Below are 144,179 nucleotides of genomic sequence, written 5' to 3' on the forward strand. Positions count from 1 at the left end.
TGGGAAGATAGGAAACCGCCACCACAGCTACTGGTTCTAGAATGTCTCCTACCCCTGACCTCTGCCATGATGTGGGCAAGTAAATGTATCCCCTTGCTCCCAATACTCATAAAGCTAGGAGTGGGCCTAAAAGACCAGCCTCTTCTATATCTGACACAGAAATACCCCCAAGGCACCATTTTCCAGAAGAACTAATAGAGCACAACTTCTCCCTTTCTAGATACCCTAGAATATTTTTTTTTAATGGAAATGCATTTCTTTTATTTATTCATTTATTTTACTTTTGGCTGTGTTGGGTCTTCGTTTCTGTGCGAGGGCTTTCTCTAGTGGTGGCAAGCGGGGGCCACTCTTCATCGCGATGTGCGGGCCTCTCACTATCGTGGCCTCTCGTTGTGGAGCACAGGCTCCAGACGCGCAGGCTCAGTAGTTGTGGCTCACGGGCCTAGTTGCTCCGCGGCATGTGGGATCTTCCCAGACCAGGGCTCAAACCCGTGTCCCCTGCATCGGCAGGCAGATTCTCAACCACTGTGCCACCAGGGAAGCCCATACCCTAGAGTTTGATCTTCCAAATCTCATACAGGTCTGTTGGCCTAAGCTGTATGACTAATTGAACTCTTAAGGAATCACAGAAATGTGGTCTTTCACTTTTCATCTCCTATTTTCTGACTGCACAAAGTATATCGGTAGCTCAATGGCATCAGCAACATTAGTAAGGGAATAGAGGTGAGCAAGCCTATTGCAGAACCTGACCCAAGGGCTAGAATAGTTAATACCAGTGTCAGTGATATGGGTGATGCTCAGTACATATTATCTGTTTTTATTGTTATTGGTCTGGCATTGCTCATCAATGGGAAAAGGCAGACTCCGGGGTAGGGGAATCTGAAGCCTCTTCAGGCCAGATTAGAAACAAACCTTTATGTTGTTTCCTTTTTGCTATGAGTGTCATGCTCTTACAAAAGGCTTTCCCAAAATACTAATGCTAGAAGGGGGCTAGTTTTTGATGAGTAACTTTTCATACTGTTTCTCTCTCATCATTAACTTTCTTCATCATTTAACTCCCCTCTTGAAAAAAATTCCACTTTCTATCTCTCCATACCTGGTCTTTCTGTTTCTGTTTCTTGGTTCCCTGCTCTCCCTCCCCTCTTTCCTGCCCTTCCGCTCCCTCCTTCTCTCCTTTTCCTGACTTAAAAGTAGGGTTTTTACATTATTAGAAACATTTTATATTATTGTTTTTCTAAAGTAAAGCCCTTTTCTAGAGTAAAGCCCTTTTCATTTCACTATAATGAATTAATATTTGTAAAGCATTTAAAATAGTTTCAGGCACATAGTAAGCATTGTTTGTGCCATTTGTTCACTTTTATTTATTTACTGGTTTAAAAAAAAGACATAATTCAGGAATACTCTGGAGCCCACCTTGCATCATAGGGATTTTTCTTTTAAATCTTTAGGAATTAAACCACTTTGGATAGGATCCTATTTTTTTTACAGTTATAAATAATAACTGTAGATATAATTGAAACATAACATTATATTAGTTTAAGGTATACAACATAATGATTTGATACATGTATATTTTGCAAAATGATTACCGTAATAAAGTTAGTTATCCATCACCTCACACAGTTACAATTGTTTTCTTGTGATGAGAACTTTTAAGATTCACTCTCTTAGCAACTTTCAAATATACAACACTGTATTGTTAACTGTAATCACCATGCTGTACATTACATCCCCAGGACTTATGTATCTTATAAATGGAAGTTTGTACCCTTTGACCACCTTTCCCCAGTTTGCCCCCTGCCCCGGCATTCACTGGTCTCTTCTCCATATCTTTGACTTCAGCTTTTTTAGATTCCACATATAAGTGAAATTATACAGTATTTGTCTTTCTCTGTCTAACTTATTTCACTTAGCATAATGTCCTCAAGCTACAACCATGTTGCTCTAATTATTTTATACTAAGTCCTGCCCTTGAGTGAAAAACAAAGAGGGTGATTTCAGAAAAGGACCCTGATGAAAGCAAGAAAGTAGAAGTACATTGATAGAGAATAAACACTTGCAAGTCTGAGAGGATGTAGCAGAACCTGCATTCAGGGCCCATGTCCTGGGAAGCTCATGTCAGAGAAGGCCTTGCCTGTAAAGATGTCCTTTAGATTTGCAGGGGGCAGAGACAGGGGTTGTGAGTGGGAAACCCTGAGTCTGGCTCACCTGGGGCCCTTACAGCTATTAGCTGCTTTGTCTTCCTGCACTTCAAGCACGGTTGAGTTTAATAAGGCTGTTGGATGGTCTTTTCGTCTATACATCCTTCCTTATGTTTTCCTCAGCTGTGACCAAGCCAGGTGGACACTGAGTGCCAAGCTTTCAGCCTGTGAGATAGCAATTTTATCTTTTAAGTCCCTTCAAAGGAGCATTTTACAGTCCCTGTCTCAGCTTTTTAAGGTGAGGAAATGATCCTTTTAAACAAGGGCTGCAATAGACCTCACATTTGGCACCTTCTTTGTTAGATTTAGCCATTTCAGGAGTAAACAAGATGGCAGAGGAGGAGGTTCTTGACAAGAATAGTCATTAGCGGAGCCTGATTCAAGGACAAACAGATCCTACATCTGTTCCTACAACAGATCCTACAACATTGTAAAAACTATACTCCAATAAAAAAATAACAAAAAAAAAACTAACAGAACCTGATGTTTGCAAACCATTCCTTACATGGAATTACATACATTCATCAGAACGTAAGTTCTTCAGTAATGCTGAGGAAAACCCATCAATGATGTGTGGCCAAGCAAAGATCCAGCTGTCTTCTCCAACATGACAGGGCTCTATCCAGTGTAGTCAATGTGACTGACAGATGGCTACCTTATAGGCAAGATGACCATTTACCTTCATTTTCCAGGAAAGTGCTGGTTTATGCGTGTAGTCCTTGCATCCATCCAGTTAGTAGCCCCATTCACTCTCATGCATATACAGATTTGGATGGTAATTCTTTAATAAACAAACAAGTGGTCAGGAACAAGTTGCACTGGGATATGCAACATCTGCTCTTGCCCTACAGGGTTCCTTCATAAATTGTGATTTCTGCTAATTGAATTGGGAGCTTAATGGAATCTTCAGTGACAGATTGGGGGAGGGGTGCTCCCCACTAACCTGTACCCTCCAGAGCACTGTACCCTCCCTCCAGCCTGCCCTTAAATCTATACAAGACAGGACCATTGACATCATGTTGCTCATTTCCCACCTCCCCACTCCTCTCCTTCATCCTTTGCTGCTGCTGCTTCCCCCTGCTTTCTCCTTCTCCCTCTCTTCTTCCCCCTCCTCCCTCCTCCCCCTCCCCCTCCTTCTTCTACTACTACTACTACAACTATCATTACACATTATTTTTAAATTACATTTTCTATTTTAGGAATCTTTGCTCAACAGTTGGAAAACATATTACAGCTGCACTATAAGAAATTATTTGTCTTAATTAGATGCTTTCCTGGTTACTTGTTCTATTTCTCCTATTCTTGTATTTCTTGTATCCCTTGTCATTCCCATTCTTGGATTACATTTTTGTTTTGAGTAATATTTTTCAGAGGGGTCTGTGGGTGGCAAAATTTCTAAATTGCTTGCGTGTTCAAAATTATCTTCATTTTGCCTTCATACTTGAATGGTAATTCAGCTGGGAAAAGTTTCCAAATCCTTTTCCCTCAGAATATTTTGGGTATTTCTCCATGGTTTTCTAACTTCTTCACTTGCCAATCAGAAGTCTGGTGCCAGATTCATTCTAACTCCTTTGCAACGTTCCTTTCCTTCCACCCTCTCTCTCTCTTTTTAAAAGTTTGTAGAATTTTCTTTTTATCCTTGGAGTTCATGAAAATCACCAAAATGTGTTGTTTGTTAATATTTGCATAAAGCCCACAGTGAGCCCTTTTGATTTGAACACACTTGTCTTTCTTTAGCATAGGGAAATTTCTTCTACTATTTCTTTGATTTTATTTTTCCCTCCATGCTCTCTGTTCTCATTTTCCTGGGTAAAATATCTGGATGTATATTTATCTGGATACAGCTCCAAGTTTATTAACTTTTCATGGTTTTCATTTTTCTTTCTTTTTGAGCTGTGTTCTTGGAAAAGTCCTTAGCCTAAGCTTCCAGGATGCTAAGTGTGTCTCTAGTCCTCCCCGTTCCTATATTCAGTCCTTCTAATGAGTTTTCATTTTAGCTACCAGATTTTTAACTTCCAAGAATTATTTAGTGTTCTCATGCTTAAGTTTCATACTAAACACTTCTCATTTAGTGGATATAACTTTCTTGAATTCTCAGAAAACATTTCTGTAAAGATTTTTTTAGGATTTATTTACTATCTTGCATTAATTTTGCTTCCCTTGATGATAATTCTTCTGCCTCTTCCATTTATTGGCTTTGTTTCTGTTTTATCAAATGCTGGGATCTGACTCTGTAGTGAGTTGTCCGATGTGATAAGTGGGCTTCTTTTGAAGTCCAGAGAGGCTTATCTTTTGAGTGTGAGGCTGTATGTCCACAGAGAAGCCAGAAGTGACCTCGGACATTACACTACCTCTCTCTCCAGCCCCTGGGCTCATGTTGGGCATTCTCTACGAGTAAACCTATTGTCTAGAGAGGTGTTCTTAGGACTTTAACTGGGGCAAATGCTATAGGCAATGGCCTGGAAAGCAGATTCCCAAACTCTGTTAGGTTTTGCCAACATCAAAGTCCAGTCCATCTGCTTTATATCATACAGAAATTCCTTAATATTCTGGTCTGCTAAAGTCAGCTTTCTGGTTGACTAGTGTTTCTAAAGATTTGGTTTTTATCCCTTCTATGATATTTAGGAGCGAACAATAAGTAGTTCATCCATTTTGAACTTTAAGACACACCAATTCTCCAACTATTCTCATCTCAAGGAAGGTTTGCCCAATCTGAACAGTATGGATTTTATGGTTGATAAAGTTGCCCATACAACACCTCTTACTATGTACTTCTATTTACTGCTTTCTAATTATGTCTCTAATTCTATGGTTTTTTAAAGTTCTAACTCATTAATGTTGAAGGAAATCCTATCATATGCTACAATAATATTACGACGACATTATGCTAAGTTAAATAAGCCAGTAACAAAAAGACAAATACTGCACGATTCCACTTATATGAGGTATCTAAAGTAGACAAACTCTTAAAAACAGAGACTAGAAAGGTTGTTGCCAGGGGCTGGGTGTGTCCAGGATGGGGGGATTGTTCAATGGGTACTGAGTTTTAATTTTGCAAGATGAAAAATGGTTAAGATGTGTTTTTAACTGCAACAAAAAATATTAGAGCTTTAAATCTCAGTTTGAGAGATTTATATGTAAATACTCCAGGAAGAGGGAAACAACTGGCTTAAATTTAGCCATAGCTGTAACTGACCAGTATCAGACCCTATTCTAACAGCAGGTTTGCAGAACAGGAAGGGTGGCTGAGAGTTTGACTCTGTGGGGCTTCTGAAGGGGCAGGGTGGGCACAGCATGATACCAAAGGGTTAAACAAATGCTGACTGTTACACAGGAAAGTCAATGGTATTCTGATGCTGACATTTAGGAATAGAGCAATACAGATTTGATTGGTAGTTCAGTTTCCTACAAAATTCCTTCAAGGAGTCAAAGGATGTTTGGAAAACGAATCCTATGGAATCCTCTATGTAGTTCATGAGTTTATGAGCTTCTTTTGAAGATTATCTTGTGTATGTGAGTGTGCTCTGAAAAGCTAAAAATATACAAGGTGGGTATTCAGGGTGACAAAATCAGCAACAAGAAATTGTTTTGACCTGCTTTTCCATTTTAAATCCTTAGTCATCTAACTTGCTAAAAGCTAAATTTAAAAAGCCTCTGTGTTACAGGATAACTCTTCACCCTGCTGTTCTAAGTGCATGCTTCCAATTTCATGGAGTGACACCACACTGAGCATTAAGGAGAAGTTACAAAATGTCAAAATTCCAAATGAACTAATATATGAAAATTAAGAAATACTAATGTTATCTTTTGATGAAACATCATGAAAACAAAAATGGAACACTCAAATTTCTAAGCTGTAACCTTATTTGGAGCAGGAGAATTTTTATTACATAAAGTGAATGGTTTTAAACACCTCAGGACAAACTAATCCAAAAGCAACTTTTTATTTCAGAAGGGTCTTGCTTAAGTGGTTTTCTATCTTCTTATCTTCTCATTATTGTGAATATTTGCTTTATAAATATATTCTCCCATACAATCAAGATCAAGTTATCTGCAGATCTGGTATCTGGTGAGAGCCCTCTTCCTAGTTTGCAGATGGCTCTGCTTCTTCATGGCAGAGAGAGAGAGATAGAGAGAGAGAGATAGAGAGAGAGAGGGAGAACACTCTGGTCTCTTCTTCTTATAAAAACACCAGTCCCATCATGGGGGCCCAACCCTCAGGACGTCATCTAAACCTACTTACCTCCCAACAGTTTTACCTCCAAATACCATCAAATTGGGAGTTAGGGCTTCAACATATGACACTGGCAGGGGTACAAACATTCAGTCCACTGCAGTGTGTGTGTGTTACTGATGAGTGATACATGGGACTGGGATGTGAAGAGTTGCATAAACCAGGAAGCTATGTCCTGGCCCTCTACTTTAATGCGAGATTCTGCCCAAACTGTTGGGCAATCTGTCTTTCAAGGAGATTTTGAAAGTATCACAGGAATACAGCAATTTTGCAACTTTCACTTGGTAAGTTTTCCTCTAAATTTTCCTCTAGCTGAAGGCGCCTTTGTAGACTCAGCGGGTGCCCAGGGAGGATCTGCTTCAGGTCATTTGTGTTTCTGATGGTAGGGCTTTGAGGCAGGGGGCTTTCCCAGGATCCCCTGGCAGGGGGTGGTAACTACCAATCAAGCCTCCAAAGCCTCACTTCTCAATTTTTCTACTTTCCCATCAGCAGAATTGGAGTTGGAAGTAAAATAATTTAATTTAGTTAACTCTTATTCTAAACAAGTAGTGAAAATAATTACATAAAGTTCTACTAAATAGTACTTCATTTCATAACATTATCAAATAGAAAATTATCTACGTGATGAGCAACTTCATAGATAAATAATTATTTTATGAAATAGTCCATCTTCTTCTTTTCCTTTTCCTACACAGCAAGATGAAGACTACTGTCATTTCAGCAGCAGCAATACTCATCCAGCAACCCATCAGCAGCTGGCTAAGATTTGTACCTTTAGGAAGAGATAAATGCAAAATGGCAACTGTTTTTGGTTCTCTTTAAGTTGTTGAGTTAGCATAGGCTAAAAGAAATGCTGATTACCCATCTAGGAACAGAAGTTTGGGCTGCAGACCAGGTTTAGACAATGTTTTACTCACCAAGTAAAACTTGTTTATTCCAAAATTTTAAGTTAAAAACCTGTCAGTGACAGAAAAAATAAGCCCATCACTTTATGGAGAACAGTCAAGTTTTCCTTTGAGATAACAATACCAGGAACCTGACCATAAAATAATCAATATCATGTAGCTTATTCACAAACGACCCTGATAAAATGTTCCATGACCCTGTGCCAGGGAGGCTGAGCTATGAACAGGGGAGAACTGGGGTTCTGGTTTTCTCCCTGCACCCACAGGGCTGGTGGAAATACTCCAGCTTAGTGACAGTTACATTTAATGTCAAACTAAGAGTAAAGATTCTTGTCTAAGAGGCTTATTGCTGGAACTACACACTGCATGAGCCAGGCTTGGGACTTACGGAGACCAGGAAGGCCAAGTGCAGTGTGGAGACCATTTCACTATTATTCCTTCATTCCTGGAACTTCAATTTCCCTTTAATAAAATGAATATAATATTTTCTTCCTAGGAGTCTACTAAATTGACCAGTTAGACCAAAATTAGGCTGATTTGGAAAAAATTCAGATTGCAGTGAGTTCATGTTTTATTTGGTCACCTTCTGTAACCCTCCTTTGGTTGGCCTGGCCCGCTCCATCCCACCTCCAAAGCACAGACACACAGACACACAGACACACACACACACACACACACACACACACATACAATACCATTCTAGAATTAGAGTAGCCCATGGTGATAGTAACCATACTGTTTTGTACTACCATGCACAGGAACTCTAGAAAAAATAGACCCCATATACTTTTGACCAAAGAATGTTAATAAGGTGGGGTGTTTTTTTTTTTACAAAAGTATATTTTGTTAAACTTACGATGTTTTTAAATTTTAAGATGTACCATTATTTTATGAACCACTAAAAAGTAAAATTGCTGTCAATTAAACTAAAACACTGCTTTCTTTTCTCTTTTTATTTTGTCAGTCTTGCTAGAAGTTTATCAATTTTGAATTTTCCAAAGAATCAGCTTTTGTTTTGTTGATTTTCTCTGTTCTTATTTTCAGTTTCATTGATATATGCTCTTACCTTTGTTGCTTTTCTTCCTTCCGCTTTCTTTTGATTTATTTTGTTCTTTATTTCCTAGTTTCTTAACATAGGAACTTAAATTATTGATTTGAGACCTTTCCTCATTTCTAATGTAAGCATTTTTAGTGCTATAAATTTTCCTCTCAACACTGCATTAGATACATCCCACATATTTTGATATGTTTTTTTTTTTAATTTTTAGTCAGTTCTATGTATTTAAAATTTCCTTTGATACTTTTTCTATGACCCATGGATTATATAGAAGTGTGTTGTTTAATTTCCATGACTTTGTGTTATTGATTTTTGGTTGATTCCATAATGGTCAGAAAACACACTTTGTATGATTTTAATTCTCTTAAATTTGTTGAGGTTTGTTTTATGGTCCATGATATGGTCTATCTTGGTCAATGTTCCATGGGTGCTTGAAAAAATTCTGTGTATTCTGCTGCTGGAGATGTAGTGTTCCATGTGTATCATTTAGAACATTTTGGTTGATTGTGTTGTTCAGATCTCTATCTTTGCAGATTTTCTGTCTGGTAGTTCAATCAGTTTCTGAGAGATTAATGTGGAGATCTGAAACTAAATTGTGGATTCATCTTTCTAGTTCAGCTCTGTCAGTTTTTGCTTCACGTATTTTGAGGCTCTGCTCTTTGGTGTGTGCACACTTCTGCTGGTTTGATCCTTTTATCTTTATTTACATGATAGGGACAAAGGCTCATCTTTTTGTCCCTAATACTTTTCTTTCCTCTGAAGTCTACTTTATCAGATATTAATATAACCACTCCTGCTTATCTATTATTATTAATTTTTGGTCTGTATATATTTTCTCACCCTTTTACTTTCAACCTATCTATGTCATTGAATGTGAAGCAAGTTTCTTGTTATCAGCATAGAGTTGGGTCATAATTTTTATTCATTCTTCTAATCTTTTTTTTTTGATTGGTATACTTAACCATTTACATTTAAAGTAATTACTGGTATGTAATTGATTAAGTCTGTCACTTTATTATTTCTTTTCTTTTTGTTTCTTCTCATTCTCATTATTCTGGTTCTCTTTCCTTGGCTTCCAGTGGGTTAGCCATTTTTGAGGAATTCATCTTGGCTTATTGATAGTGTTTTTGAACATATTTCTCTGGATAGTTTTGTAGTGGTTGCTCTGGGTATTGCAGTATACATATGTTGCTTATCACAGTCAACTGGTATCAACATTTAATCACCTTGAGCAAATTGTGAAGACCTCACTTCTATTTAGGTCTCTGTTACCTTCACCATTTAAAAAATTATTTCCTTGAGTATGAGATGGTATTATGATTTTTGTTTCAATCACAAAATGTATTTATAAAACTCATGAAGAGAAGAATAGTCTATTGTATATATCCATATTTCTGGTTTTTCCTTTGTTTCTTCTTTACTGTTGTTCTAACATCTGTTCTTTTATCATTTACTTTCTTTTTGAAGGATGTTCTTTAGTCAATCATTAAGAGTAGGTCTGCAACAATTCTTTCAGTTTTCCTTTTTCTGGGAGTGTGGTTATTTCCCTTCATTCCTGAAGGATAGTTTTGCTGGATATAGAATTTGCAGTTGACAGTTCTTTTCCTCTCAGCGCTTGAAAAATGCTGTGCTGTTTCTTTCTGATCTCCACATGTTTTGATAAGAAATCCTCAAACATTTGAATTAGTGTTCCTCTATAGATAACATTTTATTTCTCTTGAGATGCTTTCAAGACCTTTTCCTTATCTTTAGTTTTTAGAAGTTTGACTATTATTTGGTGTGGACGTTTTTTGATTTATCCTTTGGGTATCACTGAGATTTTTAAGATATGTAGCTCTGTATCTTTCACCAAATTTGGGAAATATTTAGTCATTATTTCTTCAAATAGTCTTTTAGCACCAATTTCTTTCTCATTTCCTTCTAGGATTCTGATAATACAAATGTTGATTTTTTTTGTTTGTTTTTGCCACATATGTTCACAGCTCCGTTCTCTTATTTCCTTCTCTCTTTCTCTCTCCCTCCCTCCCTTCTTTCCTTCCTTCCTTCCTTCCTCCCTCCCCTCGTCCCTCCCTCCTTCTCTCTCTCCTCCTTCCTTCCTTCCTTCTTCCTTCATTCCTTCCTCCCTCCCCCTCCTCCCTCCCTCCCTCTCTCTCTCTCTCTCTCTTCCTTTCTTTCTTTCTTCCTTCCTTCCTTCCTTTCTTTCTTTCTTTCTTTCTTTCTTTCTTCCTTCCTTCCTTCCTTCCTTCCTTTCTTTCTTTCCCCAGTCTCTTTCCTTCCTTTCTGTTGTTCAGATTAGGTGAATTCTATTGATATTTACTCAAGTTCACTGATTCTATCCTCCATCATCTCCATTCTACTACTGAGAACAACCAATGTATTTTTCTTTAAATTTCTGTTATTGCATTTTTCAGTTTATAATTTCCATTTGGTTCTTTTTTGAACTTCAGTTTCTTTGTTGAGATGTTCTATTTTTTTCACTCATTTCATGGAAATTGATAACTGTTCATTGAAGCATTTTTATGATTGCTGCTTTAAAAAGCTTTGTCAGATAATTCCAATATCTGATTCATCTCAGTGTTAGCATCAGTTGATTATCTTTTTCAGTCAAATTTTAATTTTCTTCATTCTTGGTATGACAGATGATTTTCAATTGTGTATCATTCTAAAATTTTTTACTGTAGCAGGCAGTCACTCTGTTTAGATTTGACACAAAGTCCTGGCCTACTTTGTGGCTGTAGTACTAAGTACAGTTTAATGTTAAGAATCTTTGTTGTTTTATTTGCTCTGCTTGGTTTATGTGACTCTGCTGGGGCTTCTACTGATCCCTGCTATTTCTGTGGTAAGAAAATAAAATATATTCTTTTAAGTCACTAAGTGAGTGGTAATTTTTTTTTTTTTTTTTTTGCGGCACACGGGCCTCTCACTGTTGTGGCCTCTCCCGTTGCGGAGCACAGTCTCTGGATGCACAGGCTCAGCAGCCATAGCCCACGGGCCCAGCCTCTCCGCGGCATATGGGATCTTCCCGGACCAGGGCATGAACCCGTGTCTCCTGCATCAGCAGGCAGACTCTCAACCACTGCGCCACCAGAGAAGCCCATGGTAATTTTTTATAGCAGCAAAGGAAATCTACTACACAGTATGTGGAAAGCGTGTGCATATATGTATGTGTGGGGGTGAGTGGTCAAAGACTGGAATCATGTTCTTGTGCATAATGCTTCCTCTTGTACTCCATCTCTTTACCTGATAACTCCAATGTGTACTTTAGGATTTAGCTTATGGAGTATCTGTTGCCAGCAATCCCTGACAACTTCTCTTTCCCAAGGCTGACGTGGGCATTCCCCTTAGTAGTTCCAGGGAATCCTGGGTATATACTAAAGAATTTTCCATTTTATATTGTAACTATCTGTATACATGTGCTCCCTCCTCTAGACTATAAGCTCCTTAAAGATGAGGACTACTCTGTATTCTTGTACCTAGTGTGGAATCTGGCACATGTTCCTCACTGAGTAGATGTTTACCTGTTAAATTATTCAGCCTGAATGGCAAGGCAGAGTGTTCTTCAGAAGCACTTGACTTATCTACTCATTTCCAGAACCAAGCTGCAGAAATCATTGCTGCATGGTATGCTTTGGAATTCTCCCATTGGAGAGAGTTCTTCCATCCCTTATCCATGACTATTGCCAAACATTTGAACTAGAGTTGTGACTATGTTCAAGAAAGAATCTTCTGACATTTCCAAAAATTCCAAGCTAAATGATCTTGGGAATTGCATTACACAGAAATTATTCCAGCAAAAATGAAGAAACTAAAGCTCAATAAAATTAAATGGCTTGACCAAAACATGTATATGGGACTCAAATCCTGGTCTACTGACTATGCTACACCATTTTCTTCATGTCATCCCTATCTTGTCCCAGCCCTACCTCTGGCCATGGTCTGCCCCATCCTTTTAGGTTCTACTTCAGTCATCAATGACTATTCCCTAATTGTGAATTGCAATTTCATTTAATTCTGCCTTTAGACTCAGCTGAAAATATAGAAATTGGCAGTATGCATTCATTCTTTTTCCAGAAAACATAAATAGAAATTTTTTTTCTTCTGAAAAGTTTTTCCTAACAATAAAAGGAATATATAGTCTTTGTAGAAAATTTAGAAAATAACAGAAACATATGAAGATGAAAACTAACATTGCTAATTATTTTACTACTTACAAATATCTACTTTTAACATTTTAGGTCTCTTTCATTTTTTTCTATGCCTATTTCTTCTATTCCATGTAGTTTTAATATGTAAACTTGGGATAAGAAAGCATTTATTCTTGTTTTTTTTTCACTTAATATTATACCATAGTTTTTCATTTCATTGGTGAGTATTCAAAAACATTTTTAATGACTGTGTCATATTCTAGCCTATGAAGGTCCTAGAATTTATTAACTCATTCCACAATTTTGGATATTTGGAGTATTTCAAAATTGTAACCCATTATATGTTGAAAGAATACATGAGCACATATTCGTCAATTCACTTCTCTGATTATTTCCTGAGAATAGATTCTTATAAAAGAAATTTGGATCAAAAGACAAGAACATTGAATTTTGTAGTTTCATATTGCTGCCATAACAAATTTATCACAAATATAGCAGATTAAAATGACACATTTATTATCTCACAGATTTGTAGGGTCACAAGCCTGGCTGGCTCAACAAAGTACTCTGCTTAGGGTCTCTCAAGCCTCAAATCAAGGTGTTGGTGCCCTAGGCTCCTATTTGGAGGCTCAGAGAAGAATCATCTTATTGGCTCATTTAAGTTGCTGGAAGAATTCATTTCTTTTTCACAGTTTCCATGTGGTCTCCTCCATCTTCAAGCCATCAATGGCAAGTTGAGTCCCTCTTACACTTTGAATATTTTTGACTTTAGCTGAAGAAAGTTCTTTGATTTTAAGGGTTTATGTTACTAGATTATTCAGGATAATCTCCCTGTTTTAAGATCTGTATTTCATTTATATCTACCAAGTCCCATTTCCCTACATATTTTCAGGTGTCAGGGATTAGAGTGTGAATACCTTTGGGGGACCATTCTGACTACTACAAGCATTTGTGAGGATCTTTATAAGTATGGTCAGAATGCTTTCCAGATAAGATTAGCAAAGCAAACATTTCTGTCACCAGAATGAGAGTGATCCACTCCCCACACTCACCAGGACAGAATATTACTTTTTCTTTATCTTAGTACTCTGACGGGCAAAACAATTTTATTTAATTATGTTTTTACTTGCCTGTCTTTGATTCATAGCGAGGTCATACTATTTGTAAATACTCATTCACCATCCATTTCTTGTCAGTGATTTCATGACCGTTGCCCGTTCTTCTATTAGATTCTTGGTATTTCCCTTATTAATTTGTATTATCTTCATACATTAAGGATATATTGGTCTGTATTTTGTAGTAGCTATTATTTTTAATTGTTTATTCTTTAATGTACAGAATTATTTTTTACTGTTGTATAATTATGTGTATTCATCATTGCCTTTGTGATTTCTTCCACTGTGTTCTACTTTCACATGCAGCTATCAAATAGTTTTTCCTAAAATGTCTCCTGGTTATGTTTTGGATTTCATATTGAATTTTTTCATTTTGGTGTGCGGTGTAAAGTTTTTTTAAAACTTTAAAAAAAAATCAGTTTCTTCTACAGTAATAATTAGTACAAATTTTTTTATTGGGAAAAGACAGTCATGAAGATGCATGCTACAGAAGCAAAGGTTATGCAAACTGCTTCTGCACATGAAGGAAAATGCAGAGAAAATGGCAGAACTTCCAAGCTGGTAAATAAGAACCAAATGAAATAATTTCTCGTTTCCTCTATATGTGCCTGTAACAAGGGATGAGAGAACTAATGAAGTTGATTACAAGTAGCCAGAAAGGATTTTTGATGTTCTGGGCTTATCTAGGTAGTTCTGGGCCTGCTAATGAAGATTTAAAGTGACTTAGAAAAAGTTATTTTTAATCAAAGAGCTGTATAAAAGAAGAACTAAATTAGCATACATTAAATAAAGCTAACTACAAGGCAAAAATACACCAACATAAAAAAAAAAGAGAGAGAGAAAGAAAAGAAGACCCTTACCCTCCAAATTTGAAAATCTAAAAATTAATTATGACAATACCATTCCAATTAATCTTATCCCAGTAAGAGAGGAATTGCAGAACACCTTTAGGAAAGTGAGTAAACATGCCATAGACTGGGAAAATATATTTGCAATTTGACGGGGGACATGTATTCAGAATACATAAAGAACTCTGACAAATACACAATAAAAAGACAAACAACTTAATTTTAAAAATAAGCAAGAGATTTGAACAGACCCTTTACAAAAGGATAGATGAATGGCTATTAAATACATGAATAATGTCCAACACTAGTCATTAGGGAAATGAAAATCACGATGAGATAACATTTCACACCTACTTGAAAGGCTCTGAAGTACAAAAGACAATGTCAAATGTCAGCAGGGATGTGGAGCAACTGGAACTTGTATGTATTACTGGTGAAAATGAAAATGGTGGAACCACCCTGGAGACCTACTTGGAAGTTTCTTAGAAAGTTAAGCATAAACTTAGCACATGACCTGTCAATCCCACTACTAGTCCATTTCTACCCAATCCTCATCACTCCCATGTTGCTTTCCCTTGTCCCAAATCTTCCATGTCTTTATTTTACTATTTTCATCTTTCTTCTAGTCCCTCTTTTTCCATCCCAAATGAATTCTCCCTAATTCACCATAAAGAGTCATTTCTTCCACACTCATTCTAGGATGATATAAAATAAGAACGATTTAGAATTAGCTGTGTATTTTGCCAAAATAAGATGGCAACTATATTTTTGAAAGCTATAAATGTTAGTTATATGTCAAGAGGAGCAATAAAAATGGAACATATACCAAAATAAAAGAGACAATATTCAGATTAAAAATGTTTTTTCATGTATAAATAATTCACAGCCTTCAACAATAGAAAGAAAATTACATCATAGTCATTTGAAAAGTTCATTTATTATATACCAATATACACTTTCTGTAATAAAAAAGCCTCCCAATACATTGAACCATCTTATAAATGAAATAAGAAAATAAAGTTTTCATCTGTTTTTAAATGGGGCTAAATTAACCAGTACAAGATGCCATATGTATGTCTGCCCTGCATTCTATGAGATCTATGATCCTGAAAAAGGCCGTGAGAAAAAAATGGTGCTTTATTATTTGGCACTGTAGTATTGCTCTTGAATATTTATATAATTAAACATGTTGATATTTTCAAGTCCGTCATTTCAAATGTAAAGCATTCAAAATATATACAGATTTTACAGTTTTTCAATTTTTTGGATCAATCTTTGTTATTTACATTTAAATACATTCAGACCAAACATTTTTTTTAACACTCAGAAGGTACCTTTTCTCACTTTCTATTTTGATACACTCTTTAGATGAATGAAAATAGAAATATATCTTAAAAATGCTATTTGGCAAATTTTTTCAATAATAGTATGTCAGAAGTTATGATAGTTTCTAGTAATGCTCAATTTCCTTAACAAAGTGCACCATTTTACAGTATTATGACTCTAGAAAATAATACAGAAAACAAATATATATTTACTTAAGGCACATTCCAGCAAAAACTATTGAAATATGATTTCATTTTATCATACTTATATATACCTATATTTCATACTTGGCTGTACTAAAATATACAATAAATGTGCTTGATACTGATTGAGAAAAAAAAAAGGAGCAAACTCCAGAAATTCTAGGCAATGAATACTTAATTTTAAATCCATTTCATGAAACTATGTTGTAGAAGTGAGCAAGAATAATCATTTGCATCTCTTTGTAGTGTTAGCATTTTTATTTTTATAGAAAATGGCTCAATATTGTATTAAATAGCAAATGAATGTCAGCAAATACCTGTGCAAGCTAAACTGAATGAAATCCTATTTTAGACCTGCTAAATTAAAAGAACAACCTTAGGGCTTCCCTGGTGGTGCAGTGGTTGAGAGTCCGCCTGCCGATGCAGGGGACACGGGTTCGTGCCCCGGTCCGGGAAGATCCCACATGCCGCGGAGCGGCTAGGCCCGTGAGCCATGGCCGTTGAGCCTGCGCGTCCGGAGCCTGTGCTCCGCAACGGGAGCGGCCACAACAGTGAGAGGCCCGTGTACCGCACAAAAAAAAGAAAAAAAAAAAAAAGAACAACCTTAGTATTGATAATTATTTGCAAATAGGGAACTTACTTTCTTCTAGATGATTACGATAATATTGTAAACATTGAAGAAGAGCATTACTGAACTATATAACTCAGATTTCAAATTTAATATATCCCCAATAAACAGATACGTACACATGGATTTTTGAGCCCATCAAATTAATTCCCTACTCTCATCCCCAATAATATAAATGTTTGACTGTGAAGAGAGAAAACTACACATGTAAAAAATAAAAATCAAATGTACCATACATTAAAATTCTGATGACTACAGAATAAGATTATATACATAAACATATAGCAATCACAGTTTCCTGCACTGAATGTTTATCAAATAAAAATGTATCAAACAATACTGGGTAGTGTAGCTCCACATGAATCGTGGTCTTCTAAAAATTCTGAATGAGAATGGAAGACGAGAGGGAGGGCATTGTTCAGTGACAAAACTATGACAAGAGGATTGGGAATACCATTGATAAATGCCTCCAGAACACGCAGTTTAGATATAAGCATTGTTTTGCTGTTGTTCTATAATTTAAATAAAGCCCCTCTCTATGTTTCGTAAGATGTTTTAACATTTACAAAAGATCTACTGAATGAAGAAGTCACTAATTCAATGTCACAAACAGGATGGGCAAAATATTCCTTTAGTGTTGACCATAAGATGTTCTAGCCTGGTGTCTCATGTACCGTACAGAGACAGTTCATAAAACATGCCTTTTGCCTCTGTTATTAAATATACCCAGAGTACTTGGTGCAAGATTGAGGGAAGGCGTTAAATAGTAATAGCTTTGCCACCAGGGCATTTTTGTTTGATGTTCTGAGAATACAGGAATTTGGTACTTTTGTGGGGGGAGAAGGTGGGAGGAGAGAGAAGAGGGTATTATCATGCAGCTACCCTTATTCTGCTTGTGCAGAAGCAAAAATACATCATCTCACACTGCTCCTGTAAAACCTGGGTAGAAGTGTGCACCACAGATTTTAAACACATAAACAGCCATTTGTGATGAAAATGATGATTTCCTCTTCTGCAGGTGCCTGGTGATATTGCTGGTAAACATCTTTGGAATCTTCCTGTTATTTCCTGTGAATAACATTCCAATCGAGATAACTCAAAAGTCTTTGGGTTTGCAACTACCTCCAACAGGAAAATACAGTATTTTTCCTTGGGTTAGTGATGCTTGGAATTTGGGGGATTGTAAATCCAGTCAATTATAATGAGTGCCATGCTTCCAATCATAAAGATGATTCCAACCACAAGGAAAATTAAAGCCTGTAAGTCAGAGAGAACTTGTCAGGGAACACAGAAACTATACTTCCTTAGTACAGTTTGCTTTTATAAGTTGCTTACTTAAGGCAGCCATCTGATTTGCATATTGAATTGTATTATCCTTATAGCTTAGATGTCCATGCCTAGCAGTTCAATCAATTTAGAACCCTAGCTGGGGAAAGAGGGTGAATACAGTAGTAGTGAGATTTAACCCAAATGTTCAAAATAGAAAAATGGTTAATTGATTTGGTACATCAGAATGATGGAATACCCTGTAATCATTACAAATCAAGCAATAGAAAAAGATTTAATGACCTAGGGAGCGCTCACAATCTTTTAGGTGAAAAGGGTCAGGTTATAAAAGAGTAGTAAGTATGATATGATTAAATTTTTTAAAGCAAACAAAAACAAAGCCTACTATAATGCATGTTTCATATTCCTTGAAAAAAACTTCAAAGTGTATGCGTGTGTATGTAATTACATATATACACATATATATACATGTACATATAATTACATTCAAATATTTCATAATTTTAACACTAGAAGGAGCCTTATATATTACCACACAGACCAATCTCCTAATTCTACGTATGAGGAAAGAGCAGCTAAAGTTTTTATTTCACTAGAAAGGATCTAGTAGATAATTTTACTCGCTTTTATATCTGGTCAAACTGAAAATAAAAAGACAAGTAATTTGCCAAGGTCACACTGCTATAAAGTCCAAGCAGAATGGACTACATTGAGTGGAAATTATGGGGCAAGATGATGGGGGGAGCTTTTGATACCAAAGTCCCTGAACCATCTAGAGAGGAGAATGATTCCCAGGCAAAACTCAGGGTCAGTCAGTCAGACTCAAGCCTTAATATAAGACTTTATCAAGCAGTCATTGATAATATTTAATATTGGAAAAACAATTATTTCCAGTACATATTTTTGCAGTACTATCATGGGAAAGAAATATATAGTCCCCAGGTTAATAAGACTGTAAATTATACTGTAAGAGATTAACTGGAAAACGAATGGTTCTGTTTCTTAGTCCACACCAGGGAACAACAAGATACCGAGGAGGGGAAAACAAAAGCAACATTTTTTTTTTTTTTTTGGCCTTACAAACCTAACGAATATGACCAAAATGTTTAAATTTTTTCATCACACTGCTAGGGAGCCTAATTCCTTTCTGCATAATTTCCGGTGGATAATGCAGCAATAGCTTGGTGGTGGAAACTGGAATATATGGAAACCTGTGGGCAAACTCCATTAGCATTTGACAGGTAGGAAGGACTCAGCACAAGACATTTAATATTTGAAGAGAAGAAGTCCTGGAATCATCTGAGTGACAGAAATCCATGCCCCCTTTCTCTCCACCAGAGAGTTCCAGCCCATCTTTGATTTTGGTTCTTGTGCATCAATTCATTTTTTGGAACTGTGTGCATGCATTTCCTGGTTTACTCTATGTAGTCAAAGAGCAAGTTATAATGGGAGAGATTGCAAACCTTACTTACCCCGACCTTTTGGGGTGACCTAAGAGGTTCTTTCTTGACAAGTTTAAGATAAAAAACTGCTGGAAGAATGAAAATCAGCATAGTGGCAGAAGAAGCCCCTGAGGAGAGACACCGGACAGGTCAAAGTCTTACTCAGCAGGGCAGAGACCCAAGGGCATACACTTGAAAGAAACCAAATCTAAAGCGACCCTAATCAAAGCACGAAAAGCTCTATAAGCTCATGGATGCTTATTCAAAGAAGGTATGTTTATAAATAAAGTTTAAATGCACCTAACATCATAGCTGGCTAGTAAGTATACATCACATATAATAAACAACAAAAAGGCTGAATGTTACAAATTTATAGGAAATTAGTAATATAAACACATACTAAGAAGGCTGAACTCATTACACACCCTTCTGATCCACTTCTAACTTTTCAAGTTGCCTACACCTGAGTTTTTAAAGTTTTATATTGTATTTAAAATGTGAGTAAACCCTCAAATCAGCAGAATGGAAAATCAAATATATTACAAGGCCACCCAGTTAAGGGAAATAATACACTTTACAAAGTCAACCTCCTCTTCCTCCAAAGACATCCTTTAAGGCTCAGCTGATACTCACAGACCTAAGAGGGCATCCTGTAGGTAAAATCTATCTTCCTTCCTCTTTTTGATGCAGAGTTAAGACCTAGGTCCAAATCCTGGGTTCACTCCAAGGTATATGACTTGACTTGTATGGGGCTCAGTTGCCTTGTCTGTCAGAAAAGGCAGCTAGGCTAGATGATCTATAAAGTAGGTTTTAGCACTAACATTTTCTGATCCCATGAATAACGTCCAGTGTTTCCTGGGAGGGAGGGACGGTGACCAGCTGGACTACCAGGAATTCTGTGAGCCTGAGATGGACTGGGATGCTTGACCTCCCTTCACTGGCTCCCTCCATTTATGGACAGCTTGAGTTGATTAGATAAAAACCTTTCTGAAACTTACCTATGAATCCAAAGATGTATTTTATAGTTGGCACCAGGATGACCAAAACATTATTAAGTGCAATAAGTATGGCTGCAATCAGGAAATGTCTTATCCAGCTGAAGGGTCTTTTGGGAAATAACAGTGTGATCACTGATGTACGAATCTACAGCAAGAAAGTGCAAAGGTAAGGTCACTGCTTTGTTTTTGTTTTTAATTGAAGTATAGTTAATTTATAATGTTGTGTTAGTTTCAAGAGCATAGCAAAGTGATTCAGTTATACATATATATATATATTTTTTTTTTTTTTTTTCTCTTTCAGATTCTTTTCCATTATAGGTTATTACAAGATACTGAGTATGGTTCCATGTGCTATATAATAGGTCCTTGTTGGTTACTTATTTTATATACAGTAATGTGTATATTTTAATCCCAAACTCCTAATTTATTTCTATCCCTTGTCACTGCTTTGTTTTTAACTTTATCTACTATTTCAAATATTCTCACCCCTCTAAAGCATTTTCTTTGTTTTTCCTTTTTCTCCCAGAAAAGATCTTGATGCTGATCTTTTTTCAAATTTTAAAAATTTCAGTAAAGTAAAAATAACATAAAATGTACCATCTTAGTCACTTTTAAATGTACAGTCCAGTGGTATTAAGTACATTCATATTGTTGTGTAAGTTTGATGCTGATTTTTGATGTTTGGGAAAGTGTCATTTTCCTTGGTGATCTATCTTGTGCTCCCTTTCTCTGCTTTCAGAATTATTTTCTTGAAAATAATCTCAGTCAGAAAGAGATAAAAGAACAGATAAGATATATAACTCAGAGACACAATAAAACCCTTGTTGATTTCTAATCATGTCTCATCAGCCTGGATTAAGTATGAAGGCCAAGCACTGAATTTATTTGCATGTGATTGTGAACAGAATTTTTACAAACCTGGTGTTTCTTAATTTTACATTTGATTTACCATTTTTGCCACCTGATATTTTAAAAAATATGATATATTTTGCGTTCACTCCTTTCACCTCCCCACAAGTATAGATTATAAATGCACAAAAGGAAAAGAACAAGACCTAATAATCTTAACATTCCTCATTTCTACCTTAGTGTCTTGCTGTGCAGGAGACACTCAATAAATGTTGACTTAAATTGAACAGAGCAAAACTTTTTCCTCCCTTTGAGATCCTTGATAGATTTCAGCCCTATTTCAGCAGCTGAAATAAGTAGGGGAAGGGTCAAGAGAGGCTCCAGTTGTAGCACCTGCTCAAGTTACCCTGATGTAACGGGATAAAAAGATCCTTGTGGGTAGAGGGAGGGAGTGCCATTTATGTTTGAACAGCTTAACAAAGTTGGAAATATTCTTATCTTTGGAATCTTTTAGAGGACACTTTTGGACTTAGTGGAATTCATTTATTGGCTTTTCAATAAGTGAGCACTTGAGTTAAGCTAGAACTTCCCATTTTTAGAAATGCTAGGATTGATTTTCACTTTAAAATTTTGCTTCTGAAGTCTCTTAATGGTGTGGAGATGGGAATTCACTTAAAAGAGAGAAAATGTAAAATATATTTTGAAACACACATATGAATGACAAAAACTTTGAGCTGAATTGCTTGCAGTGTCTAATGTGACATTCTCTTCATACCAGTACACCAAAAATTAAAGCCATCTGCTTAGGTTTAAAAGGCAATTTCACTTCCAGAATGGCAAGGCCAGAGAGTCTCTGGAAATGGTTTGTTTGTAACGGATTTTAAAATTTGGATGAGTGAAAATTATGAATCTCACTCTGAAAAGTAGACTGAGGAAAACAAATGGTTTGATTTTGTTTTCCCCAGCAGCTTGGAAATTCTCCATTATGTCCTACAATTAGTGCTTATTCAATATTGTCCAAACTTAATAAGCTTAAAACAAGCTTTCTATGGTTCATACATAGTGCTTAAGGATCTATTTGTCTGAAAGTGATAAACTTATAGCATAAACAAGTAGAATACAGGTTATTTTCAGGCAGGGGTCACATGTATGTGCTTTTTTAACCCTTTGTTGAAATAATGCCTTTAATTCTATAAGCTGAGTTAGAGGCAAACCTATCTGTACAGGGCCTCTGAATGTAAATAAATACAGTTTCCTAAGGTCTCATGTCTCCCAGAAAGATTAAGATTTGGCCTAATGATGTAATAGTATAGAAAGTTTATGGGAATAATGGTTGAAGTAAATGGTGAAATCTTGCTCTTCAGAATGAATAAGGAGTAACAAAATCCCAAACAGAACTGAAGGCATTTAGAGTTGCCAATGCATTCCTAAAATGGGCAACAGGGCAAATAGGGAGATGGAAGGCTGCTGATGGTGGTAGTTGGTGGAAAAGAATAGAATGAAACTTGCTAGTCGTTCCATGTGTAAACGCTGCCTTGAGGAGTGAGCCTGGGATCGCGAGGTCCCCAGCAGCTCTGTTTACCTGTGTGTCAAGATAGAGGTGACTCTGACTTATTACCCAGAAAGCCTTGCCTTCTGCCCCACTTATCTCAGTGCCTTTTTCTCTCTGACACAAACTGATAAGAACCTGGAAATGTGGGTCAGATGCTGCGCATGGGGAAGTCCCCAGCCACAGCCCCGTGAATAATTCTAGAAAAGTTCCATGCAGTTCTAGAGAAAACCTCTGTTATTTCCAGAGACAGCGTTCTGAACAGGAGCCTGTTAGGACGTGCTGTGTTCTAAAGTGGGGACTCAATGTGAGGTCAGAAACGTGGAGGTTGAGTAGAAATCGGGAGCCTTAGTTTGCACTCTAAAAAAAAATCCATTCTGTTGCTGAGAAGTGAACCATACTTCAGTAGGATTGCATAGGACAAGGGTGTAGCAAATACCTCTGCATTACTGTTCTATTCCAGTTCACAGCAACATCTGCCATATTTCTAGGCCTATATCTATATTCACTTCAAAACAGGAAGTCTGAAGGCAACATAAGTGAAAAGATTGGTTTTACTAAAATAAAATGAAGAGGAAGTAGCCAAAGAATCTGAGACACGATCTCTTTTTTTTTTTAAGGTGCAGTAGGTAGAATTTGAGTCTGTGTGTTCTTGATAAACACATTAGGGTTATTGGGGTTTCTGTTTTTCATGGTAATGTGTGCATTTTCTGCATAAAGGGAAGCAGAAGCTGAAAATGGCATTATTCGTCCTTGGGAAGGAGGTGCAGTCCCGTAATAGACATCCCACTCCATATCACCTCCTCCCACTACTAAGAAACACAAAACAGTGTTGAGTGGCTTGTGAAAAAGCTAGAGTCTTAATTCTCTTTATTTATTTATTGTTCAATAAACACTTCAAGCACTTACTTTGTGCACTTTCTAAGAAGGAAAAAGCTAACCTGTCTGGAGAAAAGAAAGATAATAAATGGAGAGATAAAAGGAAAAAGTAACCACCACCATCAACAACACTTGTCATCTCTTCTTGGGCTCTTAAGAAAAAGAACCAACATATTTGTTGAAAATAGGAGAATACAAAATAATACTTAAAACTGATAGATTTTAATCCAGATTAAACCTAATACATATTAGGTTTTATTTGTTTGTTTTATTATTTGTATGGGGGGATACCAAAGCAAAGTCAATAAACTTATTAGTCAAGAGTTTTCTTAATTCAAAGAAACTTGTCAGGAAAACCATGCTGTTTGACTCAGCATTGGAGACATGGAAAATCTTGGTTCTAAACTGTAAGAAACAAACAAATACATCACAACCAACTTCTATCACTTTGGGAGAGAAGTGTCTGAAGGTAGCCTTGTGGCACTTGACTGGGACAGGGAGGCTGGACCTACCTTTATGTCATCCATCAAAGCCATGGAGGCTTGGTTCAAATAGCTAAGATCCTCACCCAAACTGAAGTTCATGGCAAATGTTGGCGAGGGGACGAATCTATGCTTTTGCTAGAAAGGGCAGTTTATACACCTCAAGAAAGGGCAAGATTCATTTGGAGACGATTTTCCTTAGCAAACCTTGTTGAGCTCATCTTGTGCCAGTCACTGTGCACACCGCTTACCTCCAGGGGAAAACGTGGACAATCAAACAGACCATCTCAATGTAACGTTGTAGGGGGTGAGGCAGAATTACACGCAAAATGTTTCATAAATGCTAATGTTGAGTTTAAATGCATAATGAAGGATAGCAGTTAGTTAGTTTTCTGAAATTTGGTTCTAATGGTCAATTTTGGTTTTAATGGGCATCGGATGGGAAATGTTTCCAAACTACTATGGGAGATACAACTAATGGGAAATGTGTTGTCATTCCTGGTGGTCAGATTTATGCCACTGCCTGATCTGTTATACAAGGGAAGAATTTCTGTGGACAACCTGGATTGTTAATGTCAAAGTGAAATGGTCATCACTAAATGAAAGGTTGACTTTCATTTCGTGTTATCATGACCGCAGCCATCAGTGTCATGCTGTGAGCAATGCATTAGTTCAACTATCAACAACTAGCTGAGTAACGACAGCCAAGTCCATTAATCTCTTGAGACCACGGCTTGAAAGCACTGTATTTAGGGTTTATGAATAAAGCAATACAGAAGCATTTTCTTTTACAAAATGCTTTGATTCAACAATGATATGAGTGCCCACTGTATGCCAAAATTTAATCAGTAATATCTTTACACACAAAAAGAAGGGTTCCAGATATTCTTTTCTTGGCAATGCTGTTTGCTTGGAAATTTTACCCTATGGTACCCTTTCTGTCTACAGCTGTCTTCTGCCTTGTCCCCACAATGGAGCTGATTTTAGGCTAAAGATGAGTGCATAACATTTGAAATACTTTCAGATATATGAGAGGCAAGACATTATTTAAAAGTAAACTCTTGGCCACCATAGTAATAAGGATCTGATTTCATGCACTCATGAAAAAGGAATGTGCTGAAAAATAACTCAGCACACAAGCTGCATTTAAAGTGACCGCAGTGTCATTATATGAGCAGTCCTCATCTGCTTGGCCCTGTATGGAACATTCTGTGCAGGACAGTGCTGGCTACTGATTTTTCCCCCTAAAATGAATGGTAAATTCAGTGCTTATGAAAGTAGAAGAGTTGGCAGGAAAGTGCAGACTTGTGTTTACCCACAGGTGGTGATTTTAACTCATGCAGCCCAAGTCTCCATGGCCAGCCCTGCTCTGTGATCCTAGAACAACTGACGCCAATGGCAAATGCCATGTAGGGACCATCTTAGTACGAGTCTGGCAAGAGGGCGTGTGTCAGTCTTGGGGGCAGCAGAAGAAGAGACATGTGATGGATAACATGACTATTTTTCAAGAAATTTAGTTCTAGTGTGTAACTTACTTAACATGAATCTCCTCATTAGCCTTCAAGAAATCAGATTAAATAAGGTGACTTCTGGATGTTTAGGTAGCGCAATAAAATCGGGGGAGAAAATGAAATACCTTCAGAACTGTGGTGAAAATGTAATATGATTTGAAAGTGAATGTGGTTTCAGCTTTCAAATTTCAGAAGTTATATGAATTCCTACTCATTTCTACTAATCCACAAGAGAGAAGCTCAAGATCTGCTTTTTTGAATTTGAGCTTAAAAATTAATTTCAGTTTCATTAGGTGCCATTTGTTTATTTTTGTTTTTATTTCCATTTCTCTAGGAGGTGGGTCAAAAAGGATCTTGCTGTGATTTTGCACAGCAAAGGAAACCACAAACAAGATGAAAAGACAGCCCTCAGAATGGGAGAAAATCTTTGCAAATGAAGCAACTGACAAAGGATTAATCTCCAAAACATACAAGCAACTCATGCAGCTCAATATCAAAAAAACAAACAACCCAATGCAAAAATGGGCAGAAAACCTAAATAGACATTTCTCCAAAGAAGATATACAGATTGCCAACAAACACATGAAAGGATGCTCAACATCGTTAATCATTAGAGAAATGCAAATCAAAACTACAATGAGATATCATCTCATACCAGTCAGAATGGCCGTCGTCAAAAAATCTAGAAACAATGAATGCTGGAGAGAGTGTTGGAGAAAAGGCAACCCTCTTGCACTGTTGGTGGGAGGGTAAATTGATACAGCCACTATGGAGAATAGTATGGATGTTCCTTAAAAAACTAAAAATAGAACTACCATACGACCCAGCAATCCCACTACCGGGCATATACCCTGAGAAAAACATAATTCAAAAAGAGTCATGTACCAAAATGTTCATTGCAGCTCTATTTACAATAGCCAGCACATGGAAGCAACCTAAGTATCCATCAACAGATGAATGGATAAAGAAGATGTGGCACGTATATACAATGGAATATTACTCAGACATAAAAAGGAACGAAACAGAGTTATTTGTAGTGAGGTGGATGGACCTAGAGACTGTCATACAGAGTGAAGTAAGTCAGAAAGAGAAAAACAAATACTGTATGCTAACACATGTATATGGAATCTAAAAAAAAAAAAAAGTGGTCATGAAGAACCTAGGGGCAAGATGGGAATAAAGATGCAGACCTACTAGAGAATGGACTTGAGGATACGGGGAGGGGGAAGGGTAAGCTGGGACAAAATGAGAGAGTGGCAGGGACATATATACACTACCAAACGTAAAATAGATAGCTAGTGGGAAGCAGCTGCATAGCACAGGGAGATCAGCTCTGTGCTTTGTGACCACATAGAGGGGTGGGATAGGGAGGGTGGGAGGGAGGGAGATGCAAGAGGGAAGAGATATGGGGACATATGTATATGTATAACTGATTCACTTTGTTATAAAGTAGAAACTGACACACCATTGTAAAGCAATTATACTCTAATAAAGATGTTAAAAAATTAATTTCAACCTCAATAAAACTGTAAAACAAACAAATACATAGAAATAAATTTTGTGATTTTCCCCCTACATTTAAAAAGTACTTAGCATTTAAAAATACTTGCTCTAGCAAGTATTTCCTGGCAGTCCAGTGGTTAGGACTCTGTTATTTCACTGCCAAGGGCATGGATTGGATCCCTGGTTCGGGAACTATAAGCCCTCAAGCCACGCAGTGCAGCCAAAAATAATTTTCAAAAAAATTTTAAATAAAAAGAACACTTGCTTTGTCTACATATTACATAGTCAATTTTAAGTGGGTTCAAACTGCTATATAAAAAAATAATGTTCCTGGGCATATCATTATAATTAAATCAACATCAAGTCAGAACGTATGTACTAATCTGTGGTGTCAAGCAGGATTCTTTCACCAAAGCCATATACTTACAGGGAACAGCACTATGGGCACAGTTAGCGTTACGGCCACCAGGACGGCCAGGCGTACCATGAGGAGAGGGGTGTCAAATGTGTACACTTTGCTGTAAGCATGAAGCAATTCATCTTCAACTTCTCCTGCAAAGAGGAAGAGGAGAATGAGTTCACTAGGTGTAGTCAAATCGGCACTGCTTACCGAAGACAACGTTTTATAGAAGGAACACAGTATAGTAGAAAGAACCCAGGTCTGGGAATCCAAACACCTCTGTTTTTATCCTGTCTCTTAGGTTATGAGCTATATGACCTTTGTTCAAATGAACAAAGGGGCCCTGAAGCTTGTAAAGTTGCAGGAGGTAATATAAAATTGCTAAGGCTCTTCTCTAGGTCATTTGCATTGTGATAAATCTTTCTCTGCTATACAGAAGCACCACAAAACAGAGGACAGGCTGAGGTCTTCTGGTTGAAAGGGATGAAACAGCCAAGCCTCATCAGCCTGTCCGTCACGTCTTGCCACCTCCCTCCACCCTCACCTGCCCAGTGAGCCCCGAAGCAGCTTCTCCAAACCCAGCATGGAAACCCTAGGACAAATGATCTTTAACATTTTTTCAAACGCAACCATTATGACTCCATCATGACACTGACAGACATACTTCTGGGCTTTTTCAAGTTTTTGTTTGTCTCACTGAATTGAGACTCATTGATTAAGTAACAAAGATGAATTAGTATGATTGTTATAGGGTCTCCCAATGAATACCGCTATAAGATTAAGATGCTGCCCTCCTGGCAAACACACTTCTTTCAGAATTCCAGGCATAAATGACAAGGAAATGCTTACAGAATCAGATGTACACTGATTTTCCCACTACTCCCCTCAAAATCAGACAAAGGGAGTTAAAAATACTTTCAAAGGCATTGACCCAATTTTCATTAGTTTACAACCAGCGAAGAGTTAATGCCCAATCTAAATCAGTGCTTGGTTAAAAGCCAAATATTAGTCAAAAAAAAAAACCAAAAAAAAAAGCAAGCAAATGGTGCCCCCTCCAGTCTCTTCCTACCCAATTTGTCTTGCAATCAATTTAATTTACCAAGTCAGCAGGGAAAAAATAATGCAAAATGTTAGAGAGGCTTATTTTAGAAATATATTTACGTTGATAACATTGATTTGTGTTAATGTTTGATTCCCTGAAATTTGTCTGTAGGGCCATGCTTCGTCGAAGAGAAGAACAATCCTGCTCCTTTTGTGTCCTGTTAAGATGCCACAGAGGATATGTTTTTGGCATAATCAAACGTGGCCACAGTCACTTTGTTTTTTGATAGTACGTCCCCAGATCGAAAGGAATTCTGTCATGCCCTTTTTTCTTAGGAAACCATTCACTATAACAGAATGGAATGAGATAATCCAGAAAATTTGTATAATGCTCTAAGCCCCCAGATTTGGCTTGACTGGTAAACAAGAAGCAGGTTCCAACTCAAGGACTTGGTACTTTTTCTGCCATTTGCTTGGTAGGTAGTTATTCCACTAAAAGAGCTTTACAACATGCAATCTGATTCACTCTCACAGTATGTATGTAGCTTTAGATGGCTTAGAAAATCAAGCCAAAGAAATATCCTCTATCCCCTAAGGAAAATAATTAAATTAGAGGGACGGTTTTTACAAAATATGTGTGAATTCACAAATTATTAGAACCTGTTAGGCAGCCTGGTTCAGTTTCCATTTTCTTAGGTCAAATGAGACTAAAATAGCATGATAATTGAGCATGTTCATCTACAGATCATGCTGTTTATTGAGAGTAATTAAAAGAATTATACCTACCCGGATTAATGATCAGTCCAACTAGGATTTGCACAAAGAAAATGACTTTGACAGAGTGACCTACCGTAAAAGGTTAGGTAACCAAAGAGGGCAGCAAGCAGGTACATGACGAGCATCCCCGTGATGGAAACATTTGACACTGTTTGCATCTTCCTCTGGGACCGACTGAAAAGAAAAAGAACACCGAGCTTTGGTTTTCTGAACAGATGAAAATCTCACTACTTACAATTAAAATTTTAAAAATAATAAAAGAATGTGTGCCTGTGTTACTCATTATAAAACCACATTTCTAGTGCAGAAACACAGCTTATTTAAATTTGCCTTAGGGAATTATGGAGGATTTGTTTCCATTTTTCTTAAATGCTACTTCTTTAGTCTTAGAAAGGACTATTTTCCTATATGAGGATCAGTTTATTTTATGTTGATAAGTATGCTTGTCTATTGAGTATTTAAGAATGTAATTAGCACAAAGGTCAAACTGGCTCCTAACGCAGAAAGACTTCCTATTTCATAGTGAGATAGATTTGAGGACCAGAATCCACTAGAAACTGCAAAGCACTACTCCCAGGAGTCCAGACAACCTGAAGCCTGACAGCATTACCTGGACAGCTTCTGGAAACCATTCTAGAGGCACCTGGCTGCTGACACTGGGGTAACTGCTATCACTTCTCTGTCTTTCGGCTCAGATCAAGTGTAGAGTAACTGCTACATGGGATTTTCCAAGTCAATCAAAGACATCAAAATAACTGAAAGTGCTCTATAAGTTTTTTAAGAGGTAAATCTGAATATATGGGGCAAGTTATTGTTATTTAGTGAGAACAAAGACTGAGGTTATTGATGTCTGGATAAAGAAGATGAGAATTATAGGACCGCCTCCCCTCAGGGTAAAGGAAGAAGCTGTTGTAGTGGGCTCAGACCCACTCATCCCCAAGGGCATGTTAACAACCTCAAAGGGAAAAGAGTATTAAGGGATCATAGAATATGAGCTGGAAGAAAGAAGATTGTCTAACCAGTGTCTCCATTATACAGATTAGACTATGAAGGCCAGATACTGGCACATCCCAGTGGTGGAATGTCTTCTAGGCAAGGGTTAAAGACTGACCATAGGTGACATCAGTGGCTTAGCCAGGCCACCCTAATAATAATTTTTGGTCTTCACGGGTGTGGGTCATTTCCAGTTCAGGGGACCTCACTTCTTCCCACCAATATTCAAATTCAAATCCCTCATGCTTGCCAAAATCCTTACAGACATTGGCTCATCCTCCCTCTGTCCTGAACCCCAACCCTGGATCCTTAGGATGAAGGAACAGGAGAAAAGGAAGCAGTGAGGGGGCTGATTCACACCTTTGTGGTGAAAGCACATTACTGATGAGTGGTTATAGCATAAACCTCCTGTGAAGGCAAAGCTGTAAACTATGCTTCTGTATAAAGCACCTTTGAAAATACGAGCACATTTTCAAAGCAAATTAGAACGCTAAAATGATGGCTGCCTTACTCTTTGAGTTCACTGTAGATGGGAAGGACCTCAGGGTGGCATACAAAAGCAAATGCTAGGATGGGAATTGCATAGGCCGTCTGAAAAACAAAGACAACACCACATGTTTAGCATTTCAACACAGAGAGCTACCCCAGGCCATCTCAGCTTGTGAGATAAAAACTCAGAGGCCACGTTGCTAGGCTCTTAGAAGCCTAGACCTCTCACTTACCCGGGAGTTGAATACAAAGTATTTGGGCTGACACTTGTCATCACTGTGTGCTTCATACTCTACTCCACTGCCATGAATAGAGCCCTTGGCCTGTTTCTCATCTAGCTCTGCAGGATTCTGGTGGGTGTAATCCATCATGAAGTTCACACCACTACTCTCAGAGTTGTTGGGTAACATCATCACGTGCATTGGAACTGTATTGTTGAATGTCAGATTCCCAACATTGTGATCCAGAACAGGCAGAGGGCAGGGTATTTGGAATTTCTTGTAAATCACCTAGACCCGGTCATTAACACAACAACAAGAAGTCAGCCTTTTGAGGAAAACAATGAAACAAAAATCCCTGTGGGTGGTTTATGGGGTAAAGGTGAGGGAACTCTGCTGAGGATTCCTTTTAGACTAATGGACAACGGAGACTCCCTCTATCCCCAGTTTGATGTAAGGAGTTGGAACTATGGTTGGCAACTCTCTGCCTCAGAGTCAACAAGACAGTATTTTGCGTGAATCTATCCCAAACTTCATGCATACTCTTCCATGAGAAAGATGATCAATTTCTTGCTACGTTGCATCTCTTTCATGTCTTCAAACTAATGAAAATATGGATCATCAGGAAATTCCCCCCTCCTCCTTTGCCTCTTTGGGGAAATGCTATATAAATTTTGGCATTCATGATATTAGCATAAATCCCCCCTTTTGGAGGGGAGAGGGAGTGGGGTGGGGAGAGGATTTCTTTCTTTAATTCCGCTGTGGTCTCCTTCTCTTCATGGGTAGAATGAGTAAGAGAAAATGGCTGATTCATGTAAATATGGCTAATTCTACAGCCTACTCATTTATCTTCTGGGACTCTTCACTTCTTTTTCCTCCGCCTGTCTAAATACTGGGTTGTTGTCACATTTCTGCTTGAAATGTTCCTTTCATCCAAATATACATTCAGTATGCCTAGAACATACTATTAGCAATGGTCTTGACATTCTAACTCAACTATTTTTAAACTCATGACTGTTCTTTTCTCATTCCAAATTAGAATACAAGGAAATTGCTTGTGATGCAAGAACTATTTCATGCTAATGATGTGCTTGAACAAAAATGAGGACACCAATTCAGGCACTGAAAGCATCACACCCCTACCAAGTTACAAGGATCATGTCAAAAATCACTTACCACACTGACAAAAAACACCATGCAGGTAAGAGAAAATCCACTGGTATAACCAAGGTAACCTAGGGGTTAGCAGAGAAATTCCAGAAGGTGAATATGGCATCCACAATCAGCTTACCTCTTGGAAAACAAAATGAAAATAAAAATGGAAAATGACTTTACCTAAATTTTTAAGAAGAGAAAGTGGAAGAATGATTCCAACTGACACAAATATGACGAGGTAGTTGCCATTGACATACCATTCTCTAGAAAAGAGAGACCAGAATATTAGGATCAGAAAAGACCAAGTAGAATGAGTCTCTTGATGTCACAGAGAGAGCAGAAGACATACCCAGTATTTTCTTCAAGTCCCATGAACGCTCTGATTACTTCAGGTAGTTCGTATTTAATAATGAAGAGGTAGCTTGACATGGCTAAAATGGAAGACGTGAGAGCTTAGTGGTGTGCACGGCACCAAAGTCACAGGCAAGTTGTGAGAAGTCCAGGCATTGGTACACCCTCCTTCTCAGTAATTCCCAAAGCGAAAGAAAAGCCACCCACTATGTATTCTGTACTGTTTCCAAGTTCTTCTCATGAATAGACATTCGGCCCTTTGGCTCTTGCCTACGGACCTTTGCTAACAGTATCAATGCTGATTCTGTGTTAAATCCAGGTCTGAGGTTTTCAGTGAAGCTACAGTTTCAAAGTTTTTTTTCCTGGAGTCATACTGGATTGATAAAAAAAAAAGTACAAGAGAGGATAGCTTCTCTAACTTTTGTCAATGAAGTTTTTTCTATATCCTTTGTCCAAATAAGAAATCATACAAAGTGGCAAAATTTCTTGAACGTCTAGATAAGTGATGTATGTGTGATCACATACTCTTCTGAATACCTGATCTATAAAATCTATAAACCCGCTCCTTGGAAAAATGGTTATGCATAACATACAATTTTGCCTACAGTTGTAGGGATGTATGCAACATCCCTTTCCCAGGTCCATCCACTCAGTGAAGAATGATACTAATTTGCTATTTCACACGTGATCAAAGACTCAATTGAAAATAAAACTGACAAGTTTCGCATTGCAAGTTTTAAGTGTGTGCTACATCCTTCTGGTGAATTTTTGCTAACAGACATTTGAAGCAGATATCTAAGTTGCAGATCGAACTATTAATAGTTTAAAAATATTTCCTTAATCTCAAACGAAAGTAATAACGGTGATAACAATTCCCCACATTGTTTAGTTCTGCATGTAATCAGCTGAAAATCCACATGAAAGAGCAAGGTGCATCTTATCATCTTCATTCCACAGCTGAGGATATAAAAATTTTGAGAGCTTAACTGACGTGTCCAAGATCGCACAGCTTGAAAATGACAGACCACATCCAAAATATAAGATCCCTGATTTCAGGCCAGTGTGTCTTCTCTATTGTGAAATGAAATGATTTTTACAATACCTGAGGTGTCTTCTGTAAACATGATTTGGTTAATCTTTACAAAGACCCTGGCTAAAGCTAAATCTTACAGAGGGTAAACAGAGGAGATATTTCTGATTAACTGGTTCAGCGAGGTACCATTCAATTTTAGAGCTATTAGTTGCTGACTCTCAGTGATGTCACCACTGTTAATGTGTTTGGTCTTTGAAAATTCAGAATGATCCAGACCTGTCTGGGTAATGTCAACATTATTCTGCTAATGGTCAGTGTTAATTTTTCAGGGGATTGAGAAAATTAAACGTTCTAAATGTGGAGTTGCTAAATACAGAAATACAAGTGATTTCTTTTAGGCCACAATAACCACTAATCACATAGAGTAACCAAAGTGAGAGATTTTCAGGAAAGGTGTATGAAATTTCATCTCACTCCCTTAAAGCCACACTGTGGGGTGAGGGCCTTGACTGAGAGACCATGTTATAGTTTATTCCATTGTTTAGAAGCATAATAGTAGCTATACTTGGAACAATAGACAATGCTGTTGCCACTCAGCCTGTTGAGCTCAGGGCTAAGCATGTGTATGTCCAGTTAGTTCAGTGGTCCAGACAAGTATATTAGATCACCTATGAAGAGATCCTATGAAAGGTTTGATATTTTATATCTTGATAAGGCTGAGAATTTGAACCAAATGTAAAGCAGTTTATTTGGTGGGGAATGGGGGGACTTATATGCTTGGGACACAATGCCAGTAAAATGAATGAAACAATTCCAGTGTTACTGCCAAATTCTACCCAGGACTGTAGTCTTACTATACAAAAAATATGAAAGCCATAAATACAAATCATTAAGATATGACAGATTTTATTTATCTGCCTACCAACTATCCGTTATCAGGAGCAGGTATAGTTGGATAAAGGTTACTAAAGAAATTGCTGCATTCTAGAAATGCTGGATAATTCCAGTGATTTTATTAATCAAGAAGAATGACCTCCTTGCAAGATCTCTGTGTAAGTTTATTTATTGCAGAGTTGTTTACAATAGTAAAAAACCTGGAAACGATCCAAAACTGTTCATCAAGGGATTCAGTAATCCAATTATGGTGTATTTATACAATGGAAAGCTCAAAAGCCATTAAAAAGAGTAATATGCAAAAACATTCAAGGCATATTGTTAAAGAAAAAAAGCAAGCGGTAAATCAGTATTAGAAGATGATCCTGTTTTAACAGTAACAATATATTTGTTAAATTTGTCATAGAGGAAAACCTGGCATGGGTTTTTCTAAGGATGATTTACATAAACATTTCTTTGTAATTTATATATTTATATAATGTTTTTATCTTTCACAATTAGCATATGTTTGTCTTATAATTATAAAAATGCCATTTAAAAACAACCAGGAAGGCTCCAGTGACATGGATATTGAATCTAAGAACTGGAGAGGAAGGGTGCATGTACTGAACCTGTATTATTATGACACTGTGAGGAAGAGCTATTACTCTCAATTGCATAGGTGGAAAAATTGGACTCAGAGGTGTAAAGTGATTTTCCCAAGGTCATAGATAGTGACAGAAACAAGCTCAAATTCAGGTGCTATCAGGCGCCAAAAGTCTATTCTCTACTCATGGGTTTTAAAATGTCTTTTAAAAAACAGTGACATACCAGATATATACAAACAAGGCTAAGGGAGCCCAGAAGAGCTAGTACCTAATAGCCTAGAGAATGATGGATCATGGAGCAAACAGAGAGGGAGAGCCAGAGAATGTGTATGTGTTAGGTCTGGAGAATTGTAAAAGTAGGGGAACTAAATATAGTTTGTTATAGTATGACACAGGACACATAGGGAACAGATGATAGATAGATAGATAGGTAGAGAGAGAGAGAGAGAGAGAAAGAGATTGGGGTTTGTAGGAAAGGTATCAGAAAGGTAGGCAAAGGAAAGATGATGAAAACCCTTATATGTCAGACTAAAGAGTTTAAATTTTATCTTGAACATCATAAGGGCATGCTGAAGAAGTTTATGCATGTGAGAAGCAAGAGTAGATCTGAATTTGAGAAAGTTCATTTGGAAGATGAATTACAGATGGAAGAGGGGAAACTAAATACAGGAATAACAGGTAGAGGTCTACTGCAACAGTCTGAGCAGAAATAGTAATCACCTGAAGTGTGATAGTGAGACTAGAAGGAGAGGAGAGATTCAAAGGCTAAATAAGAGAAAGAATGGATAAAAACTGGTATTTGATTGGATTGTCAGGGTTAGGGAGAGAGGGAAAAGTTTAGGCTGACACCCAGATTGCTGGCTTAAGAAACTGGACGCTGCTGGTATTGTTCACTGAGATGAAAGAACAGAAGTATAGAATAACAGGTTTGGGGACTGGGTAGGAGGTGAGGAAATAAGTTCTACTATGTGGTGATATAGTCCAGGTCGTGCAAGGAGACTTAGCCAGTAGGACATCTGAAATATGGGTCAAGATGCCTTTTGAGGGTCAAAGACACGATAGGACCAGTGAAGCTGGTGGGCATACATATCATCTGGAACACTATTAAAAAAATGTACTTATCATCTGGAACACTATTAAAAAAATGTACTTCTCGGCTCTCCTCTGGAAGGGATCATTCAGTAGGAATTAAAAGAATCTGTAGAACCAAGAAATCTGTGCTTTATAACGCTTCCGACGCCTAGCCAGATTTTTGCCTTAGCACAATTTCTAGGGATACTCTACAGTGGGCGGGCTCTGTGCAGGCTGTGTCTCAAGGACCCCCAAATTTGGCTATGTGCCTCAGATACTAAATTTTCCCTTTTATGAAATAAACTCAATCATACATGTGACACATCAACTGTTTGGGCAATGACAGATATAAGCACTAGTGCTTTAACTTTTAAAAGTAATAATTAAAGCCATTTGAAATCAAGAAAGGTTTTATTTTATATTTTAATTCTAGAATTTATTTGGTAGGGTTTTATATAGTATTTCATTTCTTAGATATTGCTATTTTCAATTAAAGAGGGATTAAGGAGCAATTAAAGAGCAAATCTATTTAGGAAACTCTACTTTTGAAATTTAAAAATGATAAAACAGCTATTTTTCTGTATTTAAAGGGCCTGTTCATTGCCATTGAGTTTTCTTATTTCTTGAACATCTTTTTAGAAAGTTTAAATGGTTTGTTGAAAGCCAGATCCTCTTACCTCCAATGTTCTGCATTGTAATGGAAATAAAAGCTCCGATTTTCCCAGGCCATCCAAATGCCTTTTCACCTAGTTTTTCATAAATTAAAGATCCTATAATCAAAAATGAAAAGAAACTTGTTTAAAAGAAAACTGTCTTAGTGACTAAAATATTTCGATGTAATTCTCCACTGGAGCCTCAAACATGTAAATAAACACCATATAGAAATTACAAACCCCAAATACGCAATCTCAAAAGCCATTACAAAATATGGTAAATGTTCTCCAAACAAGAAGCGATGCCTTCATTCATCTTGGCTCCAGGCAGCAAGTCAGAACTGTTATTTCTATCATCCACCAAAAGTCTTTTTCTCTATTTGGCTTGAACCTGAGCAGGTTGACTTTCACTTGTCTCACTTGCCCAGATAACTAAAAACATGGAGAGACCATGTGATTGGGGTTAGAAGAAAATGAAATGTAAAATTGACCAACACCATCCTATAGGTATAGAGCTAAAGGCTGAAATACCCTTTAATGAGAATCGAAATAGCATGTCTTAGGTCTAGGGAGTGGCATACCTCCTTCCTTGGCAGTCTTTAATAAAAGATGAACTGAATAGAGAGATAGGATCGCCACGGCAAGCAGCATGATTCTGTGAAGGGAATAGAGAGGAGACAATAATGTTTCTATAAAAAATAAAATGTAATAATATTAGATGTTACAATACATTATTACACTGGTCTTTTCAATCATTAACTTTCCAAGAGTATGTGGATTTGGGGGAAGCTGAAAAATTCTTTTCAGAACTCCACCAATGCCCTTAAATGTCCCAGAACTGGAATTGGCTTTATTTTATCGGCCAAAACATACTATTGGAAGTTCCTAACGCACCTTTTTTAGTCTTAGATTCTACCCAATAGTAGAATCTGGTTTATAACTTAGATGCTAAATGCATAGCAAAATTAGCAAATACTTACTCAGCATATGGGTATATGTACACCATATCTGCGTGATATTCCCATGAACATTTATAATTGAAGGGCTATTCAATGACCTGACTAAACATTAATCTAAAATCTAGAAATACAGAAGTCAAAGCAAATTCTGAGCTCCGTTACTACTGAGTCTGCATATTAGATGACAGTGATCAGATGTGTGAACCAGAGGGTCTGGCAATCGCCTGTGTAATAGAGAAAACAGAGAAAGGTAAGTCTAGGGTGCAGGAAAACCTTTTCTGTATTCAGAAAAATCATTTCTGGTTCAGGACCCTCCACATGTCCACAGGCATATATGATTTCTTTATGTATACAGTGATCAATGCTTCTCCAAAAATCAAGAATTGGACAGCAAAAATAGTGTAGATAGAAGCATCTATATAATAAATTAATGCACAATACTAAACTTTACCTGAAATTAAAAAAAAAAATCTTATCCTTTGTTTAATATGATGAGAGCATACCAAACAGTCTCCCCTCAATTGATCTAATTCTTTGGTAATTCCTTGGGAAGTCAATGTTACAAATGTAGATTTAGACCGAGTTACAAATGTTATAGCTATTCTAGCTCTATTGTACTGTTTTTTTTTTTCACAAAACATGTTCACCAGAACTGCCTAATCAATGTCTTATTCATACATTTTTCCATATACGTTATGAATTGACCTGTTTTTAAAGAATTATGTAATTCAGATTATATAATTTTGTTCCCCGGAAGAATAATAAGCGTACCCTGTATTCTAAATACATTTTCTGCTTTGGCAGAAAATACTAAAAGTAACACCGATGAAATCCTGTGTCACTTGTTGGGAATTGAGGGAGATTGCTGAATCCAGTTTGGGCTACTTGGATACACAAAACACACCTCATGATATCTAGCTATGTAATTGTTCTGGCCAAATTAATCTGCTAAATGTTTACAGGCCTGAAATGAGGCTTTCAGTTTTAAAAGTGGAATATTCTCCTGCCATGAAAATGAACTCTAGGATTGCGGGGAGCGTTTCTTTTTTTTTTTTTTTTTTCCTGCGGTACGCGGGTCTCTCACTGCTGTGGCCTCTCCCGTTGCGGAGCACAGGCTCCGGACGCGCAGGCTCAGCGGCCATGGCTCACGGGCCCAGCCGCTCCGCGGCATATGGCATCTTCCCGGACCGGGGCACGAACCCGTGTCCCCTGCATCGGCAGGCGGACTCTCAACCACTGTGCCACCAGGGAAGCCCCCTAATTAATTTTAATGGTATGTGTAATTAGTAAGGAGAAGGCAGTCTTTTGTCTTAGAGATAGTGTACATTATAAAAGTGTACAACTACGCATATGAACATACCTCTAGCCATTAGGAGTCAGAAAATTTTTAAAACTTATTTTATTTCAAACATGGCTTAGAAAAGTAAAGCTGATATCAAAAGCCATTCAGCTAAAAAATACGACACCTAACAGTTCAATCAAAGCACTGACACGATATAAATATTTATAGTTCAGCCCGATCCTTGCCCTCAAATAGCTGTGTGATTACCTAATCATAAGTGATATTCAGAACACAAATAGCATATATTTATAATATAAATGTTGCATTCTTAGACAGTTATTTAAGACTCCAGCACTGCATTAGGGGCTGTGATCTGCATTCATACTGATGCCTGACTAACATTAGACTTTGTTCTTGTGAAGCATTTCACTGCCACCAACTGTGTCTTTGAAAATACCAGGCTGTACGTAATGCACAGATGTCTGTGGCTGTCTGTCACAGACAATGTGGTGTCCATCCTCCAGGTTGGCTATGTGATGCTGCTACCACTAGGCAGCATTGGACCAAGTTTGGATAAAGTGCATTGGTTTAGGTATAAACTTTGGCCACTCTGCAAAAATCTCCACGCCAAGCACTGTTTCTAGGTTTTGGGCATACAGACGTGCAGTGAGTAAAAACAGACATGGGCTCAATCCTTTGGAGATGATAGTCTAGCAAGGGAGAGAGACATTAAGCAAATGAATCAGACGACCGCGCTAAAATATTAACACTGTGATGAGTGTCTAATAAGGTGGTTTGTCCAAGTCACGGAGATTGGGGGAAGGCATAACTGAGGCGAGGCTGAGCTGAGTTATGAGGAGTTAACTAGCTGAAGAGGAAAGGAAAGAAGGTTCCAAGATCACGTGCAAAGGACCTGTGGCGAGAGGGAATGGCACCTTCATGGGATGGAGAGAAGGTCACTGTGCCCAGTATATCTTGTATATAGGGGCACAGGAGATGGGACCAGGGCATGCAGGACCCTGTAGGTCTGGTTTGGGAAGGGATGTTTTTCCTAAGAGTGTGTATAAAGTCAGATTTGCTGCCGGGAAAGATCTTTGTAACTATTAAACACCAAATTATTTTATAACTAATTACTTTGTGAAGTGGTTTCTATGGACTGGTAGGGCTGTTCCAGCAGTTTGGGGGATCGGGCACATAAACTTTCTGCCATTTGGTTAGGGATGGCTGGTTGAACAAGTATGGTGATTAGACTGCTCTGATTATTTTTGTTGCTGTTTTATTTAAAAGGAAGAGAATATGTTAATATTCTCTCAGATTATTCCTATTCACAAAGATCAAACTTCAGATTAATTGAAAGGGCACCAGGTATGCATGGGCTTTGAACCAAGTGGAGATATGTCCATTCACTTACATAAAAAGGATGATCCCTGTGTTGGCCATGGCATAGGACAGGCCCAGAATTCCACTGCCCATGATGGCGTTACTCAGATTGAATGAAGACATTCCAAAGGAGGTGGTTCCAGGATGCTTGAAGACAAAGGGATGCGTGATGAGCAAATATTTGCCAAAGGACGAACCTTTTTTTGGATTATTCTTATCCTATATTATCTTTACTGGAGGAGACTACCGTCCAATAGGGAAGATTAAGATAAAATCACAGTGAATAAAAGTCATGACTCAACTTCAATAAAAGTGTATAATTTTCAGTGGAATGTAGTACTTGATTTAAGCAGGGGTCTCAGTAAAAATAAAAAATACAAGTTGAGTAACATAAAGAAGGGAAAGCATGTAGGATTGCAGATTACATTTGGGTTAGAATGATTTCTCCAAAAAACAAATAAATTTCATAAATGATTTATGCAGCCATATGGCGAACAGGAAAAACAAGCCCTTATTCCAGTAAGGGCCTGAATAAACAGAGAATGTGCTGATCAAGGCTTGGAAAATTTCAGTCACTTTGTTTTCGCACAGAGACCCAGGTAGATCAGACATCCTCAAGTCCTGTTTACTGCCAGAGAGCAGAAAGTCACTTACATGTTCATCGTCATAATCTGCCAACTTCTTTTTCCCCAAAAATCCATTTGTCAGAAATTTCTGACTTTCAGCATCTTCATTAGTAAATTGACTGAATACACACACACAAAGGAAAAAGAAGACAGTAAAAACATCTGGTAAATGCTCTGAGTTATACTTATGTTTCAGGTGATCTGTCACTGAATTAGGAGAGGAAAAACAAGACACATAAGACTTGTTTTTCTCTTCTCCTCCACATACTACTGTTCCTTCCAGACCAATGACTGAGCCCCATTTATGAATATACTTTGGGAGGGAGGGAGAAAGTTATGAAGGAAGAAAATATTTTTTTAGTTGAGATCTTTTATAAGCCACATTTCTTCTTCACACATTGACTATGCAAAAAAAAAAAGAAAAGAGAGAGAGAGAGAGAATAATTAGAGCTAATTTTGTTGCCATTTCGAGCCCTCCCAAAGAAAGGGAACAGAGTAGTGACTGAGTTTTCTCAACTGCTAATATACCACGATCAGAGGATCTTATTAATTCAGTAAATATTTATTAAGTGCCTTGGCAATGTGATCCCATCTCACTTGATGCTCAAGTGTCTCTGTGAGAGAAACTTCCATGTCTCTGCTCTAAATATGCAGCGACTACGGCTCAGAAGAGTGAGGTAGCGCGTCCAGACGCACCAGATCCCAGGTCTAGGGTCTCACACAGCGCCATGCAGCCCTGGGCAGGGCACTGTAGCTGGTATTTTCCTCTTTTTTGGCTCCATCTTTTTATACACATATCCCTTGCTGGAAAGGAGTTGGATGGTAGCTCTGTGCTGTGTTTGGTTGTGTGTGAGTGTGTGTAGTTTAATTACTCTGAAAATGTACTTGAATTGTTAGACAATGAATGAAACTAAGAAAAACATTAAAGAAATCCAATGAATTAGTAGAAGAGTTGGGAGGACTTTAACATTATGACTGCGGTCTGCTTGGTACAGGCTGGAAGCTGCACATCCCCTGACAGTACTGGTCGGCTCCTGAAGCTCTGTGCCAGAGGTTTAGAGGATATGGATCTAGTACCAGTCACGTTTCCGAAAGGCTTGACTAATGAGTTCAGCTGCCACCATTGCATCCTTTTTTTTTTTTTTTTGCGGTACGCGGGCCTCTCACTGTTGTGGCCTCTCCCGTCGCGGAGCACACGCTCCGGACGCGCAGGCTCAGCGGCCATGGCTCACGGGCCCAGCCGCTCCGCGGCATGTGGGATCATCCCGGACCAGGGCACGAACCCGTGTCCCCTGCATTGGCAGGCGGACTCTCAACCGCTGCGCCACCAGGGAAGCCCCACCAGGGAAGCCCCACCAGGGAAGCCCCACCACTGCATTTTGACACTGCAAAATATCACACAGGCTTTCTTTTTGTTACAGAAAATGCTCAAATATGTATACTTAGTTCTTAAAAGTGCTTTATAATTAGATAGATCGCAATTTTAGGACACTTCTTGCATGAGAAAGTAAAATAAAATGATTGGAGAGTATTTTATTAAAATAACCCTTAGAAATATAAAAGGGGAAAATAATTATTATAGATCTGTACAATTGATCTCTTATAATAGAAGCTAATTCTGAATATACCTTATGAGAAAGAAGGATAACAAGGTTACTTTTTGAGAATAGAGAACAATATAAAGTGTAGATAGAACGAGCAGACAAAATCATAAAGTTTTGTGTGCTTTTCTAAAACTCAAGAAGTGGATTTTCTTGAACCTCATGGTGTACAAGTTAGGAACATATCCTGTCATTTTCCTCCTATTTCTGGAAGGAAGTATAATGTCCTCAGATGCTGCCTTCTTCCATCTCTGCACTTCTGCACTCCCCCTCCCTCTTGTGCTTTATTTTAATGTCCGTAGTTAATATACTTGCTATGTGGAGGCTGGTACACAATGTTCATAGTTGGAAACGGAGACCATAAAATGAACTGGAGCCCCAGATGGACCTAACGATTACAAAAACAAAAGTGTCATCTAGATTTAAACTCTGGAACATCCAATGTTCTATTTTAACCTTAATCAATAAGTTAGAATCCTTTAGTCCATGAGTAATTTTTAAATGTTTAAATGTGAAAGTAAATAGACTTTCTCCTTTGAAGCATTTGCATGATCTTATTTTGGCATGAGATGAGTTGTAGTCATAAAACATGCCAAGATTGTATAAAATATACGAGAAATGTCCCCAGTGTCTTCAATGATTTAATACCAAACCCAGCATATATTGAAAACATAAGTATAATGATTCCAAATAAATGTATTATGTTGAACTTCCCTCTAAATTTACATTTAAGAGATCTATCCAAACATAAACAAAACCCATCTTTTTAAAGTGATCGTACAATTGCAAAATGATGACCCACTTGAGTCAGGAGTTACAAGCTAGGTCACTGTAAGTGTTCCAGAACACATTATCTGAAGCTAACAAAAGCATTCTTGCTCTTTCCATGACGGCTTTCAGAGGACCAAATGTCCTGTAGGACTGTTCTTAGGACCATGTCCCCTTCAGCTCTGCCACCTCCATAGAGCTCATATCTGTGTGCATCCTTCTCAGAAACAAAAGAGCCCTCAGATTTGATCAATTTCCTGAGAGTGATGAAGTGGAGGAGGAAAAAGAAAAGTTTACAGAGTATCATCTATCTCAAAGGCACTCACTTAATCCTCAGCAAAGTAGGCGTTGGTTTGCCATTCTGCATTTTCCACTGAAGCTCAAAGAAGATAAATATCTTCTCCAAGATCAGGTAACTCCTCTGCAGATTCCAAAGCCCTGGTTCTACTACATTGTGCTTCCTCAAGGGTCACCTAACTAGAAAGCATCATATTTACATCTCCAGAGTCTCTCTCGTCCGACAACACTAACGTTTACTACTGCGCTGGCTTCTTGGAGGAAGAGCAGTGCTTCCTCCCGACACCCTTCCTGGATGTTGTGAATGCAATAAGATGTCTTGGTTTGAGGATAACATTCTCCACTTCAGACTGAGATTTGGTCAAATATTCACTTCTGAATGTCTTAAGTCGTGCATAATTTGTGTTATATAATATTTTGTGAGAAATTAATAAACTTATCAAATAACAGTTGTGCAGCTACTATGTACCAGGTAGTACCATTAACATGTTGTAGTGGCATCGTGAACATCTGGACAGGGAGAGGTTACGCAAAGCAGGGGGTGGTCACTTCTAACTGGGGGAAGGCTTCACAGGAGAACTAACATTGAGCTGAGTCTTGAAGGTTGAGTGCAGTCAATAGAGAAAAAGGGGAAGGTGAGTGGGTAATACTAAAAAAAAAGGGCATTCCAGGCACACAGAGCAGAGTTAATGAAGGAACAGGAGCTCTGAGTGGCTCGACAAGGCTAGGAAAGAGGGTACAAACAGGGAGCAGGGCAAGAGATGGACAGGAGAGCTAGATGAGGGCCAGATCATGCAAGGCCTTATATGCCAAGCAATGTATGTATAGTCTAATCTCTCTCCTATAGCTAATGGGGAACCACTGAAAGGGTTTACCCAGGGATGGAACATAAGTCAATTTGCAATTGTAAAAGATTACTTTTGCAAGGGATGTGCAGGGCTAGTTGGAAGAGAGCAAAATATAAGACAGGAAGACAAATCAGGGCTGTTCTAGTAGACAGGTGACAGATGATGAGGGCCTATAATAAGATGGCAATAGAATAGGTACAGACAAGTGGGTAGATTTGAAATATTAATGAGGTAGACCCAACCAGATATAGTCGAACATTGGATGTGCAGTTTCGGGGAAAGGATGAGTCAAAGTTGACACCAAACATCCTTTGATTGAGCTCCTGAATGATAGTGATGACTTTCACCAAGATGGGTTTGCTTGAGGAGGGACAGAGTTTGAAGGGAATGGCAGTAGTTCAATATTAGACATTACAAGTTTGACTTTATCAATGAGGCAATTCAGACACATGAGTCATCCAGTAGAGATGGGTAGTAAACACATCTGTGAGTTGAAATAGAAGTGGAACCGGCGGAAGATATGGCATATGTTCAGTGGGTGAAGCCTGATGGCTGTGAATAAGCTTCAGGACACTTTTAGCCAGAGAAGAATCCCTGCAGAACCCTGGAGATGTAGCAACACTTACAGGGCAGTCAGAGGAAGAGGAGTCTGAGAGAATAGTCCAAAAGGTAACAGAAGCGATAGGCTAATATCATTTAAATTATTCTATATTATTAATAGGGACAAGAACACTGTAACTGCAATTCTAAATTAACCACACAAAGATTGACATACAATAATAATGTAATAATGTGTACTTCAGGATCAGGGAGTTGATGTGTTAACATCAAAGTCATTGTTATCTCTCAAATAGGTAATATATCCAACTTTTCCCAACAAAAAACTTGTTTTCCATGTCCATAAATGTCTCTTATTTTTCCATGGAACCTGGTTATTTTAACCCCATACCTGCTCATTGCTGCCTTTTCTAAATTTCCCATCCCGGTGTAGCTATCTTGAATACTTTCTCCACTGATGCTCTCATCATCAGGTTCGATGTTGACATTGCTCAGTTCCATGGGATCCATTTGAGCTGTCAGCGCTTTCTTGTCCACACACAAGCTCCTTCAGTGTAAACAAGATACTGTACCTTCAGCTTGAGGCTCTTCTACTTGGAGTTATGTTCAGAACACTCTGTTCTGCACACAGAACACAAAATAAATCATTATAATTTACTTTAAATTAGATAAATAAACACTAGTCACCTATTTGTGTATGTTCTCTGTAAAAACATGGAAAGGAAGTAAACTGCTAAAAACTTCACATAAACATGTCCCCAAAGGTTCCATTACCCAATACAAAAAAAAAGAAAAAGAAAAAAAGAAAATGGAAGAGAAAAAGGAAAATTCTTAATAAATTGCCAAATCAGCAGGTATTTATAGAATGCCTACGTGTGGCAGGTGCTTTGCTAGTCACCGTAGGAAGAAAAAAAAATCTTAAGACATGGCAGCAGTCTTTAAGAAGCTTTAGCTATTTGTAAGCAGATTGCATGACTTAAAAGGGCGACAATAGTAAACTGTTGATAAAGGAAGATCTGCCAAGGCAGAATCTACCAATGTCTCTACCAGCAGTAACACAGAAAATTACTGCTTTAATTTGTTAATTGGGCATGAAAGAATTAACACCACCAAAATGCTTGATAACATGCAACACAGGGTAGGATCAGCCTCAGGGAACCACTTTCCAGGCACTTGGATCATGAAGCCAAAGTTAAGAATAGTAACCAAAGCAAGTACAGGTTTATCTTTGAATCAGCCTCAGTCACCATTTATATAAAGTTGAAATGCACTTTAACAAGAAAAGGGTCCAGCTTTTAGGCTCTGCTCTGCCTTTAATTTATTGGATTTCAGCACAAGTTATTTAACTTTTTGACCTCATTTTCCTCAACTGTAAAGTGAAAAGGGATGGACTGGCACTGTGTTAAAAGATGCCATGAACCCATTAATGGTAATGTTCTGAAATTTTTACTATTGAAATTCTTGTTGAATCGTTATATTGGGAGAAACACTATTACTCTTGGAATGTGTGGTTCTGAAACATGCACTACCCATTTGGTAAGGAAATCCTGAGTAGAGAAACTAACATAAAAATTGCTCCAGAATTCATGGAATCCACAAATCCCCTGACAAATATGAAACAGCCACACGAGAAGGCCTCCACAATCCAGTGCTGCAGCAGCACATCTGTGAAAGACAACTCACACTCAACATGAGTTCACACCCCAAATCACAAAAGTTACAAATCACACATGGAAACTCATTAGGAGTGTCAGCAGGCACAAGAAATAATAAGATTCATACCCGAGTGACTACAAACTGCAAAGTAACTTAAAATGGACTTTAAAATTAATACAATAAAAAGTAATAAAAGATTCAAAATCAGAAATAACATCCATAGATTAAGAACATGGTAAAAAAAAAATCAGGTTAGTTTGAGAAACAGCCAAAAAAGAATTCTAAAAATGAAATGTATAGTCATATACAAAACTCAGCTGAAGGGAGAGTAATGAAACTGGAAGATAGATCAGTGGAAATCACTCAGATTATATCCCAAAGAAAGAAAGAAAAATGTAAAGAAGTTAAGAGACATGGGGAAGAAAAATGAGAAAAAGAAGGTTAAACATACCCTAATAGTTATTCTAATATGAGAAAATTATGAGACTAGGGAGAGACCAAAAGGACATAATGGCAAAGAATTGGTGGGAACTAAAGAAAGATAGTAGTTCTCAGGATTTAAAAAAACACACAGTACTTCAAGCAAGAGGAAGAAAAATGAATATATTCATTAATATGAGGTAGTGTAAGTGTATAACATCAAAGATGAAGAGAGAAATGTTAAAAGCACTAGAGAGAATAGAAGTAAGACACACATACAGTTAAAAAAAGAGAGGGCTTCCCTGGTGGCGCAGTGGTTGAGAGTCCGCCTGCCGATGCAGGGGACACGGGTTCGTGCCCCGGTCCGGGAAGATCCCACATACCGCAGAGCGGCTGGGTCCATGAGCCATGGCCGCTGAGCCTGCGCGTCCGGAGCCTGTGCTCCGCAACGGGAGAGGCCACAACAGTGAAAGGCCCGCGTACCCGAAAAAAAAAAAAAAGAGAGAAACTTGTACTAACCGAGTACAAAGGCTTCTCTCAGCACCACACAGTATCAGTTTCACTTTCCAGTAGCAATCACTAACGACAGTTACTGTTTTTAGTTCTTCATTTAAAGTTAGTCATTCTAAATTTAAATTATTCACTAAAACCTCTCTGACTTGGTTTATCAACTCTAGACTGACGCTTAGGAAGGATAAGGAAATCAGCATACTTCTTTCTATACTCCTAATTCCTTCCCCCACCCTCCTAATTGTTTCAGTTCATGAAATACTTCTACAATGTTAAGATGCATAATAATTTCATCCTATTCTGTAAAACAAATCATAATTTATCTAAAGGATGTTTCTGAACACTGAAAATGAATAATCAGTATTTACAACGTTATGATTGTATAAATAGTATGCCCAAAGAACCTACAGTATATTTGACTACATAATAAAGGAAATATAATCCTATATTACTAAAACTTTGAATGCAAATTATCCATGCTCTTTTACTTTCTGAACGGCTTCCTCCTCCATCCTCTGGGTCTTGCTCAGCTGCCAATGTTTCTTGAATGCCATGCCATCTCCGTTCTTCAATTCATTTTGCATTGTACTGAAATACTGCCTTGAATAACTTTTTTTCACACAATAGGTCCATGTTTGTAAGCAGAATTTCTGAGTTGTGTCATGTTGGAAAATGTCTTTACTTTGCCCTCAAACTTTTTTGATTGTTTGAATTCTAGATTCAAAATCACTTTCCTTCATTATGTTGAAGATATTTGCCTCTTGACTTCTAGCTTCCACTGACGAGTCAGATTCTCATTTCTTTGACTTTTTTTCTTTTGGAGGGTTTTAGGATCCTTATCACAATCTGAAATTTCCCCAGTATGTAACTAGATGTGAGTAGTTTTAAAAATTCATCTTACACCGCACGTGGAGAGACCATTCATTGAAAAGACTTGTGTCTTTCTTCTGACCATGAAAATGTTCTACTATTTTAAATCGGTTCCCTTTCTCTAAAACTTGTATTAGTCATGTATTGGACCACTTGATCTCTATTGCCAAGATTTTCTCTTTATTTCCCATCTCTTTATTACTCAATGTTCAGGGATAGTTCCTCAATGTCCAAAATAACAAATTTGATCTTCAGTTGTGTGACATTGTGATATAATAATAAATATACATTTGATCTTCATCCTCATTCCTGGCACAGAGCTCCAAAAGTAATACAATAAATTAATATTTGGGTTTTGTCCCCAGTTCCTGAAATAGCTCTGGAATGATAAAGGAGTTTTTGTTGTTGTTGTTATTCATAACAAGACCCTTTCAACCACACCTGAGTTTACCTTAATGAAGTGACTTTTGTAAAGCCCCTAAGGATGAGGGGGCTGGTTGCCAGGGGAACCAATCAAGTGATTAGACAGTTGGAGCTTTCAGCCCCACTTCCAACCTCCTGGGAGAGGAGAGTGGGTGGGGACTCACTAATGGCCAGTGAGTTAATCAGTCATGCCTAGTTAATGAAGCCTCTATAAAAAAATCCTAACTAAAGGGGTTTGGAGAGCTTCTGGACTGGTTATCATATGGAGGTGCTAGGAGGGTGGAACACCAGGCAAGGGCATGAAAGCTCTGAGATCCCTCCCTTCATACTTTGTCCTATGCATCTCTGCCATCTGGCAGTTCCTGAATTATATCCTTTTATAATAAACCAGTAATCTAGTAAGTAAACTGTTTTCCTGAGTTCTGTGAGCAATTCTAGAAAATTATTAAATCTGATTTATAGCCGGCTGGCCAGAAGTACGGGAGGTCTGGACTTGCCATTGCATCTGAAGTGGAGGCAATCTTGTGGGACTGAGCCCTTAACCTGTGGGATCTGATGTTGATTCCAGGAAATAGTGTCAGAACTGACTGAACCGTAGGACTCCCAGCTGGTGTGGGAGAATTTGTCAGTGTGAGAAAAACCCATACTTTTGGTATCAGAAGAAAGTATTAAGAGTAGGGTAGAAAAACATTGTTTACTTTTAATCTGTACCCATTTTATTTTTCAACCTGCCCACTAATTATTTTTCACACTCATGTTTTTAATTTCTGAGAATCTGTTCAGTCTCTTCCTCTCTTTTCATAACATCTTTTTTTGTTTGTTTTACAGTTGCAGTATTTACTCAACCCTTTCTAAGACTATTGATTAGAAGTTTCCAAAAGCTCTTTTTGTCCCCTAAATTATGTCTTTTTTTCTGGAGTTATTCTGTTTGTTAATTTTGGCCCTTCTCTTCCATATGCCTGGTTTTCCTTAAACTCTTAGCGATCCTAGGTTGTCTGTTCATATTTGTGAATGAAGAATATATTGGTTAGCTTAGAAAACTAGTCCTTGGGGTTTCTCTGAAATCTTGCAGGCTCATTACACTGATGGGGGTTGCTCCCTTGTGGGTCCTGGGTAAGTGGGGTCTATGCACCCGGTCTGTGTGCAGAGCACCCGCAGGACCCTACTCACAGACACAGCTGGCACTGTAGGCGAGGTGTCTCTGGAAGAAAAACACAGTGATGTATTTTCCCCTTTTGACGGAGCTTCCATTCCTGCTTGTTGTCCCTTTTTGCCTGCTGTGGAGGCCCTGGTACTTATTATAGAGTCCATTCTCAGGCTCTCTTTCAGACTAGATTACAGCCTTATCCTTTGGGCAAAAGAGGCAGACCAAACAGACCAAGAGTCCAAACCAAGGCTCCTTGGTGAACACCTGGTCAATGGTTGTTGGTGATTCACGCCTCCTCTTTATATATATTGACTTAACTTGGAACCGCTACTGGGTCCTTCTGGAGAAAGCCCATTTACCTGGTTTACCCCAGTTCCTTTTCTTTTTCACAGGTTTTCCAGCCCTATCTGCTTCCTGGCTTCTAGGAATTCTTAAAACTTCCATTTGTTATTGACACTGCTATTATTTTACAGAACATTTGTTCGTTTACAAAGTACCATTTTGTTTGAAGTTTCATTCTTTGAATCCCTCAATGGTAGGTCATAAGCCCCCTATTTTAATCTACTCTCAAAGGTTCATAAACCAAGGATTCCTCAAGTCACAGCTTTGGCCCAGGCCTCTACTGTGACCTCCAGTTCCAAGTGTCCAGATATACACTTGCATATCTCAAAGGTAGTTTAAATTCAACGTGTCTAAAAATCTAACTTGTGATAGTTCCCCTTCTTCCAATATTTCCTCTCCAGAGAAAGTTGTCACCATTTATCCAGCTCCTCAAATCAGAAATATCAGTCTTTTATTATAATTTTGTTTATCCCTTACATCCAGTCTTTTCCAAAGTCTAGTTGATTTTACAAACAAATTATTTCTCAAATTAGACTACTTCTTTCCCTTTCTTACACCATCAGTCTTGTCCAAGCGACCATCATTTCTTACATTTTCAATTGCAACAATTGTAATTGATGCCTTGAGTCCTTTCTTGCCTACTTTCTCCCTCCTCATTCATTTTCCACACAACATCCAGAGTGATCTTTTAAAAACAAAACTTAGGTCATGTCATTTATTTGCATAAAACCTTCTATTGTCTTTACTTTACTCTTAGGATAAAGTCTAAGATTCTCAGCATGCCCACAAGGTTCCACATGGTCCCTCCACTTCTGGCTTCATTCCTTCCACACTCTCCCCACCTCGTTGTACTAGCTACTCTGGCCTCCTTTTCATTTCAGGGACTTCCCAAGTTCTCTACCACCTCAGGCCATTTGCACATTCAGGTCGCTGTGCCTGGAATGATCTCCCCCTCCTGCATGCCATGATTTGCTTAGTCAATCCCTCTGGGGGATTACAGGAGTATACATGTCAGCAGTCCTGGGGACTTCAGCTAAAGTCTATTTCACACTGTACTTATTCATAGGAACATCATTAATTTCATTCACATTAAGCAATGCTAATCCCAGGGTTAAAAACAAAACAGAAAATGTCAAACACTCTTATGGTACTTACTACATGCCAGACATTATTACAAGGGCTTCACCTCTATCAACTCATTGAATTCTCACAGCATCCTACTGAGGTAGGTACTATTTTTGTTCTTATTCCCATTTTACAGATGAGGTAATGAAAGTCCAGAGGGGTTGAGCATACTCTATGCTACACCACCTCTGTGCTGTTGTCTCTACTACAGAGAACTAAAGCCCAGACAGGAACAGAAAATCTGGCTTTGGTGATAAATAGAACTGGTTGTAAGTCCTGACCAAATTAACTAACTTCTGACTTTCTGTCATCCCATATGCAAAATGAGAATAAAGCAGTGTGAGGGTTTAAATGATATTATGCATGGCAAAGTGTGGTTTGTAGTAAGCCCTCAATAAATTTAAATCCCTCTTCCCTCTCCCAATCATCAGAATTTAATTACTGCCTACATCTGCATGCAAATGTGTATAGTATTTCATATGAATATCTACACACGCATATAATTTACCATAGGCAGTTAGAGGACCTTACAGTTCTCAAACTCTCACAAACATTGTAAGCAAGGTAGGTACTCCTTCACAAATAAAAAAATTGAGACCTAATCTTATACTATTTTCACCATCTATAAAACACTTACATTTTTAGTTGTATGATTATTTGATAAATAACTGTCTCCTCCAATAGGTAAAAAATTTCATGAAGGTGGGAACAGGGCCAGGTTTGTAGACTACATATACATATTCCCATCATCTAGCACAGTGCCTGGTGATACATTCTCCTAAGACCAAGGCAACTTTGTATGATCTCCTTTATAGATACAAGTACACATTCTTGTTATAGCTTTCTAGGTTAATATTTCAAAGTGAAATAGAAATGTTCCCTTCTGGTTCCCAAGAGAAAGAACAGCTTTGTTAGACAAAGAATGTTCAAAATTCTTCTAAAAGAGAAATCATATTTAGTTTGACAGAACTTTTGGTAGTCTAGCCTTTCTAGCTAATGATGTTAAGTTTCTCTGCAAAGGAGATTTTGCAGAAACAGACTGGATATTCTGGTGCAGTGGTCTTCTGCATTGCCATCTTACTTCACTCATTCATGAAGGTGCAAAATCAAAACTTGAAACAAAGGTATTTGGCACACTATCACCATTTGGAAGACTTTGTTTCATCAGGTTTATTAAGCCAGCCAGATGTCCTAAATAGCTGATTCCTTGTATCCAATTTCTAGTTATTAAACATTATGCATAACATTTCTTTGAAACATGATTTATAAGCATTTATTTTACCCGATAAGTGAAAGTGAAAAAGGAGCTAGCATTTCCCACTATCGCTATTTGTTTTGTCTTTCATGCCAGCCCAGTTCTGATGAACATACTCTGAAATCCAGGTTTAGGCGGCAGAGTTTACACTTTGGTTGAGTGCGCAGGAAGTAGCTCGTCCTGCAGCTTCTAAAAGCCAAATTATCTTGCATCCGAGGAACTGATTTAAATCCACATCCAAAATATATCTTAGATAGATGAACATAGGTTTGACAATGAAATAAACCTAATTACCTTTATGTGAAATTCTCTTAAACAATTTCCCCAACAATGCCATTCTAGTCACACATTGATATTCAGATGGCGTATGAGCCTACGGCATGATTTCTCACAGAAATTAGCTTCCATAAAAGCTTTCACTGTCATTCAGTCTGATGTACGTCTTAGAAAAGAAACTGGCCATAATAGCAGAACCATATTCACTTGACTACTTCCTATTGCTGGTGATAATAGTTTAGCATTTTTCATTCCCTTCCTCTACTTAGACATAGCTTAGAAACAATATCAAGGGAGAACTAGAAAAGTTAAAAGAAATAACCTTATGCTGAGGTCTTGTCCCTTTGCTAAGAATATTACATGCTTGTTAATATAAGAATTAAAGCAGCCCTTTGATGAGGTATAAAGGACTATTCATAAAATCTGAATACATTATTTTGCTTACAAATTTTCTAGCTCTGCTCTGAGAAAAAGACATAGATTCTCTAGTCATCTTAAATGTTAAGAAATATCTGAAATTCCTGCATAAATTTTAGTTCCTATTTTCCCAAACAATAGTTTGTTTCCAGAAATGAACAGCAATATGAGTAGCATATATGAAATTAACATAGTGAACTGTTTGTTCTATCCATGTTAATACATGATATTTAATAATCTGTCATAAATTATGCATACACTAAGTTCCAAAATGTCTACATTCTATATAATAGATACTGGACCACCCCCAGAGTTACTTTTTTTCTTCTGAAAATAAATTTTTTTTACTTTCTTTAAAGTAACTCATGTATTAAAAATAATAGCTTCAATAACCCATAAAGCACACTGTATAACATGGTTAAAGAAAGCTCAACAGTTTGGCTCTCAAAACTACATTTCTCGGTACTTAAAAGTTACTGATATACTCCCTAGGAGTATAAATATAAAGACTTTCCAGAAAATCGCAAAACATTATCTAAATATAAATCGCAACAACTAGAAGATCTTGGTCTGTAAAATAAATGGCGATCTTTTACAGGAAACATACCTAAATTTCTTTAGTTCATCAAAAATAAAAATTCTTTCATCCAACAAGTTGCCCATGAATATGATATATATCATTTCAAATATTTTTCACTGAGTTATAAACCACTCAGTTTTGCTATCACCTGTGCATTTAATTAAAATAATCACCATATATTCTGTAAGAAGCTCAAAATGCAAGGGTACTTAAATCCATTAAGAATTCTCCCCATCTGATTAATAAATTTGAGGAATAGAGCTCAAATTTTTAATGATTCCAGTCCTTCCAAATCCAAAGCTTTGCTTATATTCTACTCAATCTCTCAGTTTCTTCTAGTAAGTTTGCTGCAAAAATACTCCTTCACTAAAATGGTTACATAAGAAGACAAGGTAAGACACAACTTCTGTTTTGCGTTTGACAGTGATGCAGCCCAAACATTTAGCCTTTCACATCTACTGCAGTGATGTGATGTTCCTTCTTTGATTAGACTACATTTTTGTGGGCGTTTTTGTTTTCAAGATAAAGAAAACCTTTAATGTTATAACACTGAGAATGCACTTCTCAAACATTAGACTTCCTCCTAAGACAAATTAAGTTGGTTCCTCAGAGCGATTAACCAGGAAATGTAAATAACTAAACCCTTGTTACCTGCTGGTTTTGCAATGTTTCCCTTTTCTATTATCCACCTAAACCTATCTGCAAAAGAAAACTGCAATCAGGATCTGGGTAAATAATTTCAATGTCTGACATTATATTGAATTGAGCTTTTTTTAAAGAGAAAAAAAAAGTTACCCAAGTAGTATTTTCAAACATTTTAATTTGTAATAAATAATCAATACCATAAAAAGAAGAAAGGAAGCATTATTTTAACACTGCAAATGTTCATTTAAAAACAGCTTTACCTTAATTATTTATCCAGTCCTGTGCAATCTTTCCGGAATTGTTTGGAATGGCAGACCCCTGTTGCAGAGGTGACTTATGTGAACCTTTGGGGATCTAGACAATGATTTAAAGACCAGTGGGAGTGAACTAGACAAGCCAATCACCACCACCACCTCTCACCCCAACACCTCCCTCTGTCCAACTTGCGTCAGCTCTTAAAAAAAAGAGAAGCTAAATCAGTTTACTGTTGTACATTTGGATTAAACATCAGTTACACCAATTTCTATTTGCTTTTAGAATTTTGGCTTTTATGCAACAAACTACTCACTTACTGAAAGTTTTTTCTTGATTCTTGTCATTCTGTATCAAGATTCTATAGGTTGGTTGACTGATAAATCTCAAAATGTTAATTTTTCAACAGGTTTATGAACTTAAGTTAAAGTAAAATAATACCAGAATAACAGAGTCGGACTGCTTAATGAATATTGTAATCAGAATGCATAGAAAATATTAATGGAATAGCAAAAGAGTTATTTTCTTTTGAATTGTCGATTTTATTCAGAGGAAATGTTATAGAATAACAGACACTCCCAACGGCACCAAGTTACTCAAGGTGCCGTGAGGTTGGAAATCATAAGCTCTGTCAGCCTCTGCTACCATTTCAAAGGCAGTGTGCTGAGTAAGCAAAACACTATTTGGAGTTTTTAAAGAATTTCTAAACAGACATTTTCTCCCTTTCAAAAAAATCTACTTGGCTTTCCACGTATTAGAGGAAGAGTTCAAAGATGTTGGCAAATAATTCATTCTGTTATGAAAATGTATAAAGCAGACTTATTTCTGAAAGTGAGGTGAGAAAAACAAATTTAAAAATCAATCCAGAATTAAGGGTTCTTTGCCTTTTTAATATTTATAACGTGGATAAACTATCCGATGACCAATCAGAAGGAATGCTAGATTGCAACAGTTGTGTCAATTCCCTATTTCTAAAAAAAAAACCCGACTAAACATTGTTCTTTGAGTAGAAAATTCTTAAGTTGATGCAAGACATTAAACATTAAACAAAACGTCCAGTTATCCATTTCTCTTTTCCATTTTAAATGTGCCCATTTCGTCTATTAACTTTATCATGGTATGTTTACATTCGTCTTTTAGTTAGCTGCTTCTTTATTTTTCAGCGTTACCTTGTAGTTTTGTGCCTTATCAGATAAAAATTATTATGGTCTAGGGGAAAAATGATAATAAATACACTAATTTTAATTTCAGATAAGTTTAAAGACTATTCCTTTTCAAATTACTTCCGTCATTTAATTATAATCTTTCCAACTTAAGATTTCCTTCTGTTTGCAAAGTTACAAATTTGCAAAGAATTAAGAATAAAATAAGTATAAAATTAAGTATAAATAAGTATAAATAAGTATAAAATTAAGAAAGGAAAAATAAGTATAAATAAGTATAAAATTAAGAAAGGAAAAACCTGCACTAATTGTTAGAAGATGAAACACTTGTATTCTAGTAAAAGTCCATTTAATAGTGGAAATCCATTTCATACTATATCTTCATATAAAATAGGGTGGAGATAAATGTATAAACACCTACAGCTTTACTTCTCTTAAAATTTTAAGCTTTGGCTTCCATATAATTCTGATCTTCAAGTTCACTAAATAATTATAACAAATTAGCGTGTTGGATTAAAATTAAAAGTACACATAAGAGACTTCTATGAAGGGTCTTTTCATATTTCTTTAGAACCTACTCTAATTGCAAAATTCTTATCACAGAACTTTCCTAACATTGACTCAAAAATCAAATACACACATGCAAAAACTAATTTGACAAAAGTTGGCTGAATTAAAATGACTTAGGAACGTTTTTGTTATTTAACTATTTTTCCCCTAGATATTTGGCATGTTTAGACATGCAAAAATTAATGAAGAAATGTACGGTCTTGGTCTTGGCAAAACTCACAGTAACTTTCCTTTCATAAGGAAAATACAGACTTAAACATTATAGTTTCATGTCCTGAACATTTCTTAACATCATATCATAATGTGATTTCACATATATATTTGGTAATAGGTTATTCTCTTTTGGTTTTTAAAAAATGCAAATGCTACATATTCTGTTAGGTTCTGATTCGGTTCAAGCATCACTGTACAAAGAGGTAATGGACCAGAATATGCACAGAATTTTAAAAAATGAATAAAATGAAATGAATAAAATGAAACATATATGGGTAATGAATAATGAAGCAAGTCCTTCACATAAGGAATTCATATAAATGCCACCAAGAACAGGTATATGAAACTTGGTCAGGGTAGGGGGGTAGTCTGCAGGCGGTAAAATATGTCCACTTAAAGGGATACCGGGCTTCCCAAATTATAACATGATTAATATTAGCAGAATTGCACCATATACGCCATAGGATGCCAGAAGATGAAAAGTCCCCAGGGGCTGAGGCCATCCAAGACGACTTCAGGGAGCCTAAGGACCTAGAAGAGGGCCTTAAAGTCCAGGTGAGATTGCAACGGGTAGAGAGGAAAGGGAGAGGCATCCTGGACGCAAATTGCAGACATGATAAAAGCATATTCTGGCAACGGTGAGTAGCCTGGCTGCAGCAGAGACTTTTCAGAGCAAAACGGAATAGAACGGAAGAGTCCAGGCTGTAGAAGGCGCTAAATCTTGGGACTCAGATTTTTGTGATCAGGATCTCTTGAAAGCTTCTGAAGAAAATCATAGAATCAGCAGGGAAGGGAATAAGATGGGATGATAGGGCGGAGCTAGAGATAGGGACAAGAAGGATGCTGAGGATGTTGGCTGATGGCTGAGCTTTGGTGTTATTGGCCTGTCTGAGAACAATGACAGAAGAGAAGGCAGATGGAAAGGATTTAAAGTGGGGTCAGTGGTAGTTTGACTCTTTCTTATACTACTGCTTCCATTTATCACTCTCACTAGCTCACAACACACGCTGTGAATTTTATGTGATCATTCTATGAGAAATAAGAAACTTGCAATAAAATCTTCATATTCCTTTACATAGAGAAAGAGAATATATGGTGGTAACTCATCCATTTCAGGACCCCTCCCATTAATCTGTGGCTATTCTTTTCAAACAGTACAGAGAAGGTCCTAGAATGTATATCCCAATATGTTATCTATTAAAAGTACAAAATTGCTGACTCAAAATAAACTGATTCAGATCACATCCATGCATTGAATCAGGTTTTTTTCTTGCCCATACTTAAAAGCGTTGCTCATCTTGTTTCAAATTTCTACCTTCATCGATTTCTTCGAAGGGAAAGTTGCAGCTGGATAAAGTTAAAATTGGTCAACAATTAAAAAAAAATCCCTTAGCCAGATCATCATGGCATTTTTCAATGACACTGGGAAAGGTAACCTCTTGTTCTCATCATGACTGTACCCAAATTTCTAATTTTAGTCATGGGACAAAATAATACTTGACAATACAATGGGCTTATAGTCAAATTGGAAGAAGATGGGTAGCAACAGTAACAACTAAGAAACACAATGACCTAATTTTTAATAATTTTGTATCGCCTTTCTATCTGTATTCACTTACTTTTCTTTGCCCTTACTTCAATTTCCCTTTAGGTCACCTACCTGTTTCCTTGCTTCTGTTTCTTGTTAAGTTTTCTGTGTCTTTATGGCGTCTTAATTTCCAAGAAGAGAATTTTATCATGTCCAGGCTTTAGATTTGTAAACTCAAAATCTGGTATAGTAGATCAGTTTCCAAGATTATAGGTCTGTTCTCATCCAACAGCCAATATTAGTGCTTCCAAATACGGACAAAATGTGCATTAATCCAACTTTTCTATTTTTTTTTATAGTATTATAGGTAAACGTCTGTCTGACCAAATCACTCCTAGAAATGGAAAACACTAGCACAGCTGCAGTTAGAAACAAGATTTTGGTTACTTCTTTTTAACATAAGATTTACTCTCTGGCTTTTGGGTTTCAGGCTTAGGGTGATGTGATCTTTTTTGACGTCACTCTTTGGCCCTCCAAATTCTTCACCTTATCTCTCTTAGTATGAATACATGCAAAAAAAAAAGAGAAGAAAAACCATACAGAAATGTTGCAGGAATCTTCCTAAATCATTGAAATAGCAGACTTCATGTTATCCTAGAGGTGACCTGAGCACGTAGGTCCTTCCTGCAGAGTGAGGGAAGCATAGGCGTGCTATAGTCTCTCTCTTCATGGTTATGACATTATTAATCTCAATTTACAGAAAAAGAAATAAGGACTACAAGAAAAGTATGAATATGACTCCCAAAAGCCATATACCAAATTAATTGTAAACATAGAAATAAAGATGAATCATTTTCTAATTCCCCTTCAGCGGAGTCTCTCAGATATCTATGGAAGCTTAGGCCACTTCTATTTTTTGAGGCTCCAAATATACTTTTTAAATTTTTTAAAAATCCTGAACGGGGTTTCTAAATTGTCATACATTTTTCAATGATCCTATTCCACAAAATAATACCTCAACACAAATATAATACAAGTGACTTAATGAATAGCCTTATTTGATGATAACTTCAAAAAGTCTAAATTTGGGACCCTCTCAAATATGAGGCCTTAAGAGGCTGCCCAGCCCTGGCCCCTGGGAGAGGCCCTGCTTTTCTGTTCAAAAAAAACCTCCCTGACCAAGAGAAGGGCAACAACCCACGTGTGCTGAGGAAATTGCTCGGTTGACAGCATCCCCCTCTCTTGAGCCCAGCCTAAACCCCCTTTACAGTTATACAATGGAGCATTTTGGAAATGTTTGAATAGTCACTGTGTTGCAAGATTAGCAAACAAGTTTGGTGCAGGTTGACAAACTTACTGACTTGGCCACAGACCTAAATAGAAAATTCCTTTTAGCCTTAGCTGACGAAAAAATAAAAACTAGTTAGAAGACAGCTCGTGCTGTTCATGATATTTTGTTCTCCCCATTTTGCCTTTCAAGCAACTCAAATCTTTCTGGTCCATTTCATTTCTTGATCCCACATGGAAATGATGCAGAGAAAAGGGTATCACAAGTTCATTCCAGCCTTCTGCTTAAGCAAATACACCAAGGTGAAGAAGGATAACAAGGTCTGTGTGGCTTACGGGTGATCATAACTTAAATAATGTACTGAAATTCTAAATGTTAAATGAGAGCTCTTAAAAGCTTGCCTTAAAGAATGATTCTTATCCTTTAAAGTGCCTGCTTGAGAAAATAGCCCTGCTAGGAGATGTATGATTATAACGATTAAATTACAACAACACTTCCTAAGTAACTAAATCACGATGTTAATTTAAGTTCTTCATACAGAATACAGTATTAATATGGTGCTAAACTGAGTCGACTGCTTTTCTAAGTAATAGCAATTGATGGTTTAAAAATTACATCCTGGGCTTCCCTGGTGGCGCAGTGGTTGAGAGTCCGCCTGCCGATGCAGGGGACACGGGTTCGTTTCCCGGTCCGGGAGGATCCCGCATGCCGCGGAGCGGCTGGGCCCGTGAGCCATGGCCGCTGAACCTGCGCGTCCGGAGCCTGTGCTCCGCAACACGAGAGGCCACAACAGTGAGAGGCCCGCGTACCGCAAAAACAAAACAAAACAAAAAAACAACAACAAAAAGTACATCCTATTTGGGCAGCAGCACATTCATGTCCATTGCTCTCTTTCGTAGTCCCTCCCATCCCTTTCCTTTCAAAGCAAATTCTCTTCCAGAACAATTTCTGTGTATTTGGATTTTGTAATTTCTTCAGTGATTGGACTTTGTAAATCTGGTGTCATCTTGCTTGAATTCAAACAACCAACAGTTTCTAGAGCTGGGACCCAATAGGCTGCCTGGTTGTACTGGGAGGAGAGAGAGGGCAAAGGAGACAGAAAAGCGCCCAGCAGAATTTTTAAAGGGAAGGGGCTCTCCGGAAAGGTGATGACATGAAACCATCCTGTAAAAGAATCAGTGCCCCTAATAACAAAAGGTATGCTCAGGTGGGCTCACCAGTATATTGAAACAAGGAATGCAAGTCCACCATAAAGTGTTCTTCAAAGGAATTTTTGAGCAGAATAAGACATGTAATAGTGATGTTGACCTTTCTTAATGGACTTTTCAGGGAATGCAGAGGATTTCCTGAGTCAGGTCTCCTCAGTGAGAGGGCAGGTTTCTGCCCAGGGAGCTCTGTCTCGCTGAGCTGTAAGCAGCCCCAGGGCCCAGCCATGTTGCGGTCAGAGCTCTTTGCAGTATGCTTGTTGACAGATGTACTGTCCTTTGCTACAGGTGTTAGCAGTGTCCAGCATGACAAGATGCACTGAACTTTTTGTTCTTTATGTGTTGCATGAGTTAGGAATTATACTTCCTGGAGGGCTGGGTTTACAGTTGGTAGCACAAATCTTTATTTAAACATAGGAAAGCTGACTCGGAAAAAGTAAATGTCTTGACCTCATTCTTCAGGACAGCAGTAGAGGGGCAGATGGTATATTTACGAGGTTTGGGGATGGATTCAAGTATGTCTAGACAGCCGATTTAGATTAGTTGTAAGCAATCTGTTGTGTTTGTTTACCTTATTAATATTAGGTTATGCCTGGTTCATAGTAGGTACTGTATAAATTTTAAATGAAAGTCTTTATTAAATGTACTGATTCAATCTGTGCATCCAAAACAATTCTTTAGAATTTATTTAAGGGTTGCAACAAGAAATATTCTAATAATTATTCTAATCGAGGATCCTGCCATATATTAAAATGCAGTAGTTCCTTCTTATGCTCAGAGCCAATTGTGAGATGGTAAAGTGAAAGCCCATGCTATATGTAAGGAGCCATTAGTCCTTTTATAGAGTGCTGCATTCCCGGAATATTAAGCAGTAATTACCAATGATGTGTTCAAAGAATATTCAAAGAATAATAAGGATATCGGAAAATTATAATAAGTTTTCAAAAGCAAGATACAAAATCTAACAGTAATATGCTCCCTGTGTTGTTTTTAAAATTATACATATAATATATAAAAACATATATTTTTTATATATTAATGTATAATATACTATTTCCCTTTTCAGGCCAAGGGAAAAATGCCTGAAAGAACACATATCAAAATACAAAGAGTGGTTATTTCCAGATTGTGAAAATGTTGATAATGGTATTTTTCTCATCTATATTTTCCAAATAACCTTTTATTTTTAAAATTTATTTATTTAATTAATTTATTTTTGGCTGTGTTGGGTCTTCGTTGCTTCATGCAGACTTTCTCTAGTTGTGGTGAGTAGGGGCTACTCTTCATTGCTGTGCGCGGGCTACTCATTGCAGTGGCTTCTCTCATTGCAGAGCACGGGCTCTAGGCGTGCAGGCTTCAGTAGTTGCAGCTCGCAGGCTCAGTAGTTGTGGCTCACAGGCTCTAGAGCACAGGCTCAGTAGTTGTGGCGCATGGGCTTAGTTGCTTCGCTGCATGTGGGATCTTCCCGGACCAGGGCTCGAACCCATGTCCCCTGCATTGGCAGGCAGATTCTCAACCACTGTGCCACCAGGGAAGCCCCAAATAACCTTTAAAAAGTATGGATTACTTTCACTATGAGAAAACCAATAAACATTATTAAAAACAAAAGCAACAAAATCAAAGAGTTCCTCTCTTAGGTTTTGTAACAATTGTTAATCAATGCCAGACATGAACCACTAGCTAAACCTCTGTTCTTAGTGAGAATATTTTGGGTGCTTGACTAGGAACAATCAACTCTCTTTAAAAAAATCTTCAATTCTGGACTTCCCTGGTGGCGCAGTGGTTGAGAGTCTGCCTGCCGATGCAGGGGACACGGGTTCGTGCCCCGGTCTGGGAAGATCCCACATGCTGCGGAGCGGCTGGGCCTGTGAGCCATGGCCGCTGGGCCTGCGCGTCCGGAGCCTGTGCTCCGCAACGGGAGAGGCCACAACAGTGAGAGGCCCATGTACAGCAAAAAAAAAAAAAAAAAAAAAAAAAAAATCTTCCATTCTGAATGGGCACTTGTGAGTTATTTAGGGTCTAGATGAAATTATACATGTCCAGTTTGTTCTGGAGGGATGGATTGGTTTTTTCCCCATCAGCAAGAGGTACTCTAAGAGATCTCAAAATATTGTTGAGAAAAGTGGGATTTTAAATATATTTGGAGCCTCAATGTTTTCTCATAATGCTGTGAGATAGTCAATTTCTATTACAGCTTAGTAAGCAGTCATCTTCATTTGTGCATTCAATAAATATTATTGAACACCTATGTGTCAGGCTTCATGGTAGGGGCTCAGGCAAGACAGACAAAAACATATAAGACCCAGTCTCTGCTCTCAAGAAGCCCTGGTATCTCCAGGGAATCCATTGCTTAAGTAGTCATGATGCTATAATGTGGCAGGTGAAATGCCCGTGAGAACTGAGGGGTCGGAGAAGTGTGGCAGCCAACTCAGCTTGAAAAGGACAGAGAAGACTTACTGAAGAAGGTGACAGCTAGGTTTAGACTGAAAGAATAAACAAGAGCTGGCCAGGAGTAAAGGCATGGGGAGTGGACTGCAGGCAGAGGGACAGCATGAGAAGAGGTAAGAAACTGCTCCTGGCTGCCTGTTGTTCCTGGAATGCTGAGAAACACGACTGGAGAGGTCACTGGTGGGATCACAGCGGGTCAGGGGGCCATGTCTTTTCTTTGGTCTGTTCGGTTCAAATGAGTTCATAAGAAAAGACCAGTCCAGCCATGCCACATAGAGCTCACAGTTTCGGCTATGTGAAGAAAATGTGCTTTGTTAGGAATAGTGATAATTAAGGTTACTGCAAACAGTAATAACCACCAGGGTAGCACGAGGCAATTCTTGAGTGCATTGCATCCTTGGTGTGTTTAAGTGGGCTGGGGCCTCTGCTCTGTGTTTGGACTACCAGGTTTGTTGTATTATAATTTGGCTAAGAACAGAAAAATTCAGGTTCATGAGGTATTTTGCTTCAAATGATGTAAAATATATAAGGAGTTAAGGAGTTAATTACAAGACTTACAGGAGTTGAATTTTTAACTATAGAAATCTTGACTCTTTAGTTATTCTTAGATTTTTTTTTTTTTTTTTTTTTTTGGCCACACTGCGTGGCATGTGGGGTCTTAGTTCCCCAACCAGGGATTGAACCTGTGCCCCCTGCAGTGGAAGTGCGGAGTCCTAAACACTGGACCGCCAGGGAAGTCCCACATTCCTAGATATTTGAAGATTATTTTTTAAATTAGAATCTAAGTTTCAACCTATTTAAATTTTTCTTAATTATTTTAAAAATACATCTAAGTAAAGATTGATAACTAAGTAAATTATATAATTTATTCAGTAATATTAATGTCCTGATTTGCAAGCATCTATAGTCTCTAATTCTTTTTTTTATAGTATCTAGTGTAGTATTATAAATAACAATTGGAGGACTGATACTTGCTTTTTAATGATGGGTGATTTGATTTTTACATGGGCATAAGACAATCATATTGATGAAAATAATTTTGCTTGTGGCCTTTTTTCAAGTTTAAAAGGACATTTCCTTTGAAGCCTAAGGCTTTTAACAGAGGTCTGAGAGGAGCTCACCTTTTTTGTGTTGAAACTGTATCTATTCATCCCTCTGACCTCTGACACCCAAAGAATCTGAATGGCTGAACAAAGTCTTCCTCTTTCGTTATGGTCTCATTTAGCCTTGCACTTGATTCCGTAGATTTGGGTTCACTCCATCACTTATTAGCTGTGGAACTATCAACTCGGTAAGCTATCTGGGCCTTTGTTTTCTCGCTTCTAAAAAGTATATAATTCCTGGGTGACAAGACCATTGGAAGAAGCAAATGGAATTCATTCATTCATTTATTGAGGATTTCACATGTGCTGAAAATACACTTATAAACATGACTATAGTTTAAACTGGCAAAACTGTTATTTATTTCTTCCCGTTGAGTCCCTTTTGCCATTGTTTGGACCACAAAACTTAGAACTGTAAATAGATGGTAGCCACACTTACATAGCTATCAAAGAAATAGCAAAGTGGGTGTCCACTAGAGGCACATTGGACATAAAATTCTGATATGTTGACATAAAATTCCAATTCTAAATATTTAGAGTTAATTAATTCTCTTTATCAAAATTTTTACCAAGTTAAAAGGTGAATAATGAAATGAACTGCCTTTAGTCTTTTTTTTTCTTTCCCTTTCCCGTTTTCTATCAGTCAATCAATCAATCATTCAATTAGGGAGTAAACACTGAACACCTATTATACACCCAGAATGATGCCATCAGGTTTTCCCCTTTAGGCTTTCCTTCTACTTCTGAACATCTGGCTCTGTTTTTCCTGACTGACCACAAGTTTTAGAGAAACTGGAGAGCTTTACAGTTGAGTTGAGATACACAAGAGTTCTGTGGTTATCTACATGTACATTACATTATATATTCTATGTTACATATAGAGAGAGATTTGTATCTATGTTTATAATTGTATCTATTAGGATCCACAGTACATTTTTTTCCCCTATTTAAAAAACTCAGCTTTTATCCTTTGTTCATATGCTATCCTCCTGCAAGTGCATTGTTATTTTCTCATGGTAATTCCAAATTCTTTTATTAAGCATGGAGTTACCCTATGAAATGGAGAGCACACTGACTCTGGAGTTCAAATTCAAGGATTCAGCTGTGATCCCCATTCTGCTATCTACTAGTTGAGAGACTCTACAAAGTAGAATTAATCCCTCCCTCCTCTGTGCTATCTCTGCTTCCTACAAGCTTTGCTATTAGGCCTACATGCTGTACTAGCATATTTGTCTGTGTGTCTGCCCTTCTAGATTTTGAAGTCCTCTGGAGCAGACATTGTGCCTTATTCAGTGGAGCTGAATCTACTATAGCTTCTAGACCTTGACCACCTAGACTGAAATCTGATTCCTGCCACTCAGTGACCATCTGACTTTGGGCAAGTTGTATGCTATCTCCATGCCTCAGTTTCCTCCTCTGTAAAAAGGAGATGATAATAGTGCCTACCTCACCCTGCTGTTATGAGGATTAACTAAGTCCCTATTTCTAGAACATTTAGAAGAGTATCTGACACATCTTAAACATGTAAGTATTTGTTAGATGTGTATACTTAAGGAATTGTCACTAACTTCAAAATCTAGTTTGGTACCTACTGAATAAGTCTGTTGAAAAGTAGATAAAGGCATGTAAATATTCTAGAACTCAGTTTTCTCATTAAAACTGGGTCTAATAAGAACCATTATGACTGTGAGGATAAAATGAGATAATGGATATTTAAGCATCCTAAACATAAAAAGTATTTTAATGGCTGTTTGATTATAAGGGTAACGCAACATTAGCAAAATTTCTCATAGAATTAAACTGGTTTCAACACCTTTTGCCTTGGAAGTGTATTGTCACTGTTTATTTGACTATTATTTCATCTGTTAAACTATTGATTAGCACTGTTGAAAAGCTAGAAAATGGCAGGTTTTGACCCTGACCCATGGAATCTCAGAAAACAACCTCGTAATAAGACATGGTTTGCAAGCCGTGTTTGTTTAACATTAACCAACCAACCTGTGAAGCTGAACGGTACCATGGTACATATTTACCCCTGAACCTGCTCTCAGAGCCAGTGTTTAAACATGCAAACGTGCTGGTAGATTTTGGAAGGTTTGATTTGGCTTTGCTCTGGATTTTTTTTCTGTGAGATTGGCAAAACACGAAGACCCCCACACGTACCAAGACGCATGTTCCAGATGCCACAGTAAATGGTCCACCTTTTGCTTACATTCTGGGATTTGAGATGGCTGGCATTTTCATACTAATTCTCAAATTGTCCAGCCACATAGTTTTGGTCTAATCAGAATCAGTTGATTCAACGGTAAGACCTTTTCAGTCATTATGAATCAGTGTCTGGATAAGCTGGCAACGTGGCTGGACGACTGGCTCTCTTTGAGGCACCTTCTTGATCAAACAGGACCCACAGCTTCCATCTTTGCACCTCTTAAATACAGGGAAGTCTTACAAGCATGTGCGTATGCTACTTCTTATTCATTTGAGGTTAACCTAGATAAGACTGGTTAGATTTTGAGTTGAAGTCTAGAAGACTGTTGTGTCAAATTTTTTAGTACATTCAGGCCAATGTTCTTAGAAATTTAGAAATGAGGAAACATATATGCAGGTGTTTTCAAACAGAAAGCTTTATAGAAATGAAAAACAACATTATGTAAAAATCTTTAGTGTTCTTATCAAATATTCTTATGCTCTTTGGGAAACAGGCCACTTTTTTCCTAGGTGCTGTGGGTAGAAACGGGAATAAACATAATACTGGTAGAAGTTGGTGATGTCCACTTTGAGACTTTACTTTCTTTCCATCTCCTCCTCTTTCAAACAGTTAGTCTTCCAGTTGCTGACTTACGGAGCTGTTCCCACGTGAGTGTAAGTATACTGACATCAGTCTCTGTCTTTATCCTAAACAGAATAACGTTTAAGTATATTTATTACATCAATATGGATGTCTTGAGGCTTAATACTTATCCAGACTACTAAGACTCATGGTCTCAACAACCCTGTTTAATTTTTATAATGTAAATTTAGCTGTTGTTTTTAAATCGGTCCCACTATTTGGTGGTAGGAAAACAATAAATAATCTGTTGCATTATTCATTGTCCAATGTGCAGTCATGTAGACTGGTTTTCCTGGGGCAATCATTAAGTAAGCAAGATTTTTGTCTGTCCCATGTCCAATTATGAAAAGCATCAACAGGAACAAGAACTATGATATGAAATAGAAAAAATGAGGCTGCAGTGAGTTGTTGAAAAATCCCCTAAGGATTTTATTCAGTGTTTTCTGGTCATGTTTTAGTCACAAGAAATATTATTTAAATATTTCTTTAATATCCAGTAGAGTTAGTTTTTTATTGCACTAATATAAGGATTTAGAAATTTGTGGCAAAAAGATGAAACACATTTTTGGATGTCTTCTCACTCCAGCTAGAGTGAAAACTGTGAGATTCTGTTTACGCTTTTTTTCCTAGGATTTCAGCAAATAAAAGTATTCAGTTTCTATTTGCATTATCACCAAGTTTAGATCTACCCATGAGGAATGTTTAGGTGTATGTACAGGTTCATTTTCAATGTGTAGAAACAGATGCGGTCACATGGCCTCCTAGCGCATGAGTTTCCACTAAAAATGTTTAAGAAACAATTTTCTTTCAAAGTTTTGCATTATCTCATCTAATCATACTTAGTTATTCTATGCTGTGACCACTGAAATTATTTGAGAGTAATTGACGCAGGATGTACATGAGACAGTATGCCTATACTGAGTAGATTTGGTGAGGGAGGGGAGGAAATAACTTTTCAAAGATTCTAAAGGGTTAGAAAGCACCTATCTTGCTCTCTATATATAGCTCTATGAATCAAATGGAGATGACCTTTGTTTTATATCTTGAGTAGACTGATAAATTAAGACTTTTTATTTTTTATTCTATTACTTTTTCCTTCCTTCCCTCCTTCCTTCTTTCCTTCCTTTCTTACTTTTGCACAGAACACAGTAACTTACTAAAGAAGGCATGTGTGTTCTTTATTTACTTTTCTGCAAGTGGGATCATACATGTACAGAGCTTAGAACAGGGCTTGGGATATAGTAATAGAGATACAGATATAGAAATATTAATAGTTGTTGTTGGTTGTATATTTTTAAATCGGTGAACCACATAAAATAGCCTAGGAACTTAATATTTTTATGAGAACCTTCTTAAACAGTAGATTATTTTTGATTCAGAAGAACAGTTATCATATATTAACTAAACTCCAGTTTACACATTTCATTCCGTATTCTTGGCTGAAAACCAGGTGGCAAATGTAGTCTCTAAGCCTACTGGCAAACATTCCAGGAATGGTCCCCAAACTTTCATTATCTGCAATATTCACAGATCCCCAGGAGAAATAGCTTCTTTTCGTGGGCTTCTTAAAATAGTCAGCCTCTTAAACATTAGCATTCATTGCCTCGTGTTAACTTGCTTTGGAGTTAACATTTCACATGTAGGAAATTCTGAAGACATATATATTTATAACAGAAATGCTGGCATGATCTTGATGTTTCCAGCTACCTTGGCCTGCTGTTTACTCTGGTCCGGTATTTATTAAAATATACAAACTTGCCATAGCAACTATTGCAACACAAAGCCTATATGTGTTTCTAAGATAAGGAGAACTATTTTTAAAGAAACATACAAAACTATGTTAGTTGTCCAGGTCCAGATCAGATATTCTGCAAAATGGAAATGTGTATAGTAATAACATTTTCATATGGGACCATAAGAATATTTCCAAAGATTATACTTAGACTGTTTCTAAGTATTATTGCTACTATCATTATTATTTACAAAAGAAATCTGAAAGGTGTGGGGTATTTGGATGTATGACAGTGACTCTGGCAAAGAAGACACAAGCACAGCAATGTAAGAATTTGGGTTGATGACTACCATTTTATAAAAAACATGATTTGTAAATATAACGCCTTATTTTTATTTTGCACGATACTTTACATACATGTTTGAGGGATTGGGGGATCTGGGTATAGAATAACCTCTCATCAGTTGAAAGGATCAAATTCCTGAAAAGTCCATGATGGGAGAATTCCAGGTTGAGTAATTAAATAGCTTAAGAGAAGATATGGTTTCCGGGGTTGGGGCCAATCCTGAGTGAATCTGTAAAATATTTTTACACTCATAAAAGTAAAAATATCACCATTGATATTATTACATATTTTAAATTGACGATAAATACAATTAAATTTCGACTTCTCACCTTTTGCTCACTAAAATGTTTCTAGAATCTTAAATTTTGCTGTTGCATAGCAGATAATTAAAAATTAACTATTATTAAATAAATTAATTAAATGTAGTACCAATGAAGTAATAGAAATTTATTATTAATGGGAGCTAAATGTCCTTTGAAAAGTATTTTCTAGTATATATAGCTAATGTAAGCATAAGGTGTTAATTCTCTTATCTTGTCAATCGTTAAGCAGAATAAAGAGAAACCAAACTAGAGTTAAAAGCGAATAGGTTTTTGTAAAGTTTTGCTTTTGACTTTCACCTTGGAAAATAAAACCTGGGTGTTCATCTGGCATAATAGCAGAGAAAGCTCATAAGTATGACTGTCAAAATCCATCCCAGCGTATTTTCTTATGGGATAGTCAAATGGTTCGGGCCATTCCTCTCCAGAGCGTCTTTTGTCAGCTATTGGTAGACCACAGGGGTGTGTCAATGGCTTCTGCATCCTAGAGTCTTAAAAAAGGCAGCTTAGACACATCACAAAACCTATGAAGCACCTCTGCAGGAGTCATATTTTCAATCACTCCAACCCATTTCCCCATTCTATTTATATATTATTTAATGCTGATTATTTTAACCTTAAAGCTGACTGTTTTTAGGCAAACCAGACTTGCAAAATGAGAAAAGCAAGTATATTGCTCCTTAGACATGATTTTTTGATTGTCCTGGGCAAAAATATTACAATAAAGGTTCCCAAAGTGAAATGTTTCATTATGTGACTTCGCTTATGTAGTATATTTCATTTTTATTTCTTAATAGGGAAAATTTCAAATTTATACAAATGTAGATGGAATAATATAGTCAAACCTCACATGTGCATTATCAAGCTTCAACAGTTATCAACCACGGCCAATCTCATCACCTCCAAACCACCACTCCCCTCCTCTATTATCTTAAAGCAAATCACAAATATGTAATTTCCTAGTAAATATATCTTTGCATATCAGTAATAGAAAAGTACTTTTTAAAAAAGTAGTCATGTGGCACAGTTTAAAAATCTAAACACCCCCTACTGTTTACTGGCGATGTCTTGCAATCTTAGAGAAAGTTGAGTAAGCACCGGGGTTAGTAGACCGGTCCACATTTTGAAACCAAACTGAAAGGGCACTCTAGGTTGACCAGATTCTATCATGAAGAAATGTTAGGTAAATTACAGATACTAAGAGGAAGGATATTTGTGCAAAACTGGGCAAAATGTAGGCTGGAAGATCCTCAAGGAAACAGGCAAAGAAATGACAACAAGGTGCAATTTTTCTTTAAAACAGAAGCAATTTCATGAGGGTTAGATTGAAGAGGGCAGAAAATTATAGAGTTTGACATTTTTAAGGTTGTATAAATCAACAAAATTGAGAATATTGGAAATTCTATAGGACAGAAGATTGGGTTTCATCATCAAATAAATTGCAAGAGGAAAGAAAAAAAGAGATGAAGGGTGGTTGAGCCTATGTATTCAAACAGATTTAGGGGACTACCATGGTGGCACAGTGGTTAAGAATCCACGTGCCAATGCAGGGGATACGGGTTCGAGCCCTGGTCCGGGAAGATCCCACATGCCGCAGAGCAACTAAGCCTGTGCGCCGCAACTACCGAGCCCTCATGCCACAACTACTGAAGCCCGTGTGCCTAGAGCCCGTGCTCCGCAACAAGAGAAGCCACCGCAATGAGAAGCCTGCGCACCATAATGAAGACTAGTCCCCACTCGCAACAACTAGAGAAAGCCCGCGTGCAGCAACAAAGACCCAACACAGCCAAAATTAAGTAAATTTATGAAAAAAATAAATGAAGGCAATATAAGAAAAGAAACAGATTTAGGAGACACATCGACCAATGAGCGTGTGAACCTGTTTCAATTCTGATTCAGACAAACTAAGGGTAAAACGAAAAAGAGGAGAGAATCAGATATTTGAACACTGCCTGGATATTTGATAATATTAAGGAAATGTTGGTTTACTTAAGGTGTGATGGTATTTTAGTTATTTTTAAAGACTTTTTTTTGAGATACATCCTGAATCATGTATGGATCAAACTGTATGATGACTGGGATTGCTTAGAAATAATCTAGTAATGATTATGTTAGGGGTAGTAGGAAGGAAAGGCTTGGGTACAGATGAAATGCAACAGACAAGTATTAATAATTGTCAAAGTTGAATGAAGATGGAGTTACATTATACCATTCTCTGCTTCGAAATATGTTAGAAATTTTCCATTTTAAAAATGGTTAAATTTCCTAGTTCAGAACTACTACATGTATTTTCCTTGATATTTCTCCCCAAAGTTTGAAAGCAGAGGAAGATACTATAAATTTCTTCAAACAACCAGAAATTTCTATTAACTGGCACTTTTGAGTTTTGCCGTTACAGCACAATGGTGAGCCTAAGGTACTCTGAAACGTAGAAAGATTAAATTATATTTGATAAAATCGTGATTTGATAATGGATCTTGCTGTGTTCTAATTCTTTGAAAATTGCCAATCCATGGAAGGTATAATTTCCTCTTAACCACAACACTCCATTCCCCAATCATTTAACAGAGTTTTTCTATATCCTTAGTTAGACAAATGAGACTTTTAAGCAAATTTCCCTCCCCTGTGCCTGTGAAATTTATATATATATCCATGTGCATATATGCACCTCACCTAATTTTGAGGACACCTTCGGAGGGGGTTGTTATTCTGAAACACTTGCACACAAATCACTTAACAAAGAGTAATTATTTAAGGCGTGGCCCCAGGAACAGGAAAAAGTCAGAATCTGTATGGGCCTGCCCCCCTTATCCCAAACCCAATCTACCTTGCTATTTATTTAAAGTATGGCTGTTCTGTTTGTAATTGCATGCTATGGTCTAAACACATCCTTTTTAGGGTCTGTAATTCAAAACAAAAAAGCGTTTTTTTAGACATCATTGTAACCAATGAAAGTGTTAATGGTTATGCCCTTGATTAGACTGAAGGCATGCTTCAGTAAAACACCAACCTATTTGTAGGGAAGTATTAGAAAATCTAGTAATTTGGTATTATGTAGCTCAAACAACCAGTTAATTCATCAAAATTTTCCCTTTTCTAAGGCTACAGGTTGTATTTGTAAATAGCTTCAAGGATAGATGATTCATCAAGAGACTATTTTAATTACTCTTTGAATCTAGCATTTGTTCCCTTCTTTATAGAAATTCATCCATCACTTGATTATCTCTAACCAAAAATAAAATCTGTGCCAAGCCACACATATTTCTATTAGATCTAAGAAGGGAAGAATCATTGTTTCCATCTGTTTGTGTCCAGTCTCAGTGGGTGGGCAGTTGGAGACTCTCTCTTCCTGGTTGACAGGCATAGAGGGACTCTGTTCCTTCTTATGATAACAATTAGGGTTGAAAGATACTGAGAGGCCTAAACAATCAAGTTTTGTGGTCATCATCCTCCACTCACACCATTATCCTGTTAACTCTGTAAAGTCTGAAATCTCTTTTTTTTTAAGTTCTCATTAGTAATAATCAGATTCATTACAGCCCTGCATTGCGCCAGGCACTTCACATGCATCAAATCAGTAACAGCCCAAACTTTGGGGTATGTATTATTATCTCCCCATCTTCCAAGTGAGGCAACTTATGCTCAAAAAGATTGAGTAATTTATCCAAAGACCAAAGCTGGTGAAGGATTGGCTGAGCAGGACTCACAACCCCAAGTCTAGAGCCCAGTTCCATGGCCATCGAGTACCTACTCTGTGTCGGACACTATTCCTAATAGGATCCCCATCTTTAAGTCATGGAACTGAACTGGAGGGTTCAGCATGAGAGTTGGGGCGAATAGAGCAGGTGTCATGGAGGAAAAATGGTGAGGCTTCTGAGAGAGGAGGGGGGTTCCAGGCAGGAGAAATGGGATCAGAAGTTTGGGCCTAGAAATATCAAAACAACTAGAGTCTACTTTAGCTCAAACGGAATGTTTGTGTACAGTCTGGCTGAGGTTGACCTTGACCGCCAGGTTAAGGAGTCTGAACTTTCTGGAATTCTGGTTTAAAATGTAATGTAAAGCATTGGATTTGGTTTCATTCTTCAAAGTATTGATACTGCTATAGTGTTACAAAATTGTTCGAAAGTGATTGTACAGCTAATGCTTGATTTCTGTCTACATTGATACAATACATGAGGTATTTCTATTTTATTTATCTTTCAGAAAAGCTCTATTTCTTCTCTTTATAGAAAAAGTTCAGAAAACAAACACACCTTCCCATCACACCTTAAAAAACAACTCCTGCAATGTTGAGACCCGTAGTCTATGTATGTGCTTATATTTTATGTCACTGTTCCCCTACGCCAATGACTGTCACCATTAGTCATATAAGTCAATAGCATAAGAGAGGTAAACAAAACTCAATGGGCCTTCTGTTTAGTCTCCCCATTTACAGCGAAGTGTTGGCTCCTTCAAGATTACAGGGCCGAGTTATCTGCCCCACCACATGCTGGGGGACCATGTGGTCCAAGCACAGGAGATAGGACCCAGAAGAACAGCCTGTGAATCAATACAGGGCATCTAACATTTACACAAAATAAAATAAATCATAAAGACAGCACGATTATATTCCAATTTGAAAGATTCAGAAAAGTAGATTTGCCTGTCAAAGGAGGTGTAAGTTATTTTACCTATGACGATCCTCTCTGTGTTTTAGGCTTTGGAACCAGCATCCCGTATCTACTCTCCATCCTTGGGCAGTGTTTCAGATAAGGAATATTTTTCTGGTAACAGAAATCATGAACATGGAGACTTAAGGCAATGCCTTCAGTTAAACTTGGGTCTAGTCAGTGTTCCAGACTGATAGTTTGTGTTATTTTGTGAATTGTTATGTCTCAGAAATTCCAAAATGTGAAATTCTAAAAACTTAAAGGAGTATGTGCACTTTCAGATAGTAGTGGATATTTTGTTTTCTCCTCTGCTCGGGGGTACGGTGGTGTTGCAGGGTAGAGAGCTCTCTAATAGGAGCTGGCTGACAGAGGGGCCAAGCCTATCTCTTCTCCATAGTATTCAGAAGTGATTCATTTCCCTTAGCCAGTTACAGCCACCAGCATCCAGTTTCCCCATGTTTGTGGACATTCAGGTGAAGGATAACATCCTCTTTTAAAATCTGGCTTAAGTGATCTCTAGGAGATGCTCCTCCCATCGGCAGGTGGGATGAAAGGCCAGAGTAGGGTAACACTGATTGGCTCTGGACCCTTGATAGTTGCCCTGGGGTTAAAGATGCTGTTTTGACTCTTGGTGACCCCTATCAAACTAAAGGGCCATTGGCTGGCATTTCCAGCCATGCGTCTGTCCCTGAGTTATCATCTATGTGGCAGGGAGTTTCCTACTGCAGAGGTTTTGTTTTTGTTAGTTTTAAGAAATCTGAGTTGTCTAAACTAAAAGTAAAAATCACAGAATGCATTATTATATGGGTGTGGAAATTTTAACAGGTACTAGATTTTATACCTTATTGTCTGAAAACATACTTTCTCTGCCCTATGCCTTTCCTCCTTTCCACCCCTCCAGTGCCTCCATTTTAAATGGAGATGTAGTTCATACCTCTTTTTGCCTTATCATACAAATGTCATTTTTAAGAGAAAAACAGTCAAATTTTGTCCTCATACTTTTCACTTTACCAAGTGCCTTCAGCACGTCTTTAATCCAACTGAAGTTCTAAATAAGTATATCAATTGAGAGGAAAAAATATACCAGTAAATATAGTCAAGTAACTGGAATACTACTTGGCAGTTAAAAAGGACCCAACTATGGATACAACAACTTGAATGGATCTCAAGAGCATTGCACTGAATGAATGAAAAAAATCAATCCCCAAAAGATCACATACACTATGATTCCATTTATGTAATATTCTCAAAATGATAAAAATATAAAGAAGGAAAATATCTAGTTTCCATTGGTAGAGAGAAAGAGGTGTGACTATAAAGGTTCTGTATCTCTGTGGCATGGAAGCTCTGTATCTTGGTTGTGGTGGTAGTTGCATGAGTCTCTGCATGTGATAAAATGACACAGAAATTATATACACATATTGCACCAATGTCAATTTCCTGGTCTTGCTACTGTAAGAAAATTATGTCTCATGTAACCATTGGAGGAAACTGCGTGAAAGCTGTATAGGGCCTCTCTGTGTTACTTTCGCAACTGCCTATGAACCTACAATTACTTTAAAATAAAAAGTTTAAATATATACAAGTCAACCAAAAGTGTGGACTCCTCTGTACAGCACGAATAAATACAGTATAGCAGAACAATGCCCCAAAAGTGTCAGATCTTTTTTTAAAGATGTGCTGTCACTAAAGAATTGCTTCAAAGGCAAGAAGGAATAAAACCGTGATGAAATGTTTTCTCGGGGCCATCACAGAGGCCTCCGTTTCTGCAGTGCTCTCAACCATCTGACTGCTTTCCAGGCCTTTCCACAGCAAGGCTGGAAACAAGAACCCCTTTAGCTCGATCTCACGAACAATCAAGGGCAGTTTGGTCTTTTAGTTTACAGGAACACTCTGCATCCAGGTACCACATTCCTCTCTCCCATTTGGAAAAATTCCGGAAAATAAGACCATAGCGTGTAGCCCCACGTAGCACGCAGGAAACGTTTCTCAAAACAGAAAGCCACCTTAGCCTCTCTCTTTAACGAATGCCTCCCTCTCCCCGCCTTTTTCAGTTCTTTGCTACTTCTCCCTCCAAGTTCGTCTCACTCACTAGCCTGGTCTTTCTAGCGAAGCCGTCTGTAGCATCGGCAGGCAAACCTGTGAGCGGTGCAGCGTCCCCAGGCGGCGGCTTCCCGCGGTCCTCCCTGCGCGCCGCGACCCAGCTCATGCTCCCCACGCCCCCGCAGGACGCGCGCGTCACCCGCGAGGCACCAGCCAGCCCCGGAGATGCTGCTGGGCAGCCCGCACGGGGTGCCAACACTGCAAACAGCCTGATCAGCTGGCGGCCAAAGTTGCCTCCTGGTGAACTGCATCTTTTTTCCTTTTCTTCTTTAACATTTTTATAGTACCGTGAGTGTGTGAGTGTACCCAGTGTTATAAAATTATGCCAAAGCAAAGAGCAAAGTCCTTGTCCTGAGGAGTATGTGGTGTAAAAGTTGCGAATGACGCAAGGCAAAATGACAGGACAAACACTGGGTGGGGAGGAAAATGTAAGGTAGAATCAATAAGACTTCCAATGGACCAAGAATGGAAAGGGTGAGGCAGAGCTCCAACTCCTTTAGAGCACAAAACAGAAAGATTTGCAATAATAGCAACAGTAACAGTAACATTTTGGGGGGGTTATTAGGTGCCATGCAGTATCATCAAATTAATTCTATAAAGTAAGTACTTGTGATTATATCTAACTGGAGAACCGGGGTTTCTTTTAACTGTTTAATTTAACAAACACCTCTAATGCTTACAAAGTGCCAAATATGTTTCTGAATGCTTTAAACATATTAGCTCATTTAATTCTCATAAAATCCTTCTGAAATAAGAACGGTTTCACTCCATTTACAGATGAAGAGAATGAAGCAGTCAGGTTAAGCGACTTGCTCAAGGTGGTTCAGATAGCAAGTGAGCGAGCCAGAATTTGAACCCAGGAAAAAGTCGGAAGGACGGCGCCAAGATCTGAATCCAGGAAGCCCAACTCCACGATGGCACTGGGATTCACACCCACACTCCCTGACTCCCAAGCCTGCATGCTTAACTATGTGCAACAACGCACACTGAATAAATCATTTAATTTTAAAATATTTATATTGACTATGAACAATGCAGATTTACTTTGTAAAGACCTTTAACATGGCGATGAAATAGTGTTTAGTTGAACAATAAACATTGTTTAAAAAAAAAGGTGGGGGGGGAGGACAGTTTTCCTCCTTCCTTCATTCAACAAACACGCATGAGTGTCTGTTTACCCCAGGCACTTATGTGAGGTACCAGGGCAACAGCCGCGACCGAAAGAGACAGATATGAGAGAAAACAAGGGAACCGGAAATGATGTTCATTTTAATGATGGATACATGCTAGATTTATCAGGAGCAATAGGTGCGAATAGCCAACAGGAAACAAGGGAACATTTCAATCTTATTATACAGGGAATGATATTATCTGGGCTGGACTGTCCTGCATGAGTATTATTTAGCCCGTTTTTCATTTCCTCCCTTCTGTTTCCTTCATTTTAGTTACGGCAGTTAGAGGAAAACACATGATCAAAGAACACTTAGTATAGACATTTGTTAACATTTCTAATAGTGCTTTGGGTGGCAGGGGGAGTAACATTAAAAATAAGAGCTTTCACACGTTGAACGTTTATTATATACTAGGCATTAGTCTAAGAATTTTACATGTGTTAGCCCATTTAATCCTCATAACAATCTCATGAGGCCGATACTATTATGATCCTGATTTTATAGATGAAGAGATGGAAGCTCAGAAAGATTAAGGAACTTGCCCAAGGACATAAGGCTAAAAAATGGAGGTTTTAAGCTGTTAACTGAAGTCAGGTTTTGGATTATTTATAGGTTTCATTGACTCTTTGAATTCCCTTACTAATGACAACACGAGTGAGACTACGTTACAAATGTGGAAATGGTGACGGGCATGCAGACCTCTGAGCCTGCAACGAAAACTTGGCATAAAAGATCCCTAAAGAAAGAAGAGACATTGGGAGTTAAGTTTGTCAAAGTCTGTTATCAAAAGCCAGACTCTTAACTAGCGTAAACGTCTACTTTGCAGATAAGAGGGTGAAATTCATTACTGTCTTCTCACCTCATTTTTTAAAAATACATTTTTACTTCCTGATTCTTCTCTAGCACACTAAAATAAAAAATAAAACCATTAAAAACTAAAATAAGGAGAGAAATCCCCCCCCCCACCCAAGCTACCTCCTAAGAAAAACATAGAAAAGCATTTGTTTGGAAGTCATTTTCATAATTGCGTAGACTGCACCTATGCTAAAATAAAACATCCCCTTGAATATAAGAAAAATAATTTGGTTTTCCCATACAGAGGACAACAAAGTCTGGTCTTTGCATTTGAGCTTAGGTTTTAAAACACTAACATTATAAAAATTAAACTATAGTTCTCTATTATAGGGCCATAATAAAATGATAAAATAATAAAATGTATTGCTGACTCCTGTATTCAGCTATTTTGTTCCCTGTTAGCACAGTTCACTTCCGACATTCAAGGGGAGTGGGCAGAGCTATGGGACATTTGCAGAGAAACCATGCAAGGACCTCCGGACCACACCTCCCCCCCACCCCCCTTGCCTCCCCCCAGCAATCTCCACTGAGCTCTTAAATTCCCCAATGTCTCCTTCTTTCTTTCTCTGTTTAGGCCAGTCTTTCTGTTGAGAATCCTCCCCTATTTCCTTCACTTCTTTGCCTGGCTGACTTTCATTTCTGCTTCAAAACCCAGCTCAGGCATCATCCGGTCTCGAAATGTTCTCTGACCCCTTTCCTAAGCCAGGTTCTGTGGCAGAGTGCTCAAACCTGACTTTTTCCCCTGGCCCTTCACATGCTGTTAACACAACTGTTTGTTTATTTATTCTTCCCCCACTAGACTAATTCCTTTATTCAACAAACATTTCTTGAGCACCCAGTATTTACCCTGGACTGTGCTAGGTGTTAGGGAGACAAGGATAAAAGAAACTCCCTAATATACTTTCTGGGAGATAATGATACTCAATGGTTGTTTGTGGAATGAATGAATAGCATTAAGTCATTACAAACAGAGTGGAAGGAAGACCAGAAAATTAGCAGGCACGTAAAAGTGATTTGGTTTTTGCATTCCCCCACCTCTCACAGGCTGCTCTGTTGTGTACCACCTCTCTGAGCTTCTTGTTGCTTTAAGCATTTGCTCTCCAAGTAGTCTTTATCTTACTGCTGTCTTTATTGGAAGCAGGAACTTTGGCCCAGGAGGGACCATAGTTCTGAGGCCAGCCCCGTCACTTACTAGCTCTGTGACCGTTGGCTCTTCCCTTAATTTCTCTGAGCTTCAATTTCCTCCTCTGTAAAATGGAGATACCAAACACCTAGACCATAGAGTATCATGTGAAGATTAAATGTGATTTACACATGGAAGGGGCTTGGTTCAAAGTCTGGCTTGGAAAACTCTTCCTTTCCTGTCTTTTGTCTCTCCCCTTCTTCCATTCCTCACCTTCCTGCAAGATGTCATCAGGGTAGCAGTAGCATGTGAGATGGTTTCATGTGATACATGGAAGCACATTTTTCAGAATTGTCGTATTATTTATATACATACTAAAATATGTAAATAGTCATTAAACTCCATGAAACCTTTGATTTTTATAGAAATGATTGCTTTGGATTTGTAAAAATTTTTTTAAAAAGAGGGGTTTAAGTTATTAAAACAGAGGAAAAGAATCGGAAAAAGAATGGATGTATTGAATATGTATATATACATATATATATATATATATATATATATATCTGAATCACTTTGCTGAATACCTGAAACTAACACAATGTTGGAAATCAACTATACTCCAATATAAAATAAAAATTAAATTAAATTAAAAAATAATAAAAAAGAAAACAAAAAATAGAAAATATTATTAAGTCAGTACAAAGCATAAGGGGGAAAAAAGGAATATATGCCTAAAAAACACTGCAGAAATGGACAAAGACGATGACATAAAAGAAGAAAGACATTTAGTTCAAAAGTTCACAAGGTAACCAGAGTTATATTATGCATTTCTCAAATGTCACTTGTAAAACAATCCAATCCTGGGGCTGGCAGAGATTAATTCTTAAGGTACACGGTCATGCTTTTGGCTTTCTTAGGATAGGATTAGGATAGGATAGTCTCTAATAGACTAAGAAGTCAGTTGTGGGTCCCTAGATGTCACCTGTCCAGTTCTGACCATGATAAAGTGCAAAGTGAAAGAAAATTGTTCTTTACACTTAAGAATAATGTCCAAATAGAACTTCCAAAGATGTTCTATGCTCCCCACACTGTGTATCTCCATTTCTTGATCTATAAAATGGGTAGAATAATAGAATCTATCTCATAAGACTGTTATGAGGGTCAAATGTTAACATAAAAGAAGCACTTAGTAACATATAAGGAATATAGTAATTGATATCTATGTGTGAGGCATTAGTATGATGAATCTAGTAGAGACTAGCTTCCTTGGACCACCTAGTACTGCATACTCTCGCAGAAGAGCTTGCCTCCTATCCCTGCCGCAGGCTTGAAAGATTTTTATCCCTTTACCCCAGTCTTCCTGCTTTTTGAAGTTTTGTGATAAAATCAGACCAATAGAAGCTTTCTGTCTCTGAACACATATGGTAATCTGTAATTTGGGGAGATCAGATATTCTCTTCAGTGTCTCTGTTCTTACAACTTTTTACCCAGAACACAGATTTTCTGTAGATTCATTTGTTAGAATCTCAGAGACTATACCACACACACACACACACACACAGAGAGAGAGAGACAGAGAGAGAGAGAGACAGAGAGAGAGAGAGAGAGAGATTTCTTGTGTTCCATATGAGAGTCCACCAATCTCACCCAATCCTTAGAGACTTGTTTGCAGTGGGGACAAAAAAAAATACCCATGGGCTAATTTAAACCTCCTCCCCCCAAAAGTTAAGGTCTATAAAAAGTTATAACCAAAGTTAAAACAAACCCAAGCTACCAGGCCTTGGAAATTGTGATCTGGATGAAGGATGCTCTCTTTACAACATAAGACAATTTAGTCATAATGATTATGTCTGCACTGCCGGGAAGCAGATAAAGATGAATATAGGAAGCTAGGAAATAGGGAAACAGACCATTCCTGGTGAAAGGCTGGCCACTTCCTCCTTTCCTTAAGGGTGACAAGGTGCACCACTACTCAGCCGATAACAAAGCAAGCAGCCAGCAGCTTGGGGGATGGGGCACCTGACCAGGAGGCGGCTGAGGTAAGTGCCTGGCCAGGTCTGCTTACACCTCCAGGGCAGAGGCTACCCCTTCTCTTCTCTTCTCTTTTCTCTTCTCTCTTCTCTTCTCTTCTTCTCTTCTCTTCTCTTCTCGGGGTCTCAGATCCCTCTTAGACAGGTAGAGATACACCTTTTGCACTAAGAGATACACAACAAGAGCCAACCCGTCCTCCTCCGGTGAAACTAGACCCAGGTATTTAAAGGCTCTGCGGAGGACTGCGGGTGGGGATCTCCAGGTCATCGCCAAGTATCTCAAGGCCCCCAAATCTTGCCCCCTCACTCCCCCGTACATGCCCTGCACACCAGGGACCCAGTCTCCCTGGCTCTGGTTCCCCGGCTTAGTTCACCCCGTTCCTCTAACCAAGTCAACCCCCCGGTGCGCACCTCCTGGGCTGGTCCCGGGGCACATGAAAGGGGACACTCTCCACCTCTGCCTGCTGGATCACTCAGGGGAGCTGGGGGGCGCGCGAGTTCCGCACTCCGCGCCTCCACCCCCAGCCCGCGCCCACCAGGACGCACGCCCACCTGTGCGAAGAGCCCCTACCTGCACCGCGCCCACCTCTCTCCTCTCCCGGACTCGGAGGTGCTCTCAGCTCACCCTCCCAGGGGGCTCCCTGCGTCCCCGCTCCCGTCTCCGTCCTCCCTTCCTTTCATTCATTCTCTCCTCTTTTCTCCATTTTCCCTCCTACTCCTACCCCTCTCAGGGTCTGGACCCTTATCGTTCTCTCCTTCTCCTCTCCTCCCCGACGTCCTCTCTGCGTTCCTTCCGCTCCATTCGTCTTTCCTGCCCACACTTTCTGCGGCGCCCCTTCCTTCTTTCCAGCGCCCCCCAGGCTTCTCAGTCCGACGGCGCGCGATGCCTCCTTCGGAACCTCGGGCTCAGTCTTGGAACCCGTTCACTGCCCGCAGCCAAGGCCCCCAGACCCAGCGCTGCTCTCGCCTTCCTCCTCCCCTGAAGGAGCCTCCCGGGCCGGATCCCCGGGCCGGAACCCCCGACCCAGGGAACCGTGCTGGCCTCCTGGGCGGCCCAGCTGTCAGCGACGATGGGTCTATTTTAGGTTCTGCACCCAATGTCCCCGCCCTGAGGACGCGGGCACGGGTCCCGCGACTCGGGTAACACCTTGCCAGCGCGATCCCGAGCTGACGCAGAGCCAGCTCCTGCAGCGGAGTCTCGGGGCCCCTGGCCAGGCAGGCCGGGCCACGGTGGTGGATGGCGGTCTCAGTACGAGCATCTCGAGATTCAAGTGCCGAGGGAATCCCGGGCCCGGGGCCGTGGGCGCCCCAGCGCAAGGCACCCCTTGCCCGCCCCCCAGGACAAGGCAGCCTTGGCAGTCACCTGTCCTGGAAAAGGGATTCACAGGATCTCTCCCAGCCTCTATCCTTTCCCTCTGCTTGCCCCGGCTTACTTAATTTCTAGTCAATCCGGTCATTAACCTGCAGTAATGCACCCAAAGGGGATCCTTTGTTAAATGATAAGGATTTGGGGCCATCAACAAGATATGAGGAGCCACAGCGCCGGACCAAAGCCCCAGACGGGTGAGAGACCGAGCTGCACACGTGTGCGTGTCCCCATGCGCACAGGCGCGCGCGCGCGCGCGCGCACACACACACACACACACACACACACGCATTCCGGCTGGGATCCAGCCACAAGTTTGCACACTGACAAGTCTTTTAAGTCTAACAGAAAATATAAACAGCTTCACTCACCCTACTTTTTCTTCCCTCTCCCGATTGGGATCCAGGGGAAAAGGGTGGATTGAGAGACCCTTCTTTCTTTTCTTTTCGCCTTTCTAAAGAGTGGAAATTTCCATCATGTGATAGGGGGCAGCATCCCCAGTGTCGCGTTTCCTATGGACCCTCCCTTCCAGCCCAGCCACCAATCATCAGGCGGCAACCTGAGATGTCAACAAAAGCATCCTCCCAGGTGGGGCTGAGTTGTCCAGCTGTCCCTCAAGAGTGAAGCCTGGGACCTGCCAGCCCCTGCTCCAGTTTTCTTGGGTTCATGATAACAGAGAAGATCTTGGTGTGAGTTGAGCTTTTCTGTGGGCTTTTTTTTTTTTTTTAACGATTAAGTTTCTTCATTAGTCAAGGTTGCATTTATTGGATCTGTCCTATACACAGAAATACCTGTCAGTGCTCATTTTGAAGTCTGTAAAAGAGTCTTTCTTTCAATAGGTGGCTCTAAACTTCCTCCAGGTTTGGGGATGTCAAACCTGAACTTGACATAAAGGAAAAAACATTTGGGGCAGGGGTACAATCGAAAAACCTGTCATTCACAGTAAAACTCACTTAATGCAAGAGCAGAGCAGAGGATATCTTGCTAGCACTTAACCATGGCTAGGGGTCTTTTGTGGTCATTTTTTTCCTGGGATTCCACTGTAAGCATAATTCTCAGTACATATGAAGAAAGAATTAGGATATAATAAATAGCACTATAATTTCAGTTCTGCTCATTAAGGCACCACTCACCATTTTAAGGAAAATTGTTCATATTTTAAAAATTTACAAGGAGCTCAATATCAAAAAAACAAACAACCCAATGCAAAAATGGGCAAAAAACCTAAATAGACATTTCTCCAAAGAAGATATACAGATTGCCAACAGACACATGAAAGAATGCTCAACATCACTAATCATTAGATAAATGCAAATCAAAACTACAATGAGGTATCACCTCACACCGGTCAGAATGGCCATCATCAAAAAATCTACAAACAATAAATGCTGGAGAGGGTGTGGAGAAAAGGGAACCCTCTTGCATTTTTGGTGGGAATGTAAATTGATATAGCCACTATGGAGAACAGTATGAAGGGTCCTTAAAAACTAAAAATAGAACTACCATATGACCCAGCAATCCCACTACTGGGCATATACCCTGAGAAAACCGTAATTCAAAAAGAGACATGTACCAAAATGTTCATTGCAGCTCTATTTACAATAGCCAGGACATGGAAGCAATGTTAAGTATTGTCCATCAACAGATGAATGGATAAAGAAGATGTGGCACATATATACAATGGAATATTACTCAGCCATAAAAAGAAATGAAATTGAGTTATTTGTAGTGAGGTGGATGCATCTAGAGAGGTGGGATAGGGAAGGTGGGAGGGAGATGCAAGAGGGAGGAGACATGGGGATATATGTATATGTATGACCGATTCACTTTGTTATAAAGCAGAAACTAACACACCATTGTAAAGCAATTATACTCCAATAAAGATGTTAAAAAAATCCCCACCATTTTCTGACATTAACCAAAATTTTTGTTTCCAAAAAGCCCATGTAACATATATGTTCACCATCCCGTTTATTTACTACTCATTTGTCATTCCTTAAGGGAAAAAACATTCTCCTATGGAGACTCGATCCCCACAGTTTAACAAACTCATCAGGCGGCACAAATTACTTTCTAAATTCTCACATATGCAATTTAACTTTATTCAGAATGGTAAGGCTCATTGTTCAGACCATGAATATCTAGAACCATCTCATTTTACAGTTCCCATCAACTAATACATCAGCGGCACATTCGCACTTAAGAAACAGGACAAGAACAGCAAGAACAAAAATCCATCTGGATAATGCAGTTGTATATTAGTCAGGAATATTAAAAACTCCATTAACATACATGTCAAATTGTACTAAAATCATCCAACAATGCAAATCCAATAGAAGAATGATAAGATGAATGCCTTCACTGGAGTTATCATTTTGAAACCTAAAAACAAATGCACTATTTAAAGAGTACAGAAGAAATATTTTTTTATGAAAGCTGATTATCCCCTGCCTAACCAAATATGGTAAACCTCTTTAGTTTGTCATAAGAGGTTTCCATTTTATGAAATTAGAATACATCAGAATAATTTAGAGGTCCCTTCAAACTTGTTGAAACTAGATTATCTTTATCACACTTTTTCATTGATTCTTATTTAATAAATATAAGCATCTTTTATAAAACTACTAAATTGTCAAAATTGGTAAGATTGGGAGGGGATGAATGGGAGATCACGATAGATATATATTTCTCTCTACTTACACTGAGATTTAGTCAAAGCAAAATCCAAGATTCTAAAACAAAAAGCCATTCCAGAGAAAATATAAATGAAGATGGGATCGATGCAATCCTAAAATAGATACTAGTTCACTGTGCAGCTACTTAACTTTTTAATGAATTGCTTATTTATTTAGTCAGTTCTTGGCATCCATATCTTAGCTAGTACAGAGAAGCTCAGAAGCAGTGGTTCATTGCCTAATTTACTAGAGAACTATAGGTTGTTCATCTACATATGTGCTACTTATTTTAACCATGTGTGGATTGAAATAAAATGAGTTGCATTCATCTATAAAGCAACAAAGTGCTGAGCAAAATTCAAATTTGTCATCTTTTGTAGCTATTGTATATCCTTAGAGTTTTAGGAGCGCTCCAAGCAATGTCCAGGTGGTATGAGATAACTGGCAAGCCATTGTCTTCCGTGATACAATCAAAAACTTGAGCCTTTGATGACTACCCTGGATCTACCCAACAACCCTCAAGGGTTTCTTTAAAACTTGTGTTTGAAAGAATGTGAAGCAGCCCTAACCAGCAACATGAATATCCCTGCAAAACCGCACTGTGAAACACATTTTGACTGACCATCCAAACATTTGCTGGCTCTGGAGCAGACAACTTGAGTCCTGATTTCAGAGCTACCACCTACCAACTCTGTGGTCTTCACCAATGGGCTTAAGTTCTAAGTGACTCAGTTTCTCAGTGAGAAAAATGTAGAACATCCCTTAATACATTGTTTTCCTTACTTATTCTCAGACAGTACTACCAACTCAAATAGTGCTGGAGGAAAATAAAATGTTTGCAACTGAGAAAAAAGGGTGACAGAAGAGTTCGAATTTCTACCATTTTGACAAAGCTGAATGGATTGAAGCTTTCCACTCTAAAATTATATTAACACACTGGTCCTAGGAATGATTATTGGTTTGGTAATGGATGCTTCTGCTTTAAGTCTCTATTAAAAATATTCCCAAAACATATTCCTTTGAACTAAAGCTAATACTTGAAAACAGAGTTCCATGCTGCTATAAGTTTGGAAAACATTGTGCTAAAAATTATTGTGGGATTCCTCTGGGGTTTGAATCAGTCTCTTAAAGGTGGATGGAGCATGTAGTATCTCTCTATCACCATGAACCCTTTTTGGAGAAACATTTCTAAGGTTTAATCATCCAGAGAACAGTCATTACTAAATTTTAGTATAAATAAATGTCTTAAGAAGGTAATAAAACACAATTATTATCCTGCCATCATACGTATGAAGTTCCTTGATTTATGGTGAAGTTTGTTGCAGTGACTTTAAGACACTTTTGTTTAAATTATTTCTTTGATAGTAGATTTTTAACATGGATTCTTTTTTCAATGAATAATTATTGAAATTAGTAAAATGACTTGAGGTTACAAAACACCTTAACATATATTATGCCACTTGGTACTAAAATAAACCCACCGTGTAGCTATTATTTTCTCCATTTCATGGGAGAGGAAAATGAGATTCAGAGATGTTAAGTGACTTCTCCAAAGACACAGAGCCGACAAATGACAGACTGGAGCATGAACCAGGTTTTCTGGCTTCAAATTCAATGTTAGACCTTCCACAGCTCACCTCCCTTTTTTCTAAGCATTTTCTTTACTGAAACTGATTACTGTTTTTCTTCCTACAAGGTCACCAGCTGTGAATGGCATGCTTAGCCGTAAAATAATGATTTTTAAAATAATTATAATACTATAAAATACTATAATTAAATTAAATACTATAAATTAAAATACTATAAAATTAAATTAAATTAATTTAACTTTAAATTTAATTAAATTTAACTAATTAAATTAAAGTATTAAAATACTATAAAATACTATAAAAGTAATTATCTTTTTATTATAATTACAAGAGCCTCTACAAACTTCTAATGTCAGTATCACAGTTTTCTTTTCTATGAATTTGAATTTGATTTATGTGAGAAACCAAGACATACCATGAATTATGCTTATGGTTGAGTTTCTTTAGTATTATATTCTCTAAATGGACTACTACCTCTTACTGGCACTAGGAAGAAGACACTTGATCACTCACTGTCTCAGTTTCACACATGATGAAACAACTAGATACTGGATCTCAAAACAAAAAAGAATATCAAACTAGATCTAGGATCTTAGAAGATCCAACTCTAGAGTTCAAGATTGGGATGTCAGGTTCTAGACTCTGAAGTCCCATCCAGGAGGTGAAAAGGGGAGTAGAACCCACGTCCCATCGGGAAATAGCTCAGAGAGGAGAGTGGGCATCCTGTGGTCAATATTCAATACCAGCCCCAGGGAGGTCAGCTTTTGTCTCTCTGTTCTGGAAACAGCACTGCTTACAGAGAGCTGGCCAGTCAGATCCACCTTCCTTTTCAAGCTTGATGCTCTCGGCATCTCACTGACAGTCAATTACATCCCTCCGTACAACCCATATTCTAAATCACTCACTGCCTCCCAGCTCCCGATGCTGAAGTTTTCCGTGCCTTAGAGCTTTTTTTTTTTTTTTTTTTTTGCGGTACGCGGGCCTCTCACTGTTGTGGCCTCTCACGTTGCGGAGCACAGGCTCCGGACGCGCAGGCTCAGCGGCCATGGCTCACGGGCCCAGCCAGTCCGCGGCATGTGGGATGTTCGCGGACCGGGGCACGAACCCGTGTGCCCTGTATCGGCAGGCGGACTCTCAACCACTGCGCCACCAGGGAAGCCCGCCTAAGAGCTTTTGAACACACTGTCCCCTCTTCCTGGAAGCCCTTGCTACCAGCTCTGCCTGTCAATTTCACTTTTTACTAGTCTTTCAAGCCCAGCTCACATGTCACGTCAAGTGAATGAAACTCTGTCCAACTCATCCAGCTATTTTTTCTTTTTTCTTGGTAGACTGGGAACATGGAGTGGTGGGGAAGTTTGAAGAGGGGTGGAAAAAAAGAACTAGCATGTTTTGGACATGGAATTTAGTATTTACAACCATCCTGTGAGGTCGGTGTTTTTACCTTCGCTTTTCAGATGAGAAAACAGAGAGTGAATGAGTTGAGTGGCTTGCCAAAGGCAGAATCAGAATTAGGACTCAGCTGTACCTGATCCCAAAGCTCTCTCCATTCTGTCCCATCATTAGACTTGTCCTCGTTGGGGCTCCAGAAGCACATCATAACACACTAGTCTGGCCCCCACTAGACTTCAGACTCCTGAGCAGCCCGTCTCTGTGTCATTCTCATCAGTGTTCCTGGTATTTACCACAGCGTAACTCCATAGTTATTTATTGAATGAGTGAATGAACAAATGAAGAGTACCCCTATGATTTACATATTGTAACAAACACTATCTGTGCCTGAGCTAGTTGTTAAATAAAGTTATTTGTGAGTTATCCCTAATGATGTTTTCCATCTTCTCTCTATTTTTTCTCTGAAATTAAGAGGTACCATAATTACGAGGCCAATTATAATTTTGGTGCCCAGAGAGACAATCACTGATTGAGTCTGCCAGGCTACCAGCTACGCTGACATGGTTTGCACAACTGGTGTTTGAACAGAGACTGACGTTGATGTGACATTGGCAGGTAACGCAATAGCCTGGCAGCTTTCAGAAAATATCAAATTACTCTAAAAGCAAATTTTCCCCTTTTTGACATTCCTCTGAGAGTTAGAAACTCATTCGTGTCAAACTTAACTTCATATTCCCTTTATTTGGAAAAATAAAATGAAACACCTTATCACCAAAAACTAGACATGAGAATGACCACATTTAAAATAAACATTATATATATATATATATATATATATATATATATATATATATATATATATATATATATATATTTTTTCCAAATAAATAAGAGATAGAATATGTAAAGTTAAACACTTGGTTTCTGATTTCTGGAACCAGACTCCCTGGGTTTCAATTCCAACTCTGATATTTACTAGCTGAAAACTAGTTATTAGTTATATAATAATTAGGTAAATTGTTAACCTGTCTATGCTGCAGTTTCCTTATCTGTAATTTGGGGACAACAGTTGTACCTATTCTAGAGTTGTTTTAAAATTTAAGTAAATTTCTTAATGCAGTTAAACCATCATTTTTCAAATGGAAAATACTGATTATAGTTGTATCATCTGTTACTGAAAAATTCTTATAATTACCCTAAAACTTTATTCTATTCTTCTGGGCCTGTTTTCTCATTCTTAGTACAAGAGGGCAGATGATTTGATCCTTGTGACCTGCGCGATCTTAACATTCTACAATTGCACAGCTTCCGGGGATTTACTTTCATTCCCGTGTTTCCACAACAAAACCCCAGTTTCCTAAAATTCGCCTTCTGAAGAGATGGAGAACAGGAAATTATTAACCTATTACTTAATTTTCACAAGACTAAATATAAAATTAAACAAAACTTGCACTTTAACTTTGAAACCATGTAGACATTTAACTTCTAGTCTTCAAATATAAGAGCTAGATGGTGTGAAAGAGGTCGGAATTGTGTGCTTATGTCTCCATTGCCCTGTTCCAATGCTGCAGTAGGTTTCATTCTTTCTCATTGTATAATAGTTTGTTTGCATGTTTCCTCTTGAGACTGTAAGTTCTGTAGATGTGATATCAAAACATATTTGCTGAATAAATAAATAGATGGATGGGTCAATCAATTGATGCTTCTCTGTTTTTCAGGAGTTCAAAAACTGAGTAATAATTTTCTTAAAGATAAGGATGGAATGTTATCAAAAAAAACATTTCAGTTTAAAATACCACTGTGAAGATGATTTTGGAACTCATTGGTTTTACATTTTTATTTATTTATTTATTTTTAACATCTTTATTGGAGTATAATTGCTCTACATTGTTGGATTAGTTGCTGCTATATAACAAAGTGAATCAGCTATACACATACATATATATCCATATCTCCTCCCTCTTGCATCTCCCTCCCACCCTCCGTATCCCACCCCTCTAGGTGGTCACAAAGCACCGAGCTGATCTCCCTGTGCTATGCGGCTGCTTCCCACTAGCTATCTATTTGACACTTGGTAGTGTATATATGTCCATGCCACTCTCTCACTACATCCCAGCTTACCCTTCCCCCTCCCCGTGTCCTCAAGTCCATTCTCTACGTCTACATCTTTATTCCTGTCCTGCCCCTAGATTCTTCAGAACCATTTTTTTTCTAGATTCCATATATATGTGTTAGCATACAGTATTTGTTTTTCTCATTCTCATTTACTTCACTCTGTATCACAGACTCTAGGTCCATCCACCTCACTACAAATAACTCAATTTCGTTTCTTTTTATGACTGAGTAATATTCCATTGTATATATGTGCCACATCTTCTTTATCCATTCATCTGTCGATGGACACTCAGGTTTCTTCCATGTCCTGGCTATTGTAAATAGTGGTGCAATGAAAATTGTGGTACATGACTTTTTGAATTATGTTTTTCTCAGGGTATATGCCCAGTAGTGGGATTGCTGGGTCATATGGTAGTTCTATTTGTAGTTTTTAAAGGAACCTCCGTACTGTTCTCCATAGTGGCTATATCAATTTACATTCCCACCAACAGTGCAAGAGTGTTCCCTTTTCTCCACACCCTATCCAACATTTATTGTTTGTAAATTTTTTGATGATGGCCATTCTGACTGGTATGAGGTGTTACCTCATTGTAGTTTTGATTTGCATTTCTCTAATGATTAGTGATGTTGAGCATCCTTACATGTGTTTGTTGGAAATCTGTATATCTTCTTTGGAGAAATTTCTATTTATGTCTTCTGCCCATTTTTGGATTGGGTTGTTTGTTTTTTTGTTATTGAGCTGCATGAGCTGCTTGTACATTTTGGAGATTAATCCTTTGTCAGTTACTTCATTTGCAAATATTTTCTCGTATTCTGAGGATTGTCTTTTCATCTTGTTTATGGTTTCCTTTGCTGTGCAAAAGCTTTGAAGTTTCATTAGGTCCCATTTGTTTATTTTTGTTTTTATCTCCATTTCTCTAGGAGGTGGGTCAAAAAGGATCTTGCTTTGATTTATGTCATAGAGTGTTCTGCCTATGTTTTCCTCTAAGACTTTGATAGTTTCTGGCCTTACATTTAGGTCTTTAACCCATTTTGAGTTTACTTTTGTAGATGGTGTTAGGGAGTGTACTGATTTCATTCTTTTAAATGTAGCTGTCCAGTTTTCCCAGCACTGCTTATTGAAGACACTGTCTTTTCACCATTGTATATTCTTGCCTCCTTTATCAAAGATAAGGTGACCATATGTGTGTGGGTTTATCTCTAGGCTGTCTATTCTCTTCCATTGATCTATATTTCTGTTTTTGTGCCAGTACCATACTGTCTTGATTACTGTAGCTTTGTAGTATAGTCTGAAGTCAGGGAACCTGATTTCTCTAGCTCCGTTTTTCTTTCTCAATATTGCTTTGGGTATTCGGGGTCTTTTGTGTTTCCATACAAATTGTGAAATTTTTTGTTCTAGTTGTGTGAAAAATGCTATTGGTAGTCTGATAGGGATTGCATTGAATCCATAGATTGCTTTGGGCAGTATAGTCATTTTCACAATGTTAATTCTTCCAATTCAAGAATGGGTATATCTCTCCATCTGTTTGTATCATCTTTAATTTCTTCCATCAGTGTCTTATAGTTTTCTTCATACAGGTTTTTTGTCTCCTTAGGTAGGTTTATTCCCAGATATTTTATTCTTTTTGTTGCAATTGTCAATGGGAGTGTTTCCATAATTTCTCTTTCAGATTTTTCATCATTAGTGTATAGGAATGCAAGAGATTTCTGTGCATTAATTTTGTATCCTGCTACTTTACCAAATTCATTGATTTACTCTAGTAGTTTTCTGGTAGCATTTTTAGGATTCTCTATGTATAGTATCATGTCATCTGCAAACAATGACAGTTTTACTTCTTCTTTTCTGATTTGGAGTCCTTTTATTTCTTTTTCGAGTCTGATTGTTGTGGCTAAAGCTTCCAAAACTATGTTGAATAATAGTGGTGAGAGCAGGCCACCTTGTCTTGTTCATGACCTTAGTGGAAAGGTTTTCAGTTTTTCACCATGGAGAACGATGTTGGCTGTGGGTTTGTCATATATGGTCTTTATGATGTTAAGGTAAGTTCCCTTTCTGGAGAGTTTTTTTCATAAATGGGTGTTGCATTTTGTTGAAAGCTTTTTATGCATATATTGAGGTTACCATATGGTTTTTATCCTTCAGTTTGTTAATATGGTGTAACACATTGATTGATTTGCGTATATTGAAAAATCCCCACATTCCTGGGATAAACCTCACTTGATCATGGTGTATGATCCTTTTAATTTGCTGCTGGATTCTGTTTGCTAGTATTTGGTTGCAGATTTTTGCATCTATGTTCATCAGTGATATTGGCCTGTAGTTTTCCTTTTTTGTAACATCTTTGTCTGCTTTTGGTATCAAGTTGATGGTGGTCTCCTAGAATGAATTTTGGAGTGTTCCTCCCTCTGCTATATTTTGGAAGAGTTTGAGAAGGATAGCTGTTTGCTCTTCTCTAAATGTTTGATAGAATTTGCCTGTGAAGCTGTCTGGTTATGGGCTTTTGTTTGTTGGAAGATTTTTATTCACAGTTTCAATTTTAGTGCTTGTGATTGTTCTGTTTATATTTTCTATTTCTCCTGGTTCAGTCTCAGAAGTTGTGCTTTTCCAAGAATTTGTCCATTTCATCCAGGTTGTCAATTTTTTTGGCATATAGCTGCTTGTAGTAATCTCTCATGATCCTTTGTATTTCTGCAGTGTCAGTTGTTACTCCTTTTTCATTTCTAATTCTGTTGGTTGAGTCTTCTCCCTTTTTTTCTTGATGAGTCTGGTAATGGTTTATCAATTTTCTTTATCTTCTCAAAGAACCACCTTTTAGTTTTATTGACCTTTGCGATCGTTTCCTTCATTTCTTTTTCATTTATTTCTGATCTGATCTTTATGATTTCTTTCCTTCTGCTAAAATTGGGGGGTTTTTTGTTTTTCTTTCTCTAATTGCCTTAGTCATAAGGTTAGGTTATTTATTGAGATGTTTCTTGTTTTTTGAGGTAGGATAGAATTGCTATAAACTTCCCTCTTAGAACTGCTTTGGCTGCATCCCATAGGTTTTGGGTTATCGTGTTTTCATTGTCATTTGTTTCTGGGTATTTTTTGATTTCCTCTTTGATTACTTGAGTGATCGCTTGGTCATGTAGTAGTGTATTGTTTAGCCTCCATGTGTTTGTATTTCGTACAGGTTTTTCCCTGTAATTGATATCTAGTCTCATAGTGTGTGGTCAGAAAGATATTTGATATGATTTCAATTTTCTTAAATTTAACAATGCTTGATTTGTGACCCAAGATATGATCTATCCTGGAGAATGTTCCATGACCACTTGAGAAGAAAGGGTATTCTACTGTTTTTGGATGGAATGTGCTATAAATATCAATTAAGTCCATCTTGTTTAATGTATCATGTAAAGCTTGTGTTTCCTTATTTATGTTCATTTTGGATGTTCTGTCCATTGGAGAAAATGAGTTGTTAAAGTCCCCTATTATTATTGTGTTACTGTTGATTTCCCCTTCTATGGCTGTTAGCATTTGCCTTATGTGCTGAGGTGCTCCTATGTTGGGTGCTTAAATATTTACAATTGTTATATATTCTTCTTGGATTGATCCCTTGATCATTATGTAGTGTACTTATTTTTCTCTTGTCTTTATTTTAAAGTCCACTTTTTTCTGATATGAGCATTGCTACTCCAGCTTTCTTTTTATATCATTTGCACGGAATATCTTTTTCCATCCCTTCACTTTCAGTCTGTATGTGTCTCTAGGTCTGAAGTGGGTCTCTTGTAGACAGCATATATATGGGTCTTGTTTTTGTGTCCATTCAGCCAGTCTTTGTCTTTTGGTTGGTGCATTTAATCCATTTACATTTAAGGTAATTATCGATACGTTCATTCCTATTACCATTTTCTTAATTGTTTTGGGTTTGGTTTTGTATGTCTTTTCCTCCTCTTGTGTTTCCTGCCTAGAGAAGTTCCTTTAGCATTTGTTGTAAAGTTTGTTTGGTGGTGCTGAATTCTCTTAGCTTTTGCTCGTCTGTAAAGGTTTTAATTTCTCCGTCAAATCTGAATGAGATCCTTGCTGGGTAGAGTAATCTTGGTTGTAGGTTTTTCCCTTTCATCACTTTAAATATGTCCTGCCACTCCCTTCTGGGCTGCAAAGTTTCTGCTGATAGATTAGCTGTTAAACTTATAAGGATTCCATTGTATGTTATTTGTTGCTTTTCCCTTGCTGCTTTTAATATTTTTTCTTGTATTTAATTTTTGATAGTTTGATTAATATGTGTCTTGGTGTGTTTCTCCTTGGATTTATCCTGTATGGACTCTCTGCACTTCCTGGACTTGATTGACTATTTCCTTTCCCATACTAGGCAAGTTTTCAACTTTAATCTCTTCAAATATTTTCTCAATCTCTTTCTTTTTCTCTTCTTCTTCTGGTACCTCTATAATTCAAATGTTGGTACGTTTAATGTTGTCCAAGAGGTCTTTGAGATTGTCCTCAATTCTTTTCATTCTTTTTTCTTTATTCTTCTCTACGGTAGTCATTTCCACTATTTTATTTTTCAGGTCAATTATCCGTTCTTCTGCTTCAGTTATTCTGCTATTGATTCCTTCTAGAGAATTTTTGGTTTCATTTCTTGTATTGTTCATCATTGTTTGTTCTTTTGTTCTTCTAGGTCCTTGTTAAACGTTTCTTGTATTTTCTCCATTCTATTTCCATGATTTTGGATCATCTTTACTATCATTACTCTGAATTCTTTTTCAGGTAGACTGCCTATTTCCTCTTCATTTGTTGGTCTGGTAGGATTTTACCTTGCTCCTTCATCTGCTGTGTATTTCTGTGTCTTCTCTTTTTGCTTATCTTACTGTGTTTGGGGTCTCCTTTTTACAGGCTGCAGGTTTGTAGTTCCATGGGTTGTGTAGGCTTCCTGGTGGAGGGGACTGGTGCCTGTGTTCTGGTGGGTGAGGGTGGATCTTGCCTTTCTGGTGGGCAGGACCACATCTGGTGGTATGTTTTGGGGTGCCTGTGACCTTATTATGATTTTAGGCAGCCTCTCTGCTAATGGGTGGGGTTGTGTTCCTGTCTTGCTAATTGTTTGGCATGGAATATCAAGCACTGGAGCTTGCTGGCCATTGAGTGGATCTGGGTCTTAGCGTTGAGACGGAGATCACTGGGAGAGCTCTTGCCTAATAATATTATGTGGGGTCAGGAGGTCTCAGGTGGACCAATGTTCTGAACTCAGCTCACTCACCTCAGAGGCTCAGGCCTAATACCCGGCCAGAGCACCAAGACCCTGTTAGCCACACGACTAGAGTAATAGAAAATGGATTTATGCTTCCTGATGTTATCACTTCCTTTTATTAGGATTTTCTTGTCAACAACTCCCTTGATGTTATTGCTTCAGATATTTGTTCACTCTCACATGCTGGCCCATTCCTGCATGTAACCGCTGACATCACGGCTCACTGTTACCCAATGCAGCCTTCGTCACTCTATTCTGCCCCCAGGGCTAGAACTCATTGGTTTTAAAATTATAACCTGGCTTTATTGGAGGTCTTATCTTACTTCAGTCTGGAAGGGGGGTCTTCCTAACCTATGTGGAACATTGGAGGTGCTGAGTCTTCCAGGGGTTTTCTGTGCCAATCCATGCAGCTGCCACGGACCAAGAGATATTCTGCCTCTATTCCACCTAGGCAGCCAATGCTTTTCCTGCCTTCTATTCCACCTAAGGGGACAGTGCTTTTCCAGCCCCTTCTCTGATGAGGCTCTCAGCAAAGTGGAAGGTCCAGGCCCTTCTCTTTCATGTCATCTTACTTGGACAGCCTTCAATAGCCCACTAATGCAGGACTATGTAAACATGCCACGTTCTGAAGAGTGAGGTCCATCTCCAAAGGATATTCCAAGGTAAATGGTTCAAGGTTGAAATTCTGACTAATTTGACTGAACAAAGGAAGGCTCTGACGTGAAGCCTTACAAATGTTGCCTTCACTTGAGACATCTCTCCCCTCTGAACTTTGCCTGCCTACAGGTAGCCCCCTATTTAAAGTTGGTGACCCCATATCCTTCCTCAGAAAATCCAGTCCTATCTGCATTTGTTCATTCTCTTATTTAACAGACATTTATTGGGTACCTCCTAAGTTCTAGGTGCAAGGAACTGAATGGTGAGTCAAAACAGACACAGTCCCTGTCCTTGTGGAGTTTCTAATTTGGTAGGAGAAAATATTTTAATCAAAGTGTGACACTAATAAACATAAAATGACAAAGACTGCAGTGAAGGATGGATACACTAATCATAGGGACAGATTTCCCTGAGGAAATGAGTCATGAAGATGAAAGTGAGTGACTTTAGCATATTCCAGTGCTTGTGAGAAGCCCATGCCTGTGGTAGAGGGAGGGCAGATCTTGTGCTCATGAGATGGTGGGATGGGTGGATCCATCTCATGTGGAGTGATCACCTTCGGTAGCAAGAGGGACACCTTCCCTGCTCAGTTTTCTTCACTCAGTCTCTCCAGGGGTGGAAAATCTCCTCTCTGCAAAATGGGATAAACGCAAGAATCTGATTCTAGTTCTGTCTCCCCACCAGTGAGAGGCACGGGCTGGCCAGTCTTTGTTACTAGGTCCCCTGCAAATTCACACACTTCTCAGAGACATGATTTACTCAACTAGAGATAACCAGAGTTACTCCTCTTTTTGCTTGATCCTTTAGGAATCGTAGAGAATTCCATCCCGCCCCTAACACAGTGCTTTTGGCTCTTTTTATGTCCTGTTTTAAGCCAAGCACATCACATTAAACATCATAGTAGTTACCAGAGGCTGCTCCCTTAGCTTTCTGGAAGAAATGATCTAGCTTGATGGAATCTTTTTCATACCAAATCCTCTGCTGACCCTCTCGTAGGGGAGGGAGGAATCTAGTTCAATCTACCATATAGAGTTCAAGGTAAAAAAAGTGTTCTGGCTCTTATATATAATAAGCCAGACTGTAAACTGGAGAGAGCATCTGAGTGAGACAGTATTGAATGAGTCTCAAACTTGGGGACACTGTGTACCATCATTTTGAGGAGGGTGTGGTAAGTGAAACAGAGAGAGTTTCCTTTAAACCTTAAACAAACAAACAAACAAACAAGTGGGGAAATCAATTTGAAACTGAGATTTACAGTCAGTGCCTGCATTTTTTTCTTAAACTTATGTTGACACATTGCAGCATGTAGTATGTTAGGAAAGACCTGTTGCAATATTTAATGTGTAAAGGACAAAGTCACACCTCAAGCCCAGGTTCTGTAGCCAATTTTCATGTGAGCAGTTTCACTTATAACTTAAAGGGAAAATCCCACCAGAAAACTTGGCTGTCCTTCTTCAAAGGTATGAGCTAGTACACAAGTGTGTCAAGGCGATCATTACAGTTAGTTTCCAAACGTAAATTTCAAGTATCCTCATCAAATTGAGTCTTCTGCTCATGAAACTAGTATTTTGTTACCTTTTCTCACACTTCAAAATCAGCTCACTACACAGCATCCCCATTCTTTAGGTTGGCCTTAGACAGAGGAGTAAATGGGATGGAATGCGACTGGCACATTGTCTTACTTTCCCCTGTTGAGTGTCTTTGGGTCCCTGCCTGTCCACTGTCCTATTTCTTATTTTTTGCAGAACAAGGAGCATTCTATCCATTTATGAAGGCAAACTCCCTATTTTGCTCCCTGAGATAGTATCCCAATCTCTGGACACCCCATCAAAACTTAATGCCCTTTCTCTCATTTTATCAGAAGCTTGTTCTTCTTTAGGGCAAGCAGACCTTTAGGCATCAAATAAACCCAAATCCTCAGAATCACCCACTCTGTGAGCAAGCCCTGAAAAGAGCTCTTTTATGGCAGCTTAAGAGGCGTCCTGATGTGGAGGAGATATCACCCTTTTAGAACTGACCTCAGCACAAAAGATGACTGTTTGACATCTGTCTGATGTGTCTTCAGCTTTCTCTTGCCCCATGGGATGGGGGGAGGGGTCCCCTTGTCCTCACATTCTCATCCTTCTCCATGTCAAAACCTGCTCAGAGGAAAAGGCCTGTAACTCACTGGCATTAAGGTGTGAGTATTTAAGGTACTATCTTCTGTTTATTAACATGCTGGATAATGTCTAAGATACAGAGACTAATTAGACATTCTCTGTTCTTAAGAATTTGCAGTCTAATGGAGGGGAGCATACAGGTAAAAATAATTATTCTAAATGAGAATAATCGTTGGGGTGGGTGGAGGACAGTGTTGAGAAGAAAGTATGAAGGAATGTAGAACTAACCAGCCTCATGGTTACATCTGAGACATCGCTGGAAAATATCTCAATACCCTCCCCAAAGCAACGTGGTAGTGCTTAATGTTAATTATTCCTATTCTCCTGAATAGGGACCTACTTTCCCAGGGACCTACTTTCCCAGGGACCTACTTTCCCAGGAATGTTTGCTTGAAGGGACCTACTTGAAGAGACCTACTTTCCCAGGAATGTTTGCTATTAACAGAATAACAGAATAACCTTTAGGCCAAAGGAATGAATCACTAATTGTGGGGTTTCAGGCACCAGGAAGAAATATGCTATATGCTTATAGTTTCTAATCACTGACAGGTCCACACACAGATTTATACCAGATTCACCTGGAGCATGGGGTATATAGAAACTCCCAAACTCCATTCTGGAGAAGTTGATTTGGTAACATTGAACTGTGGTCATCCTAATGTGTGACCAGGTTTAAAAATCACAGTGCTACCTCTTGAAAACCTGAAATTATATCAGCTCAGAGAATGTCTATCTGGAAGGTCAGCTCTCACCCTTTCTCAGGAACCTAACTTAATGTCAGGGAATGACTTAGGCCCCGAACAGATTGGGTTCTTTCTATTTCAGTGTCCATACCTGTTACATGGATCCTGCTGGCTTTGGAATCCAGGTCCATGAACTTTAGCTGGATGGGATCAACCAGCCTGGGACCTGGGATCAGATCAAAACTTTGCAAAGCAGGGTCCCTGGAAGGCCTGAATGGGAATTCCCCAGAGTACTTGTGAAAAATTCCCTAATCCCAGCCCAGGCCTGCTGAACCAAAATCTCTAGAATGAGGGGAAATCCACATTTTTAATGAATTCCTCAAGTGGTTCTCACTCCCGCTAAGATTGAGAACATCTAGACAAGACTTACCCGCTGAGGAGATAGATCTGAGGGATGTGTTGGGAAGGTGACAGGTCCGGCAGTCCAAATACATTACTTAAAGGGTCTGGCGACAACTCACTATATTATCTTTGATGCAGCTTCTTCCATGAAGGAGCGAGAGGACCAAGAAAAGGGGGATGCTGAGGAGGAAATTCTAGGGGGTGGTGTGGGGAGGATGGAGAGAGGACCTGACATAGGAGATTCAGGAAGCACTTTGATCATGAGCAGAAGGAACCTGGTTATGACACTGAGAACTGAAGACAGGTGGCACTTTTGCACATGAATTTGCTCAGCAAGAATGACTCATCTCTGCTCTACAGAGCATCAGCTGTGAGAATTCACTTGCAAGACAGCTCACTGACATGGCCGGCAAGTTGGTGTTGACTGTCAACTGGTTGCTCAACTGGAGCTGTGGTCTGAGAGCTTCAGTTCTTTTCCACATGGGCCTCTCACGTGGAACTGCTTGAGTGTCCTCATTGCCATGGTGACTGGTTTCCAAGAGTGAATGGTCCAAGGGTTAGGAATTGGAAATGCTAATCTCTTTAAGTCAGGGCCTAAGAAAAGGAATAGTGGCACCTCCAGCATATTCTATTGGTCAAGCAGTCACAAAACCTGACCCTCATCCTCTTAATGAAAAAGGTGTCAGAACTTTGAGACCATGTTTAATCTATCACAATGAGAATGAATTGAGTCAATAGGAATAAGAAATATGATCAATTACAATATTGTGTTAGTTTCAGGTGTACAATATAGTGATTTAGGTTTTTTTTAACTTTTTATTTTATGTTAGAGTATAGTTGATTAACAGTGTTGTGATAGTTTCAGGTGTACAGCAAAGTGATTCAGTTATACATATACATGTATCTATTCTTTCTCAAATTCTTTTCCCATTTAGGTTGTTACATAATATTGAGCAGAGTTCTCTGTGCTGTACAGTAGGTAGTTGTTGGTGATCCATTTTAAATATAACAGTGTGTACATGTCAATCTCAAACTCCCTAACTATCCCTTCCTCCTATTCTTCCCCAGCTGGTAACCATAAGTTTGTTCTCTAAGTCTGTGAGTCTGTTTCTGTTTTGTAAATAAGTTCATTTGTATCATTTCTTTTAGTCTGAAAGTATACATACACACCAATGTTCATTGCAGCACTGTTTATGATAGCCAAGACATGGAAGCAACTTAAATGTTCATCAACAGAGGAATGGATAAAGAAGATGTGGTACATATATACAAAGGAATATTACTCAGTCATTAAAAAGAATGAAATAATGCTATTTGCAGCAACATGGATGGACCTAGAAATTGTCATACTGAGTGAAGTAAGTCAGACAGAGAAAGAGAAATATTGTATGATATCGCTTATATACGGAATCTAAAAAGAAGTGATTTAGTTTTTTTGCAGATTGTATTCCATTAGAGGTTATTACAAGATATTGGGTATAACTCCCTGTGCTATACAGTAAATCCTTATTGCTTATTTTATGTGTAGTAGTTTGTATATGTTAATCCCATGCTCCTAACTTATCCCTCCCCTAATTTCTCTCCTTTTGGTAACCGTAAGTTTGTTTTCTATGTCTGTGAGTCTGTTTCTGTTTTGTATGTAGATTCATTTGTATTATTTTTTTAGATTTCACATATAAGTGACATCATATAGTATTCATCTTTTTTATTTCACTAAGCATAATATTGCCTAGGTCCATCCATGTTACTGCAAATGGCAATATTTCATTCTTTAATTTATGGCTAATATTCCATTGCATGTATATACCACATCTTCTTTATCCATTCATCTGTTGATAAGCACTCAGCTTTCATGTTTTGGCTCTTGTAAATAGTGCTGCTATGAACATTGGGGTGCATGTATCTTTTCAAATTAGTGTTTTTGTTATTTCTGGATATATATCCAGGAATGGAATTACTGAATCATATGGAAGTACTATTTTTAGTTTTTAAAGGAATCTTTATACTGTTTTCCATAGAGGCTGAACCAATTTACATCCCCACCAACAGTGTATAAATGTCCCCTTTCCTCCACATCCTCTCTAATATTTATTTGTAGACTTTTTGATGATAGCCATTCTGACAGGTGTGAGGTGATATCTCTTTGTTCTTTTGATTTGCATTTCCCTAATAATTAGTTATGAACATATTTTCATGTGTCTATTAGCCATCTGTATGTCTTCTCTGGAAAAACATCTATTCAAGTCTTCTACCCATTTTTTTTATTGGATTGTTTGTTTTTTTGATATTGAGTTGTATGAGCTGTTTGTATATTTTGGGCATTTAACCCCCCATCAGTCACATCATTTGCAAATATTTTCCCCCATTCTGTAGGTTGTCTTCCTGTTTTGTTGATGGTTTCCTTTGCTGTGAAAAAGGTTTTTAGTTTAATTAGGTCTCATTTGTTTATTTTTGCTTTTATTTCTCTTGCCTTGGGAGACTGACCTAAGAAAGTATTGTTACTATTTATGTCAAAGAATGTTTCAACACAGCATCATAAGTCAACTATGCTTCAATAAAATTTTTAAAAAAAGAATGTTTCACGTATGTTCTCTTCTAGGAGTTTTATGATGTCATGTCTTCATTTAGGTCTTTAAACCGTCTTGAGTTTATTTTTGTATAGATGTGAGGAACTGTTCTAATTTCATTCTTTTACATGTAGCTGTCCAGTTTTCCCAGCATCACTTCTTGAAGAGAGTGCCTTTTCTCCATTGTATATTCTTGATTCCTTTGTTGTAGATTAATTGATCATAGGTGCCTGGGTCTATTTATTTCTGGACTATATGTTTTCTGCCACTGATCTATGTGTCTGTTTTTATGTCAATTACATGCTGAAAAAAACAACAATTTAAAGTCTCTAGAAAATGTCCTAAAAGCATACAGCGAGTAAAGAAAATCTTACTTACTCAAGAAAATCTACTAAATTTGAGTAAGAATAGCAAGAGTCTGTGGCTCTTGATCCATGATCCTCTCCTCTACTCCCCAGCTCAGTGTAATGGAAGCTCCACTCTGGGGGATGTAGCTAAGAAAATGGAGCTCTCCTCAGATCTCAGTTAAGGGATATAATTTCTCACCAGTAGGGCAGGTTGCCAGCATTTCTCATCACTCATAGCTCCTGGTTGCAGAGGCTAAATTCCTGGTGAGTACAATCAAGAGATCAGGGATTCCTTCCTTCATCTAGCTTGAATTTATAAGAGAGATAGTTACACCAAGAATACTGGGAACTGAGAGCAGAAGTTCCACACTGAAAGAGCCAAGCTGACACGAGAGGTTATCGCCGTCACCCAGCACCCTGATCATAAAGAAAGGGTGCCAATCAGAGAGAAGTAGACAGCTATCCTCATCTGCAGCTCTAGAGCAGGGGCTCAGAGATTTTGCCTAGAGAGAAAGGCAGTCAATAAAAACAGCTCAAAGCTCTTCCTAGAGAAACTGATTTTATTTGAAACAGACTTTGCAGAAGTTCGAGCCTAAGCACTCTTAAAAATAATGGAGGTTTTGGTGGTAAGCAATTAAGTAGAGGCTAATAGCTTTATGAAGTAACAAGCTAAACTGTAGGTCAGCTAGTTTAATGAGAGAACCAGGAAAAGAGACAACTGAGAAGATCTCTTCTGGAGTCAGAAAACCTCAGAGACTGGCTTCAAAGACTACCGTTGCAAAGGAGCCTGAATTTAATTGGATCATATTGTGGGACAATGTATACTCTAGGGCATCATCAAAACAATAGGGTAACCAGACAGCACTTAGTGGAGCCTAACATCTGGATATGATACCAGCAGAGGCAGACAACTTAATAGTGAAATCAGGGAAAGACAGTCAAAGAGAACCCTGTTAAAAGCACTATACTCCCAGGGTGAATATGTACTTGCCCAAGACTGAACCCTTTGAGAAAAAACATCAGAGACTTTACATTGCATGGGAAATAGACCTCATTTAAAATATTCCAGTGAAGTCACTAAATAAATGCACAAGCAAACAATAGGAAAAATAAACCCTAGGGAAAGGGGAGAACAGTATCCAAAATTACTACAAATTTTACCTAAAATGTTCAGCTTTTAACATACCAAAAAAAATGAGACATAAAAGATGAAGGAAAGTATGACCCATACACAGGAAAAGAAGCAGGCAACAGAAGCTACTTGTGACTTCTGTTCAGATGTTGGATTTAACAGACAAAGACTCCACTGCAGCTATTATAAATATATTCACAAAACTAAAGAAAATCATGTTTAAAGAAAAAACACTGCAGCTATTATAAATGTATTCACAAAACTAAAGAAAATCATGTTTAAAGAAAAAAAAAGTTATGATGATAATGTCTCATAAAATAGAGAATATTAATAAAGAGATATAAATTATTCAAAAGAACCAAATAGAAATTCTGGCAACAAAAGGTAAAAGACCTGAAAGGAAGAAGTCAATAGAAGTATTCATCAGTTTATTTCTGCTGGCAGAAGGAATTAGTGAACTTGAAGACAGATCAATAGAGATTATGAAATGTGAATAACAAAGAGAAAAAAAAGAATGAAGAAAATGAACAGAGATGCAGAGATGTGGGATACTACTAAAGTGCACCAACTTATATGTAGTGGAAGAATCAGAGAGAGAGGAGAGGAGAGAGAGAAAGGAGCAGAGAAAGAAAAGAGAAGAAAAAACTCAAAGAAATAACAGCTGGGGACTTCCCTGGTGGTGCAGTGGTTAAGAATCTGCCTGTCAATGCAGGGAACATGGGTTCAAGCCCTGGTCTGGGAAGATCTCACATGCCGCGGAGCAACTAAGCCCATGTGCCACAACTACTGAGCCTGCACTCTAGTACCCTCAAGCCACAACTACTGGGCCTGAATGCTGCAACTACTGAAGCCTGTGTGCCTAGAGCCCATGCTCTGCAATAAAAGAAGCCACCACATGAGAAGCCTGTGTACCACAATGAAGAGTAGCCCTCGCTTGCCGCAACTAGAGAAAGCCCGAGCGCAGCAATGAAGACCCAACAGACCCAAAAATAAATAATAAATAAATAAATAATTTTAAAAAACAGAATTAATGGCTGAACACTTACCAATTTGATTTAAAAAAATTAATCTGCACATCTAAGAAGTTCAAGAAACTCCAATAAGATAAACACAAAGAGATCTACACCCAGACATATCAGTAAAATTCCTGAAAGCAAAAGACAAAGAGAAACTTTTGAAAGAGCAAGAAAAAAACTATTCATTATATGAGAAAACTAATAAGATTACAGCCAACTTCATTGTTCAGAAACAATGGGGCCCAGAAGGCAGTGGGATGACATACTCAAAGTGCTCAAAAAATAAAAATGTCAAATAAGAATTTTATATTCAGCAAAACCATTTTTCAAAACTTAAGGTGAAATATTTTTCAAGAGAAATAAAACCTTTTTCATTTCAGAAAACAGTCTAGCTGTTCCTCAAAAAGCTAAACGAAATATTACCATATGACCTAGCAATTCCACTCCTATGAAAATATACATCCACCCAAAACTTGTACACTGATGTTCATAGCAGCATTATTCATAGTAGCCCAAAAGTGGAAACCACCCAAATGTTCATTGATTGACAAATGGATAAATAAACTGTGGTATGTCCATACAATGGAATATTATTTGTCAAAAAAAAGGAAGTATTGATATATGCTATGACATGGATGAACATTGAAAACATTATACTAAGTAAAAGAAGCTAGCTACAAAAACACATATACTGCATTTGTCTTTATATTAAATGTCAAAACATAAACAAATTGGTGGAGAGAAAATAGATTGGTGGTTGCCCAGGGCTATGGATGGGGATGGAGGGTTAGGATTGAGAGGAAATGATGAATGATTGTTAATGGGTATGGGATTTCTTTTAGGGGGTAATGAAAATGTTCTAAATTTGATTGGGTGTAAATAAAAACCTCAATGAGATATAACCTCACACCTGTTAGAATGGCCATCAAGAAAAAGAAGAGATAAACAAATCCTGGAGCAGATGTGGACAAAAGGGAAACCTTGTGCACTGTCAATGGGATTGTAAACTGGTACAACTACTATAGAAAAGAGTGTGGAAGATGCTCAAAAAATTAAAAATAGAGCTAACATATAATTCAACAATTCCATTTCTGGGAATATATTCAAAAACACGAATTCAAAAAGACATGTGCATCCCCATGTTTATAGCAGCATTATTTACAGTAGTCAAGATATGGAAACAACTTAACTGTCCATTGATGGATGAATGCACATGGTAGGATTCCATCCTTTTTTATGGATGAGTAATATTTAATTGTGTATATACACCACATCTTTATCCATTCATCCATCCATGAACACTTAGGTTATTTCCATATCTAGGCTATTGTAAATAATTCTGCAATGAACATAGGGGTGCATATATCTTTTCAAATTAGTGTTTTCATGTTCTTCAGATAGATACTGAGAAGTGGAAGAGCTGCGTCATATAGTAGTTTTATTCATAATTTTTTTGAAGAATCTCCATACTGTTTTCCATAGTGGTTGCACCAATTTCCATTCCCACCAACAGTGTACGAATTTCCCCTTTTTGCCACATCTTCTTCAACATTGTTATTTCTTGTCTTTTTGATTATAGCCATTCTAACAAGTGTGAGATGATATCTCTTTGTTGTTTTGATTTATATTTCCATAATAATTACTGATGAACATCTTTTCATGTGCCTGTTGGCCATGCATATATCTTCTTTGAAAAAGTGTGTATTCATGTCCTCTGCCCATTATTTAATCAGGTTGTTTATTTTTTGTTGTTGAGGTGTATGAGTTCTTTATATATTTTTGATATTAAATCCTTATTGGATATATGATTTGCAAATGTCTTCTCCCATTCAGTAGGTTGCCTTTTCATTTTCATGATAGTTGCCATTGCTATGCAGAAGCTTTTTAGTTTGATGTAGTCCCATTTGTTTATTTTTGCTTTTGTTTCCCTTGCCTTTGGCGTCAGAGCCATAAAAACATCGTTAAGACTAATGTTTATGAAGTTACTGCCTGTCTTCTTCTAGGAATTTTATGGTTTTGGGTCTTACATTCAAGTCTTTAATCCATTTTGAGTTAATTTTTATGAGAATTGATTTTTGCAAGATAGTGGTTTAGTTTCATTCTTTTACATGTGACTTCCAGTTTTCCCAACACCATTTATTGAAGAGACTGTTCTTTATCCATCGTATGTTCTCTGCTCCTGTGTCATAGAGTGTGGATTTATTTCTGAGCTATTCTGTTCTGTTAATCTATGTGCCTATTTTTGTGCCACTACCATGCTGTTTTGATTACTATAGCTTTGTATATAGTTTGAAATCATGGAGTGTGATACCTCAGCTTTGTTCTCCTTTCTCAAGATTGTTTTAGCAGGTCCATTACTGAGCCATATATCCCTTAATATAGGGGCAGAGTAATTTCTTAGAGAAAGCACCTTTCTAAAATCATCTCTTACCCTCTCTTGGGGGTAGTGGATAAGAAGGGATGTTGGCAGTTATAGTAGTAAATGGTACTGAGGAGGGAGTCAGAGGTTTCATTATTCTGTTATACTAACAAAGCCACTTCTGATTACAGATCACTTGTGGATCACTACTCTTATTTCAGACACACTTTGCTTCCAATTTTTAAATAATATTCTGGCTTATATAGTCTCACAGGAGTAACATCCATTCATTAAGCCAGACTAGTGACTTTGATGTCCAGCAAAAGCAAATAATGTTGGCCAATTTCCTGTTTCCCATTATTCAGAAATATAAATAGAGCCAAGATTTTATTTGTTATGGTTTCTATAATATTGGAAATTCCTACAGAAATACCAGCAGAATCTTTCATGGTACATCTTATTAGGTTGGGACTAAAACCTTTCCATTTGGGGCCAAGAGGCTCCTTGGCAATACCTATGATCCTTTATTTTTCCCTTAACTGCTTCTGGTGTTTAATTTTCTGGCCTGAGTTTTTATTGCCTTAGATTTTATTTCCTGGAACTTTTTGCTGTTACTTTTTGTTGTTTAATTATGAAATATGTCATTCATTCAAAAAGTACAGAGACATATAACAAACACTCATGTATACACCTCTAGACTTAAACAAGTGCAGATATCTTAAATACTTCGGAATTTTTTTAATAAGTAAAAATTTACAGATTCATTTGGGGCCACAGAGGTGCAGGGTTTTTTCCAAACTTCTTATTGATGTTAATATTTTTAAATATGGTTAAGAGAAATTTATTTTAAGAAGCTCATACATTTCTTCAGAGAATGTTTATTCTTTAAATGACTGGAAAGTGAATCCTTTACATGAAAGCATTCTGGCTGCTTCAGTCCTAGGCCTCTTCTCTTCTCACTCTATAGTACCTCCCTCCTTGATCTCATTCATGCCTGTGGCTTGATTACTACTCTGCTGATGACTCCTAAGTTTATATCTTTAACCCAGATCTCTCCTTGGAGTTCCAGACCCATACATCCAGCAACCATCTTATTAGGCCATGGACCCTTCAATCTTAACATAACCCACCAAACCCAAGATTTCCTCCAAACCTGGACTTCTTCCTTTCCCTTTCTCAGCAAATGGCACCATCATTCATGCAATTAGGCATCTCAGATGCCTAGGATGTAACACTGACACCTTATTCTCCACTTCTTACTTAATCTGTCAGCAAGTCCTACTGATTCTACCTCTTCAAATATGTATCAAATTGCCTTACTTCTCTCTTCCTTCATGACCACCACACTAGTCCAAGCATCTATGATGACACGATAGCAGTAGCTTCCTAACTATTGTCCATGCATCCTCCCTGGACCCTTCCAGCAAGGTTCTCTACACTGTAGCCAGAGTGAACCTCTAGAACGCAAATTTGATGATAAGATCCCATCAGGTTAGACTATGATTCTTAAGATTAAAAAGAATGGCCTGGTCAGCATAGTCTGACCCAGGCTACCCCTCTTGGCCTCTTTCTGTTACTCTCACTCTACACCTCAGCCTTCTAGGTTTTGAAAGCATTGTACCTCCTCCTCTCCCCAGAGCCTTTGCATATGCTGTTCCCTCATCCTGAAGTGCTCTTCTTCACCCATTTATGGGCTTAACTTCTATTCATCTCTCAGGTCTCAACTCACATCTCACTTCTTTAGGAAAGCTTTTCTGATGCCCCCCCACCCCAATCTGGGTCAAGTTTCTTTGTTATTAGCTTATATTTAACTGTACCCTTTTCCTTCCTGGGACTTTTCTCAGTTATAATATATTCTCTTATTCACTTAATTGATTAATCTGTCTCCCCATCTCCCTGTCCTCTACTAATATATTGTAAGCTCTGCGAGAACATGAATAAATAAGTGACTCTCAAGCTACCTGATTATAGGTAGCCTTGTCTGGATCATGTGGAAACAAGTGAGATGGTGCTGATAACAAAGTTATGGAATTCTGGATTTTCATTGGTATGAATCTCTCCCTCCTATGTTTCAAAAACAACATAGGTTAATGATATCACTGGTATAGTAAGACAAAGGAGAGAAAACTCCTGGCATAAGATATGCAATGAAAGATAGAATATTTTTTAGATATTTTAGTGACATGGAAAGAGCTGTGAATTCAAATGCCTGGTCTGCCTCAAGAGCTTTAGCCAAGGACAATTCCCAGCCTGTTTCATCATCTATAAAACTACAACATGCTATCTTCTAAGTTAATTTTAATAACTAGAAATTATATATCCATAGTGCCTGCACCATAGTAAGAGTCAGTAAATACTTACTGACTAAAGAAATAACTTAATGAATAAATAAATAAAAGTAAGTACGCAGTGAAGTTTCTGGCAAATAGCAAGTCCTCGATGAGTCATAACTACAAAAATATGATAAATGACAGTCAAGAATACTTTCCTGTAAGAGAAAGGAAGACTGAGCTGATGTAGGAAGAGAAGACTGCAAGTAAATGGGGAACGGAGCCGGACAGTCACCCAGAGCAGGTTTTGTTTCAAGGCGTGGTGCCCAAGCGCTCTGACTCTGTTAGCTGCCCCAGAATGGGAAGACACATATAGCCAGGTGCCTACCACACAATGTTACCTGATGTCCATAGACAACTAGAGGTAGAGGTGAGTGGAGAAATAGGGTCACACATAGAAAATTTTTAAAATGAGCCAGAGATAGAAGAGCAGAATCAGCGGAGGGGAGTGTCAGAGATGCCAAATGAAGAGACAGCAGTCAACAGAGTCAGACCTCAAGGAGTCAATTCAACTAGACTTGAAAGCATGTCATTTATATCTAATGATAGCAATCGATGATTTGACAAGATGGTTTTCAGCAAAGTGCTGGGGAAGAAGGCAAACTCCATTGAGTAAGGCAGTTGAGGGGGGGTGATGAATATAGACAGTGACCTTATATTTCTTTCAAGAAATTTGTCTAGAATTAGCAGAAGAGAGATTGGGCAGAGTAGTCTGAGGGGGAGACAGGGTTGAGAGAAAGGTCTTTTGGTTTGGTTTTGTTTCATTTTTAGGTGAAAGAAGCTTAGCATATTTATAATCTGAGAAAGAAAATTAGAGGAAAGGGAGATGTCCAATGTCCAGGAGAGAGAGGATAATCAATAGAGTTGAAGTTCTGAAGAGGTGTCAGGGTGCCAGCTCAGCCCTCATTAACCTACTTGTTTACTGCTTAGCAAACTTCCCCCAAATTAATTTAAAAACGCATTCTTGGTATCCCTTCTCCATTCATCTATGTGGCCCTGGACCTCTCACTTCATCTTGCTTTGCATTTACATTCTTGACTTCCTGCTGCATCCCCCTGACCTTTTACTTTGCCTCTTATTTTCTGTCACCTGGATTCAGCCTTAAGATTTGATGACTGATTTAGCTTCTCTGGCACCTGGCCACTGCTCTCCTTGGCCACACTATTGGCATCACCCTCAGCTGTTGCAACTCTTGGCCACTATGAGTAAGTGCCCTGCCAAGCCCGCCTCCCTGACTTGTCCATGTGGAGGAGAAGTGCCTCCTAGAGGAGATCACAAGAGGATAGAATCTGGGGCAGAGGGGGAAGGTTAGCTCCTAAGGCTGGAGAGGTGGTGAGGAAGAGAGCTAGTGGAATTTATTGGAGAGGGTAACTTTAACATTTTCTCTAATCTGATTCTGTACTATTCTGTTTTTTTTTTAACTGTGGTAATATATGTTAAAAACAAAACTTTTGTTTTTAAAACAAAAACTTATAAATGAGAGGAAGGAACTGTGTTCATTCATTTAGGCAACAGCATTCTATTGAGCCCCCACCAGACCATGTGCTGGGTGCTGGGGACACTGGTGAACAGGCTCCATCCCTGATCTAACAGAGTTTTCTATCTAGCAGGACAGATGCCCATAATCAGACACCTATTTATATCAGAACAAAAGTTGGGACTCTGGGAGAGTTCAACTCTGAAAGCTTCTGTTTTTGCTGAAAGGTAAGAAGCAAGGTCATTTGCTCACAAAGGAGATGGAATTGAGCAGAGGGCTTGAAAGAAATGATAAAAATTAGGAAGAGGAGTTGTAGGGAAAGGGGGAGCAGACAGACCAGGAATATGTAAACAAATGCAGAGCTAGCATACTTTTTACTTGAATGTCTCCAAATTCAAGTCCCAGAACTTGATTTTCAACTACCCATGTGTGCCACATATTTGCTTCAAAAAAAGCAAATCCCTTTTCTTTCAGAATCTGTTAGTCATTGCTCTCTTTTTAACAACACTGTCAACAATAATCTCTTTTTGAAGAATGTCTTCAATTCACAGTAATTGTACTGGTAATAAATAGCTCATCCATGTCTTCAGGACTGTTAAGTGACAAGATAGATTGTAAGATTAAAAGCAACACAACGGTGTCCTTATTCAGTTCTTAACTAGAGTTTAACACAATACCCAGAAGAGTCACCTGTAATTCCAAACCTCTTGAGTCTTGGTTGGTGGGCCAGCTCTCTTCCCCTGGGCTTTAGCAAGCTTGGAACACCACTTTCCTAGGACATAGGCATCATAGTCCTGGTTAAGCTTCATAGTGTATCACTAATAATTCCAGTTGTATCTAGCATACTGTAATAATAACATCTTAAATTCTTATAAATTATAAGTGCACTAGAACTTTTTTAAATCTTAAATGCACATTCCTTAATATTATTCACTATTTTATGATAATATATTTGCTGAATATTGGAAAAGAGAATTAAAAATAAAACAGACATCTCTAACATTTTTCTCTTGTATGAAGGGTGCTTTATTTAATTTATCCACAGGTTTTACCTTCTATATAGTGAATTTCTAAATATATTTAAATTTTGCTGTTGAGTGGTATACTAAAATCAGGGTGTTTTCAGATATTAAAGAATAACAACAATAAGGAATACTTCTCAGCAAAGAGAAGTATTTTACTGATATTTTATGGGTAATAGATTCATTTGTTCTGTGTGTATCTTGCCTATATCCTTCCATTCATCTCATTTGTTTTTACAGGATATCTATCTGGGGCAGCTTGATCTGCTGTGAGCTGTGGAGAGGGAGACAAAGAGAAAAAAGATGTGTTGCTGAATTTTTAATAACATCTGTATGAGTTGCCAATAATAAGCAAATAATAAATATTTATTGACTTGAATTAAACTGAGCCAGGATCAAGGACGTGCAGCTGATGGTTGAAATATTTGTTGCTGTGAGATCAAGTTGAATCAACAGTACTGGAGGAAAAAGGGAAAAGGAAGGAGGCAAAATACAAAGCAAAGTGAGAAAACAGAAGCAAAGTGAAGAGAAAATGATTACAGTGATGATTATTGCTACATATATACATTATATATACTGTTACACACACACACACAGGCTTATATAGATAGCAGTCTCCATCTTGGTGTGTGTGTGTGTGTGTGTGTAGCAATAATATTACAGGGTCAAACTTTAATCACTAAGAAATGGAGTTAAACTTAATCATATCTAGTGCTTTCATTTTAAACCAACAGCTCAGTTTCCACATCTCCTCGCACCACGCAGTGATCCATTGTGTTGGAAGGCATATCAGTAGCCCAAAGCACCCTACAGTTAGTGGAAAACTCTTTTCTCCTTTAAGTCCTCCCTATCCATGGGCTGATCCCCATTTCAACTTTGTGCTGACTTCCTGTAACTTTCTATTGCATGTAGGCACCGTCTCATTTCTCTGTGCTTCAAATGCCAGGTAAAGTCAAAATAGAGGGTAAAAGAAACAAACAAGGACAGGAAACAGCAAGAAGTTACTGTTGGCATTCTCAGCTGCCCAGCAGAGTCTCTTCCCATGTTTGGGAAATTTCTCACCTCCTGGGTCTTGGTGGGTGGCTCATACACTGCTGTTATCACAGCAGAAGATGTCAGGGACTTGCTTTCCCCACCTTCTTTGAAGCAAGGGCCAAAAGCAACTCAGGTATCGCCACACCCTGGCACCACTGTCTCTGCCAGTAGCAAAAGGAGGGCCAGTAGTGTGGGCTGAGGCCCTGCTTGCTCTGTCACCCTACAGGCTGCAGTGCTCAGGGAGGTGCCAGTGATGGCATCCCTAGACCAGCCCTCTGGAGCGGTAGCATTGTCTGGATGTGTCACCCTGTATCAGATTCTTCACCCAAGGCCTCTGGAATCCAGCTGAGGCCTTTGTGTGAAGAAGAAAAAGGCGCCCCTCCTGGCAGGTGCAAGGCTCTGCCGGCATATGGTGGCTTTGCCTCTCCATTCCGTAGGTCCCTGAGGTATCCATGCTACTTTTCATTTCTTTTCTATCTAACTCAGTTTGCCTTGTTGCTTACAAATAAAAACTCTTGCTAATATAGTAAGACTACCACACTGTCCAGTTATATCCATAACCTCTTCATAGTGTTATGCCCCTTTTAACATAGGTCATATTCCTAAATAGGCATTTCTCCAAAGAAGATATACAGATGGACAATAGGCACATGAAAAGATGCTCAACATCACTAATTATCAGAGAAATGCAAATCAAAACCACAATGAGGTATCACCTCACACTGGACAGAATGTCTATCATCAAAAGTCTACAAATAATAAACGCTGAAGAGGGTGTGGAGAAAAGGGAACCCTCCTACTCTGTTGGTGGGAATGTAAATTAGTGCAGCCACTATGGAAAACAGTATGGAGGTTCCTTAAAAAACTAAAAATAGAGTTACCATATGATCCGGCAATCCCACTCCTGGACATATATCCAGAAAAGACAAAAGCTCTAGTTTCAAAAAGGTAACATGCATCCCTGTGTTCACAGCAGCACTATTTACAATAGCCAACACATGGAATCAACCTAAGTGTCCATCAACAGATAAATGGATAAAGAAGGTGTGGTATGTATATATAATGGAATATTACTCAGCCATAAAAAGAATGAAATAATGCCATTTGCAGCAACGTAGGTGGACCTAGAGATTATCATACTAAGTGAAGTAAGTCAGACAGAGAAAGACAAATATATGATATCACTTATATGTGGAATCTAAGAAATAGTACAAATGAACTTATTTACAAAACAGAAACAGACTCACAGACACAGAAAACAAACTTATGGTTACCAAAGGGGAAGGCGGGTAAGGGATAAACTGGGAGTATGGGATTAACAGATGCACACTACCATACATAAAAATAGATAAGCAATAAGTTTTTACTGTATAGCACAGGGAACTATATTCAATATCTTGTGATAACTTATAATGGAAAAGAATTTTTAAAACTACGGTCATATTATCTGGCATTTCCACAAGACTATTATATCCTCCCTAAATAACACAACTAGCAAATATTTAGCCTTGATCTACTAACTCGGAGTAAATAATTAGCTTACATATACTTTTAAGTGTTCATACTCAGGCTTGAATGTTTCAACTTCTAGTATTTAAATGTGATACACTAAAAGCTGAGCTTATCCTGCCTTGGGAAAGGAGGAAAGGACAATCATTATCAGCTTGTACATGGAGAACCCCTTAAAGTATGCAAAACACGAACCCATTCCTGGGAGGAGTAAAGTGGGCCACCTGGAGACCCCACTCCCTCCTCACTGGGAGACTACAGGCTCACACTTACTGCACATTTTCTCCAACTATACAAACCAATCCTGAAAGCCACACCAGGTCCCCACTATAGTCACTGGATTTACTTCAAGGACACAGCCAAATTCCACTAAATCCAGGTGCTCACCTCCTCCATTGCACCTTCTAATTGAGTTTATGTGGGTCACATAAAATGCATGCAGGCATCTCTGGTCATCTACTGTCTGTGGAGTCCTCATTCCCAGGCTGCCTTCTGTGTCCTATCTGTTCACAGAACCCCAGATCCTCTCCTTACTCTCACACCCATACCTCTGACCTCTATACTTCTAGCACTGCAATCACCAATCTTCCCTAGATCTGCAACTTCTTTCCTGGACATGTGTTCCACCTCCTTGACTTCACTGAAATAACCCCCAGATGGCACTATCTCCCCTGCAGCCTTCTCACATGGGGGTTATTTCCTTTTGTGCTCTCCAGAGTCAGGTGGGTTGCTCTCCATAATTTCCAGGCCTGCATCGAGATTAATGTTTCCCTTCCTTCTTGTAAAACTCTTGCCATTGAGGCTCATGCTCTCCTGGTACAACACATTTTTCCTTCTAATCACCTGTATCTCACAACTTCCTAAGCACTCTTGTTCATTGACTGAGACAGCTCCTGTTGACAGTTTTCTCCTCCCCAGTCCAGAGGGTTATTGGGCATCCATGCCCACAAAGAGGTCCTACCCAACATCCCAGTCTCTTGTTCCTTGACCTCCGGTGACCTCCTCTTCTTCAACTCAGACACCCACTTGATTTTTCCCTGTGCCTTGTCATCACCAGAAACACTCCTTCCCTGAAATCACTGATTCTAACATTCTTCTTCTATCACAACCTGATAGCTTTCTGGTTCTTTGCTCAAGAACTCTCTGAAATATTTTAACCTCATTCAGACTTCTAACTCATTGACCATGCCCATTTCTCTCATAGCCCCCCTTCTACCTTCATTAACTCTTTATCTAGCCTTGATGTCCTGGTACATCACTACAACCTCTCTCCCCTGGTAATCTTCATTTCCTTGGTCAGAATTCAAATCCTGTTGCTTCATCTTTAAAATGAGAATAATATTAGTATTACAACTTATAGGGTTGTTAGGAGAATTAAATCTTAGTGTATGTGAAACACTTGGAAGTTCACCTGAAACTTAAATATTACTAAATAAGTAGTATTCTGTCATGCCTTCCTGGAAAAACCCAACTCTGGATAAATCTGATCACTGGCATTCTCAGAATATGTGTTCAAAGACTGAACATTACCAGAAATTTTTAAAATGTAATTGTGAAAAATAACAGCTGTAGATACTCTTGATCATCAAACTCAAATTGCCCCTCAATACTGCTAGAAGTAAATTCATTCTTCCTTCTACAAGTGTTTCATATGCTTTTCCCTCATCTTCAACATTGCATCTGACTTCCCTAAACTTACATGACTATCTTATGACTACCTCATAAGTTATAAAGAATCACTCATGAGCCCCCCCTTTTGCTCCAGCAAGTCTAAAACTATTCTTGTATCTGTTCCTTTCTTCTTTTCATCCTTTCTGCTAAGAGATAAGTGTTCCCACAGTTATCAAAAGCAAGTGTCTCCTTGAGTGTTCTGATCTTTTCCTGCCTTCCGAAAGACCTCCGTCTTTGAATTATCCCATCCCTGTCCTTTACCTTCCCTTTTAGGCAGGTCCTTCTTATCTTAAGAAGAAACTCTAGATTTACAAATTTTATACATATGTTTCAATACCCACTCCCAGTTTGTGGATTGTCATTTCAGTTTCTTTGTGGTGTCTTTTGATGAACATGTGTTCTTAAATGTAAGTAAACTCCTCAACTTTTCATGCTTTATGCTTTTATATCATATTTACAACATTCTCCCATATGCTGAAGTCATTACGTATTTTATTTTCTATTTTTAATGTTTAATCATTTTGGCTTTCTCATTTAGTTTTTAATCTATCTGTGATTGCTTTTATTTACAGTGTGAGAAATGCATCCAACTTTATTTTCTTCTGAAAATATAGCTAAGTAATGCACAGAATGGTTTAGCGAAAAAAAATTGTTTCCTTATTGATCTGCAGTTCTACCCCTGTCTTATTTCAACAGCCCACATATTAATGGGTTTATTTGGGCAGTCTCTAATTTTTTTCTATTTGTCTATTTCCCCATGCCTGCATCAATACCTTATAGTATTAATTACTTTAGCTTGATAATGCCTTATGGAAAGGATGTCTACTTGGGTGTGACCCCTCACCTGTTTTTTTCTTCAAACATGTCTTAATTTTTCTTGGCCTTTTCCATATATAAAATTTTCAATTAGCTTAACAATTTTCAAAAGAAACATTTTAGGTATATATTATGTTTTATTAAATTTATTTAGCGAGACAAACTTTTTTAAATATTGCATTTTCTAATCAATGAACATGGTCTATCTTTCCACTTATTTAGGCCTCCTTAAACATCATTCAGAAAAGTTTTATACATTTATCCAGAAAAGTTTTGCCTATCTCCTGTTATATTCATTATTAGATACCTCTTTAATGTTATTTTAAATCATATCTCTTTAATTGTATTTTTAAACTGCTGCTGGTATGTGAAATGCAAATCAACATTTATTTGATTTTATTTCCAGCAACTTTGCTAAACTCTCTTGTTATTTCTACTAATTTTCTGAAATGTCTTTTGTAGTCTTTATGTACAAGATCATATCATTTGCAAGTGATTTCAGTTTTGTTTCTTTCTTCATAATCCTTGTAATTTTACTTTCCTCTCCTTGTCTTCTTTTCATATAGGTATGCTAAATTCAAAAGGAACTGTGCTGTGTTGTACGTACTACACAAATTCCACCTTTATTTGTATCCATTTGCTATAGTTCTTTGGTGTAGAGGTAAATATATAATGAAGAATGTTCAATAAACCTATTAATGTCAGGTTAATAATGATTTCTAAGATGTTGTAATGCTATATCATCTTGATGCCAGTAAGTACACTTTACAGAGCTATCAAATTGTGCCTCATTAAAAATGCCATTTGAAGATTGGCAAATTGCTAAAATTTTGACTAATATGATATCTGATTATCTTGAACTAGCAAGCAGAGCTTTGATGTTAATAACATCACTTTTTACAACACATTTGAGAGCAGACACTGGCATTTATATTGTTGATGTTAAAAAAAAGAAAAGAAACAGGCTGCATCTTTCAACTACTAAGTCAAGCTTTGGCAATTTATCTTCTGCAAAACAGCATCTTCTGTAATAGTATATTAATGTTCTAAATTTGAGTTATATATTTCCTAGTGTTTAATTTGTAAATGTATTGCATTTAAAGCCATAAGAACTATAATTATACATTGTTTATGCCTAGTTTTATTACATGTTTAAATAACTTTATAATTAAAATAGGTTTAATAAATCCTGGTAGCCTATGTGCACTTTTTTCCTTTGAAATAGTCCTCATTCTATTACTTACATTTGAGAAATTCTGTTCTAATGAGTAGGAGACTCTCCTTGGTCTCACTTTGGGGATCCTGGCTTTGTTGGTCTTCCTAAATGTATAAGTTACCTACTTATATTGGGTGATTGTACCTCACTGCATCTGTTTAACCACAAGGGCTCCTGAGTGCTCTTTCTAAGAGGCAAATTGATTATCAACTTTGTCTACTTAAAAGTATTCAATAATCTTCTTTTATTTTTAAGGTAATATTCAAAAGTTCTTAACGTAATTCAGAAAGCTCTGTATAATTTTTTTCCTACAGACCTCGCTAAATGCATCTTTGCAAACTGCTTCTCCCACAGTTGACTCTATTTCAATGGAAACACGATCTTTGCAAATGCTCAGACCAAAAACCTTGGAGGGACACTTGGCTCCTCTCAGTTGTACACCAGATCAGCAAATCACCCAGGCTCTACCTTAAAAACATACACAGACTCACCACTTCTCATCACTTCCATACTGTTGCCTGGACCATGCCACCAACATCTCTTACTAGAATTTTGCAGTAATTTCTTGATTAGTGTTTACGCCCTTACTCCTGTATTAGTTTTCTGTTGCTGCTGTAACAAATTATCAAATAAAATGTTCAAATAATTTGCTGTAACAAATTATCAAAACTCAGCATCTTAAGAGACTTCCCTGGTGGCACAGTGGTTAAGAATCTGCCTGCCAACGCAGGGGACATGGGTTCAAGCCTTGGTCCAGTAAGATCCCACATGCTGGAGCAACTAAGCCCATGTGCCACAATTACTGAGCCTGTGCAATAGAGCCCACGAGCCACAACTACTGAGCCCTGCATGCTGCAACTACTGAAGCTCGCATGCCTAGAGCCTGTGCTCTGCAACAAGAGAAGCCACTGCAGTGAGAAGCCTGTGCACCACAACAAAGAGTAGTCCCCACTCGCTGCAACTAGCAAAAGCCCGCACGCAGCTGCAAAGACCCAACACAGGCAAAAATAAATACATAAATTTATGAAAAACAAACAAACAAAAACTCAGCATCTTAAAACAACATTCATTATCATTTCACAGCTCCATAGCAATCCAATCGGCTTGGCTGGCTTTCTGATGTGGAACCTACAAAGTTGAAAGTATTGGCAGGGCTGCTCTCCTTTCTGGAGGTTCTGAGGATTATTCCATCTCAAGCTCATTCAAGTGGTTGGCAGAATGTAGCTCCATGTGGATATAGGCAATGCAATGTTTCTGTGCTGACAATCACATGCAGACTGAAGGTCTTTGTAGTGTGGAGAATCATGCTCCAATGATGGAGCTGGCCCTCCCTGAGCATGGGGGGAACATGCATCTACAGTGCACTGCCATAGAGTGTTTTATATATAATGTGCTATGTGTGTGTCTTGTGTGTGTGTATTTTTAAGGGAACTGTTTCAAAATAAATGGTGTTGTAACAAATCAATGCTGCATACATAAGCTGGCTTTAAAGGAGGTATGTGTGCACTTGCAGGACTGTTTATCATTAGGCTCTTCCCCTGCTAGACTGTAAGACTTGAGGGCAGAGGCCCTGCTTATGTTGTTTATCACTCAGTCCTCAGGGCCAAACACAGTGCCTGGCACAGAGGAAGTAGTCAGTAAGTACATGTTGAAGAAATAAATGAACAACGGTTTTATATTGGTCACCAAAACGAGACTACAAAAATGTTTTAAATCTTAGTTAAGTGTTATATTCATAAGCAAAATAAAACCATTGAGCATAGCTTTAATCTGCACCTGAGTGAGTTTAGAAGAAAGTAAGTCTATGAGAAGTAAATTTCTGTTCCTCATGTAGTAGCCCTGGGGTGGATCAACCAGAGATGAGCAGGTCCTGCCCTAATGGACAGATATGGGGTGAGGCCTGAGTCCCGGGCAGGCCAGGGCTGCTGTTTTATCTAGCTCACTGGTTTAGGTGGTGCTTTGAGACCGACCTGTTCCCTATGTCTTCTCCCTCTGGACAAGATTACAAGGATGGAGATGCAGCAGCAATCAAGCCTTGGTCCAGGAAGAAGCCCTAATTCTTCATTTGTCCCAACCACAGCTGCCCCAAAGGAGACCATGTAGACCCTCAGAATACACTACCTTAGAACTAAAATAGCAGGTTATATGGGGGATGGGCTAGTCGGTCTTTGTGAATTTTTGTTATTGTATATGATTCCCTTCAAGTAGGCCCTTCGTCCTTGTGTGAGGGCCTGTACTGAAGACTCAAATCGATCTGACAATGTGGGTGGCTTACAATGGGTTGTCTTTAACTCCACTCAACTACTAGAGAAGAGATCCAGATGAAACTGTGCAAAATAAAGAGAATGAACTAGTGCCATTTGTGAATACTTTTCTCTACTTCCAATATTATAGAAGCTGGAGGAATGATTATACTAATGTGTGGAGTCTATTCCATACACCAGAAACTATTCAGTAAGCTAATGAGGAGCAGGATTCAAAATGAAAGTACCTCTTTAAACAGGAATATTAGCTCCATATCTAAAAGTTAAAAACATATTTGTTCAGTTCATACCTTCAAACAGACATTTAAAATAAGCATCATTCAATTTCTGCTAATCGTCCAAAAAAGGAAGTTGTATTGGATAACCCCCTCTGAACGTTCCCAGGGTTTTGTGGATTTCCCTAGTATAGTGAGCAGTTACACGTCAGGGTCAAAGCCAAGGAGACAAAGACACTTTGTGGTGAGAGCTAATGATTTGCCACATGACTTTAGATGATGTTTTCTGATCTATCTGGGCTCAGTCCCTAATCTCTAAGAGAGGGTGAGCATTTCTCCTTAAGGGTTTTGAGAAGCAATCAACGAGCTAATTATAAAACACTTTGCCAAAGTACCATGCCACACAAGTGCTCGAAAATAAAGGCTGCTTTGTAATTGCAGAATGTCTTGAAAGCTGATCAGAGATGATGAGGGTGATGTTCATTTCGAAGCTAAAGTTTTGGTTAGATTTGTTTTCTTTTCTTGTGGGGTGGTCCTGTTAGGAGGGCTGCAGTCCCAGGGTTTAGTGACTTAGGACTAGTGTCCTGTGTGGTGGGCATTTTGACAGGCAATGGGAAGACAGCAATGAATAAATAGTTCTTGTCTTCAAGGAGATTAGAGAATGGGGGAGGCAGGAAAATGGGCACTTACAAAAGCACTTTGTGTTGTGTTTGTGCTGTGAAATAGAAGCTATTTTGCTGTAAAGTAGCTAAAATCTGGGGGAAAAAATTGTTGAGGGGAAAAGAGGAGAAGGTCCCAGGAGGAGTGAAGAGAGAGAAAGCCAATCTTAGAGGAACTAAAAGTAGTTCCTGTTTGGCTAAATTGCAGAGAAGAGTAGCCTCATGGCAGAATAGTGGAGGGCTTTCATCCGCATTAGGGATTTCAAACTTTATCCTAAGGGAGATAGACAATCAAAAGATTTTAAACAGGGAAGAAACATAACCAAATTTGTGTCTTAAAAAGTCACTATGTCATGTATATTTTGCCACTATGTATGTGTGTGTGTGTATATATATATATATATATATATATATAATTTTTTTTTTAATGGCCACTATGAACACAACTTTCCAAAATCCATGGGACACGGCAAAAGCAGTTCTAAGAAGGAAGTTTATACTGATAGAGGTCTGCCTCAAGAAACAAGAAAAACCTCAAATTAAAAAAAAAGGTCACTACAGACAAATTTTTTCAAAAAGGAAAAAATTGGACCTCATCAAATTAAAAACATGTGCTCTATGAGAGTGTATGTGAAGGGGATGAAAATACAAGCTACAGACTGGGAGAAAATGTTTGCAAACCATATATCCAACAAAGGTTTAATACCTAGAATATATAAAGAATTCTCAAAACTTAATAGTAAGACAGCAACAGCAACAAAATAATGCAATTAGAAAATGGAAAAAAAACCATTAGCTGTCATTTCACTGAGGAGGATATACAGATAGCAAATAAGCACATGAAAAGATGTTCAATATCATTAGCCTTTAGAGAAATATAAATTAAAATCCCAATGAGATATTACTACACACCTATCAAAATGGCTAAAAGGAAAAACTATGCCAATACCAAATGCTGGTGATGATGCAGAGAACTAGATCACTCATACTTTGCTGTAGGAATATAAATGGTAGGAACAGCCACTCTGAAAAATAGTTTGGGAGTTTCTTACAAAACTAAACATGCAACTACATACCACCTGGCAATTGCATTCCTGGGTATTTATCCCCAGAGAAATGAAAACATACGCTCACACAAAAACCAGTATATGAATGATTCAATAGCCACTTTTTTCTAATAGCCAAAAACTGAAGTCAGTCTAGATGACCTTCACCAGGAATGATTAAACAAACTGTGGTACATAAGTACCATAGAAATTACTCAGCAATAAAATGGAACAAACTGCAGATACACACAATTTGGATGAATCTCCAGGGAATTATGCTGAGTGGAAAAAGCCAATCCCAAAAAGTTATGCACAGTATGTTTCCACTGGTATAACATTTTCACAATGACAGTTTTAGAAAAGGAAAACAGGTTAGAGATGGCCAGAGGTTAGGGATGAGGGAGGTGGGTATAGTCATCAAAGGACAAACTGAAGGATCTTTGTGGTGTTGGAACGTGCCTGTGGTGGGGGATGCATGAAAGCAAACAGGTGAAAAAACTGTATAGAGCTTAATACACACACACAAATGACTACTAGGAAAACTGGAGACATCTGAACAAAATAGGTATATTTTATCAGTGTTAAAATCCTGGTTATGGGGGGCACTTTCAAGATGGCAGAGGAGTAAGACATGGAGATCACCTTCCTCTCCACAAATACATCAAAAATACATCTACATGTGGAGCAACTCCTACAGAACACCTACTGAACGCTGGCAGAAGACCTCAGACCTCCCCAAAGGCAAGAAACTCCCCATGTACCTGGGTAGGGCAAAAAAAAAGGAAGAACAGAGACAAAAGAATAGGGACAGGACTTGCACATCTGGGAGGGAGCTGTGAAGGAGGGAAAGTTTCCACACACTAGGAAGACCCTTCACTGGTGGAGACTGCGGGTGGCAGGGGGGAAGCTTTGGAGCCATGGAGGAGAGCACAGCAACAGGGGTGCAGAGGGCAAAGCGGAGAGATTCCCGCACAGAGGATCAGTGATGACCAGCATTCACCAGCCCGAGAGGCTTGTCTGCTCACCCGCTGGGGTGGGTGGGGGCTGGGAGCTGAGGCTCGGGCTTTGGAGGTCAGACCCCAGGGAGAGGACTGGGGTTGGCCGTGTGAACACAGCCTGAAGGGGGCTAGTGCGCCACAGCTAGCCAGTAGGGAGTCCGAGAAAAAGTCTGGACCTGCCCAAGAGGCAAGAGACCATTGTTTCAGGGTGCGCGAGGAGAGGGGATTCAGATCACCACCTAACTGAGCTCCAGAGACGGGTGAGAGCCACGGCTATCAGCGCAGACACCAGAGACAGACATGAAATGCTGAGAATGCCACAGCAGCCACCAGGAAGCCTGTGTGTGCAAGCACAGGTCACTATCCACAACTCCCCTCCCAGGATCCTGTGCAGCCCGCCACTGCCAGGGTCCCGTGATCCAGGGACAACTTCCCCGGGAGAACAAACAGTGCACCTCAGGCTGTCGCAACGTGATGCCAGCCTCTGCAGCCACAGACAGGACCCGCATTCCATACCCCTCCCCCCACCCCCTGAGTGAGCCAGAGCCCCCTAATCAGCTGCTCCTTTAACCCCGTCCTGTCTGGTGAAGAACAGACACCCTCAGGTGACCTAAATGCAGAGGCGGGGCCAAATCCAAAGGTGAAACTCAGGAGCTGTGCGAACAAAGAAGAGAAAGGGAAATCTCTCCCAGCAGCCTCAGGAGCAGCAGATTAAATCCCCACAATCAACTTGATGTACCCTGCATCTGTGGAATACCTGAATAGACAACGAATCATCCCAGAACTGAGGTGGTGGACTTTGGGAGCAACTGTAGACTTGGGGTTTGCTTTCTGCATCTAATTTGTTTCTGGTTTTGTGTTTATCTTAGTTTAGTATTTAGAGCTTATTGTCATTGGTAGATTTGTTTATTGATTTTGTTGCGCTCTTCCTTTTTTATTTTTTATATATATATACATTTTTTTTTCTTTTTCTCTTTTTGTGAGTGTGTATGTCTATGCTTCTTTGTGTGATTTTGTCTGTATAGCATTGCTTTTGCCATTTGTCCTAGGGTTCTGACTGTCTGTTTTCTGGGTATTTTTTAGTATAGTTTTTAGCACTGTTATCAATGGTGGATTAGTTTTTTGTTTGGTTGCTTTCTTCTTTATTTCTCTTTCTTTTTTTTATTACTTTTTTATTTTTTTCTATTGTAATAACTTTCTTTTCTTTCTTTTCTTTCTTCCTTTATATGTTTGTTTGTTTGTTTCTTTCTTTTTCTCTCTTTTCTTCTGAGCTGTGTGGCTGACAGTGTCTTGGTGCTCTGGCCAGTTGTCAGGCCTGAGTCTCTGAGGTGAGAGAGCCAAGCTCAGGACATTGATCCACCAGAGACCTCCTGACCCCATGTAATACCAAATGGCAAAATTTCTCCCAGATAGCTCCATCTCAACACTAAGACCCAGCTCCACTCAATGGCCAGCAAGCTCTAGTGCTGGACACCCTATGCCAAACAACTGGCAAGACAGGAACACAACCCCACCCATTAGCAGAGAGGCTGCCTAAATTCATAATGAGTTCACAGACACCCAAAAAACACCACCAGACATGGTACTGCCCACCAAAAAAACAAGCTCCAGCTTTATCCACCCAGAACACAGGCACCAGTCCCCTCCACCAGGAAGCCTACACAAACCACTGAACCAAACTTACACACTGGGAGCACACAGCAAAAACAACGGAAGCTATGAATCTGCAGCATGAGAAATGGAGACCCCAAACACACTAAGTTAAGCAAAATGAGAAGACAGAGAAACACACAGCAGATGAAGGAGCAAGGCAAAAACCCACCAGACCAAACAAATGAAGAGGAAATAGGCAGTCTACCTGAAAAAGAATTCAGAGTAATGATGGTAAAGATGATCCAAAATCTTGGAAACAGAATGGAGAAAATACAAGAAACCTTTAACAAGGACCTAGAAGAATTAAAGAGCAAACAAACAATGATGAACAACACAATAAATAAAATTAAAAATTCTCTAGAAGGAATCAATAGCAGAATAACTGAGGCAGAAGAACGGATAAGTGACCTAGAAGATAAAATAGTGGAAATAACTACTGCAGAGAAGAATAAAGAAAAAAGAATGAAAAGAATGGAAGACAGTCTCAGAGACTTCTGGGACAACATTAAATGTGCCAACATTTGAATTATAGGGGTCCAGGAGAAGAAGAGAAAAAGAAAGGCTCTGAGAAAATATTTGAAGAGATTATAGTCGAAAACTTCCCTAATGTGGGAAATGAAATAGTTAATATAGTCCAGGAAGCACAGAGAGTCCCATACAGGATAAATCCAAGGAGAAACATGCCAAGACACATATTAATCAAACTATCAAAAATTAAATACAAAGAAAAAATATTAAAAGCAGCAAGTGAAAAACAACAAATAGCATACAAGGGAATCCCCATAAGGTTAACAGCTGATCTTTCAGTAGAAATTCTGCAAGCCAGAAGGGAGTGGCAGGACATATTTAAAGTGATGAAAGGGAAAAACCTACAACCAAGATTACTCTACCCAGCAAGAATCACATTCAGAATCGACAAGTTAAAACCTTTACAGACAAGCATAAGCTAAGAGAATTCAGCACCACCAAACCAGCACGACAACAAATGCTAAAAGAACTTCTCTAGGCAGGAAAGAAAAAAGGAGAAGACCTACAAAAACAAACCCAAAACAATTAAGAAAATGGTCCTTGGTCATACATATCGATAACTACTATAAATGTAAATGGTTTAAATGCTCCATCCAAAAGACATAGACTGGCTGAATGGATTCAAAAACAAGACCCATACATATGCTGTCTACAAGAGACCCACTTCAGACCTACGGACACATACAGACTGAAAGTGAGATGGAAAAAGATATTCCATGCAAATGGAAATCAAAAGAAAGCTGGAGTAGCTTTCTCATATCAGACCCAATAGACTTTAAAATAAAGACTATTACAAGAGACAAGCAATGACACTACATAATGACCAAGGGATCAATCCAAGAAGAAGATATAACAATTGTAAATATTTATGCAGCCAACATAGGAGAACCTCAATACATAAGGCAAATGCTAACGGCCATAAAAGAGGAAATCAGCAGTAACACAAAATAGTACAGGACATTAACACCTCACCTCACCAATGGACAGAGCAAGCAAAATGAAAATAAATAAGGAAACACAAGCTTTAAATGATACATTTAAAAAGATGGACTTAATTGAAATTTATAGAACATTCCATCCAAAAACAGCAGATTACACTTTCTGGAATATTCTCCAGGGTAGATCATATCTTGGGTCACAAATCAAATCTTGGTAAATTTAAGAAAAATGAAATAGTAACAAATATCATTTCCTACCACGGTGCTATGAAACTAGATATCAATTACAGGAAAATCTGTATGAAATGCAAACACATGGAGGCTAAACAATACACTACTAAATAACCAAGAGATCACTGAAGAAATCAAAGAGGAAATCAAAAAATACTTAGAAACAAATGACAATGAAAACATGACAGGGGCTTCCCTGGTGGTGAAGTGTTTGAGAGTCCACCTGCCAATGCAGGGAACACAGGTCCGTGCCCCAGTCTGGGATGATCCCACATGCTGCGGAATGGCTGGGCTCGTGAGCCATGGCCGCTGAGCCTGTGCGTCCGGAGCCTGTGCTCTGCAACGGGAGTGGCCATGACAGTGAAAGGCCCACGTACTGCAAAAAAAAAAAACAAAACAAAACATGACAACCCAAAACCTATGCGATGCAGCAAAAGCAGTTCTAAGAAGGAAGTTTAGAGCAATACAATTCTACCTCAAAAAACAGGAAACATCTTGAATAAACAACCTAACCTTACACCTAAAGCAATTAGAGAAAGAAGAGCAAAAAAACCCCAAAGTTAGCAGAAGGAAAGAAATCATAAAGGTCAGATAAGAAATAAATGAAAAAGAAATGAAGGAAACAATAGCAAAGATCAATAAAACTAAAAGGTGGTTCTTTGAGAAGATAAACAAAATTGATAAACCATTAGCCATACTCATCAAGAAAAAAAGGGAGAAGACTCAAATCAACAGAATTAGAAATGAAAAAGGAGAAGTAACAAATGACACTGCAGAAATACAAAGGATCATGAGAGATTACTGCAGGCAACTATATGCTAATAAAATGGACAACCTGGAAGAAATGGACAAATTCTTAGAAAAGCGCAACCTTTTGAGGCTGAACCAGGAAGAAATAGAAAATATAAACAGACCAATCACAGGCACTGCAATTGAAATTGTGACTAAAAATCTTCCAACAAGCAAAAACCCAGAACCAGATGGCTTCACAGGCAAATTCTATCATACATTTAGAGAAGAGATAACACCTATCCTTCTCAAACGCTTTCAAAATATAGCAGAGGGAGGAACACTCCCAAACTCATTCTACAAGGCCACCATCACCCTGATACCAAAATCAGAAAAAGATGTTACAAAAAAGGAAAACTACAGGCCAATATCACTGATGAACATAGATGCAAAAATCCTCAACAAAATAGTAGCAAACAGAATCGAGCAGCACTTTAAAAGGATCATACACCATGATCAAGTGGGGTTTATCCCAGGAATGCAAGGATTCTTCTATATACGGAAATCAATCAATGTGCTACACCATATTATCAAATTGAAGGATAAAACCATATGGTAATCTCAATAGATGTAGAAAAAGCTTTCAACAATATCAACGCCCATTTATGATAAAAACTCTCCAGAAGGTAGGCATAGAGTGAACTTACCTTAATGTAATAAAGGCCATATATGACAAACCCACAGGCAACATAGTTCTCCATGGTGAAAAACTGAAAGCATTTTCACTAAGATCAGGAACAAGACAAGGTTGCCCACACTCACCACTATTATTCAACATAGTTTTGGAAGTTTTAGCCACAGCAATCAGAAAAGAAAAATTAATAAAAGGAATCCAGATCGAAAAGAAGAAGTAAAAGTGTCACTGTTTGCAGATGACATGATAGTATACATAGAAAATCCTAAAGATGCTACTAGAAAACTACTAGAGCTAATCAATGAATTTAGTAAAGTAATAGGATACAAAATTAATGCACAGAAATCTCTTGCATTCCTATACACTAATGATGAAAAATCTGAAAGAGAAATTAAGGAAACACTCCCATTGACCATTGCAACAAAAAGAATAAAATACCTTGGAATAAACCTACCTATGGAGACAAAAGACCTGTATGAAGAAAACTATAAGACACTGATGAAAGAAATTAAAGCAAATACAGATGGAGAGATATACCATGATCTTGGAGTGGAAGAATCAACGCTGTGAAAATGACTATACTACCCAAAGCAATCTACAGATTCAATGCAATCTGTATCAAACTACCAGTGGCATTTTTCACAGAACTAGAACAAGAAACTTCACAATTTGTATGGAAACACAAAAGACCCCAAAAAGCCAAAGCAATCTTGAGAAAGAAAAACAGAGCTGGAGGAATCAGGCTCCCTGACTTCAGACTATACTACAAAGCTACAGTAATCAAGACAATATGGTAATGGAACAAACACAGAAATATAGATAAATGGAATAGGATAGAAAGCCTGGAGAGAAACCCTTGCACATATGGTCACATTATCTTTGATAAAGGAGGCAAGAATATACAATGGAGAAAACACAGCTTCTTCAATAAGTGGTGCTGGGAAAACGGGACAGAATGAAATTAGAACATTCCCTGACACCATACAGAAAAATAAACTCAAAATGGATTAAAGACCTAAATGTAAAGCCAGACACTATGAAACTCTTAGAGAAAAATATAGGCAGAAAACTCCATGACATAAATCACAGCAGATCCTTTTTAACCCACCTCCTCCTAGAGAAATGGAAATAAAAACAATAATAAACAAATGGTACCTAATGAAACTTAAAAGCTTTTGCACAACAAAGGAAACCATAAACCTTTGTCCCTCAGAATGGGAGAAAATATTTGCAAATGAAGCAACTGACAAAGGATTAATCTCCAAAATATACAAGCAGCTCATGCAGCTCAAAATCAAAAACACAAACAACCCAATCCAAAATGGGCAGAAGATCTAAATAGACATTTCTCCAAAGAAGATATACAGATTGCCAACAAACACATGAAAGAATGCTCAACATCACTAATCATTAGAGAATTGCAAATCAAAACTACAATGAGGTATCACCTCACACCTATCAGAATGGCCATCACCAAAAAATCTACAAACAATAAATGCTGGAGAGGGTGTGGAGAAAAGGGAACCCTCTTGCACTGTTGGTGGAAATGTAAATTGATACAGTCACTATGGAGAACAATATGGAGGTTCCTCAAAAAACTAAAAATAGAACTACCATACAACCCAGCAATCCCACTACTGGACAAATACCCTGAGAAAACCATAATTTAAAAAAGAGTCAGGTACCACAATGTTCATAGCAGCACTATTTACAATAGCCAGGACATGGAAGCAACCTAAGTGTCCATCAACAGATGAATGGATAAGGAAGATGTGGCACATATATGCAGTGGAATACTACTCAGCTGTAAAAGAAACAAAATTGAGTTATTTGTAGTGAGGTGGATGGACCTAGAGACTGTCATACAGAGTGAAGTAAGTCAGAAAGAGAAAAACAAATACTGTATGCTAACACATATATATGGAATCTTAAAAAAAAAATGGTTCTGAAGAATCTAGGGGCAGGACAGAAATAAAGATGCAGACATCGAGAATGGACTAGAGGACACGGGGAGGGTGAGGGGTAAGATGGGACGAAGTGAGAGAGTGGCACGGACATATATACACTACCAAATGTAAAATAGACAGCTAGTGGAAAGCAGCTGCATAGCACAGGGATATCAGCTCGGTGCTTTGTGTCCACCTAGAGGGGTGGGATAGGGAGGGTGGGAGGGAGATGCGAGAGGGAGGAGATATGGGGATGTATGTATATGTATAGCTGATTCACTTTGTTATACAGCAGAAACTAACACACCTTTGTAAGGCAATTATACTCCAATAAAGGTGTTAAAGAAATATTACTTGTTATGACATTTTTGCAAAGTGTCATCTTTCTGCTGGGAAAAGAGTACAAAGAATCTCCCTCTATTATTTCTTACCTCTGCAGGTAAATCTACATTATCACAATAAAAATTTCAATTAAAAAGAAAAATACCACTCTTTCTCATAGAGAATGTGGGGCAGGCAGGGGTGTGTGTATAAAACACAGGTTGCTGGACTCTTCCTGTAGAATATCGGATTCATCTGGTCTGGGTGGGGCCTGAGAATCTGCATTCCTAACAAGTTCCCAAGGGATGCTGACACTTCTGGTTGGGGAACCTCACTTTGAGAGCCACTAAATTAGACGGTCACTGTGGATTTCCTCCATTTAATGCGAAAACCAGAGTTTGGCTTTTCCAAATTGTTTCTTTTCACAAAGCCTTGAGTCTCCGTGCTGGGCTTCTGCAAGGCTAGATCTTTGAGGACTTGCCTGAGTCTTGTGTTCTAGGGTGGCTTGGGCATACCCAGTTAGAACAGGAGTGCTCAAAGTGCAGTAGCATCAGTGTCACATAGGAACTTTCTAGAAATGCAGAGTTGGGGGCTTCACCCTAGATTTGGTGAACAGGAAGCCCCGTAATCTGTTGATTCTGAGAGAGGCCAAAGTTTGAGGACCACTGGATTAGAGAGGATGTTGGGAAGCCATTTAGGATCTTTTTAGTTAATATTAGCAACTGCGAAGGGCTTTCTAGGTGCAACTATTTCAAGACAATATGTGACAAAGGAAAAGTCGAGCTGTGGTCTTCTTAGGACAGTGGTCACTGACTTCCAGTCTCTTATGAGTAGATGCAGAAGGCAGCACTAACTTACCTCCTTCACAGCCAGTTCTGGTCTAATTAACAAATTAAGGGATCATAGAGCAAGACTAAAGCCCAAGGTTAACACTAAGTGGGAATTTGTGGTACTAGGCAGTGCCCATTATATGCTCATAAACACATCAACATTTTGCTCTTAAATGGGAAGGAACACCACCAGACAGCGTTCGTGAACTGCCAGGCTTCCGGAGGCCTCTCATTTACTGCAAGTCGCAGGATCAATTGCCCCTTGATCAATTACGTTTCATGTTGGTTCATGCTGCCATCCCAGAACTTAATCTTTCAGCTGCCTGTTGAAGCCCTAATCTGGTTTTTCCATTATGCTGCTGTGAGGTTTCTGGAAGTAGTGAGTGGTGTCTGGTTTCTAAGTCCCCTTCTATTCCTAGCTGGGGTTTTAGATGTGGCTGGATGTCAACATTCAGAAACACGGTAAGTCACTGGGGACCACAGCTCAGGGTACATGTGTGAGCTAGTGGGTTTAATACCAACCCCGTGTGCATGAGTCATTACTGCTTTCTTTGTGGAATGGGGCAAAGACTGCCAGGTGATCCTCAATGCCTGATGGCTCAAGAGCTGTCTAAGTGGAGGTGAAGTTGGATAATTCTACCCATTTATTGTTCTGCTTGCAAACTAACCAGTAAAAATACGTAAAACTTATAACATTTTTTTCAACATATCGTGGAGGGAAATTGACAACACTCAAAAATGCTCCTTTGGTGAAAACTTCCCCCAGGGTCTTCTGAAATGTCTTACCAACTTCTGACTTCATAAAGAGATGATATGGTGTAGAGGAAAGAACCTGAGTGTTGAAATCAAACAGATTTGTTTGAATAGCAGTACTGTCCCTTAATAGCTGTTTGACTGGTCAAGGGACTTAAATTCTCTAAGCCTCAGATTGCCATCTGTAACATGGGCTAACATGCCTGCCTTATGCGGTTGATTTGAGAAAAACAAAATGATACATGTACAGTGCCTGGCATGCATCTGACATAAAAACCTCTTGGTTCCTTTCTCCTAGTATTGAAGATAATTTCTTGGTCTTGGTGGGAGTTTTTTCGCCATAAATGTAATAGTATGTGGAAAAATTCAAGCAATCATTGAATCAAATTGCTTGAATCAAAAATTCAAGCAATTCAAGGTCCACTTTGCTTTCTGTTGTTTCCTTTTTGCGCTGCGTCAGTCAGCATAAAGCCAGTTCTTCTGAGGCTCAGTCAGTTCTAGTCCATTTGCCAAGGATCCTATCACTCCGTTTATGGTCTGAAAAGTGATATTCATATCTGGAAAGCATCCAAATCATAACGATACTTCAGCTCATGTTTGTCAGGGCTACAAAAAACAGACTATAAAGTATTTAAAGGAACAGAATCATTTTCCTATACCCTCAAAAGCACTGAATAAAAAACAACTGGGGCTTCCCTGGTGGCGCAGTGGTTGAGAGTCCGCCTGCCGATGCGGGGGACGCGGGTTCGTGCCCCGGTCCGGGAAGATACCACATGCCGTGGAGCGGCTGGGCCCGTGAGCCATGGCCGCTGAGCCTGCGCGTCCGGAGCCTGTGCTCCGCAACAGGAGAGGCCACAGCAGTGAGAGGCCCGCGTACTGCAAAAACAAACACAAAAAAAAAACAAAAAAAACCTGAATGTTTAGAACAGTATGATCCAAAATGAGCTATATATATGACTATAACAAAATGATAAAGTAAGATACAAGTTGCTAATATTCAACTCCACAAATAATAACAAACTCATGTTAGACAGCAAAATATTTTGTAAAAATTATATGCAAATGGTTTTTGGCTGGGTGTGCATTCTCCAGCTAGGCACAGTACCACCCTTGTTGTTTCATGCCCACTGGTCCACCAGCTTCATCTATTATAGGGCTTGCCAAGTCCCTGAAGTCATTTAAGTTTGTAGACACCAGTGCCAAAAATTTAGATCAAATTACTGGGTTCTTACTCAAGCAGCTGGGCTCCAGTAGCAAGAGCCCTATCAGCACATCTGACCTGGCCTTTGGGTAAAGTTTTTCCTCTTTAGCACAGAGATGGTAGCAATCTCCTATAGTTATTAATCTTTGAGTAAGTTCTTCTTACCATCTTTTGCATCTCCAGAATTTCCAACAATCTTGTAAAGAATCTCTGTATTAAATTTGACCTGTATTAATATTTGAAATACCTAGTGTGGTTGCTGTTACCCTATTTGAACTCTGACTGATATAGAGCCAGACTGAACACAGCTACACAGGAAAACAAACTCAGCATATGTACTGATCAGTAATCATAATCATAAAGAGGAAATCAAGGGTTACTAGGCATTTAAGGAAAATCAACACCATGGAAGAGAAACACAAAGATAAACAAAAGAAATACTAACTCTAGGGAAAAGGACATAACTTGGTGAACAAACAAGAACTTACACTTTGTTTGGGATTAAAATATACACACTGCTATATATAAAATAGATAACCAACAAAGACCTACTGTATAGCACAGGGAACTATACTTAATATCTTGTAATAACCTATAATGGAAAAGAATCTGAAAAACAAATATATATATATATATATATATATATATATATATATATAACTGAATCACTTTGCTGTACACCGAAACTAACACAACATTGTAAATCAACTATATTTAAATTTAAAAAAAATTTAAAGAACTTACACTTTAAAAAAATGTTTAAAAGATTTTGCAGCCAAAAATGGGAACAGGCTGCTATGAAAATAGAGCAATCAGAAAATGGGAGAGACTTTATTGCAATTAAAAATACCATTGCCTAAATGAAAAAAAAATTAACAAGTGGTCTGGATAATGAATTAGACACCTAGGAAAGTTGATGGTATGGAAAGTAAATTCAAGGAACTCTTTAGAATATATGAGCAAAGAGTCAATGAGGAAATAATAGTAGCACTTAATATGTGCCAAACTGTTCTAAGTGCTTTAGTTATGATAACATAGTTAATTTCCATAACAACTCTCTGAGCTGAGAACTATTATTAAACACAGAGAGAGGTTAAGAAACATACCCAGTCACACAGCTAATGAGGTGGTAGAGCTGAAATTCAAATCCAGGGAATTTGACTCCAAAGACCTTGCTCTTAACTAGTGTTCTGCATCATCTATTTTAAAAGCAAAAGATAAGTTGAGAGATGTGGAAGATATATTTAGGAAGTCCAATAACCACCTAATTTGAGGATGAATAAAAGAATGGAAATAATTGAGAAACAAGAGTAGAAATGTACTGAGTTGAAGAAAGATTCGAACGACCCTATTAAGTGGCAACAATAATAACTTTAAAAAAAAACATATCTAGACACATATTTAAGAAATTTTAGAACTCTGAGATAAAGAGAAAACTTAAAAACCTCCAAAGAAAAAATAACTAGCTACAGGGTACTGTGAATCGGATTAGTATCAGATGTTTCATATATAGCAATAGAATAATGGTTTATAAATTCTAAAGTCTGGATTTAGACTTCTGTACCCAGACAAATATTAATCAAATGGTCATGGAAAATTAAGACATTTTTGGACATGCAAGAATTCAGAAAGTCTAGTGTCCATTGCTATTTAAACAGACAAACCAACAAAATATAAAATGTGTCTTAGTTTGGACTGCTATAACAGAATTCCATTGACTGGGTGGTTTATAAATAACAGACATTCATTTCTCACAGTTCTGGGGGCCAAGTCCGAGACCAAGGTGTTAGCAGATTCAGTGACTGGTGAGCCCACTTCCTGGTTCTTACATAGTCACTTCTTTCTTCATCCTTATGGGGCAGAAAGGGTGAGAGACCTCTCTGGAGCCCCTTTTATAAGTGCACTAACCCCATTCATGAGGGCTCCACCTTCATGACCTAATCACCTCCCAAAGGCCCCATCTCCAAATGCCATCATATTGGGGATTAGGTTTCAACGTATGAATTTGGGGGGCATACAAACATTCAAAATGATTCTAAAAAACAGGAGAACGTGAGATCCAAGGAACATCAACAATTGAGTATGATGCAGAAATAAAAGACTCTAGAAGAAAATTAAAAGAGAACCCATCAGGCTGGGGCTTGTGAAAGTTTCTCTTTAGAAAAATATAAATGACAATAATATTTTTACCTCTCTGTAACGCCAGTATTTGGTTTTACCAGCAAAATATTTACATAATCATAGTGTAAGCAACGTAAGTAAATGACTTTTCAAATTGTTATTATTTGAGATTTTAAAAAATTATGTTCATTAATTTTTAAATACCTAATTAATGATAATGAAGACAGTATGTTCCAGTAGTTATAAAGGGATTTAAGCCCAAAAAACAAGAACAAAAACAAAATAGGTTGTATTATAATTATCAAATAGAACTTGATTGAGATCAAACAACCCTTTTTTCCGCTTTAGAGGGAAAAACACTTTGCTTCTATATTTTTTCAGAATAATGGAAACATGTTCTTTTCTTGATTGTGTCTCAACTATTCTTAAAAAGACAAGAAACAACACCTTACAGCAAACCTAAAGAAATTGCTAAGCAGCAGTCTAAGACACAGGCAATGGTTTGAGACCAACTGAACAATTTAGATGTGCTGTATCTAAAAGTTACCTGCAACTTTCTCAGCAAGCTAAACAATTTGAGAAGCCAAATCACTAACACCTCCTATTTTGCATTTTGCATTTCCAGAGTTTATTAATAAATTTCATTTAGGTGTAGTAAAAATGTTGAGTAAAACCATATAAAATTATAAACATATAATATTATAATATTCTCTGCCTATTTTTCTCCTGCTTCTTCAACTTCAAATAACTTATTATTTTACTCAGCTATCATGGTGTTTTGGTGACTCTATACAAGAAGAATATTAGACTCAGAACAAATGTCTCTAGGTGGTATGAAGCTAAATATCTCTTTAGAATTTTCACAATAAAACGAAACCAAAGCTCACTTTAAAGGAATATTCATTTCATCTCCTATGTGTCTCAGTAGGCCTAAAAAGGTAAGTTTGAAACAGCATGGTAATATACTAACATCCTGTTATAAATTTAATTACCTTTTAACCATCAAAATGGATTGAATTTATTAATTCAATCCAAGTCATGTTGGTGAAAAATAACACTGTCTTCTAGAACTGGTGGGAGGAAGAATGTGGGAAGGTTGATTTAAAAGTTTAATTTGCTTTGAAGTAAGATTTCTTTGAACTAGGAGTAAATTCTTTTACCTCATCAGTCTGTGCTGACTTGCATATAAGCAAAATACAGTTTAGCTTTGGAGCTATAGTTGAGAAGTTAATATACTTCATCTACTTCCCCAAGGCAGGATGTAAAAGTCCATCAAATTCAGTGCTGTAAGTGCTGAAAAAAATTACTATGTAACAGGAGACTACTCATGGTAGTTGGAAACTTTTTATCAGTGTCATATTGTTGCTCATTAATCTGTCCATCCATTTACAAAACATTTACAGAGAGCTCCCTATGCATTAAAAACTGTGCTAAACTCTTAGAACTCAATGGTGAAACAAAGAGACATGATGCTGCCATCAACGGAGGTTACACTTGTCAGTGGGATGATATTTAATATGGACTGTCATTTAGAAAGATGACTCTCCCTTACTTTCTTTAACTGTAAATTTACATTTGTTAAATTAGATTCCCCTACTGAAACAAGCAGTATTCTGATTTGAAATGAAGCTCTTTTGAAAGCTGTGCACAGTAAAAACTGAAGAGAAATTTCCTGCTTAACGTGGCGTACTTATCAATGGTTATCTTCTTTTCCTCCTGAACACCATTCAAATGATGAATGAGCAAAGCAAGAAAGGGAGACGAATCATCAGCAGACAGAAGATTTCAATAGACTTTCAGAGGATAAAGTGAAAAAGAGGCATGTAAGTGACTTAGAGTGGATGAAGATAACACTGCAGTGCCTGCTCAAAGGGGCACTGATGAGAAATAAGCCAACTTGCTGCACGGAAACTAATAAAGTCTCAGAACTCGGATGCACCAAGGTGTGAATATAGCAAAAGTTTAAAATCAGGGGAATAAGTTGGAAGTCTGCATTGGAAGTGGTTGAATACCCACAGATAATCTGTTCCAACCCACACTGGACAAGTGACAACCTTCTGCTAACCACCTACCCATCACCTCTCTCTAAGTGATCACAGGCTAACTCTTTGGAAGAATTAAGCAAGAGATGTTCTGGACATGAAAGCAGCATGTGCAACAGGTAAGGTGCAGAGTTAAAGAGAGAGTGATATATCTTTGCATATTAGCTATCTAGGAAGCTCAGGGAAAAGGTTAACTCACTGCCCAATAACCCTGGAGTAAAGCCTACCAGTTGATTAATCCCTCTCAGGCACACATCACTTCCAATTAGTCTTTTAGTATTTCACTTTTCGATATGGATGAACAAGTCTTTTTAGCAAATGGGACTGAGTCAATTGGATATCCACATGCGAAGAATGAAGTTGGACTGCTTTTTCATACCAAAAAAACTCAAAAGGAATCATAGACCCAAATGTAAGAACTAAAACTATAAAACTTATAGAAGAAAATATAGGATTAAATCTTTATGACCATGGGTTAGACAAAGCCTGCTTATATATGACCCCAAAAACACAAGCCACAAAGAAACAAAAATAGATAAATTGGACTTCATTAAAATTTAAAACTTTTGTGCTTCAGAGGATACCATAAAGAAAGTGAAAAGACAACACCCAGAATGGGAGAAAAAAACTTGCAAATCATGTTTCTGATAAGAGACTTACATCCAGAATACATTAAAAAAAAAAACAACTCAATAATAAAAGGTAAATAATGTAATTAAAATAATCATTGTAATCACTGTAATCAATCATTTGTCATGGACAAAGTATCTGGAGATACTTCTCTAAAGAAAATATACACATATTCAGGAAGCACATGAAAAGATGCTCAATATCATTAGCCTTTAGAGAAATGCAAATCAAAACAATAAGCTACCACATCATATCCGCTAAGATGACTGTAATCAAAAGGACAGATAATAACAACAGCTGGCAGATATGTAGAGAAATGGAAACCTTCATACATTGCTGGTAGGAATGTAAAATGACACAGCACTTTGGAAATCTTTTCTGGCAGTTCCTTAAAAATTTACACATGGAATTATCATAGAATCCAGCAATTCTACACCTAGATATAAACCCTAGAGAAATGAAGACATATGCCCACATAAAAACTTGTACAGGAATGTTTATACCAGCATTATTCATAATTGGCAAAAGTGGAAACAACTCAAATGTCCCTAAACTGATGAATGGATAAACACATTATGGTATATCCTTACAATGGAATATTATTCAGCAATAAAAAGGAATGATGTTTTAATACATGCTGCAACATTGGATGAATCTTGAAAATGTCATAAGTAAAAGAAGATAGTCACAAAAGACCACATATTTTGAGTTCACTTATATGAAATGCCCCAGATAGACAAATATATAGAAATGGAAAGTAAATTAGTGACTTCCTAGAGCTGGCTCAGGAGGAGGGAGGGGAGATATTGGTTGAGGGGAAATGGGGAATGACTACTAATGGATCTAGGGTTTCTTTCTGGGGTGATGAAAATAGTCTAAACTTTATTGTGGTAATGGCTGCACAACTCTGAATATACTACAAAACATTGAAGTGTACACTTTAAATGGGTGAATTCTATTGTATGTGAAGTATATATCAACAAAGCTGTTAGAAAAATATGCATGGTCAGCCACAGATGACCAAACATCTGTGTTAAGCTTCCAACATTAAACACAGTAATGGAAACAAACCACGCACACACACACACACACACACACACACACACACAAAACCCAAAAAACAAAACAAAACTTGGAAGGAAAAGACACAATATAAGAAATAGAAGAAAAGGTCAAATTAAACATATTTTATTAGTATCCTCAGAGAGATAACAGAAAATATTGCATCTTGATATTTTCATAGCGGACCAAGCTGCTGCTGTGAAGAAATAAAGAGCAACCCCAAATAAAAATATAATTACAACTAAATCAAAGGAACGATCCCAGAAAAATGAAACAAAAAGGCAAAGAGTTTTAATCCAGTACAGATAAGATAAAATTGGAAGCTCAACCAGGAATTTCAACAATAAGGTTTCTAGAAAGAAAGAGCAGAGAATATGGAATAGAGGAAGGTAAAATAGAAATAGAAAGAAAATTTTATGTCTAAAGTACATGAGCTTCTAGAATGACAACTCCACAGAACACTCTGAATAACAATTTTTTTCAAAATTTATTTCAAAGCATCTTCAAATTAAAGAAGACCAAAAATATAGATATTAATACTTAAACACCCTGAATATACATACATGTGAACATATGTAAAAATATGAACATATATGTGTATATATGTATGTATGTGGAGATATATGTATAAAATCAATGGCATGGCATCTCACCTTTCATTTGTAACACTGAAAGCTATAAGACAATGAATCAATATCTTCAAAATCTGAGGAAAAAAAAAAGACGTTAGGCCAAAAGTTCTATACTTGGCCCAACTACCACTGAAGTATGAGAGCAAAAGATATTTTTAGATATGCTAGGGTTCAGAAAAATAACCACCCCTGCACCCTTTCTTAGGAATGTACTGGAGAATATGCTTTAGAAAGTGAGGAAATAATCCAAGAAAGAAGTTATATGACCCAGGAAACTAGGGGTCCAACACAGGAAAACAGAAAAAGGAAGAACCAGGATGAAATCTCAACTCAGGACTAGAAAGTAATTCATAAAAACTGGAACAGAGCAAAAGAAGACTCAGGAATGAAGATTTGTGTATGAGTTTCAGGGAGCAGATGTAAAATTGATAAATATCTGATGTAGGTATTTGGGTAATTTAGTAAGTATTTTACAGATTTCATGGGGCAGTTGAACAGATACACAATAAACTACAAAAAAGGGGGAGGAAAACTAAAGAGCTATTATACAAAAAAGAAAACACATCAGACTATAACGTTTGATCAGCAGTGTTTACGTAGCTACAATAGTGCAATCGTGAACTAATCATTTAATTTTAGAAATTGTGATGTTGCTGGGAGAAGCTTGGGAGAAGGGGCAAGGGGAAGTGGCTAAGGGGGCAAGACTTGTAAGAGAGTTAAATAATCTCAACAATAAATATTGGCTAAAGTTGAAATAAATCAAGATAAGAGGTTTTACAATTTTAAAACGTGATGGTAAAACCCAGAAGACCATTAAAGAAATTGAAAGTTTTTGAGAGGGGGCAGTGATAGGGACAGGTGGGTTAATCAACTGCTGATTTTTTTTTTTTGCGGTACACGGGCATCTCACTGTTGTGGCCTCTCCCGTTGCGGAGCACAGGCTCCGGACGTGCAGGCTCAGCGGCCATGGCTCACGGGCCCAGCCACTCCGCGGCATGTGGGATCTTCCCGGACCGGGGCACGAACCCGTGTCCCCTGCATCGGCAGGCGGACTCTCAACCACTGCGCCCCCAGGGAAGCCCCAACTGCTGATTTTTAATCAAAAAGTTTTAATACTGCTTGTTGTTTTTAAACCGTGTGCGTGTATTAATTTGGATAAACTATTTTTAAATCCATTTTTAATTATAGTACTGAAAAAACTTACAGCACTGTGAGGTATAGACACAGGCTGCCAGAAATCTTACAGAGTATAGAAAAGACATATTCTTTTCTTTGAAGACCACTGTCACACAGAAAATCCAACTGCGATAGTCTGTTTTAATTCTGAATTATCTTGGAAAAACTCCTTAACTGCAAGATATATAGACCTTTTATAGACTTCCTTGCCATCCAAAGACAGTTGTTCCACCTTGCAAGAAAGATATTCCATGAGAAACAAGAACTCTCCCAACACCGACTTTCCAAATATGTTTTATGACCAGAAGAAGGTTCCACAGGCACAGCCAAGTGTACCTTGGAATGAAGCCCAGGAAAAAAGAAAAGAGGACAATGTTTCCATGCTAATCTCAAAGCCGGGAGCTGCCAGGTGGAAAGGTAATTGAGATAGAGTGAGAGTATCCTGGGGCAGCTCTGGAGAATCAACTGGGGGGTGTTGCCAGGGCCAGTGCGTTAAAGATACGAAAGGCATCAGGACAGAGGCTGGCCCGTCCCCTCTGAACCTTGCAAGGCCAACATCTAAGGGACAATAGAACCCTTCCCCTTCAACCAAATCTTTGAAACTACCTTAGATCAACACTCATGTCCCATCCTTTCTAAATCCAGGCATATGGACAGAGTAGTCAACTCTACTACAACGAGAGGGATTCTGTGGTACAAGCCCTATCCAACTAAACAGATCACAAGGTAAAGAATCTGGCCTTCGTGGGAGCTAATACATTTATCTGGCTCTGCTAAGCCCTGCTGGTCAGTGCTCATAGCTCTAGAATTTGAAGACACCAAGTCCACTCTGCCTTGGCTGAATTGCGGGCCGTGAGTATTTCCATAGCTCCCAAACTGGGAGGAGAGTGGTTTCTGATCCTTTTCCTTAATCTCCTGGGTGCCACACTCTTGGAAGATCCCTATCTACCTGCCCTTGTTAGGGTTCTATCTTGTCATTCTCAGGTTTTCCTACATTCTTAGTCTTACGCACTTATTAACCTCTTTTATTAAACGAAGAGTGAGCTTCTCAGGCCAGGTTCCCACTTTCTATTTTCTGGGGCTCCTGGGTTTCCTGTTTCAGATGGTCTCTGGTCACCACATTATTAACTGACGTCAAAATTCTTATGTCCATAGAACCTCGTAGCATGGCTCTCATCTAAAGCAGAAAGGGCAGAATTATAACATACCTGTAATCGTCCAGCAAAGCAGAGCATAAAGTTGTTAAGAATCCAACTTGGAGGATATAATTAAGGAATGGAGTCCTTAAAATATACCTCTTTAAGACTGTGAATGCTCTTAGAGGGGCAGATGTCATTCCCATCCATTCACTTCACCAGATATTTTCCAAGTACATTCCTTGTATGCAGATTTCATGTGTTGTAAATCAAATAAGGTCCCATAACATGAAGGAATTTATAAATTGTAGAAGAGACTGGACAAGGGTAAGGGATTAAAATAGTGGAAAAAGGGTTAAATTGTATAAGAGAAGTGCTAAATGTGGTGGTTTGAGGAAAAATAAATTATATGTAGTTGGAGGGGATTTGTACAGAGTTTATTAAATAATTTTACGCAGCATTTGGGAAGCATCTGCTCTGTGCTTTACTAGATGCTGTATTAGAGGAAACCAAAAGTGTAAAGACAAAGTTAGGCTGTAAGAATGTCAAAGTGCTGGAAGATGGGAGAAGAGGGGATAATTCATTCTCCTGGGCATGGGAACAACGGTGGAAGTGTCGGAAAAACATAACTGAGGATATTGGTTTTTGAACTAGACCTTGAAAACAAGTGGGATAGTGATGGACAGAAATGCTAAAATAGATATTGTAGGCATAAGTTATAGCAGGAGCAAAAGCTCAGCTATTTACCAGAAGCTGTGTAACTTGAGGCAAATTATTTAGCTTGTCTCTTGGTTTCCACATCTGTAAAATGGGGTTAATAATACCAAACATGTTGGCTTTTGTGAGAATTAAATGAGCTAGAACATGTGAAATGTTTAGAATAATACCAGCCACGTAGTAAGTGCTCAGTAAATGATGACTAATATTATTTTTATTGTGTGGTAAAAATGTCAATGCTGACGAATTTAGAGACTGGCATATACTTTCAGGGAGAAAAGCAGAGAAATTCCAGAACAAGTTTTAGTAGAATAATACATTTCTTAAAAATGTCTCTCAAAAATTGAGATTTTTTTTGTGTACATAACCCATTTCCCAAGTAGTAGTTCACATGAGTTCTAATAAGCCTATTTTCAAAACTACAGGCAAGTTTAGAGGGACTTGTGTATAGTAAAGTTTGGAGAAGCTTCCATTGATTAAGGTAATCTTAAGCTCTGAAGGATACTTTGGCCTTTGTAAATGGCACGGTATAGATGTCGAGTCTGTTATTACTTGCTTTGTATAGTTTTACATGTGACACAAATATTAAGTTTTTAGCATCTGAAGCTGTTTGTTAAACACTTTGTTATTTGATTTTTTTCAACATGTTGGGGAAAATGTGGTGACGAAAATATTGTACTTAATACAAACTGGGAAGATGGACAGATTTTCCTTCCAGTTCATTTTATACTTGCTCTTTGTGACAAGACCTTACTGGCCTGGTGGATTTCTGATTCCTGAACCTCATAATTCTGAACCAGATTCCTGTCCTGTGTAATGTAAGAGGGTTTGCCTGGAAAGTGTGTTCTGATGCTCTTTCTGAGTGTCTCTCACTTTCTTTTTTTCTCTCTGTCTCTGTCTCTCTGTGTGTATCTTCCTAACTTCTTGGTACCTTCTAGATGCTCTCAGTTTGGTATTTTCACTGATCTCCCTGCTTCTTTAACTCTACTTTTACTTGTTCCTCCTTCCCCCCACCCCCCCCAGCCATCTTCTCTCTCAAAGCAGAAGACATTTTTTTAGATATTCTAGCTGCATGTGTTGTGGTTATGATGATAATGTTGACGATAGTAACATTACTGCAATATACCTTTTATTTTAGACTTTTGGACTAATGATAAGTAACAC

At 38.1% G+C, this 144,179-nt stretch overlaps 1 protein-coding gene and 1 long non-coding RNA gene across 6 annotated transcripts; one reads left to right on the plus strand and one right to left on the minus strand.

Moving 5' to 3' along the window:
• Positions 1-15,422: 15,422 nt before the first annotated feature.
• On the minus strand, positions 15,423-83,570 carry SLC38A4 (solute carrier family 38 member 4). 4 transcript variants are annotated; one of them, XM_060024636.1, is made up of 16 exons: positions 83,477-83,570; positions 45,535-45,764; positions 41,100-41,190; positions 40,477-40,592; positions 37,406-37,479; positions 36,849-36,941; positions 32,585-32,666; positions 32,416-32,498; positions 32,257-32,315; positions 31,096-31,371; positions 30,885-30,964; positions 29,454-29,554; positions 27,590-27,714; positions 20,390-20,534; positions 19,422-19,519; positions 15,423-17,919 (listed from the first exon to the last, which is right to left on the minus strand). In XM_060024636.1, exons 2-16 carry the CDS (start codon positions 45,651-45,653, stop codon positions 17,818-17,820), a joined length of 1,644 nt encoding a protein of 547 aa, XP_059880619.1. In that variant the 5' UTR covers positions 45,654-45,764; positions 83,477-83,570; the 3' UTR covers positions 15,423-17,817. The 4 variants fall into 4 exon arrangements, with proteins under 4 accessions (XP_059880619.1, XP_059880618.1, XP_059880620.1 ...); XM_060024635.1 differs by lacking the exon at positions 83,477-83,570 and adding an exon at positions 76,596-76,803; XM_060024637.1 differs by lacking the exon at positions 83,477-83,570 and adding an exon at positions 76,549-76,569.
• LOC132433622 (uncharacterized) lies at positions 80,464-112,640 on the plus strand. 2 transcript variants are annotated; one of them, XR_011246655.1, is made up of 3 exons: positions 80,464-81,748; positions 111,355-111,451; positions 112,487-112,640. It is a non-coding gene; the product is annotated as an uncharacterized lncRNA (long non-coding RNA). The 2 variants fall into 2 exon arrangements; XR_009521186.1 differs by lacking the exon at positions 80,464-81,748 and adding an exon at positions 111,084-111,114 and having other exon boundaries at positions 111,358-111,451.
• The last annotated feature ends 31,539 nt before the right edge of the window (positions 112,641-144,179 follow it).

This window comes from Delphinus delphis, chromosome 11 (genome assembly GCF_949987515.2).
Source record: "Delphinus delphis chromosome 11, mDelDel1.2, whole genome shotgun sequence".
Classification (NCBI taxonomy): Eukaryota; Metazoa; Chordata; class Mammalia; order Artiodactyla; family Delphinidae; genus Delphinus; species Delphinus delphis.

Bases quoted from the DNA above. Each gene is read 5' to 3' on its own strand.
- SLC38A4 (XM_060024636.1), bottom strand. From the start codon at position 45,653: ATGGATCCCATGGAACTGAGCAATGTCAACATCGAACCTGATGATGAG. The intron at 37,480-40,476 runs GTAAGTGAATGG...TTCCCTTCACAG, and splicing joins ACAGGGATCATCCTTTTTAT to AATCATGCTGCTTGCCGTGG. The intron at 27,715-29,453 runs GTAGGTCACTCT...TCCTCTTTGCAG, and splicing joins TGGTTACCTAACCTTTTACG to GAGAAGTTGAAGATGAATTG.